At 42.0% G+C, this 122,832-nt stretch overlaps 1 protein-coding gene across 5 annotated transcripts; it reads left to right on the top strand.

Moving 5' to 3' along the window:
- Positions 1–14,820: 14,820 nt before the first annotated feature.
- On the top strand, positions 14,821–96,445 carry runx1 (RUNX family transcription factor 1). 5 transcript variants are annotated; one of them, XM_044187683.1, is made up of 10 exons: positions 14,821–15,183; positions 17,447–17,516; positions 66,108–66,226; positions 72,318–72,565; positions 72,658–72,768; positions 75,589–75,745; positions 83,278–83,382; positions 85,131–85,334; positions 93,484–93,630; positions 93,714–96,445. In XM_044187683.1, the coding sequence occupies exons 3-10, from the start codon at positions 66,139–66,141 to the stop codon at positions 94,259–94,261; spliced, it is 1,608 nt and encodes a 535-aa protein (XP_044043618.1). In that variant the 5' UTR covers positions 14,821–15,183; positions 17,447–17,516; positions 66,108–66,138; the 3' UTR covers positions 94,262–96,445. The 5 variants fall into 5 exon arrangements, with proteins under 5 accessions (XP_044043618.1, XP_044043620.1, XP_044043622.1 ...); XM_044187685.1 differs by having other exon boundaries at positions 14,826–15,183; positions 72,411–72,565; XM_044187687.1 differs by lacking the exon at positions 66,108–66,226 and having other exon boundaries at positions 14,834–15,183; positions 72,411–72,565.
- Positions 96,446–122,832: the final 26,387 nt, after the last annotated feature.

Below are 122,832 nucleotides of genomic sequence, written 5' to 3' on the forward strand. Positions count from 1 at the left end.
CTCCGAGCGACTGGATGCAGCACAGCAAACCGTGATGGAGACTATATGCAAGGACAACATGGAGGAAAGGGCACAGACAAACTACTTGACATGATGTTCATGTCTAGGTTTATTGGAGATTTGTTGAATTAATTCATTGAGGTTAATGAGTGCAAGACAAAAGATACATATATATATATATACTGTATAAATATACTGTTAATGTGTCCTCTCCTGCAGATTTCTGCATATGCAAGCCAAAGAGAAATTTCTGCCTTTTGCAGGCAAATATTGGACAATAAAGTTGTTTTGAATTTGAATATATTATGTATCAATGTATATATTAATAAGTGCAGAGGTTCATAAGAATTGTAGACAGAAAGATTAATTTAATTCCATTTATTTGTATAGGATTTTCTACAACACACTGCATCATGCTGCTGCTACTGCTAGTCCACTGGCCCATTGTGCTGTCAGTTGATAATCATTGATAGACACCTGTCTCCTTCTGTCCGATCTGAAAATCATTAAGATTATATTAGTCATTAAATCAATAAGATAAAGTAGGCCCTCAGTTACCATGGCATTACTTGAACCGCTATGAATTAAAGAAATGGTAGAAAATTAATCAAATCTGAATCTTGAAACATGTCTTCACACACCCTCACTCTAAATATATCAATAAACATTAGGATGTGATTGCGCTTGACTACCACACAAGTTTAAGAACATAATAATTTTAAAAAAAAATTCAAAGCTATACACAACAGAAACACGCTCTTTAACCAAGTTGGCCTAAAATATGTCAACAAGGCAGCTGTTCACACTAATCCTCAAATATTTGCAAATTATTACTCTTTTAAAAACATACTGATGTAACTACATACACATGTCGGCGTGTTATATAAATACTGTAAATCAATGCATTTATTGACTACGAATGACTATATATTACGATATTACTATGATTGCTTGGTCGAAACTACTTTAATTCATTTTTCTGAACTTATTTTGTGTAGTTAGTGGACAGCTACTGTGTGTGTGTGTGTGTGTGTGTGTGTGTGTGTGTGTGTGTGTGTGTGTGTGTGTGTGTGTGTGTGTGTGCGTGTGTGTGTGTGTGTGTGTATGTGGGAGGAAGAGGGTGACTAACTATGCTTTCTCACACTGACCAGACAGCCCGATGACACAGATAACATCTTTTCCCTCCTCTATCTTCACTCTCCTCCTTCATTTCAACCTTTTCCCACCATCCCTCCTCACCTCCCCTCTGTCTTACTTCATCACTTACACTGAGTCCATTTGATGTCATGAGCATTCATCACAGTATTTCCCATGGCAGCACTGACTACATACAAATAAAATTTCATATACACTTGTTGAGAAAATAAATTATTGCTTTGAAAGAATGTGTCATTATTATCTATATACATTAGCACATAATCATTAATGTGTAGTGGTGGTGGGACATTTGGATGTTATTAGATGTTAGTGGGTGTTCCGGGCCTTGTTGATGAGGCCAGCTGCAGTCGGGAAGAAACTGTTCTTGTGGCATGAGGTTTTGGTCCTTATAGACCGTAGCTGATGTTCACCACTTGAGGTCCTGGGTGATGATGGTGCCCAGGAAGCGGAAGGACTCCACAGTGACAGGGGAGTCACACAGGGTTATGGGGGCGGGCAGGGCTGGGTACTTCCAGTAATCCACAACCATCTCCACTTTCTTTAGAGCGTTGAGCTCCAGGTTGTTCTGTCTGCACCAGGTCACCAGGTGGTCAATCTCCCACCTGTAGGTGGACTCATCCCCATCAGAGATGACCAAATAAGGGTGGTGTCATCCGCAAACTTCAGGAGAGACTTGTGACTGGAGGTGCAGCTTTTGGTGTACAGGGAGAAGAGCAGAGGGGAAAGAACGCAGCCTTGGCGGAAACCTATGATGATGGTCTGAGAGTCAGACATGTTTCTCCAGCTTCACGTGCTACCTCCTGTCAGACAAGACGTCTGTGATCCACCTGCAGGTGGAGTCAGGCACAGTCAGTGGGGAGAGCTTGTCCTGCAGCAGAGCCAGGATGACAGTGTTGGAAGGCAGAGCTGAAATCCACAATCAGGATCCTGGTGTAGGTTCCTGAAGAGTTCAGGTGCTGGAGGATGAAGTGAAGGGCCATGTTTACTACATCATCTACAGGCCTGTTGGCTCTGTAGGCGAACTGCAGGGGGTCCAGGAGTGGGTCTGTGATGCATTTGAGGTGGGACAACACAAGGCGCTCAAAATACTTCATTACCACAGAGGTCAGGGCGACGGGTCTGTAGTCGTTAAGTCCTGTAGTCCTTGGTTTTTTGGGGTTGGGGTGATGGTGGATGTCTCCAGTGAGGTGTGAAGATATCTGGGCAGATATTTTGAATGAAAAAGGTTTAAAAACCTTTCTTAGGAGTTGGTGGAGACCAAAACAGAGCATGCTGTGCTGTCCTCCTCACGTAGTTGACTATTTACATCACCTGTTTCCCCTCGCTCTTCTTCTTTCTCTTCTCTGCCCACCAAAAACAGCCACGCACCCTCTACTGTCACTACCTCCCCCTTGTGGACTGATCATAGTGCTTCTATTTGGAGCCCGGATCCCTCTAGTGCTACTTTTAAAATTCCTGTGGTAATGTCAGATAGGTCCTTAATACGAAACAGACACAGTCGACACAGCAATAATAATAACTTAATAAAGATCCGGGCCAGAACACTACCTCCAGTCTCAACCTCAAATCTGAAGCAGCACAGACTTTTTAAGATGGCTCTTCTAAATGTAAGATCCCTCTCTAACAAAACGTTTATTTTAAATGATTTTATCTATTCTACTGATTTAGATTTCATATTTTTAACAGAATCCTGGTGATCACAGTCAGCTGGCTGAATTGTGCCCTCCTGATTATGACAGCTTTAGCCGCCCCAGGGTCTGCGGTCGAGGTGGGGGCCTTGTTACTGTCTATAGGAAGCATTTAAAGTGTAACCTCATAGCTTGTAATGATTTTTCCTCCTTTGAAGTGCACATGTTTAAACTTGGTGGCCCCCTCCCGGTCATATTTACTATTATTTATCACCCCCCCTAAACCAGCTGGCTCCTTCTTGTTGGAACTCCCTGACTTTTTATCCAGTCTTGTTTTAAATTACAACAGAATTCTTCTTTGTGGTGATTTTAATATTCATATTGATGACTCCTCTAATTCCCTTACTGCTGATTTTTTAAATATCACTAACTCTTTTAACTTTCAACAACATATGTCTGGCCAAACTCATTCCCGTGGCCACACCTTAGACCTAGTCTTTACCTGGGGCCTGAAAACTCCATCTGTGGAAATAAGGGACATGTTTGTATCTGATCACCTATGCATTGTTATTAACTGTGAATTACAGGCTGCTAGTACTGAATTATCCCGCTCTAAGTACACACGCATCCCTAATGAGCATAGTGCTTCAAAATTCTGTACACTGTTCAATTCTCCTGGCAATGTGTTTCCCGATTCCTCCAACACCAACGATTTGGTTGATTATTTTAACTACCTGTGTTCTTCAACCTTAGATCTCATAGCTCCTCTGAAAAATAGACCAACCTCAAAGACTAGAAAACAGCCATGGTTAAATGACAGTATTCAAAGCTGTAAAAGGAAATGCAGAAGGGCAGAACGCAGATGGAAGAAATCAGGTCTCCAGGTCCACTTTGTGGCCACGAAAGAGTTATTACGCCTTTATAATAGGATGGTGAAGGATGCAAGAACATGTCATTTCTCTGCACTTATTTCTGCCCATCAGCACAACCCCAGATTCCTATTTAAGACTGTGGATCAGTTAGTTAACCCTGCCTCTCCTTGTGCCCCTGCTGAGCGTGATGCTGATTGTGAAAAGTTTCTTTTGCACTTTGCTGGAAAGGTGGAGTTAATAAGATCTGATATCACCCCCAATCCTGCCTTTTTAGATGTGGATCACCCGCTCAGGGATTCTTTGAGCAATTTTTCTGCTGTTACTCTGCCTGAACTCGCAGACATCATGTCTCTTATGAGAGTCTCCTCCAGCCCTCTGGACAAAATCCCAACTAGGTTTTTATTGGAAGTTATGGATTGTATTGCACCCCTTTACAAATTATTTTTAACAGCTTGCTGTCTACTGGCTGCGTCCTGATTACTTTAAAACTGCTTGTGTCCAGCCAGTCCTAAAAATACCTGGGCTTGATCCCACCCTCCTGGATAACTATCACCTAATCTCCAAACTGCCTTATATTTCAAAGATTCTCAAAAAACTTGTATCTAAGCAGCTTCTTGCTGCTGTGGAAAACGATAATACCTTTGAAAAGTTCCAATCTCCTTCTCAAAGTCACTAATGACCTTTTAATGAATGCAGATGCAGGCATGTGTTCAATTCTTGTGCTGTTGGACTTAAGTGCTGCCTTTGACACAATTGATCATGGCATTCTTTTAGATAGACTGAGGCACTGGGTGGGCATATCTGGCACTGCACTAGACTGGTTCTCATCTTATCTGTCCAATAGGAAATTCTGTGTCAGCATTAATAACTACATGTCATCCTTTTCCCATATCAAGTATGGTGTGCCTCAAGGTTCAGTTCTGGGACCGATACTGTTCTCCTTATACATGCTTCCTTTGGGTGATGTCATCCATAGACATGGCATTTCTTTTCATTGTTATGCAGATGACACACAGTTGTACCTCCCTGTCAAGCCCACTGATCTTAGTACGCTGAGTTCTCTGCAGGACTGCCTGTCTGACATAAAAAATTGGATGTCGATAGATTTTCTTCAGCTCAACTCAAATAAAACTGAAATCCTTGTTATTGGGCCCCTACACATCACTAAACAAATACTGCCATCTACTGGTAACCTGTCACAACATATCAAGCCTGTTGCAAAAAATCTTGGTGTCCTGTTTGATAGCAATTTATTTTGAGCAACATATCACTAAGCTTGTCCAATCATGGTTTTTATCACCTCAGAAACATTGCAAAAACCGATCTATTTTAAATCTTAGTGATGCAGAAATTGTTGTACATGCTTTTATCTCCTCACACCTTGATTATTGTAACAGCCTGTTCACTTGTCTTAATCAAAAAACTTTGACACGACTGCAGACTGTACAGAACTCAGCTGCTAGGCTTTTAACCAGGACCAAGAAGTACAATCACATCACACCTGTTTTAGCCTCTTTACATTGGCTCCCTGTTTTTTTAAGATCTTGTTGATTACTTTTAAGGCTCTTCATGGCCTGGCTCCAGACTATATTTTAGACCTTATAATCCCTTATGAACCTTCATGTAGTTTGAGATTTTCGGGCAAGGGTCTCCTGTCTGTTCCTGAGTGCAGGATGAAAACTAAGGGGGACAGATCTTTTGCTATGAGGGCCCCGAGGCTCTGGAACAACTTGCCTGAAGAAATTAGGTTGTCTGAGTCAGTGTCTTCATTTAAGTCTCTCTCTCAAAACACATTTTTATCAGAAAGAATATCCTGATTTTACGTGAACTGGCTGTTCATTTTATTGCTTTTGTGTATTGCTTTTGTACTTATCAATACAAAGTACAAAGTGCTTCACAGAGAGAGAAATAAAACACCACAGTGAATAGCTGCTTTTCTACCAAAAGTACCACAAATTTTTATCCCCAGGAACTACTTTGCAAGGAACTAAAATAGTTCCTTCAGCCCATTGTTGTGTGCGTTTCCACCATAGTCTAAAGACATGGGAAGATTAGGCAAATTACACCCATTAGGTTAAACCCATCACACAGCTGCATAACTCTATTGTTTTAACTTATTAAACTCATCACCTGCAATTCAGCATAAGGACCTTTGCTTATTTTAACCTACGCACTCTCATCTGTTTTAAATACTGAGCTTACCGGTGTATAATAATAATAATAAAACTTTATTTATAGAGCACTTATCAAAACAAAGTACAACATAATGGTGAAATTGTGAGCCTCTACTTTCTGTGTTGTAATTTGATAAGTGTTTGATATATGGTAATACAAGCATAAGCTTATGCAAGCATAAGCATTACTTGTTTTTTTTACATATGTACCAGTATATACTTGTTTTCAGATACAAAAACAGCCACTATACACACATTTAGTTCCACAACTATTTATTAATCTGCAAAAATATAAATGTGCAAAATACAGCGATTGTGTGCTTCAGCAGGAGACATGGGACAAGGAATGAAAAAAATGTAAACATTGTGTCTCACTGTGAATTCTGTACGATCGATTTAGCCAATCCTATTTAGCCAATCCTATTTTTAAGGAACACCACGATTCTACACCATTAGAGTTAGCAGTTGGTGTTAGCATGTAGTTAATGTGTGTGTTTGGTTAGGGTAGCAATAGCATGACAACAGGTAGCACTTATAGCATATAACAAGCAGCATGTGGGCCGGATGTGATTTACCTTCAACTGACTGGTCATCCGGTGTTTTCCACCACTGCTTCAACAGCGCAGTAGCAGCAAGCCCCACCCCGAAAGTCCTGGTACTTCTTAAAAGTACTAGCCCCCCTAGCAGGGACCTTTTGGGGGGTAAAAAATGTCCCCAGTACTTAATTTAGACCCTGGTCGCTGCGGTGGAAATGCACTGAGTTCCTCCAAAGGTTCCTAGTCCCTGGGGAAAGTTCCTGTGGTCGAAACGCAGATAATGATAAAATACATAAAAAACAATAAAATAAACCGACAGCTCAGGTAAGCTCAGGATATGCTTTCCGATAAAAATGCATTTTGAGAAGAGACTTAAAAGAAGACACTGACTCAGACAACCTAGTTGTTCCAGAGCCTCCTCTGAGTAGTCTCAGGAACAGACAGAAGACCTGAAGATCTCAAACTACTTGAAGGTTCATAAGGGATTACGAGGTCTAAAATATAGTCTGGAGCCAGGCCATGAAGAGCCTTAAAAGTAATCAATAAGATCTTAAAATAAATCCTAAAACAAACAGGGAGCCAATGTAAAGAGGCTAAAACAGGTGTGATGTGATTGTACTTCTTGGTCCTGGTTAAAAGCCTAGCAGCTGAGTTCTGTACAGTCTGCAGTCGTGTCAAAGTTTTTTGATTAAGACAAGTGAACAGGCTGTTACATTAATCCAGGCGTGAGGAGATAAAAGCATGCAGTTTCTGCATCACTAAAATTTAAAATAGATCGGTTTTTGCAATGTTTCTGAGGTGATAAAAACATGATTGGATAATCTTAGTGATATGTTGCTCAAAACATAAATTGCTATCAAACAGGACACCAAGATTCTTTGCAACAGCCTTGATATGTTGTGACAGGTTACCAGTAGATGGCAGTATTTGTTTAGTGATATGTTGGGGCCCAATAACAAGGATTTCAGTTTTATTTGAGTTGAGCTGAAGAAAATTTATCGACATCCAAATTTTTTATGTCAGACAGGCAGTCCTGCAGAGAACTCAGCATACTAAGGTCAGTGGGCTTGACAGGGAGGTACAACTGTGTGTCATCCGCATAACAATGAAAAGAAATACCATGTCTGCAGATGACATCACCCAAGGGGAGTATAGATAAGGAGAACAGTAGTTGAGACAGGAGGTAGAGTTCTGGCCCTGATCTTTATTAAATTATTATTATTGCTGTGTCGGCTGTGTCAGTTTCGTATTAAGGACCTATGCAAAATTACCACAGGAATTTTAAAAGTAGCACTAGAGGGATCCGGGCTCCAAATAGCACCATTATGTTCAATCCACAAGGGGGATTTAGTGACAGCAGAGGGTGCATGGCTGTTTATGGTGGGCAGAGAAGAGAAAGAAGAAGAGCGAGGGGAGAGGTGATGTTAATAGTCAATTACGTGAGGAGGACAGCACAGCGTTTTATGTCAGACAGGCAGTCCTGCAGAGAACTCAGCGTACTAAAGTCAGTGGGCTTGACAGGGAAGTACAACTGCGTGTCATCCGCATAACAATGAAAAGAAATGCCATGTCTACGGATTACATCACCCAAAGGAAGCATGTACAAAGAGAACAGTATTGATCCCAGAACTGAACCTTGAGGCACACCGTACTTGATATGGGAGAAGGATGACATGAAGTTATTAATGCTGACACAGAATTTCCTATTGGACAGATAAGATGAGAACCAGTCTAGTGCAGTGCCAGATATGCCCACCCAGTGCCTCAGTCTATCTAAAAGAATACCATGATCAATTGTGTCAAAGGCAGCACTTAAGTCCAACAGCACAAGAATTGAACACATGCCTGCATCTGCATTCATTAAAAGGTCATTAGTGACTTTGAGAAGGAGATTGGAACTTTTCAAAGGTATTATCGTTTTCCACAGCAGCAAGAAGCTGCTTAGATACAAGTTTTTTGAGAATCTTTGAAATATAAGGCAGTTTGGAGATTAGGCGATAGTTATCCAGGAGGGTGGGATCAAGCCCAGGTATTTTTAGGACTGGCTGGACACAAGCAGTTTTAAAGTAATCAGGGACGCAGCCAGTAGACAGCAAGCTGTTAAAAATAATTTGTAAAAGGGGTGCAATACAATCCATAACTTCCAATAAAAACCTAGTTGGGATTTTGTCCAGAGGGCTGGAGGAGACTCTCATAAGAGACATGATGTCTGCGAGTTCAGGCAGCGTAACAGCAGAAAAATTGCTCAAAGAATCCCTGAGCGGGTGATCCACATCTAAAAAGGCAGGATTGGGGGTGATATCAGATCTTATTAACTCCACCTTTCCAGCAAAGTGCAAAAGAAACTTTTCACAATCAGCATCACGCTCAGCAGGGGCACAAGGAGAGGCAGGGTTAACTAACTGATCCACAGTCTTAAATAGGAATCTGGGGTTGTGCTGATGGGCAGAAATAAGTGCAGAGAAATGACATGTTCTTGCATCCTTCACCATCCTATTATAAAGGTGTAATAACTCTTTCGTGGCCACAAAGTGGACCTGGAGACCTGATTTCTTCCATCTGCGTTCTGCCCTTCTGCATTTCCTTTTACAGCTTTGAATACTGTCATTTAACCATGGCTGTTTTCTAGTCTTTGAGGTTGGTCTATTTTTCAGAGGAGCTATGAGATCTAAGGTTGAAGAACACAGGTAGTTAAAATAATCAACCAAATCGTTGGTGTTGGAGGAATCGGGAAACACATTGCCAGGAGAATTGAACAGTGTACAGAATTTTGAAGCACTATGCTCATTAGGGATGCGTGTGTACTTAGAGCGGGATAATTCAGTACTAGCGGCCTGTAATTCACAGTTAATAACAATGCATAGGTGATCAGATACAAACATGTCCCTTATTTCCACAGTTTCCAGACTAAAGACTAGGTCTAAGGTGTGGCCAGGGGAATGAGTTTGGACAGACACATGTTGAAAATTAAAAGAGTTAGTGATATTTAAAAAATCAGCAGTAAGGGCATTAGAGGAGTCATCAATATGAATATTAAAATCACCACAAAGAAGAATTCTGTCATAATTTAAAACAAGACTGGATAAAAACTCAGGGAATTCCAACAAGAAGGAGCCAGCTCGTTTAGGGGGGGCGATAAATAATAGCAAATATGACCTGGAGGGGGCCACCAAGTTTAAACATGAGCACTTCAAAGGAGGAAAAATCATTGCAAGCTATGAGGTTACACTTTAAATGCTTCCTTAGACAGTAACAAGGCCCCCACCTCGACCTCAAACCCTGGGGCTGCTAAAAAGAAAGAGTATGAATTGAACAGGCTAACATCACCTGCACTTTATGGAATGTCAACCAGGTTGTATTTTTTAGGTCATTTAGTACTGAGTATTTCAAGATGCGTGAAGGTGTCACTATATTCTGCCATTTACCATTATCCTGCAAGTTTCACTTGTGGCCACAGTGGCCGCTGCTCAGCAGATGTTACAAAGGTCAGAGACTAAGTAGGCCTTATAGGCACCATACTCTTTAGTTTTATTGAGCTCAGCCAACAGGCTCTGTCTCACTGACGCTCAAAGGACATTAGTGAGGACAGAAGAGCCTGGTATTATAACTCAAAATCTGGCCGTGTAGGTAATTCAGTCAACTCTGCTATTGGACGGCATCCAGCTTGGAAGCTTGGGGGGGGGGGGTTTGTTGATAAATTCAAAGGCCACTTCAACTGTTGTATTTTAGCAGCTGGTAAGAACACACACAGTGATGTACCCACGCACACACATGCAAGCAGGGTCTAGACACGATGGGGTTTTATGTCGTGGGAGCTCTGTGGGGTGTAGAGGATGACAAGAAGAGGAAGGGTGGTTTGGAAAAGAGGTAGAGAAACGGAGGAGGAGGAGGAATGGAAAAAAGTGGAATAAGAGGAGGAGGATAAAGAGAGAGAGGAGGGGATGAGGGAGGACAGCTGTTCATGAGACTAGACCTGCAGATACTAAAGAACAAACCAAACTCCTCCTCCTCCTTTAACAGTGCAGGCCGTCATACTGCCAGACACAACAAACGCTAGGGGACAGGCTCATTTCATTTTATATTTGAATACATTATTAAAACTTTTATTAAGTTTAAATGCATTTATGGTCAAATAAAACCTAGGACAAACCTTCACGCCTGGGGAGCATGTTTGTGTGACATGTCAGGGAAGGCTGGTGTAGAATCTTTTGAAGGCATTTTTTCAGATGTGAAAATGTACTGTTGAATCTAATTCTCCAAATAATTCCTGTTTTACACTCTCAACAGCTCTTAGTGATCTCAAGATCGAAATATATTAACAAGAAACATTCATCGTGCTAAGGCCCTTTTTTGTTTTCCTATATAGAAATGCTGAATTAACTTTATGTTGAAACATTCAACAAACAAGATTAATGGTGCTTTCACACCTAACCTGTGTGGTTTGGTTAAAACGAACCAAAACTGCGGTCGGCTGTGCTTATATACTACTCTGGTTACTATCGCAGTTCAAACCCAATGAACAGAACTATAGACGTGAGAGTGACCTAAGAGTCCACAGCAATGCTAGCAGCTCTGTGAGACTGTACTTAGACACAGCAGTGTTTTTAAGACAAATGCTAACACACTAATGTTTAGCAGGTATAATGTTTACCACGTTGACCATCTTAGTTTAGCATGCTAACATTTGCTATTTAGCACCAAACACAAAGTGCAGCTGAGGCTGATGGGAATGTCATTAGTTTTGCAGGTATTTGGTTATAAACCAAAGAATCGGACACATTAAAATTTAGACCTGATAAAAAGTCAGGAACATGAATGTTTGAACCAAATTTCATGACAATCTATCCAACAATTGTTGCGACAGTTCACTCAAAACCTCATGGTGACACTACAGGAAAAGTCCTTAGGATTCTTCTTCAGGGACCATGAATGTCTGTACAAAATTTCAGGACCATAGTGGTGGACCAACCAACAGACCGACCATGCATAAAAATACTACCGCTCCAAGGGGCAAAAATGTTTTTTTTGCTATGAAAAATTTCACAGGGAAAATGGAAAAAATGATTTCTGTACTTACTAGTGTTTTAGTACAATCACTGTCTTTTGTTTTACTCTTTTTTCTCCTTTAAATCCGGGTAGATTTGCGAAAATAAATTAACCTTAATGACTCGTGCTTAATATCAAACAGTTGGTTAACTTATTTTATGGCTATAAAATAATCTTTTGACAAAATTGTGATCTTTTCTCTTTCTCTCTTCCTCACAGTGATAGCTGATTCAGCCCTGTACGTTAGTGTCTGACCCCAGTGTGACCCAGGAAGTTGCAGCTGGAGGTTGTGTTGTGTCTGGGAGGGGTTAGGGACCAGCGGGTGAGCAGCCTCCCACTGAGCTCTCCCAGGATATACAGTAGGACATCCACCCAGTCCTCAACTACCCTCTGTCCTGAAAGATTTCAGTTACGCTCCACTGTAGGACATTTGATCCAATTCAAGGTCTAATACTGAGTTGCTGAACAGTACAACAGATCTACCTGAATAGGGTTGCTTCATTCATTCGGTCCTCCAAAAACAGAGAAAAACTGTTTTTGTTTTTCTAGACATGGTGCACATGTGAGTTAAAGTAAAACAATAATCATGTCACCAAGGGTGTCACCAAAATCAAGAAAACCAAAAATCTTTTACTAGGTGTTTTTGTGGTTTCAGCTGTGTTTAACACTAAATAGTGAGTGTGTAGGCTGTCTTTAAGATGATCAGATTTAGTTTGAGGTCAGGGTGTGTTAGAAACCTAAACCTACTGAGGTGAGGCAGCAGCTGTCCTGGCATTGTGTGTGTGTGTTGAGGTGGCAGAGGTGGAGTTAAGGAGGGGTAGAAGTGTGTCAGTGCAGGTGTTGGGGTGTAAGGAGGTGTGGATTTTAGTGTCAAGTTGCCTGTGGGCATGTGTGTTTTTGCAGTTCATCAACCCTCCACTAAAAAAGGCTGATTACAGAAACTTAACTAGCAGGTGTTAAAATTTTGATCGCACACACTTACATACACCATATAGAATACTTACATGCTCCCTTACAGTATACGGTACGGTAAACAATACACCACATTTTCTAACAGGGCTCTTTTTGGGACCTAAGACTGTTGAAGTTGATGTTGTTTATCAATTTCAATTAATATATTTATATGTCGCCAAACAGAAGTTATCTCATTGCACAGACCGTACTCTTTATAATATTAATTACAGAGACCCAACAATTCCCACCATGAGTGACCAGAGGCAAGAAAAAACTTCCTTTAAGAGGCAGAAACCTCAGGCAGAACCAGACTCGGGGGAGAGAGAGAAGCAGGGGCGGGGGGGATTTTAAAATAATAATAATGTAATGGTAGTGGTGATTAATTTATTAAGTACAAGGAATGATAGAGATAGGAATAATAATAATGATAATAGTAGTAATAAGACTAATAACAACAACTGTAGTAGCAGTTGTCGAGCAGGAACAGGTTCCCAGGATGAAGGGTTACTTGTGGTTCCTAGAGTGTCCAAAAGTAGAATGGGAGCCAGAGCCTTCAGCTATCAAGCTCGTCTCCTGTGGAATCAGGTCCCAGTTTGGGTTCAGGAGGCAGACACCATCTCCACATTTAAGAGTAGGCTCAAGACTTTCCTCTTTGATAAAGCTTATAGTTAGGGCTGGCTTGGGTGAGTCCTGAACCATCCCTTAGTTATGCTGCTATAGGCCTAGACTGCCGGGAGACTTCCCATGATGCACCTCTCTCCTCCTCTCCCTCTCCATCTGTATGCATTTTTATCCCATTACTGCATGTTACTAACTCGACATCTTCTCTCTCCTGTAGTTCTGTGCTGTCTCGTTTCTCTCCTCTCTCCTTCTGTTGCTTTCAGCAGGTATTTCTGCCTCCGGCGCTGCAGGGACTGGATCTGTGGTTGTTGGGAGCCACCTGCTCAACAACTGCTACTACAGTTGTTGTTATTGGCTCTGTTACTGATGCTGACATTATGCTGTCGCCAAATGCTTGCTCATGGTGGGATTTGTTGGGTCTCTGTAAATAATATTATAAAGAGTACGGTCTAGTACGGTGAGATGAGATAACTTCTGTTATGAATTGGCGCTATATAAATAACATTGAATTGAATTGAATTGATATGAATCGCTGGTTGCGATGGTCAGTGCTCGGATTCACCCTTCACTGTTCCCCTTTTAATGTAAGATAGTGCCTTAAATATCAACATTTTTAGGTGGACAGCCACCTTTGAGACTGTTTTTCACTTTTGGTTATTGGTCCCTGATTCCAGGGTGGTGCCCTGTAATTATTAATCTATATTAATAATTTTATTAATACTCATAAATATCTTTGATATTTTTGCTAACAACTACACCTGCCCTACCTGAATCCCAACAATTTTCAAGTGAAAAATTACATTAATGACAGTGACACAAATGCACACCAGCTGTTTCTGAAACACCTCCTTCAAACTATCTTGGGACATTCAGTAAACCACCAATCAATGACTGGAATGGAATGCTGTCCTATGTGTGCCAAGGGCTATTCACACAGTAAGCAATAGATGCATTTCCAAAACAGATTTGTTGCACCTGGTGGATCAAACACAACTGTTATGTAACGACATCATATCAGTTAAAGATCCACTTGCCTACTTTTTCAAAGACATCTCCAGTTTGTAATGTAGACTTTCTGTTAAAAATCTCTAGTCTCCAAGCCTTAACACTAGATAACCCTGATGACATCACTATGACATCATTAGGGTTATTTTCTTAGAATTGACAAAGCTCCTCCAAAAACTACAGAATACATTTTACAACTGTTTTCACAGTAATAGGTGAGTTTTGAGGTGGAGGAGAGTATATTGACATTGACATGTAAAATCAGTGGAACTCCCCTTTAAGTATTATTATTACTCATGGTAGAAAAGGTTTCAGTCGTAGTCATCTGGACACTGTTTTCAGAATCAAGACGTTTCGGCTCCCATCCGGAAGTCATTCTCAATTGTAAAAAAAATGGGACGGGAACCGTATCATTACTCATGTGCATCCCACATAAAAAGCAGTGCAGTACCGTAGTATCACTAAAAATATCAGAGATGAACTACACTTCTCTTCTCAACTAACCTTCATCATGCTCACACACACACACACACACACACGTTCACAGCGGTCAAACAGTCCTGAAGTGAGGCTTGGTGAAGTAGAGGTGATTCACTCACTCCCTCTAACCCCTGCTACACACACACACACAAACCACAAACGCACATATGGGCAATCAAAAACACACACCACAACGCCCTCTCCCTCCATTTCGCTCACTCTAACCACAGCTACTTCCCCGGTGAAAGCTGTTGGCTGAGGGGGGCAGGTGGTTAGTTGGATTACACACACACACATGCATACTCCAAAAGCCACAATGCCAGATTAATAGAAACCAATCTAGCTTGTGATATTGACAGAAAGACAATCTCTCTTCTGTGACACTGAATGTCGAGGAGAGTCAACTATGCAGACAAAAAGTCATCAACAAGGGGATTTGGAGAACCACATACCAAAACCAGAAGAGAGAGAGAGTCATAAAGAGCGTTGAGAGATAAAGGAAGCTGTGTATGGCAACAGAGAGAAAGAGCGGAAGCAGAAAAGAGCTGTAAGCAAGTCCAGAGTCAGAGAAAGATACCACGAGTAGAGAAAGGTAGAAAGAATGAGAGAGTTTTGTGGATTATTTTGCATCTGAGTCACTGGTCGACTGGAAAGACCGCAAAGAGCTTTTTCTACCACCTCTGCCCAGGACCGGGGTGCCTTGGCTGGGGTAAGAATACCACAACCACAGCCTCTTCACCGCCACTATTTATGTTAATAAATATAATTAATGATAATTATTTTATTGCTGCAACATGCTTTACTACAAAATTTGAATATACAGTATAACAACTTTTACAGGTCTTTCTGCTTTTATTATGAAGTTTTACATTAAAAAAGGAAAGCAGCATTAGGAGAAAAGTTATCTCATTCACGTCTATGTAATTCATTTTTAAACGTCATTAAATCATCCCCACATTCATTTGGATTCCCTGGTGAGCTCACTGTAAACAAATGAGGCCATGGTGGAGCTAATGCATAATCTTATTATTACATCGCCCATTCATTCCTTCCTGCCATTCTTAAAACTGCTGACAGTTTGAGCTTCATTTAAGCAGGAAAAACAGCACCATCTGCCTAATTTGTGCCATAATTTCTAGAATTTGCCCTGCTGGCTCACAGAGTACCCACACTGAGCTGAGCTGTGAGCTACTGCAACCATTAAAGTCAGACTGAAATTTGAATCCTCAGCTTTTGTGTAAGGAAATAATGATTCTGCAGCATTTGTGCATATTTTCCAATATATATAACATATTTCAGAGAAGGATAAAACCAATTATTGACAAACTTGTGCAAACAGCACATAAGTTTCAAGCCTCTGGGCATTTCCCACAGCAGCGGTGGACTGACATCTGAGGACCATGTTGCTAGGAGACACACTGTCAACTTCTGTGCTGGGCTACTGACTGGAGAACGTCATATCCCTTTTTATGTACCATTCAGGGGTGGAAGTAACAAATTACATTTACTCTTGTTACCGTAACAAAGTTTTGTTTCTTTAAATTAGTCATTTTACTTGTACTGTCTTTGGTTTACCCTGATGACATGCTGAGGTGTGCTGGTGTGCAGTAAGCAGCCTGTTGCTCTGCTAACAGCTCACTGTGGCTTTATCATCTTTACCGTTCTTCTGTACAATCTTTAAAACTGGTCCGCTGACCCCCCTAGCACTAACATGCCCATATCTTGACGTGTAGGCCTCACCACTAATGTCAGTGACACATATATGCAGTTTCCGTAGCTGTTTGACAGTAAAAGCCTCCCAGTGGTTTGCCAGTGAATCCACAATGGAAACATATAATCAGGGCTGGCCTGTGCCTGAGAAAAACGCTCCGTGATTCAGTGTAGGGCTGCCAGTCTAGCTTTGATCCAGAGGTCTGAACTGCCGCCCAAATCTGAGATTTGTTCAGTGATTCAAATAGGTCTCATTGCTGCTGGGTGCTTTTTCCGCCAGTTAGTCAACAGTATGAGCTCCATGTAAGAATGGCGACATCCTCTTCCTACATTTCTAGCTGCCTAGCTACATCCATTAAAAAAGCAACAGAAAAATGTTAATAAGCCTGTATGGCAAGATTTATCCACAGCAATTATACAAGTAATCAAAATCAATGCAGCAATGATTTAATGATATGATGATATGATGAAATGAAGCTAGTTAGTAACTGACAGGAGTGATGGGTAAAGACCCATGTTGTAAAAAAAAAGAATTTTCCTTTGAATGGTTGCAATAGATGGCACATTCACTTGTTGACACTAACCTTGCACCTCAAACTACAAGTGTTCAACCAACACGTGAATTTCGTTTGAATTTCTAAAGCAACCCGTCATTTTATTTTAGGGTGTGTTGTGATTGGCTGGTTTCATCGCTGCAATGCAACAAAACTTCACGAGCTTCAAGGCACTTACATTTTACACTTCAAATTCAGACACTCAAATAAAACAGTGCAAAGTACTCTAAAGCAGCACTTTGCTCCTGTCTGCTTAGAACAATGACCAGCTAGTGGGACTATTGTTACCTTAGCTGATCAAACACATCTCATAAACTATCCAACAATCTAAATAAACTACGCTTCACTGAAACTTTCAAATCCGAGAGAATACACAGAAAATGACCTCATATCCTCGAGAACAACGACACAGCAACTACTAGAAATCACAGCACGTTAGATTTGTCTTGTGTTACTTTTTGATCCTATATCTCGGAATTTTATAGAGTTGGAAACATCGGTGTGTTGGTGTAATCCACACTTGTTAGTACTGGTGAGAAACAATGATGATTTACACACACTACATGCATTCCTTCACACACACACACACACATGCACTCGCCCACATAAATAGATAGCTTGTGGTTAAGAGATTTGACATGAATATTGATGTTTCAGCTTGTTGGAGGTTATTGACCTTTCATTGTCTGTGTGTGTTTATTCATGCAGAGATAAAAAAGGGTGGTATCCAACAGTACCTGTGAGTCACTGTCGTCCTATCAGTCAGCTTTAATACGAGGTAAGTGTATTTTGTGTTTGTGTGTATTTGTGTGTTTAGCTGCACTGTTGGGTGTTTCTGTTGCTTTTTATGGGTTGATAAAGATCTTTAAGTATTTTAAGTGTATTTTATGATGAATGATGAATTTAGGAGTGTTTGAAAGGTTTCTGTGCGTGAATGCTTTTCTTGAATGTTTCTCAGCATTTTCACATTTTACACGTGAAAAGCTCCATGTTGCTGTTGTTGGAGTTCTGTCACAATGCAAGAATTTGAAAAGATTTGTGATAACCGGATGAAGTGAACAGTCCACCTGGAATAAAAAAGGAAAGGCTGTTGAGCAAGCCATGGCCTGTAAGCACATTTGATTCACGTTGTCATCCCAAAGGGAATTAAGTTTGCAGTTTGGGCACAAACTTGAACATGCACAATGCCAGTAACTGCATATAGGAGAGGAAGAAGGAAAACAATACAGACATACAGTTGAAACCAGATATTTACATACACTTCAGAAAAAACACAACAACTTTTTTTTTCTTTACTGTCATACATTAAATCAGTAAACTTTTTCTGTTTTAGATCAATAAATATTAACATATTTTTTGCATTTGTTAAATGTCAGAATTGTCAAAAGGGAGAATTTTTATGTATTTTTCTTATCACTTTCATCAAAGTCAGAAGTATACATACACTAAATTTATTGTGTCTTTAAACAAAAAGAAAACTCCAGATGATTCCATTCTGAGCTTAAAAAGCTTCTGATAGGTTAATTGATTCCATTTGAGTTAATTGGTGGCACACCTGTGGATGCATATAAAGGCACACCTCAAACACAGAGCCTCTTTCTTTGACATCATGGGAAAATCAAGAGAAATCAACCAAGACATCAGGAAAAGAATTGTGGACCTCCACAAGTGTGGCTCATCCTTAGGTGCAATTTCCAGATGCCTGAAGGTCCCACGTTCATCCGTTCAGACAATAATACGCAAGTACAAAAACATGGGAACGTACAACCATCATACCGCTCAGGAAGGAGACGGATTCTGAGTCCCAGAGAGGAACCTTTTTTGGTGAGAAATGTGCAAATCAACCCCAGGACAACAGCAAAAGACCTTGAGTGAAACTGTTAAGACAGTGTCATTATCCACAGTAAAACGAGTCCTGTACCACCATGATCTGAAAGGTTACTCTGGGAGGAGAAAGCCATTACTTCAAAACCATAAAAAAGCCAGACTACAGTTTGCAACTGCACATGGGGACAAAAATCTTAATTTCTGGAGACATGTCCTGTGGTCTGACGAAACAAAAATTGGATTGTTCGGCCATAATGATAAACGGTATATTTGGAGGAAAAAGGGTGAAGCTTTGAAGCCTCAGAACACCATCCCAACTGTGAAGTATGAGGGTGGTAGTATAATGTTGTGGGGCTGCTTTGCTGCAGAAGGGACTGGTGCACTTCACAAAATAGATGGCATCATGAGAAAAGAAAATTATGTGGATATATTGAAGCGACATCTGAAGACATCAGCCAGGAAGTTAAAGCTTGGGCGCAAATGGGTCTTCCAAATGGACAATGACCACAAGCATAGCTCCAAATTAGTTACAAAGTGGCTTAAGGACAACAAAGTCAAGGTATTGGAGTGGCCATCACAAAGCCCTGATCTCAATCCCATAGAAAATGTGTGGGCGGCACTGTAAAGGTGAGTGCGAGCAAGAAGGCCTACAAACCTGACCCAGTTACACCAGTTCTGACTGACCATCAACAGCTAGCTTAGCATCTCTGACTGCACACAGCTCATCAGAAGTCCTGACCTCACGGTGAAGCTGTGGGGTTCACACACCCTCAAATTCTAAACAAAACTAGCTGAATGGAGGTGTACCCACAGCTAATGTTAGCAAGTCAGCTAAGAACACACAACATGTGAATAAGACAACTGTGGAATTACCAGGAGCCTTGTTTCTTGTTACGGGAGTTGTATTTCTCCTCTTTTGATAGCAGCTAACCGCCTCCCCACAACATCATCCCCTGCACCAAGCTAGCATGTCCTGGAGAAGTATGTCCAGTGCACACACAATCTGAGATCAATCTGATATTACAGCAAACAAGCTAACTCCTAAATGTCATGGTAGCAGAGCATTACTGGGAAAAGACACTGAAATGTTACTGAAAAATTACTGAAATTCACACTTACACTATTCGTTACTGAAAAATGGAATCACATTACTGTAACGCGTTACTAAGTAAGCGTTACTACCCAATAGTGTTGAGGACCCAGGTGTTTTACATCCACAGGGACAGAAGCACACCAAGTGTGTACAAACCATGTTATGCATTTGCAATGTCTGAGATGGGTTTTGTTGTGTTCTCATTCTTACACAAAGTTAAGTCCTTCCGATGAGTATCAGTAGAAAATATCTGCTTGCTGGGGAGTTACTGCAAATGCTGAATGTAATTATTGTGGACTTGTGTCCTAACAGTTAAGAAAGTTAGCCTACCATTTGGAAAGATGAAAACAAGGGAGAGAGAATACAAAAGACCCGGCTGAATTCCAACCGGGAACATTGCAGCTCATGGTTGCCATCTTAACACCTAAGCCATGGTGGCACCCCATTTTGTTCTTATAATTGATGTAACTTTACATGTCAGGATTGAAGATTTCTCCACTGATTTACTTGAAGTTGCATACAACTACATTCTTGTACTTTGTGCCACTCTGATCTGCAGTACAAGCCGTCTCTCGCAGGGCAGTTGGAGGTTCAGGTGTCTAGTCAGCATGAGAGAATATCCTGAACCAGCAACCCTGTGATTTACAATGGTTAAAGCGGCACCAAATTGTGTAGGTACAATCAATAAATTTGGCCATCAAAATTAGAAAAGATAATAATAAATAATAACTTTAATTAATAAAGTACCTTGGGGCACCACTCTCTTTAAAGAAGAGAAATGATAGCCAATCAATTGATTGAGTCTCATTTAATATACTAAACTATCAATTTGGAACTCTGATTAATAATTAATTTAATAACTATAACCAAAATTACCATTAATAGCTAGTAGGTTGCAGGATTTGGAGTTCAACATAGAAGAGGTTGGTAAAATATTCACTCTTCTGCAACATTAAAGAAACCAGCATAATTATACAATTATACACAATATGAAATCTAGTTCTAAATACACTAAGCTACAGAAAAAAGGGTGTATGGGGGGGGGGGTCCAAAATAGCAGCTTGGATTCAAAATGGCAGCTGTGGCAGTGGCCACATGGACTGGCTGAGCCATGTTTGATTAAGAGTGTGGCTATGTTAAAAGTCAAATTAGAGTGTATGTGTGGTCTAGTTTAGGATAACGGTGCCAGTTTAGAAAAGAGGATTGTTAGTTTACATTCAAGACCCTCTGTCTGTGTGAAGCATAACATTACTAATGTCCTGTGCTTAGCCAAGCACACGGTTAAGCTATGTGAAGCTATGTAATGCCCAGTTACGTTACCAGTCCATGGAGGGAAAGAAGGTTGCTTTGAAGTAGGTGTACTCCTTCTTAGCCAGCGGTCCGTCTGTTGTAGACGGGCCAAGCTGGAAAGAACTGTGGTTCCGGGAAAAGTCCTTACTGTGCAGTATTCAGATCGGAGGAAGCTCCGTCTGTTGTTCTCCTTACAGTTACTTCTTAACGTTAGCTGGCAGACTTTGTGTAGTAGCCGTTGGCGCTAACTAAGCTTTGTTGCAGAAATCTTACGCAGGCCCTCTTGGCTCTGCGGTAAGAGAGTTCAGTTCGGTGTTTCTGCTCCGAGCAGATTACACAGCAGTACCAGCAGTTGCTGAGCAGCAGTGCTGGAGACGAAGCCAGGAGGAAAGAGCTTGCTTACTCTCGGTTAGTGGTGAGCTAACCAGAAATCTTAAGACAAGGGCAGGCCCTCGTGTTGTGGCCATAATCCTTTGTTCCTCTTCGGTGAGTCTGTTTAACGCAGACCTCCTGAGGTCTGGGCATAGAGCGAGGAGAAAAGAGAGAGAGAACATCTGGTGACATCACAGTTCACAGGTCAGACTGTCCATGGGGGGAGTTCACACCTACAGTAGGTATGAATTATGGAGGATTGTGGGAAACTGAGTTCTATGGCTTTCCTTTGTTCACAGAACAAAAGAGCATGTGGTCTCATAATAAAAAGTTCAGTCAAAGTCCCACAAATGAAGAAATTTGTCTGTGCCAGAGGTCCCAACAGCTGCCTCTGTGAGCCTGCAGCCTCCAAGTTAACAGGGAGGATGACAGGAGAGATTCCTTCCTGCTGCATCAACCAGCAGCTGTGTGAATGACTATACGTCTGCTTCATTTTCCCAGCACCTATTTACATGACTTGAGGTAATGATCCACATCTTTTCATGATTAGTCATCTATTTTGATAGTTTGCCTTCACTGACTGCTGTGAAACAAACATTGATCCAACTTATACACAGTCTTTTTAAGGTTTTTAGTGGGTGTGTAGTAGAAGATGACTGCTGTGGTGGGATGTATCAGCGGTGGGGATGAGTCTGAGTACAGGGCTGTGGTGGGGAACTTTGTCTCATGTGTTAGCAGAACCATCTGCAGCTCAATGCGACAAAGTCTAAGGAGCTGGTTGTAGATCTACGAAGGGCCAAGGCACCAGTGACCCCGGTTTCCATCCAGGGGGTCAGTGTGGACATTGTAGAGGATTACAAGTAGCAGGGAGTACACATGGACAATAAACTGGACTGGGCCAAGAACACTTAAGCTCATTACAGCTGCCTCTATTTCCTGAGGAGGCTGAGGTCCTTCAACATCTGCCGGACAATGCTGAAGATGTTTTATGAGTCTGTGGTGGCCGGTGCTATATACTCTGTTTTCAGTTTAATTTTATTGATATTTATTCATACTTCTGTTACTGCTGTGCAGTATCCACCGTCTCATAATCATCTTACTAAGCTACACTTAACTTGACAGTACTCATTATTGCACTATTACTTATATTATTACATTGTATTATACCGTACATACTTTGGTACTTACACTTATTTTAGCTTTTATACTTTATATCCACTTAATTTCTCTGACCTGTATTATAGTGTATTATATTTTGATTTTCTTAGTACTTCTATTCCTGTGTGCATTGACGTGATAGCGAGCAGCTGTAACGAAAGAGTTTCCCCTCGGGGATCAATAAGTATTTCTGATCTGATTCTGAAGTAGGGGGGATCTATCACTTCCTGTCCCCTGCCAATATGTGGATGAACATTACACCCAAATGTAATAGTTGAACATTTCCAAAACCATGGGCATTAATCTGTGAGGGCCAAAACTGATGTTGGGTGATAAGGTCACTCCACACCAAACTGGGAAAACTATTTCTTTATGGACCTGGCTTTGTGCATGGGGGCACTGTCATGTTGAAACAAGAAAGGGACAAACACAAAGTTAATAATTCTATTGTCAAAAAAATCATTGTATGCTGTAGCATTAAGTATTTCTGTATTGGAACTAACCAGGAAAAAGTACACATGTGTAATGTGAAAGGTGCCAGTCATGTGTTGAGCCCACAGAGAACCCACCAACCCTGCACTTCCCCTCAGCTCTATGAAGCTTTTTAGCCTCTTTTAGCTCATTGTGCTGGTTTTCCGGCCCGCAAACTCCGTTCTCATCGACTTTGTTTCCAGCACCTAGGCAGCTGTTTTCAGTGAACAAGCTCTGATGAACCCACTGTTCACTACCTGCTCAGCAGCAAACAGCAGACACAGTTACAGACTAGCTGGTGAACACAGTGGAGCAATTTGCAGGTAAAGCTCACTCCAAATAAATGTTAATGTTGTTCCAAGTTAATGTAAATACTGTAGGCAGCTGTTTGCTAATACATTAGCTATATCAAATTTGAATGGTGAAAGTATGTCAGTGTTGTGTTTTCCAATTCTTTCCATGCCCCAAAAGGCAAAAAAATCCCAACGTGTTGCGTGTGTCCAGCGGTGATCTTTGCTGCTGAAATTCTCAAGAACACTTTGTGACAGGGTGCATGTGTGTTAAGTGTGTGTGTTTCCTGTTAAATCTTGGTACAACTCTTTACAAGAAACATCAGTTTTTCTTGACTGTGTTCTCACTTCTGACATCACTGTCTGCATTTGCAGACTCAGCCTATTTTAAGTTGTGCACAGCATCATCAATACACATAACACTGCATGTTTGTGCTGGAAAACAGTATACATGCATGTCACATACATTCACTGCAAAAGTACTGATTATTATACAGTGTTCTTGTTTATTGAAGTGAACAGTGAAAGCATACAATTGCAGTGACAGAAGAATGTAGTTTGCAAAAATAACATATTATTACTTCCTTTTTCCCCCCTAAAGATTATCATTGTTATTTGTGGTGGGATAATCTCACTCAAAAAAAGTGAAAATGGAATATTAAAGGTCCAGTTTCTAACATTTAGGAGGAGCTATTGGCAGAAATGAAATATAATTTATATAATGTATAAGTATTTTTTCATTAGTGTATAATCACCTGAAAATAAGAATTGTTGTGTTTTTGTTACCTTAGAAGCCCTTTATATCTACAGAGGGAGCGGGTCCCCTTCCACGGAGGCCGCCATGTTGCATCGCCATGTTTCTACAGTAGCCCAGAACGGACAAACCAAACACTGGCTCTAGATAGGGCCTCTGGCGTTTTTCACGACTTTTGCGGCCACCGTAGTTTCTCCTACACTCTTGGAAGGGGAGGGTGAGCGGTATCCAAATGGTTGCAAACTGCAATTTCACAGCTAGAAGAGACTAAATCCTCCACGCTGAGCCTTTAAGAGGAAATTGTTAATAAAATCATTTGACTCTACTACTATGAATAATGAGAAAATGATTAAATGGTAACAAGAAAACGGGAATATACAATAATACTGATCATGACAAATTTATATCATGAAATTGCAATTTGAAATCTGAAATTGATGAACATGAAATGGACAATAGAAAATGTTTAAATGCAAATCATCTGATCATCTAATTGACAGTTTTAAGCATAAGAAGGGAAGAAGGGAAAAGCATAAGAAGACCAACACTGAATTGGTTGCTATGTCTGTAGATGATCTCCAGATGATCTCCATGAATTTCCACTGCAACTAAGTTTCTACAGATTTTTGAGTAGTTCCTGTAAGAAGCAGGGCTGCCTATCCAACTCCTCAATAACATCAGAGGTCATTAAGAGTCCTAGGACTATAGGCTTACCCAACAACCCCTTCGCTGTTACTCCTGTGCGTTCCAAGCTTTGCAGAACAGATGTGTTTCTACCAGATTAGCCACAGTGTTTTCAGGCAGCATCCTCACATGCTGTTTACTTGAATGGAAGTTTGTAGCTGACAGAAAAGCTTCACACAGGGAGAATGACGATGCAGCTTTAAGATCAATGGTCGCAGCTCCAGTGTGTTGGACTGTATTAATTAGATTTTCCTGATACGTTGCTGCTCCACCATATGCATGTCCACAAAGACCAGACAGGAAGATTCACCATGACATCTGCTACTGTCTTTGTTTTTTGTTGAAAAATGTTGGGATGGGTCGTCTCAGTCATATAGATTCATGTGTGATCCCTGTTGTATTTGGTGTTTGAAAATGATCATTTTCAAGGCCAAAAGGTTCATGGCAGTTTTTGAATAGTTGACAAAACAATCTCAACTCAAGGTCGTTCTAGTTCCGGAGGTTTGTACCATGTTACACGGTCTTCATTGCCAGAAGTTTGCTCAGTTGTCATGGATCTTTAGATGTTCAAACCTTCTATTATTCTGAGCACTTTAAGGACCATGACATTTTTTACAGACATTCGTGATTCCCAGAGGATGAATCCTAATAACCTTTCCTCTTGTGCCATCAGTTGGCCAAAGTCACTTACCTGGTAAATTATCTCAACATCTACTTGATGGACTGGCACAAAACTGTGTACAGACATTTGTTGTTCCAGATCGATGTATCCTAATAACTTTAGCCTGACTTTTCATCTAACACCATCATCAGGTCAACATTGTGTGACTAAGTTCAGCCTCTCAGAGCAGCTGGCCTGGCTGTAGCCTCTCAGTCTTGATGAATACCCCCTCTCTCTTCATTTTGTACCAACTCACCTCATCACACTTTCATGTCGAATTGAAACTAGTTTCACTCACTTTCCTATTATTATATGCATTTTCGTGTGCAAACTGCATGTATTCTGAATGATGTATTTTGTAGCTGTGTTACTGGATTGGGTGTGCATAATAAAGCGTGATAAGATGTAGTTGTGTTCAACACATTGTGGATACATATGGCAAATCTGTCATTCTAAGGGGACTCACCTGTTTGGGACAAGAAGTTGGTCCCTTGTTTTTCGTTAGTGAGTTTTGTTAAGGTTAGGGTGTCTATGAATGTAAGTCAATACAATGAACTCGAAGTGACAAAAATAAGTTTGTGTGTGAGTGTGTGCGTCATTGCTCTGCCGGGCTGTAACTGCTTGGGTCCCACATGTTCAAAGGCATCAGATCACGTGTTTCCTGCCTGTGTGCTGTGGTTACAGTTCCTGGTTAGAATGGCGTGTGTGCGCTTCATCCGCAGTTTGAGACAGGATGCTTGCATACAGAAAGTTTACTTTTCTCCTGTCAGTTGCTGGGATGTGCCCAGTGGAACCACAGTTGGTACAACAGATTTTGTGGCTTTGGGCTCTAACCTCAGGCCTGCTGGAAACTAGCTCAATGAATCAGCTGCTCTACAAAGAAAACGGGTTTCTTGCTTGTGTCTCCTCACTGTAAAGTTTGTGGAACTCATTCAGATGATCAAACCACAGCATGGTTTTAACCAGAATACGGTGATCAGATCACATGTGGTTAACCCATCAGTGGTTAACAATCAATGCCTGTCATCTCTGATTGGTTTCCATCTCCTGCAGTCCTGTCGGTTGTTGGTGAGTGGTTACGTCATCACTTAACTCTCAACCAATCATCACTTCTGTAACATGAAATCTACTGAACACATTGCTGCTTTATCTCCATCTACACACACACACACACACACACACACACACACACACACACACGTATACATGTGTGTCTGTTAGTCTGTCCTCAGTTTAGGAACAATCTACCAGACACACTCTGCTGCTTTATCAGTGTGTGTGTGTGTGTGTGTGTGTGTGTGTGTGTGTGTGTGCTGTTACTGTAGTTGTTCCCTTGTTGAGATTATCTGCTCTGGCTTATCTGAGCTTCAGTTTATCTGAGCTCGTTCAGCTGAGGCAGAGAGCACAACACAACGCAGTTTAATGTTAGTTTTCAGTGGATGTGTGTTTTTAGACTGTTTGCATTTACTCCAAATGTCACTGAACTGATCACACCCAAAAGCAAACACAAATCTCTGGTTGACCTCCATGACTGCTCTTGGTCAGACTGATCCAAATGAATAAGAATTCTGTTTTAACCCAATCAGCGGTGCCTTTAATGAGCCCACAACCAATTCAAAACTCAATTCTTTCCATGGCAGACAAGTCATAGTGTCATGTACTGATGCAAGGTTAGATTCGTATCTCCTGTCGCCTTCATGTTCAGCTATAACAAAATAATAATAATAATAATAATAATCACTTAGTCACGTTCATATGTGCCAACATATCCATGAAACAGGGTTAAAACATCTGTGATGCCGTCAAAGTTCGGTGTGATGTCGCCTGGTTCATCTCACAAGTGTTTCTGCAGACGAGCAGCAGAGCGAGGAGCCTAAAACAAGTAACCTACTCCTCTCCATCAAAATGTCCTGTGCAGCTGTCACTGTGACTGCACAAGTCAGTCATTTCATTGACGGATTTGGTTTCCACGTGCACCCTTCTTCCAAATAATCTGATTTATTTGTGACAGGTTGGGCCAATTTTCTAAAGTAAACATTATTCATTTAACATCCAGCGTCACTTAACAAAGCCATCAGTGGTCCTGATGAAGGTAGCGACTTAAATGCAAGTAAATGAACATTATCATTAAAAACGCCGCGGCTCCTCCTTCCTCCTGCAGGCCCCGGAGCTTCTTCAGGTGCTCTTGTCCTAATTTCAGTGCTAGGAGGTTTTAACACCATCTTTTCACAGACACTGTGGAAGCTAAAGAAAGCTTGTAAAATGTATTTCACAATCATCTTAAGGTGCTTTCAGGAATCGGGACCCAGCTACGAAGGTCACATAAACTGCAGGCAGATCAGATTTACAGCTGACCTCTGCTTCAGGGGACAAAAGACAAACGGGCGACTGCATGACATTCCGTCTTTTCAGCTGACGCTTTTATCCAAAGCGACTCACGAGAAGTGCATTCAACCAAAAATTGCAAGAGGCATGCAAGTACATCAACTTCAACTGCATCAGGCGCTACATTTAGGAACAGTAAGAGGTAGAGACCCAGTCTAGTTTTGTATCTATAGGCCAAGGTGCAGCTCGTTCCACCACCGTGGAGCCGGGGCAGCAGTTGAGCGGTAGCCGGGCCCCCTCGGAGCACAGCGTAGTGGACGGCTGTCTGCTTTGACCATGTCCTGGATGGAGGACAGGAGTCAGGAGTCTCCTTTTCTTTTTCTTTACTCCTCCCTCTCCATCCTCCCTCCGCCCCTCCTTTCCCGCTCCATATATCTCAGATGTCTGGCTGAAGGCAGAGCCACTCTGAGTTGTTTCTGTGCGTTTCCATCATCCGTTTGTTGAAAATGCATTGTTCCCTTCCCTCCGTTCATATATCAAAGTTCTTTGAAACTTGTTTTGCTGCTTTTCTGTAATTCTTTTGCTTTAATTTACGCCTCTCGTCACGTCTGAACCCATCGTGTTGCACGCCACTTTCCACTTGTCGACATTGTTCGCCTTTCTCTGCGACATCGTATGCGCCTGTCCAGAGCTGATTCTGGTTATCTGGAGGCTCCACCTGCTGCGTGAGTGTGTGTCAGTGTATGTGTGTGAGTGTCACGGAGAGACAGAGAGTGTGTTATCAGGAGGCGGCAAAGCGTAACAGAGGAAACTCCAACGGGTCTGCCTCGGGCTGATTTTAAAAGAAGTGATGCTGACTCTCAGTGTGTAGCCACAGTCCCACACACACATGTTCACAGAGCACTATATTCTCACACAACACCAATATTCATCACTTATCACAGTGTCAAAGCACACTTCAATGAATAAGGAGCCGTGGCAGTTAGGAGTCAGATATCAGGCTCATATTGGACTTTTGAAAAACTCAGGCTCCAGATTTTTTTCATTCTTTTTGATTGACGAGGCTATAGGAAATCAGAAAAAAGTGAAAAACAGCCATCACAAGTTCCAAGGTGATGTCGTCAAATGTCTTGTTTTGTTTTGTTTTGTCCAAATCCCCAAAACTTACAATGAATACAGAAAAAAGCCGCAAATCCTCACATTAGACACGCTTGAATCAGCAAATATTAACTGAAATGACATTACTCCATCAAAACTGTTGACAGTTCATTTTCTTTTTTTAAATTTATCCATGGTCTTTTTTTACTTCAATTTCCTGGATAAAATGAATATCCCAACAAAATATATACAAATATACATACACATGCATAACTACACACAGATACATACATACGCAGACACATTTACCTGCCATATCTGTGGCCGCAAGTTGTTGGAACAGTGGAAAGACAAAGACGGTTTGGGTGAGTTTTATTTTGTTTCTGTCCAGTGTGTTTTACAATGATCTACGAGGTAAAATCACTGTTTTTCTCAATGGAGTCTGGTGGGCGGTAGCGCCCGTTTGTTTCGGTCTGAGATGCTGGTGCTCTAGTGCGACATTTACTGGCAGTTTAAATTGATCAGTTCTCTTTGGGAAGCCTGTATCTGAACTAATCCCAATCACACTGGTTCTATATGTCAAAATATAATAATACAAATATTAATTTCTGGCAAAATATTCTATCTTTCCCTTCGAAAATGAGTAATAGTTTAGTGAAAGCATTGATATGCTACTATTTAAATGATTTGTTTAAGTTCTGAGACTGATGCTTGTAACAGCATGCTGCTTCTGTAATGAATGTCTGACTCTGTAAGAAGTTTGAAGTGTGAAGATTTAGTAGCCACTGAGGAACGTTCACTTGTATGCTACTTGACACTTACACTTCAAAGGGAAATATTGTGCTTTATACTCCACTACATTTATCTGACAGCTATAGTTACTAGTTACTTTAACAATTAAGATTTTATATTAAAAAACATATGAGCAGTTTCTAAAATAAAATGCTTGTTGATTAAACCAGCGGTTCCAACCTTTTTCTGGTTCTGACCTCTTACAGAAAAATCAATATATGTGTGTGTCTCCTCTGTTTCAGATGTCTATAAGTTGTTAGCAGTTCCACATTTCCCCTCCAAACTTCTCAGATTGCATCATTTAAATAACATTTCACAAAAAATCAAAGATTAGAGAAAGGAATGAATGCAAATGTCTCCCATTAATCATCTCACGACTCCTCAGATTTATCTGGTGACCCTTTGGAGGGGCCCGACCCCTAGGTTGGGAACACTGGACTAAACTAGCTAACTGTATATAAAGTAGTTCAAACTAAACTAGCTCCACCTCGTATCAGTATGAACAATACATAGTATATAATAATATATCAGTCATGGGGGACGTTTTACTGCAGAATGAGTCATTTGGTCATTTGGCGAACTGTCCCTTTAAGTTCATGACACCATCACAGTTAGCCGTGCATGTGATCGTATAGTTGGCAAAGTATTAAAAGTATATCATTGCATTATTGTGTGTTACTTCAGTGCAGTGCAGACTATTCATCTCATGCTGCACTTCCAAAGGCATTACCACATTAGAGCAGCATGATAATAACTTTGTCATCATTAATATCAGTAATGAAGTTGACATTGATGGATTATTTAACTGGCTGAGGTTTTAAAATTGTGTTAAAAAACACATTCATAAACATAAATCACTATAGTAGATATGCAGTTTTAACTTTATTGTTAAGTATATCAGCTTTTTTGCTTATGACGTACAGCTAAATTATTATAGGAATATTATTGTGGCTTTTTTATTACAGCCTAATCATTTATCACATCTTAGTCATCTGCGGATGTCACTGGCACAGATTTCATTATGTCTGCAGATTGTAGGTTACAGTAGATGTTTACCATATTTTGCAATGATCATTATCTAATCCTCTTTTCTAATGATCAGATTTAGCAGTTAGCTCCTGTTAGCTAGAGCAACAACAATCAACAACAATCTATCTGCTGCTATAAACAAACACAGACACAGAAACTAACATCTATTTTTATTTAGGTAACTTAACAAGGCTGCACATGCTACTTACCTAGCTGGCTAACTACCTAGCTGGGGTTGGGAGCTCGGTTTATTACTCAGTATCAAAGGTACGAGCCAGTGCTAACAGCAGCAGCTAATGTCAGTTACCCCGGCTGCATTTGGCTCTGAGGTTGCTCTAGCAAATAAGAGTTAGCTAACACTGCAAACACATTCTCTTCACTTTGATGCTGAGTAATAATCCAAGCTCACAGGCCTAGCTAGTGAGCCGGCTAGCTAGATAGCATAAGCAGCCTTGTTATTTGGCTCCAAAGCTAAATAGGTTTAGTTTCTGTGTAGCCTATTGTTTTTATTTACAGTAGAAGCTTCTAGTTTGTTGATTCAGAATTACTTCCTTCAGCTAACCGGCTAAATTTGGTAGCATTTGTTGAGCTTGCTAGCTCAACAGAAGCAGGGGGTACATCGTTGGCTGGAAGATGAAAGGGCGGTTACAATCATGAATGGTAAATAGACTGCAGTTATAATTTTCTTTTCTACCTTAACAGACTTAACGCTTTTTTTGCTTCTCATTCATTTTGAGTTGAGTGTCTTGCTCAGCATGTGCTCAGCACATGGACAGATGGAGCCAGGGATCGAACCGCCAACCCTGGAATTAATGGATGACCCACTTTACCTCCTGAGCCACAGCCGCAGTTTACTCAACCCTGTTTAACTAACAGAGGCTGTTTCACAGTTTCAAAATGTCAGTTGGTCGAGTGTGTGTGTGTGTGTGTGTGTGTGTGTGTGTGTGTGTGTGTGTGTGTGTGTGTGTGTGTGTTGTAACAGACAGGAGGAGATAGTGAGGTAAGAAGGAAGCGAGGAGGATGTGTGACAGAGCGACCGTTAGAAAGACAAGGCCTTGCATTCAGCACACACACACACACACACACACACACACACCAACAGCAGAGCAATACTGTTGCTGTTAACATGTAGGAAGAAACTAAACAGTAAATATATTTATAATTTGTTTTTAACACGCAGACAATGATACACCAACACTCCACAGACTTTGTTATGAACTGTTTAGACATCAGATATTCAATGCAAATAATTGTCGTTGTACAATTTTTGAATGTAGACCAGACAAAGAGAGGATCAGTGTGTGTCTGTGTGGCATCCAGTTTTGCATTTACTGTATATTGGTTAGTCATGCTGGTAGCCATGCACAGAAACTCTCTCTCTATCTCATGTGCACACACACACACACACACACACACACACACACACACACACACACACATTTACCAAAGCCACAAGCCAAGCAGAGTTTTGCAATAAATAACCACAAGAGAGGGCTGACTGGACTTCAGCTGTGTGCGTGTCTGTGTGTGTGTGTGTGTGTGTTTGCCTCTGCATGAAAAGAAAAACAAGTTGGAGCAAAACAACAGCGTGAGAAGAGAAACGGAAATCGTTATTTTAGTAGTCTAGTAACAGGAAGGAGGGAGGAGGAGCAAACATGAAAGAAAAGAAAAGAGGAGGCTAGGATAAAGGAGTGAAGATAAAAGGGAAGGAGAGGAGAGAAGAAGGAGGAGGAGGTAGATGTGTACATTTGCAGCTGCAGTTACATATTAAGAGTTTATTAAATATGATGCACTGTTATAGATAACAGTAGATACAGTTGTTAAAACTAGCTCCACCTCAACTAGCGACACAGTAAAATGCTGCTTACACAGTAATGCATCAGTGATAGGCAAGGCAAGTTTATCTGTATAGCACATTTCAACAACAAGGCAATTCAAAGTGCTTTACATAAAACATAAAAGCAACATAGGGCAATATAAAAAGACATTTAAATGCAATTAAAAAGAGTAAAATAGAAAATAAAAACAAGATAAAACAGGAGAGTAAAAGTAAGTGCAGTGTAAGAAATTAATCATTATTTGATTGCATAAAAGGCAGCGGCAAACAGGAAAAACAGCATAAAACTAAACGCCAGGTTTAGTTTTGACTCTGGGGACAGAAAGCAGACCTGTCCCAGACGACCTGAGAGGTCTGGATGGTTCATAACGAAGCAGATCAGAAATGTACTTTTTACTAATAATAATTTAAATCAGGAGAGATATCATTTGAGTGAACAATAATTTATTGACACAACACATGCACAATAAGGATGATAAATGCGTTTTTGCCTTTTAGACCCCATGTTGACGTCGTCATATTTTAAATAGGGTGGTGAAGCCGTGAGTAGTAGGATAGAGGATGGAGTCTGGACACTGGTGGTGGTGGTGATGAATGAGAGGATGCTGAGATCTGGATGATGAGAAGAGGAGCTCAGAAGTGATGAAACTGAATGCGGTGGAGAAGGGTCGCGATGATTCACACTGAAATAACAGCTGACAGCAACAAAGAGAACAGATTTGACAGCAAAGATATGATTTGCTGATAGAGATTGTGGCAAAATCTGGTTGGTTTAATCAGCTGATACGAGGAAGCAGGAGAAGGGGGGGGGGGAGATGAGAATGAATGAGTAACATTAGACGCTAAGACAGGACGCAATCAGCCACAACTGACCCTGACAGGCTGGTAGGTGCCTGTAGGTGCCACTGGCAACCCAAATTGGGATGTGATTCCACAGGAGAGGAGCTTGATAACTGAAGGCTCTGGCTCCCATTCTACTTTTGGAGACTCTAGGAGCCACATTTAACCCTGCATTCTGGGAGGGTAGTGTTCTGGTCGGATAATAAGGTATTATGAGATCTTTAAGATATGATAGTGCCTTAAGAGCTTTGTAGGTGAGGAGAAGGATTTTAAATTCTATTCTGGATTTTACAGGAAGCCAGTGCAGAGAAGCTAATATTGGAGAAATATGATCTCTTTTCCTAGTTCTTGTCAGTACATGTGCCGCAGCATTCTGGATCAACTGGAGAGTCTTAAGGGACTTATTCGGGCAGCCAGATAATAAGGAATTGCAATAGTCCAACCTAGAAGTAACAAATGCATGCACTAATTTTTCGGCATCATTTTGAGACAGGATGTGCCAGATTTCTGCAGTCCTTGAAGTTTGTTTCATGTGGGAGTTAAAGGATAAATCCTGATCAAAGATAACTCCGAGGTTCCTTACGGTGCTGCTGGAGGCCAGGGCAATGCCATCTAGAGTAATTATATCTTTAGATAATGTCTCGGAGGTGTTTGGGGCCAAGAACAATAACTTCAGTTTTGTTCAGAGTTTAACATCAGAAAGTTGCAGGTCATCCAGGTCTTTATGTCCTTAAGGCATGCTTGAAGTTTAGCTGACTGGTTAGTTTCATCTGGCTTGATCGATAGATATAATTGGGTATCATCTGCATAACAATGAACGTTTATGGAGTGTTTCCTAATAATATTGCCTAGAAAAAGCATATATAAGGTGAATAGAATCGGCCCAAGCACAGAACCTTGTGGACCTCCGTGACTAACGGCGTGCATGGAGGACTCACCGTTAACATGTACAAACTGAGATTGATCTGATAGATAGGATTTAAACCAGCTTAGTGCGGCTCCTTTAATGCCAATTACATGTTCCAGTCTCTGTAATAGGATATGATGATCAGTGGTGTCGAACGCAGCACTAAGATCTAACAAGACAAGTACAGAGACAAGTCCATTGTCTGATGCAATTAAAAGGTAATTTGTAATTTTCACCAGTGCTGTCTCTGTGCTATGATGCACTCTAAATCCTGACTCAAAATCCTCAAATAAACTATTGTTATTTAGAAAGTCACACATCTGATTGGTGACTGCTTTCTCAAGGATCTTAGATAGAAACGGAAGGTTAGATATAGGTCTATAGTTGGCTAAAACCCCTGGATCAAGAGTGGGCTTTTTAAGAAGCGGTTTAATTACAGCTACTTTAAAGGATTGTGGTACATAGCCTGTTAATAAAGATAGACAAAAGCCAATCGAATCTAATAATGAGATAAACGCAGTACTAAGGCTATCATTTTCAACGTCCACATGAATATTGAAATCACCTACAATATTTACTTTATCTGTCTTAAGAACTAAACTTGATAAAAACTCTGAAAAGAGATAAAAATTTAGAATAAGGACCAGGAGCACAGTACACTATAACAAATAGAATTAGCTGTCGTGTTTTCCAGGTTGGGTGTGAAAGACTAAGAACAAAGCTTTTGAATGAGTTATAATTTAGTTTAGGTTTAGGGTTGATTAATAGGCTTGAGTCGAAGATGGCTGCAACTCCACCTCTTCGGCTGGTGCCTTGAAATGTAAGAGTATTAATATGACTGTGTGAAGTGGATTTTTTGGATTCTTTGCAACCAGTTTTCAGTAAGACAAAATAAGTCAATATGATACTCATACTGATATTTAATCGTTCAATAGTACAGTTTTAGATGACAGAGATCTGATGTTTAAGAGTCCGCATTTAATTCTCCTACTGTGCTATTTCAGCGTTTTTGTTTAGGTTTTTATGTATAACTCCTCTTCTGTTAACTTTTGGTTTTATTAATTTATTAAGTTGGGGGCAGACACCTTCATTAAGGCATTTTGGGTGGGTAACTGCTCTGGAAGTGCAGAGAAATATGTAGGACTACAACTCCTGGTCTCAACTCTGTTGTCATGGTTTAGGTCCACTAATAAAATCAGTCAGATGTCTGGATATGAGAGCTGCTCCATCCAAAGTGGGATGAATGGCATCTCACCTAATAAGACCAGGTCTTCCCCAAAAAGTCCGCCAATTATTATCAGCGGCGGAATGAAGACGTGCGGCTAAAGATGTCATCACTGGTCAGGTTTGGCAGGGGCCCAGAGAAAACTACGGAGTCCGATATTGTCTTTGCATTAGTACACACCGACTCAACATTAACTTTAGTGACCTCCGATTGGCGTAATCGGGAGTCGTTGCCGCCAACGTGAATAACAATCTTGCTGTATTTACGTTTATCCTTAGCCAGCAGTTTTAAATAGAATTCAACGTCACCCGCTCTGGCCCCAGGAATACATTTGACTATGGTCGCTGGTGTCGCGAACTTCACATTTCTCAAAATGGAGCTGCCAATAATCAGAGTTGGTTTCTTAGCAGGTGTGTCGCTGAGTGGGGAGAACTTGTTAGAAATGTGAACAGGTTGGTGGTAAACCGTGGGCTTCTGCTTAGGGCTATGCTTCCTTCGGACAGTCAACCAGCCTCCCTGGTTTTGGCTAACAGGAGCTACCTTCGGTCGATCCGCACCGGCTACTGGGGGCTGGCTAACTACAGCAGCTAATGGTTGAGTTCCCATGGTGCGGAACCGCATTTCGAATTCACTAAGCCTCGCCTCTAATGCTACAAATAAACTACATTTATTACATGTACCATTATCACTAAAGGAGGCAGAAGAATCGCTAAACGTTTGACACACCGAACAAGAGAGTGCAGGAGTGCAGAGTGAGAGGGAGAGAGAGAAGCCATTACTAGCTGCTAAGGTAAAGAACAGTAGCTAGCAAAAATTAATAGCATGTAAACTGTGGGATTAGCGAGAAAGTCGTTAAAAGAAGGTGAGAGCTATGAGTGCTTGAGCAGAACTAGTGTACGTTTAAATTTATAGCAGATAGTTAGTCACTATAATGAAGAATCAAACAAAATTAACTGTGATGAGCTAGAGCAGCAGAAATACACTACTAGTAAAACACAAACACCAGTGACCGGAAATGACACAATATGCTTACCGCAGCACGTCAGCATGTCCAAATCGGAGAGAAAAAGCACACTGCAAACCAGCAGTACCACTGTTGGCATAATCTTTTACAGTTTTTCTGGCCTCCCAATAGTTATCTTATTTAATAAAACACAAAAAAATAATGGCAATAATGATCCACCACTGTAAAGCCAAAAAATATACTATATACTGAATGCTGATCTTGACACAAAATATATACATTGCATCACAGTGCTTCACTTTTTCCACATTTTGTTATGTTAAAAAACAAAAAAATCACATGTACATAAGTATTCACAGTCTTTGCCATGACTGAAAATTAGCACAGGTGCATCCTGTTTCCACTGATCATACTTGAGATGTTTCTACAACTTGATTGGAGTTGACCTGTGGTAAATTCAGCTGATTGGACATGATTTGGAAAGGCACACACCTGTCTATATAAGGTCCCACAGTTACCAATGCATGTCAGAGCACAAACCAAACCATGAAGTCCAAGGAATTGTCTATAGATCTCCAAGACAGGATTGTATCAAGGCACAGATCTGGGGAAGGGTACAGAAAAATTTCTCCAGCATTGAATGTCCCATTGAGCACAGTGGCCTCCATCATCCATAAATGGAAGAAGTTTGGCACCACCAGAACTCTTCCTAGAGCTGGCAGCCAGGCCAAACTGAGCGATTGGGGGAGAAGGGCATTAGTCAGGGAGGTTACCAAGAACCAGATGGTCACTCGGACAGAGCTCCAGCTTTTCTCGGTGGAGAGAGGAGAACCTTCCAGAAGAACAACTGCAGCACTCCACCACTCAGGCCTGTATGGTAGAGTGGCCAGACGGAAGCCACTCCTCAGTAAAAGGCACATGACAGCCCGCCTGGAGTTTGCCAAAAGGCACCTGAAGGACTCTCAGACCATGAGAAACTAAATTCTCTGGTCTGATGAAACAAAGATTGAACTCTTTGGCCTGAATGGCAAGAGACATGTCTGGAGAACACCAGGCACCACTCATCACTTGGCCAATACCATCCCTACAGTAGGCATAGTGGTGGTAGCATCATGCTGTGGGGATGTTTTTCAGTGGCAGGAACTGGGAGACTAATCAGGATCGAGGGAAAGATGAATGCAGCAATGTACAAGGACATCCTTGATGAAAACCTGCTCCAGAGTGCTCTGGACCTCAGACTGGGGCGAAGGTTCATCTTCCAACAGGACAACAACCCTAAGCACACAGCCAAGATAACAAAGGAGTGGCTACGGGACAGCTCTGTGAATGTCCTTGAGTGGCCCAGCCAGAGCCCAGACTTGAATTCCGATTGAACATCTCTGGAGAGATCTGAAAATGGCTGTGCATTGACACTCCCAGTCCAACCTGCTGGAGCTTGAGAGGTCCTGCAAAGAAAAATGTGAGCAACTGCCTAAACATAGGTGTGCCAAGCTTGTAGCATCATACTCAAAAAGACTTGAGGCTGTAATTGGTGCCAAAGGTGCTTCAACAAAGTATTTAGCAAAGGCTGTGAATACTTATGTACCGTCATTTTTTTCGTTTTTTATTTTTAATACATTTGCAAAGATTTCAAACAAACTTCTTTCACGTTGTCATTATGGGGTATTGTTACAAAATGTGGATGAAGTTAAGTGTTGTGAATACTTTCTGCATGCACTGTATAAACTGATTTGAAGTGAGAATAAACTTTTACTTTTCTCACATATGATACGGGCGCTGAACATTTTCCACCCAGGACCTGGCTTCTCACAGTTTTTAATATCCTTATTTATTCTCTCATCTGTGTTCGGCTTAGATGAGAGGTCAATCCCTACAGATGGAAGTTCAATGACACACATCTCATCTCTTTTGGCTATGTCCACCCTAGCCCTCCTTCTCAGAGCTGAGTCAGACACAGGTCCACTGCTTCTCTTCATTTTTCCCAGTCAGTTTTTCAGTCAGTTATTCAGTCTGCAGAAATACCTGAGTTGGACTGGTTGTCATGTGCAGAATCTGAAAAAGAAATGTTGCAATTTCTGGACTGGTATTGTATTAGGGTAGACATTTTATTTACATAATTTATTTACAAGCTATGAAACACCAGTGAATGCAAAGATTACAAAAATCATCTGTCATTTTCAACATTAGCAAAAACTTTGAGTTTCCCAATCGCAATGAGACATCCTGATGTGCACTGATGTGCACCCTACTTAACATTTATTCACTCAAGGATGGGCTCAGGCTGTGAATATTCTCACTAACTCTATTAACTTCCATGTACAAAGACTCACAGGGAAGAAAACCCATGCAAAATCAACTTGCTTTACAACCTGTTTTGACTACTTGAAATAACTACTCTCAGCATAACTTGAGGAGAAAAAAACGCCTGGTACCCAGGTATATACCGAGAATTTATGGTATATGCAATCCGTTCTTCACTTCATCTTACATTTGATTTGCCAAGCATCTCCACATTTAAATGATATCTCACAGTTTACAGTTGGTTCAATGTGTCTGTTAATGGTAGCCCCATCTGTGTCTTCAGCGTTAGCATGACACGAAAGACATAAAGCTCAGTTTGTAATTTTGGTATTTTATACAAACGGTTGGATTTGTACCTTGATAGAACCTTAGCTGAATGAGAAAACAGACTGTAACGCTTAGAAAGCAACTTGCAGGTTGGACACCCCAGTGAATCAATGTGTAGGAAAATTATGTAGAAACTAGATTTTCAAAAGAATATGCATATACGCTACAGTGACTTCTGGAGTCGTTTTATGTCTACCTCAAAAAATACGAATTGGACTTGACATCACAAGAGGGAGCGGCCAAGCTAGGTCCAGTGAAACAATAATAAATATGGATGCAAACACTAGTTTTGACACTGAAGAGGCTGTGAATGTATATTCATACGCATATGACAGACCCCAGCCTTATAATTACGAGCCTGTTAGGTGTCCAAGAGACCAGGAACACACAAGGATTAGAAGAAATTGAGTTGTAGTGTGAGAACTAGTGGAGAACTAGGCAGATCACATATCAAGATATAACAAAACTAGTATTGGTCATCTAATACTGGCAGGAATTTTAATACTTACCCACAACAGAAACTAATGCACAAGTAGCAGCTTCTATCAGTTGTATATCGCATTGCCGGGGGGATAAATAATAGCCTAGTGGACCAAGGTAATAAAGTACATATTGATGCCGAGTGCTCAGCAGGTGTCTAAACCTAGAAATCATTGCTTTTAAATCAGTGATCTTTTATATGTAAAGTTGACTTTACCAATTTGAACTTGCACATAGTACAGCAAAGAAGTATTTATATGTAGATACAGTAAATAGTAAACTGTAACCAATATTAAAACTGAATCCGAATAATTCTCTGTTTCTCCTTTACAAGTTGCCCATATTTACATCACTACCTATATCACACTTTTTGATGATGATAATAACAGGACTACTAAGTTGTACTGTAGATATTGTGTCCCTATCCCTAGGCAATACTGCTACACATCTTAGAGGCAGGTTGTCTGCTGGGCCTATTGCATTTTGGGCAGGCACATTAGGAAGCCGTTACCCTCATGTGTAGTGGCTGCCATCAGAAGACAGTTTCCAGAAGGAGGAATTTACAAAGGTTTTTAATGGCCTCGTCTGGATGATAATCCATAAATTTACCCACAATCTAAGTGTCTTACTGTATAACAACGTTTTATGCAGTTAAGATACTGCATTAATGGCTAGGCTTGCATGCAGCAGCAGTAAGAACATCTTGACCACACTGGTTATCAAGAGGGAAAGTGCTTTCGAGGCTTTTCGAATTGAACACTTTTCTTCCTTATGAAGCAAGAGTTGGGCATGCTCACTGTCCATCTCATCGCAGAGCATGTGAAATAGACAAGAATGCATCAGTAATGAAGTTCACAGTTTTCACAGCCGAGTCCAGCATAGACTTCAATTCTTTGGGCATCTTCTTCTTCAGGGCCTTGCGATGGATGGTCTCGGTGCCACCTCACAAATTCGAGCTGCTACTCCACTGTGGCGACCTGTCATAGCCCTGGCACCGTCCGTGCAGACTCCAACACACTTTTCGCAATCAAGTCCATTCTCTTGAACAAATGCTTTCAGTAGCTGGAATATGTGCTCGGCTGTAGTTCTGGTCTCCAGTGATTGACAGAATAGAAAGTCCTCCTGAGCTGCACCATCATATTCATATCTGACATAAAGAAGCTAATCTGCAACTCTGGAGTCTCATCTAGCTGGATGGAATGATAGCGACTACTTTTAATGCGCTCAAGCAGTGTGTATTTAATATCATCTGCAATGGCCCTTATTTTCTGTGACACAGTGTCGTTTGAAAGTGGCACCAAGTTTAACTGTTTGGCAGCCTTCTCCACACACATGATGTGTGTCATCTCTTTGTTCGCCAATCGTGTATGATTTACTGGCTTTTGCTATGTAGAGGTTGGCACAATAATAGACTTGAATCGTGGCTTTGGACTGCTTAATGTTTTTCACGTTCACTTGGAAAAAATGCAACTGGTTTGTCTTTCAGCACTGGCTGTAAGGTGTCGTTTGGTACAGTATGTGGTGATGTTCTTAGCAATGAATCCATGAAACCATCGCGTCTCAAACACTGCAGCCTGGGCTCTTCCTCTGTCTCGCTACAACTGAACCCAAATTTGAGGTAACTTGTGTCAATATCTCCTTACTGTTTGGTGCCGTTTGCTTCTAGCAGGTGCTGTGGAGACTTCAATGGCACTGCTTAAGTAGCCAGTAGCTCTTTCGCTCAGTTCACTGTCGTCCACTTCAGTTTCAACAGGGCTGCTCAAATTATTCTCCTCCTGATCTGCACTTCTCTTCCTAATAGGCCCCATTTGGAGCCAAGATTGCAGTGTTTTTGAACCATTTATTTTACTATCTTGCCATCATAGTTTAGCTTGTAACTAATCATGGGTCGTATGCCCGCACTACTTTCATGAACGTGATTACATAGCAGGCTGATCAAAACAAAAATGTTACAGAAAAGGCAAGGGAGTACCAGTGCAGTAGACAATCATAAGATATATGCCAGATGCTTTTTTTCAACTGAGTACAATAAACATAAATAAATTGTGACTTTTAAAAAACAAAACAACAATAAACTACTCACTCAATCACTGGCCCATGGCCCAATTGTTTACCAGATTTCGTCGAACTCTCTTACCAGGTTTTTGAGATATCTCACAAATAACAAATGTGAGTATGTAACCTCTGCGGCCTAGGTGAATATTAACATGAATAGTAGAATTGATCTGACTTTGTCTTGACTTATAATAATCTCAACCTGAAAACTGGGAACCAAAACATCTGTGCTGGTTTCACACTAATGTACTGTGTTACATTGTGAATGCTGTGCAAGATACAGGCCAACTTTCTCATCCCTGGTGATCTTCTGTCAGGATCTGGAAAGGGCGCAGGTGCAGTGGAGGACAAGACAGCACTGCTCTCTCGTAGACTCTATAGTGACCTGGAGTAGCCCCCTCTCAGAGACTTCATGTGGGCTGATGCATATGCTGGGGAAAGGAAAAAATGTTTAGATCACATTCAGTGATATTATAGTTACATAATAATAAATAATATTTAGGGACTTACTGAAACAGCTAACCATATGATGGCTTCTCCTTGATATGGCGAACTACCCAGACACCTTTGTGGAACCTTGGGTAGCGAACCGCATAACAAACCTCAACATAACAGGTTCAAACAACATCTTAGATGCCATTATGGTTGAAATGCAGGGCTGCCAAGAGATGCCTGTAAAAAAAAAAAAAGTAGATTATGCTGTATTCCTATTTCTTTGTACATCCCTGTGTTATATAATGATTAATATATTAACCTTGAACCTTGAATAAGCATTTATTAAGTACACTGTTAAGGCATGATTGTGTGATTACTATCAGGTGCGATTTGTATAACACCTTATTCATGTGTTTTTACTCTTTATCTTAAAAAAGGTTGTTGGGCAGAAACATCAGATCTATAATATGATTCATACATGATTTAACACATTTTTTAATTTCTTCCTGCAGAATTGCCTGTGTTGCCTCTCCTCAATAAAATAAGGACACAAGCAGTTTTTAGTACACGCTGGGTTATATATTGATGGTAAAAGGATTGTATTTGTATAGCGCCTTTCTAGTCTTCTGACCACTCAAAGCACGTCACACTACATATCTCATTCACCCATTGATGGCAGGTGCCAACTGCTCATAAGTTCAAGGAAACTAACTAATCATTTACACACACTCACCTCAAGGCACAGCCCTCAGGAGCAAGTTGGGGTTCGGTGTCTTGCCCAAGCATACTTCAACATGTGGGCTTGGGGAAGCCAGGATCAAATCGCCGATCTTTTGATTGACCCGCTCTACCACCAAGCCACAGCCACCTATTGATGAGCATGAACATTTTCCACCAGAGTATTTTATGGCTGCAGGGGACTGGAACCAAAATAAACCAAGCACTGACAAAAGCACAGTGAAGATTGGACTACTGGTCATTTTTAGCCACATACTGTACACAGTATGTTGTACCTGGTTCAAGCCATTGCAGCAGTGACGTGGTCATGGATGTCCTTAACATGGTTCAATATGCTTTGCAACTTGGCCTCCATCACATCTGGATCTCCATTAGGAGTGGAAGCTGCAGTCCAGTACAGGTGGTTAATAATGACAGCATCCAGAGTTTTCTGTAGACTTGTTTTAGAACAGAAACATATTGTTAAAAAGAAAATATCATTATAACAACGGCCGTTCCATAAAATCTACCTTCACAAAGCTTACAATGTTCAGTTTTTGTTGACATTCAGTCTGATATGTGTTAATTAAATGATGTGTTAATTACTGAGGTCATAATTAGTGTTGGAGTTGTATTGGACTGCAAAATACTGAGAGGTGTTATATTTTGCCCTCCTACATTATGTGACATATCTGTTTGCTATAGAACATGTACAACCAATGCTAGATTTAAGAGTACATTTAAAATACATGATGAACAATGGAAAGGTTTAAGGTTGCACTGTGAGCCTCAATGAAGCACAGGTGGCGGTTGAGGAGCCAGAAGTGGCTGTAGGTACAGCTGTCCCTTCATGACTTGCAGTAGCTCCCAAAACCTTATAACACATATATAATATTACCCCACATGAAAATAAATTATAAATGTATTAGCTGTGCAAACAAAGTCACCAAGCTATGTAACTAGACTTCAATGTTCCAATGTTAGCAAACTGAAGTTACCAATTATACCTTATCAAATGGTAGGTTTTACAAAATAGGATGCTAATGCTAGCTAACATCATCCATTATGCCATATCAGCTGGTGGGTTTTACATATAGCTCAGCTCCCATAATAACAATATATACAAACCACATGACTAATTTGGAAGTTAGCAAACATCAGAAAACAAGACTTATGGTGCACAGTCCACATTTTCGTCGAGCTGAATATCTGACGGATCATGACCATTACTCCTGCCGGTGGCAATACCAGAAGCTGCTGCTTATGGTGGAACTGATGAATCAGCTGTGTGTACTTAAGAACCACACCAGCTATCAGTCTCACGAGGTCCTTGCTTCGACATGCCAGTCTGAATTCCGTCATATCACCGGGAATGTAATCCTCCTGTCAGTCTCGATATCCTGACAGGCCAGATTTGTGCAACTTGCACAAAAATAATTCACCATGATGAAAAATTGTGAAATTCAGTTTAAAGCTACTGAAAAAAGACACACTAAAATACAACCACTCATACTCACTACCAGCTATTACCACACATTGAGTTGAGGCAGAGTCAGTGAAACCGAATGCCTTATGTGATGTAATTTGATGCGGTCTTGGGAAAAAAAACATTTTTAGGAACATTGCTGAAAACACCTACTTTTTCCTCTGAATTTCTGTAGCTTTTCAAGTGGATTTCCAGTCAGTCTTGATGGTAAATGTAGTTCATTGAAGCAATACATTTCTGAATGCATGCTACATTGACTGAGAAAGCTAACTTCGCCAAGTAGTACTTCCGGCATCCAGTGCCATCATTTGACGTAGTTGGAGGTCCAGAAGAACTACAAGTAATTTCAGCTTGGATTTGTAGCTTCTGCCTCTGGGTAGCCAGGGGGCATGCTCTAGATGCCGCTCCAAGACAGAACTTCCTTGTTGTCTTCACTTGTATTGCAAACTAGCTACGTTTCCAACAGCAAAAAATGGCATCCCAAAATAAGTATATGTGCAAAGGATGTTATGGGCGAGGATAAATCTTTGTTTTTACTGACTTGGCTATTCAGCCATATTTATTCGAGCCAGAGTATACGCCAAAGAAAAGCAGTGGAGAGAGACTGAAGCTGTGGCCATGCAAAAGGATATGGTTGGCAGAGACCATTTAGACCCTGAGCTGCCGAGAACAAACAGCGACTGGTGGTGTCTTTGCTCTAATTGCTCTCCAATGCCAACAGAAACTGAATCATTCTACTGCAATGAATTTCAGTTTTTGTTGCTGACGACAACCCCCCCATGTGTGTGTTACTTTGCATGTTTTACTCATCATTCGGACAGAGGTGTGCTGGAGACCTTCTTCATGAGCCCAAAGATAAACTGGAAAAGACAAACGAGACCAGCAGGGCTGAGAGGGCAGATGAGTAAGTATTTTTGTCACCAATAAGGGGCCAACAAAGTAATAGCAATAGTAATAACGTTATAGGCTACAGATGGTACTCAGGGCAATGTTAGACTAACGTTGTAATTTTGAGGGACAGTCAAGAGAAACTGTGTGAACGTTAAGCGTCATTTGAAGCCAACGAAATAACGAGTGTATGTTGGATGCTGGCAACAGTATATTCAGGTTTTGTGGAACTTTATTAACATTACTGCAGCAGGTAGCCAGAGCACCTTTGATTAGCACCCTGCAGCTAGCTTGCTCAGACCATAAATCTCTAATGTTAGCTATAATGGTATGCTGTGCACACCATTCATCTGTGGTTGATGGACACAGAGAAGACCATTAAGCTTGTATAGCAGCCATGTTTGGTCTATGACCTTCTTCACTTCAAACACTCTTGCGTCTTTACAGAATATTTAGCTTGTACACCCCCTGGTGTTTCAGAGAATACTGCAACAGAGAATGTGCTGAGCATAAAAGCCTCTGTGAGCATTTGCACATGCCATCTACGCGCCACGGTGTCTCACGCAAGCATAAGCAAAGCTTTATGATAAAGATTTTTAGCTAGCAATGTGGGCGGAACCACTAGGAGTGTGAAAGAGTGACATAATTAATTATATATGCAATGAACCTAACTCTGACATACATTAAAGTAAACCTTACTGGCATTGTTGCAAAAATACTTGAAAATTACTGATTCATTTTAAAATTTTAACAAATATCTTACTGACCCCCCACCCAGTCCATCACAGGGTTTTTGGCACTTTTGGACAAGTTGCAAATCCATTTGGCCCAAATGTATTGTAAGCCTGGATCAGATTCGGCCCAAACCTGGTCGGAAACAGTAAAACAAGGGTAGTTTTTTACTACCTTACTATTAAGTGATCCCACATTTGGCTGTGATCTGGCAAGTCATCGTAAAATGTGTGTAGAAGCTGGATGACAAGGCTTTTAGACGGATGTGGCCCAGAGATTCTTGTTATCTAGGTAGGGGTTAGGATCATGGTTTTTCTTTAAAAAACAAAACAAAACATTAATTGTAGTAATTGTATGTGACAGGATGAAATATGAAAGTTGGATTCACTACATGCCAGTTACCACCTCGAACCCCATACCCTTACTTTCCATCTCTCTACATAAAGGAGACACTACTTCCTGCATTGGCACTGAACATTGGCATTGGGTGCAAACTGTGATAATGGGCCAAAATACATGTATTTCATTACAAATGATCATTTCTATAAAACCTAAAGTGTAAATGCAGAAGCACAAATATGAAATGAGTGAAATGCTGTACTAGGGTGCTTTAGTCCTGCCATTTGATTCCCACACGCAGACATTTGCTTTCAAGAAGATAGAAATGTGTTTTCCAGCATGCTGCTGATGTTGGGAAGTCAGTGAGAATGAAATGGAAAAAGGGATAGATGAAAGAGAGGAAAGGAGGACTTATGAGAAATTAGTACTGTTCTTTTACCAGAAACCCCTCCTTCTCCTCTCCTCAGTTTACTGTGTAGGACAACTATTTCTCAACTGGTCACTGTGTTCACACTGTCAGAGCTGACAAGTCTGAAAGGCTGCTCTCTTTTACCGTTTGTATCCTCCTGTCAGCTCATCCAACTGTGTTCAGGGTTAGGAAACATAGTTTGGGATATTTTCACACCTTTCTACCAGTTGCCCCACATTTAGTTTTGAATTAAAATCTACTACTAAAGGTTCATGTTATGACCATCAGTTTTAATTATTTCAACTCTGTTTATGAGAAATCAGTTTAGAATGTTGCTTTTAAATCCTGCAATAAGCATGAGCCTTTGTGCCATTGTCATGGAGACACAGTTTGGAACAAAACGCAGCACAGTACTGGCTGAATTCGCTGCAGATTGTGTTATCACTTTTCTCAACAGTATTATCGTTAGCTTCCTCCTGTCATTAGCGGCGCACGTACCAGAATTTTAAGCTCAAAACGCACCTTGGGAGTTGTAGTTGACTTCTCACCCTATGTGTTTATGTCCGCAGGATTGCACCTTTGACTTTTTGCCCTTGGTCTACTTTTTACTTCCAGAACCACGGGGCACCCTCCCACTTTACCACAAACTAGTTTTTCTGACCCTATTGCGGGAGTAGACCAAACCCTTCCTGGTGTGATTCCAGGTGTTTTACCCACAAAAAATAGCATTAACTAAAAATAGTAGTAAGTATTTATTCAGTGGAAACTTTACTTATTGACTCTAACAATGTCAACAGATACAGTTCCTGGTTTTCTAAGGTGTCACATGTTGGAGCCCTGGGAAGTTAGTACCAGTATTCCTCCCTGTACTAGGATTCCTCAGCAAGCAGCCAGTAGCTGTTGCTGTGTACGTGTACATACGAGGCATCATTTTCTTTTCATGCGTGTCTCTTTTTTGGAAGGAATTTTCCATTCCTGCTAATAGCTGCAGGAAAAACAGTTGGAAAGTAGATTTAAAAACGTACAACACTACTTTTCCTTTGTACTGCCATATGAAAGAGTGTGTGCGTGTCACGTGTGTGTGTGTGTGTGCGCGCGCGCGCGCGCGTAGGTGTGTCACCTCCTGCTGTCCAACTATTACACTCAGTAAGGTTTTATACCAGAGTCTCACTGAGGCGCTTTCTGCTGCAATCATTATGATTCAGTGCTTTGGAGCCACACACACAAATGAGCATGCAATACACACACATACACACTGTCCATGTATGTTTAGTCACACAATCATGATGATACACACCAATAAAGAGCCTCATAAGGACTCAATAAAGTCTTTCTTTCATTCTATCCACTGGGCTATTTGTAATGTTTCCTTTTATTTAACTCTGTGTAAAAACTTGGTCTCTCTCTCTCTCTCTCTCTCTCTCTCTCTGTCTCTCGCTCTGTGTGTGTGTGTGTGTGTGTGTGTGTGTGTGTTTGGGGTAATTTGTCCAGCTGTGATCTCTGGCTCTTATTTTGAAGCCTGGGAATAAGTGCAGAATGCCTTCTATGGATTCATCTTATATCTGTCTTTTTCTCCCTCACTCCCCACACACACACACGCACACACACACACGCAGTAAACACACCTACACAGTGGCTCCCATGTGGCGATCTGGCCACACATCACACAGCCGGGCTCTACGGTTTGATCTCTGCACCTCCCCCTGTAAAAAATGTCAACACTCACTGCTGGTTTTTATCATGGATTTCCACGTCATCGAGTTGGTTTCATGACAGAGTTTGATGTCATTTATTTCAAGCCAAGAGCAAGAAAATAACGCAATTCTAAAAGTATCAGTGACAGTTTGAATGTAGTTTTCTGGATGGAATGATGCTGATAGAAATATTCAGTGTTTCTCCCTGAATTTTATCTTGAGATTCCTCTGAAACAGCATTAGTAGCATCAAGAGGCACTGAAACACCGGGCGATCATGGCTGAATCAGCAGGTCAGACCTATCAAAATGTTCAGTTTCAGTTAAAGGTAAAGGCAGCCAATGCAGTGCAGATCAGATCTAAATATGTTGTGAAGCTCCATCGTATCACAAGTATACCACACTGACCGTCCTGTGTCTGCCACACACATCACTCTGACCCTAAAGCACATGCAATAAAATACAAATCTGTATTATTCTATATTTTTCTTATTGTTAACTAATCCCATGTGTAGAGCCAAAGCTCCAAGCTCATTGGTTCCTACTGAAGATGTAAAGCTTTAAAACGTTTCTTTAAAAAGCTCAGTAATCTCCTTACACAGCTGGCCACTGTAGCTTTTAACAAACATACTCAGACAGGAGGAAATATTTGTTGGGGACGGATGAATCCACATGTGGTGCTGTGGGTGGAGCAATGGGTTTCAGCAATAATTCAGCAGTGCTGCTCCAGTCAAGTGATCTGATATTGGAGTATGCAATGCATGGTGCATGTATCATCAGAAATTTGGATTACATTTAATATTTTGTGTTGGAATCTACCGTTAAAAGTATTCATGGGTTTCCTGGGGTTTTTAAGATTGTCAGTTGCAACATATAATTGTAATATTCATCATGCACTGAAGATGTGCTGTGGTGCGCTGTAAATGTTAACAATACTAACGAGGATATTATTTGTTTCTGTTTCAGGGGAATTGATAGAACAAATTAGTGGCGAAACATAACTAATGCAGTAAATCACACACCATGGCCTTCATATGGCCTTCACAGTCATCAGATCGCGTGTTAGACCGCGGTCTCCTCCACCATCATCAAAACACCTCATGCTTTGGAAGAAGGTGTTCATCCCTCCAGCACAGCTTCACACACGTGGGGAATCTCTGACAGGGAGCACTGAAACGGTTCTGGAGGACTGTGGTGGATCAGAAAACACTAAGTGCCCACGTCACATTTTGCAGTGCATTCTCTGGGTAAAATCCTAGCGTAACTTTTTACAGTGTCTCCTTCCTCCTGTCCTCCTCCATCAGCTGCAGCAGGAAGAAGGAGCTCCAATAAAGATCCCTTCATTTCCTCTCCTTTTTCTCATCTCTCCTCCTCTGTCTCCTCCCTCTCTGCTGCCCTCTCTCACTTCCTTCCGTCCGCCTGCTTAATCGCTTCAGTGTTTTAATATCAGTGTGTTCTGGACAGCGTCTGCACTGGTGTCTTGTCAGATTCGACTGATACACTTTCACACTGATATTTCTCTGGAGCACGGTCTGGATTCCATTACTGAGTTACAGAGATTTTAAACCTGAAAGTATAAAAGTGAGGGGATTTTGTCCCCCCATCCCCAGTGGAACTGACACCCTTGCCGGGATGCTCCGTTACTTTGACGTTGTCGTTGTCTTACTCACACGTTGCGTTCCTAGCTGGCTTGCTAACGTTAGCCATGGGCACGCCTCCACTCTGGAGTCACCTGGTTTGGTTTAGAGTTGGAGGGAGTGTAAACCCAGCAGCTGGGGTTGAAGCTTCTGGAGAGCTGTGTGAAGTCACCTAGGCTAAGCCAGCTGCTGGTCAGTAAATCCTTCCAAAGAGTTAAACCCAATGTCTCGTCTTCTGTTTCTACTCGTGTTAATTACAAAATCTGCAGCGTGTGGGTGTGGGGGGTCAGGGCTAGGAAAATAGTGGTTATGGTTAGGATAAGTCTCCAGGAAATAAATGTAAGTCGATGTAATGTCCTCTGAAGTGATGGAAACACGACTGCAAGTGTGTGTGTGTGTGTGTGTGTTTGAGGGGAGCCACCAGCTAGGCCACAGACCCATATCATTGCTAAAGCTGAACCTTACCACAGTGTGCACCCAATCCAGGCTCAGCGGCCCTTTACAGCTACTTCGGTCAATGCCTCTGTGTGTGTGTGTGTGTGTTGCGAGGGTAGGATGTCAGTGGTTATATTTAGGTTTGCAGTTGGGTTAGGGTTACAGAGATAAACCTCGAGATCTTATTGTTTTCTTGCACTTTTGGCTAATCTGGCAATAATCGCATACATTTCATATAGTGAAACAGTATCATTTGCAGCTAAACACACATACACGAGCATTCACAAAAACTATGACAACTGTACGTTGGCATTGCTGGTTTTTAAAGAATGTCGTCATCCATCTCTATTTTCAGTCGCTCTCTTTGCTTTTTCTTTCGCTACACTTCCCCGCTGACTCTAACCTGCTCGGAAGTTTCAAGAAACCGCCAACAGCGAACAGCCATCTTACGATCGATGAAGCCTCCGATCATCCAGAGCTTTTTCAGTGTTCCCGACCAGTTTTTCTCCAGACCGCACTGGTTCCTCTCAGCCTTAATGGGCGAGATGGCGGGTGCGTGACTGTAAAGTCTGGTGGGACAGGTGCCCTGTGTGAGGCGAGGCGAGGTCCCTTCAGTCCTGTGGTTAACAAAGAAGTCATGCAAAGAGTCCCCTCACCCTTTTCTCACTCCTCCTCACCCCCATCTCTTCCTTCCATCCCCATTTGTCCCCACATTGTGGTTAACAAGTGAATGCAAAGTGTTGTCTTTATGTGTGTGTATGTGTGGCCCGTACCCATTAGCACCCTTCTATTCTGTATTGTAAATTCCGTCCAGCGACTAAGCCTTCTGATTTATTCATTCGCTCGTTTGCGACTCTGTGCGTCCCGTGTGGTTGGGTTTAAGGTGTCTGATTGGTTGATTTTGCTGGTTCCTTCCACTTTGATGATCCGTTTGTGTTTTCCAGAATTTTTGAGGCTATTTAGCATGGAAATGTGTGCACACACACATACACACGCACACACGCTACAAGAAGGTTAAGTAAGTAACCAAAGCCTGAGGGGTGTGAATGGCTAATTAGTTGATTAGTCTCCCTCTCAGAAAGGCTCTAGGCCATGGCAAACAGTCATTGATTTGTGTGGCCGTCTATAGTGACTGGTACATTGTTCTTGTACAGTGTTCTGACTGCAGAAAGAACTGACCTGTACCTTAGACACAGACTTAAACCAAAGTAAAGTAAGAATTTTCCCATAATTAGCATACCATATATCCTCAAATCTAATTCAGTCAATACAGTTCTCTTCTAAAATGATGTTTTATCACCTCTAAAAAACGGGACACCAGGCTAACATTGGCTCTTCTGAGAGACAACAATGGAAGAAGTGGTGCTAATATTGATTTTCTTTCACGTTTATACATAATGACTTTTAAATGTCAATATCATTAAAGGAACAGAAGGACCCCACCGGCAGTAGGAGATCGACAGAATGGATCAGAGAGTGATTCAGGAGAGCACTGAATCTGAACCAGAATCTGGTGGAGAACAGATTGCGAGCTTCAGCACAGTCACTTCTGAGCTGTTTCTCAGAAGTGAAAGTATCCATATCTTTTATGTAGTAAGTAAAAGTAGCAATACTACAGTGTAAAAATACTCAGTTACAATTAAAAGTCCTGCATTCAAAATCTTACTTAAGTAAAAGTACAAAAGTATCAGCATCAAAATATACTTTAAGTACCAAAAATAAAAGAACTCCTTATGCAGAATGGCCCATTTCAGAATAATATACAGTATATTATTGGATTATAATTATTGATGCATTAATGAGTCCATCACTTTCATGTTGCAGCTGGTGAAGATGGTGCTCATTTTAATTACTTGATATACTGCTGGGTGGCTTAATCTATAATAATATACCATAGTTGATTTATATTTTGTATTAATATTCTGAATCTGCTAGTAACTAGTAACTAAAACTGTCAAATAAATGTAGTGGAGTAAAATGTACAATATTGGCCTCAAACATGTTGTAGAGTCGAAGTAGTATATAATGGAAATACAATGGAAGTACAAGTACCTCAAAATGGTACTTAAGTACAGTACTTGAGTAAATGTACTTAGTTACATTCCTGGGGGAAGCCGGGATCAAACCGCTGCCCTTCCAATTGGTGGACAACCCGCTCCACCACTAAGCCACAGTCGCACAAGCTAGTGATTGGGTGCACTGCTTGGTGGAAAAAATAGCTCACTATTTGAAACTATTACATGTTTTTGAAAATAGCTATACTACCTGAATGTTACTTGGAAATGCAGTTAAGCTAGCAGCGTACTCAACGACACTGTTGACTCGGTATGCCTTATGACACATCTTCTGTGTGAATCTGGGATTTAATAAGAATAACACTTTGAAAGACTAACAAAAAAGATTTTCATCATCAGTCCTGGTTCTCTGTTGTCCCCCTCCACTCAATCCCTCGTTTCCTCAGGGATCTCCTCCTCAATCCTCTTCTCATCCTTCTCTTCCTGCCCTCAGGGCCTGGATTCATCTCTCTATCCACACACCACTGCTGCTCTTCTATCCATCCATCCATACGTCTACATCAATCTGTTATTCTTTCCACTTACCTACATACAGCACCTTTTGACTATTTTAGTTTGGAGGTGCAACATAGATACATCCCACAACAGAGTCAATCAACCTTAGACCGTGCAGGCACTGCTACAGTACAATACTACAACACTTCAGTTACTACTACATAACCATAGGCAGTATGCTGAGGTGGGCCACTCATTTGGTTATTCGTACTATTACAAAGCTTATCCACAGACAGGATGTGATGCAACTGCAGTTCCTGTTGACTACACAACATACAGTGTATTATTGGAAGAAGGAAGGAGCCAGTTGAGGTGGTTGAGCTTCAGATGTGGGCATGCAAAGTAGTTTGTTTCGAGCATCCCTCGGACTTCAGCCTCAATCACTTTGCTGAGTCTTCTGCCACCTTAACATTGACTCTGAAAAATGGCTAAAAATAGGTGGATGAATATATGGATAGAATGTTTAGTTTAGTTTATTTGACACAATTTAAAATGCAGTAATAAAACATACCAGCATATAAGACATTATCAGGGATAACACGACAAAGTCCAGGACTTATTTCCATCGTAGTCCCCAGAAAAATCTGTGAAAAATCTATGGCGTAACCTGGGACCCCCGAACTACAAGGCAATGTCAGGTGATGTGTTCCACGGTACAGAATGCATTTTTAGAATTTTTGATGGGGGCATGTTCGAGTAAAAGCCGGGTGTTAAGTTCCTCTTTAAGGTTAGGAGACCTTTGACCACAATCATGGTCATGGTAAAAGAAACCAATGTTTATTGTCAGTAGGAAACCGAACGGCAGTCTTCAGTGTCAGAGTCTGACATTTTGTTGACTAACTCATCCTTATCCTTATTCTTATTCCACACACAACAAAACATAACATATAAAACAAGACATATACACATGTAAAAGTGTCAATAAGAACATGTTCAAGAAAACTAAACATTACAACACATGAAATTGCATTCCATTGTAGTTATTCAGGTCAGTTAATAAACGCTGGGGTTATGTTTAGTGTTCAATAGTTTTAAAATTTGCCTTCATTGATGATAGTTGGTAACTTGTTACACATTGTGATGGCTCTATACATTACAGATATGCACACTGCATCTATTCTGGGTTTATGTTTAACTAGATAACCCCTAGTAGCCAGCCTGGTAGTGTGACTATGTTGACATGTAGAACGAAGACGAACCGACAAAGAAACAAGGGAAGCATACGGACTATATATACTCAGGTGAGGGGAGATAACAAGACACAGGTGCAACTAACCAGGGCAGGGCAGACAATCAAAACTGGAGGGAAAAGACACAAAAGCAGGGAGTAAAGTACACAAGAGGAGCGGTGAGTATTACAAAATAAAACAGGAAATGACTATACTCCCAAAACTATGACACTAGAGGCCAGGGTAAGAAAAGAGGAACATCTAATGCATGATATTCCTCTACACATTTTCTTAACAATATTTTCAATATGTTTCCCCCATGATAGCTGCCCATCGAGTGTGACACCAATGCCTCTTGAACCTGTTCAAATCCGAGCCTTTGAGTGATAGGCACAGGTGATTATCATTATTAGTGGCATGTTTAGACCTGAACATTATACTTTTGGTTTTTGCTACATTCAAAACAAGTCTGTTCTCATATATCCAGTCAAGTAATGGTTGCAGTTCAGATTAAAGAGTTTTCCTTAATTCAATTATATTAGCTGATGCAAAATGTATAGTCATCTGCAAATATAGTAGCACTGCACTTATTCAAAACATAAGGCATGTCGTTGGTAAATATTGAAAAGAGTCACTGCCCAAAGAAAGAGCTGGGGAACGCAGCACTGTAAGCATTTAGGGGAGGAAAAACTACCATTAAAAAACACAGACTGCATCCCATTGGATAAATAGCTATTCATCCAATTAATTGCTGTTGGACTAAACCCATATGCAGTTAGTTTTGTTAATAATAACCCATGGTCTACAATATCAAATGCTGAGCTAAAGTCAAGTAATACAGTCCCAACCATCATTTTCTTGTCATCAGAAGATAACCATCTGCCAGTCATCTCTGTCAGTGATCTACCTTATAGGCATGCTGGAAATCAGAGTTTAATTCATTAAGTGAAAAATAGTGTAGTATCTGTTCAAGAACAACTTTTTCCATTAGCTTGCTCAACACTGGAAGGATACTAATGAGTCTGCTATTGTCAGCTGAAAATCTCTCCCGTTTGTTTTTCAGAAGAGGGTTCCAGATCTGGGAGAATAACCCCTCCTTCAGACTCAAGTTAAAAATATGACATATTGGCAATGATATTATATTCCAAACAACTTTAACCTTCCATCCAAATTATCCATACTGGCTGGTTTATCATTATTTAGCACAGAAAGTAGTTTTTCCACCTTTTCAATTTCTATAGGTTGAAACTAAAAACACATTGTTTGTTTTTCAAGATAGAATTGGTTATTATTTGAGAGGACATACCACCCCCACTAGGGGAGCCCATTACCTTTCTTAACGTATCAACTTTCTCTGCAAAATGATTACTGAAAAGTTTGCAATGTCCTTTGCTGTTGTTAAGAAAATCCCATCAACCTCCATGAAAGAAGGTGCATTATTCTTGGCTCTACCCATGATTTCATTCAAGGTTTTCCAAAGTTTGTTACAATCATTCTTCCTCTCCTGAATTTTATTTTGATAATATGCTTTTTTCTTCTTTCTGTTTAACTTTGTAACTATATTTATCATTTTCCACTTTTCAGTTCCTTTACAATCTATTGCAGCTTTTTCAGCTCCTCTCTTTTACGCACACACTCCCTAAGTTCTTCATCAATCCATGATGCTTTATTAGATCTTACTGTAAATCTTCTTAATGGGCCATGTTGATCAGCCACAGAGAGAAATTGTTCAGTAAGTAGCTTGAGGGCTTTTTCCACATTTAATACCAACACTTGGTTCCACTCATCATTTTCTATATATTGCTAAGAAAATCATTTTCACAAAACGTTCTGTATGACCTCTTATGCAGTACTTTAGGCCCAGCTTTGGGAGTTATGGTTCTTCTTACTATAGCCACTGGATTATGATTTGTAAAGCCCACAGGGACAGATACTGCTTTAGAGCATAATTTGCTGTTATATGGTAATGGACTGTACTTATATGGCGCCTTTCTTGTCTTTCTGACTACTCAAAGCGCTGCAACTACATACTACATATCATAACTACATATCACATTCACACACATTCATACTGGATGGCAGAACTGCGCATCAAAGTAACTAAGCATTCACACACCAAAGGCACAGCCCTCGGGAACAGTGGGGTTCAGTGTCTTGCCCAAGGACACTTCGACATGTGGGCCGTAAATATGTGGCATGTAAATATGTTGTCAATACAGGTTGCAAATGTTTGCCCAGCATGATTGCAATACACTCTAGTTGACTTGTTCACCATCTGAGTTAAATTACAAATGAGGGAAGTGCTGTTTAACTTTTTTCTTAATGGGCATAAATCTGCCAATCTATATTAAAGTCACCAAGGACAAACATTTCTTTACTGATATCTGTTACCTTCATCAGCACGGAACATAATTCTTCTACATATAGCACACTAGCACTTGGGGGCCTATAGACACAGCTTGATATTGATTCATATTTTCACTATTAATTCATCTACATATTTCATGAACTTTATTTCTGAAACTCCTAACATTAATATGAGCAATTCTTCTGTTCAGTACCATGTTTATATCAGCCAATGATCCAACACAGTTTTTATCGTTGATTGGGGGCCTTCTCTCTGCTCAGTCACTGCTCCTTGACCTCTCAATTAGGCAGTCATAGCTGATCATAGCATAATCTCCTCTTGCTCTTGCCTCCTTCATTGCGGGTAATAGCTCAGCTCTTCTCTTCCTCACTAGTTCCAAATGAAGAAGAAGTCCTCCCTGACTTAGATCTTGCCCTGACCAGGATTAGCTGTTTGTCCTTAAAACAGCTTGTTCACGACTGATGTCAGCCTTTTTCTGTAGCCTCTTTCACAGGGGCATCCAGCTGGAGTTTTGTGGTGAACAGTTCTTGTACTTTGGACTACGTTTAAGCTCAGTTTTCAGCTTTCGGTTTTCTATCAGCTTTATCCGGTCCAATTCCATTAATCATAAGATTATTTCTTCTGCATTGATTCTCTAGGTAATCCATCTATTCATAGTATCCCTTCGCATCTTGTCCTGATTTCAGTTCATTAACCTGCTTGGATATGTCCTTAGACTCGCTTTGTTGGGCCTATTGGTGTTTCTTTAGATCATCAATGCCACCCCAACCTCCTCCCTTTGCAGACTTTGAGGTTCAATAACAATGTCTATTTCCTTCTTTCTCCAAACGGACAAGAGTCTTAATTTGCATGGCCGCTAGTGGTCCTTGTCACATCAACTTAAAATTGTTGTTATTGGGCATATGCTGATGCTGTCTCTTTTCTTCAGAGGATAGACTCCAAATATTTAATGTGCCCCATGGACATTTAAGAAAGCCCTTAGATACAGGGAATCCTGAAGCTCATGGTCACCTCGGAGGTTATTCTTTTCTATTCTATTCCTCGTTTAAATATGTGCTAAGTATCAGGATAATTAGTAGTAGTAGAGGTCTATCCACACCAACAATACAGGATTCCTCACAGTGTATTATACTGGAGGCGCACCGCGTCATCTGAAATACAGACCACATTAATGGAAAAAGAGCAGAGGTGCTGCATCACAAACAAGGCCACATATTTAATGAGTTGAACGCTTGAGGTGTTGCTTAAGGGATGGCAATGTTGGCCAGTTGGTCCAACACTTTGGTCCAGAATGAACCATCTCAACAACTATTGAATGAATGTCATAAAATTTGGTTCAGACATTCGTGTCTCTCTCAGGATGAATAACTTTGGTGATCCTCTGACTTTTTGTCTAGCCTCAGGCCAACATTTGAATCTATCCAATATTTTGATACTATGACTAAATACCTTCAAAGCTAATGGCATTCCCATCAGCCTCAGCTGTATTTTATGTTTACTGCTAATTAGCAAATGTTAGTATGCTAACACGCTAATCTAATACTTGCTAAACATCAGTTTGTTAGCATGCTGAACAGGTGAACAGGTGATTGGCATATAACAAAATGATGCTTTACTGCACTGGATGGATCAACTGTTTTGACATCACAGGTGGCCTCGGTTATTCACAGCAAGGCAAACCTGTATTCTGTCTCTCTCTGTGATGGCTTTGTTTTTTCACAGCTGCACATATAATCCAGGTGTGGGTTTTGACACAACTTTCTGTTTCTGTTGGACTGAAAAAGAGAGTCGGCTTGTGAAAGTTAGCTTCTTAACATCACTATTATCAGAAGTAACTGTACGTTTACCATGTCTGTGACAATTCTCCAGCTCGGTTTTTGAATGCTTCACTTTTATCAGTCCACACAACATGAGATCTGAGAGTGTTTGTGAAAAGCTCCATTTTGATGTCACCCAAAGGCCCAAATAGGGAGAAAACTACGTGTCTTCATATTTGTCCACATTGACATGGCCTTATTGTGCAGCTTCTTCAGACAGAGTTCATTCATCTCTTAGTACAGACTTCACCAACACGGAGCGGACAGAATTGGACTTTCCTGCAGTAAACCTTTCTGATCAGTTGTGACGACCATGTTCACTGTCCAGCCTGCTGTGTGTATGTGTGTTTCTCCTTTTAGTGTGTGTGAGTTTAAAGTTTCTGCTCTAATGCACCTGCTCAGTCATTCAAACTGCACTAAACACAGCCTGAGGCACTTCTGTCTTCCTCTCTCTATCTGTCATGCTGGTTCTCTGTCTCGTCCTGTCTCAGAAACACTGTCTCACTTTTCTCTGTCTTCCTCTATTTTATTTCCATTTGTATGTTCTACGAAATAATCAACATTTGACTAGCTTTGACTCTCTCTCTCTCTCTCTCTCTTTCTCTCTCTTTCTCTCTCTCTCTTTCTCTCTCTTTCTCTCTCTCTCTGTCTCTCGCTCTCTCTCGCTGTCTCTCTCTCTGTCTCTCTCTCTGTCCTTCATTTCTTTTGTCAGAAAATCAATTTTAAGTTAAGCAAGAAGAAGCCCACCTTCTCTCATCGCAGAAGCTGGCTGAATAATTCAACACACACACACACACACACACACACACACACAACGGACTAATACACACATTGCTTTTTTGCACATTAAAAGTACTTTTCCAGCCATTTTCATGGGAATTTATACAGAGAAAAAGTGACATTAGTGAAACTTTTTTTTCCCAGACACCAAACTGTTTGGTCTGACAACAAATCAACCTGCAGTTTTTCCTTGCCACTGTCGCCAAGTGCTTGCTCATGGTGGGATTTGTTGGGTCTCTGTAAATAATATCATAAAGAGTACGGTCTAGACCTGCTCTATAGGAAAGTGCAGTGAGATAACTTCTGTTATGAATTGGCGCTATATAAATAAAATGTGTGAAATAAAGTGTTCAGAAACTGATTTGATGCGCTGTGTTGTTTGGCTTTATGGCAAGCTTGGCAGTATTGTCTTCTGTTACTGTATGTATATGTGTAACCCGCCACACAATAGTGCAAATGTCAAACTCTGCCTATGCAGTCACGTAAATACAACAGTAAATACAAGGAACAACATGATGACTGTTGTTTCCATCAATCCATCATTTTGCTTCCTTCAGGAGCTCTTCAGGAATTTGCAAAACTGACTTAAAGTTCCTCATTTAGTTCCTAAGTTTAGTTTTTGTGGTTGTATACTTCAAGCGTTGAATATCTTCTTATCCACGGTGACCTTTGCAGTCCTTTGGTGACCATCAACCTTTCACTTCTTCCTCCATCTGCCACTGGCAGAAACACTGAAAGCTTTACAACAGCACCCCTTCACAGTTAATGCCATGAAGCAATGCCCCTTTGTGCCATAAAATCATCCAGCAGACTCGGACTAACTGGCACAGTGTTGAATGACATTTGAATTTCACTTAGACTGTTCTTTGTACATCAGCCATTTTGTGTACAGTACTCACAGTAATGGCATGTACGTTATTTTAGACAACCTGTGATGTGTGTGTGCGTGTTGTGAAAAGTGGAAGAGATTATCTTTCTTATTACAGCAGTATAATTACAGCTAGGTTGAGTGTGTGTATGTGTGTGTCACCATACAACTTTGTGTGTGTGTGACTCTAAGCAACACATGTGGCAGTGCATGAACATCAGTGTGTTGCCTGTTTGTGTGAGCGCAGACCGTGTGCAAGCCTGCATTTTATCCTGAGTGAGTGTGTGTGTGTGTGTGTGTGTGTGTGTGTGTGTGTGTGTGTGTGTGTGTGTGTGTGTGTCATTTGGTGCTGATGCTAACTGATATGTCAGAAAATCAATTAATTACTTTTAAGCGGCAGTTAACTGCATCCGCACAATACAACCCATGAATTATAGAGGAGGTGTGTGTGCAAATACTGTGTGTGTGTGAATTGGCTGCTCTGTTAACTACAGACAATTGCTAACTCCTCCGTCACTGATCAATTGATGAGAGTGCTTTGATACAAATCTACTGAAGTGTCTGAACTGACTCATCCATGTCTACTTTCCATGGTGTTCACTGTGTGTGTATAGATAGCCATGTGAACCATTATCTGCTTCCATCGGTGATTCAAACTAAAGCAATCTTACTGCCAAGGCCACAAAGTGTTCATTCTCAGTTTTTCGTTGACCAATATTCGGTCTGTCCAGAAAGCAAAGATTGAACAGAAGCCTGATTAACATGGGTCTGGAAACAATCCCAACAGGCAGAAACACCAGACAGCGGTTACAGCTGTTCCACTGACGTATTACTGTATGTCATATTAATATTACTGACACTGTGACAGTCCACACACAAGCTATGGACATGTGCTTCCATGTGATGGATCGAGCTTTGGAAGGTATTGACATTTTAGGAATTGAAGCGGATTTAATATTGAAATCGGACCTTTTCTCACTGACACTCGAAGCTTGTCGATACTGGTGTTACCCCAAGAATATTGCAATACATAACTGATGTTCAGTGTGTGGAAGAGGACGAGTGTATTTAAAAAAGAACTCTTAACTTTAACATTAGTATCTTTAATTATCCAATTCATTCACTTTTCATATCTTACATTCATATTTTTAACCAAAATGTGGGAATCAGGCCTGAAACCAAGACAAGCCAGTTTAGGTTTGGAAAAATCTGGTTTGATCACTGAATACAATGAAATACTTTTTCAAATTTTGGTTTATTTCTCAAATCCCGCCTCTCTAAAAAGAAACTGTTTTGAGAGACGATGTTCAAAAGGATATTCAACTCAATGGCATCTTAACTTTAAGTTTCTCTTTCTAAATATTTGTTCATATTAGCAAAGGATTCGTTAAACTATGATCAGAGTGGAAGGATGTTTATACGTGGAGAGAGACTGTCCTTTAAATACAATGTGATCAAGTGTTAAAGGTGCTGATGAGAAACCAGACTCTCTCCATCCCTCCATCGATCCCTCGCTCTGTGTGTGTGTGTGTGTGTGTGTGTGTGTGGTATTGATCCTTGCCATGCCACTGTCACTGGCCTCAGGGTGGCCTCAGCTCAGGGGACGACAGGGACAGACAGCCGCTGGCAGAGAGAGAGAGAGAGAGAGAGAGAGAGAGAGGCAGCACTTATTCTGGAGTTTATTTGGTTTCCACTTATGGTGCGTATAACTGGTTCCTCTTAAATCTCTTTGGAAACATGTATATAGTGAATACTTGAAATATAATATCTATTATTAAGACTGTTTAGTTGGAGCAAGGCCTCTTTGTCCCCTTCATGTGGCATCTTTCTGACCATTCATTGCATTGCAAGAGGAGGCTTAAATGATTAGGAAATCCGGGTGAGGAACACTAGATCCTCTCCTGCTCTCCCCCCAAAAATAAATCAAATAAAATAACCTCCCCCTTTTTGCAGAACCCCTTAGTAGTTTTTGGTTCTTTTACTACTGTATTTTATATCATATTAACAATACTCACCAACACAAGGAGAGATATATTTTAGATGTTTTTATATCAGCTGTGTCAAACCATCAAACACAAAATGAGCTAAAACCATTATTTTGTCCAATCACCTGAGACACGTGCATATACAGTGTGACTTGCATAACTTGAATTTATAACAATAATGCAATAATAAAACAAGTAGGAGGCAGCGTATTAGAAATGCTGCAGTATGAGGTCTGATTTTACACCCTGAAAACCTCAAAAATCACATTTTCATCCTAAAGATACTTCCGTTGTATTTCTCTATACTTTGCATGTTGGAATGGTGAAAGGTGAGGAGCAGCACAGATAATGTGTGTGACGGTAAACAGGAAGTTAGTGTAGGTACTGCAGCTGCGTGGGTATAACCGCAGCACCGGCGGCTGGTCACAGTAATGCAGTAACCGCTGCAGTCCTCTTCACGTACGTCTTTAAAATCCAAGAAACAGAAATCCGTGTGTATGCAAACCAGAAGTCCTTCTTCATCCAAAGGAACAACAAACGGGCCTTTTAACACATCAGTTCACATGCAGACTCTCACTCTCACGTTTTGTCAGCAAATCATTTTGGAAAAGGTCCTGGCATTTTTTAACTTTTGAGTAACATTTCTTGTTTTGTTCACAGCTGTTAATGAGAAAGAGGCAGACACCAGCAGGCAGCTTTTAGATGTTATTTACCCACCAAGAATCCAAAGGATGAACTGGGCCCTACAAGAGCTCGACAAACAGAACAACAAAACAACTCTTTACTGCACTTACCTTCCAAATATAGGAAGGGTTTTTTGTGCAGCTGGGTCCTCATAGGTTGCAACCAGCCAACAAACACAAAACACATGTTTTTGAAATTCAAGTGAACTGTGCATCAATGAGTCTCACATATAATGTAGCAAAAGAAGACTTTTACAACTGATGACAGTAAGGACAGACTTGCCAGTAGTCCTTTAAAGAAGAAAGGTGTTTGTCCTGCTGTTTTCCTTTTTGATTCAGTTTTTCTCACTAGCTTTTGTCTATATAATTGAAACCAATTGTGGTATTTGACATGAAAAATTCAAAATATGAAAGAAAAAGAATAAGGGAAAAAACAGGACAACAGGACGGGACAACTTTCTTTCTGCTGTGCCAAAACATGTGTCGTCCGACCAAAGCTGTTATGTTTCCACAACCACACTATGGCTTACCATCGGCCTACACACACAGGATAAGCTGAGTTTCCGTGGGCCTGGTTTTGGCTCACTGTGAACACACACACCTCAGACGACCACTGTGGCTCACCATAACCCAGTGACACACACACAGTTGGTCTGAGGTTGCCATTGAGGGTCACAGGGAGCTGTTGCTCACACACTCCCTGTCTTTCTTTGAAACACACACAGGGAGTTTTGTGGTGATGTCACCAGCCAAAGGGCCTCTGGGGGAGTCGCTGTGGGAAGCTCACAGTCCACCAGTGTGTGTGTGTGTGTGTGTGTGTGTGTGTGTGTGTGTCATAGCGTTCACCTTGAGGTTTGGTAGTGCATCTCTATTTAGAGCAATGGTTCTGTGAGGAAGATACAATTAAACTTTCGTTTTCCATTCAGAATGTTGAGTTGGTGTGGAGCTGTACAAACTGATGTAAGTGTGAAGTGAGGGGGGGCCTTGACTTCATTTAAACATTTTCACCATGTTTTGACTAATATAAATAGGGGTTTTGTTCAGTATATCTCACCTTTATTTATAAAAATTATGTAAGAAATGATGCTTTACTGCATGCATATTTAACTTTTATGAATACACACTGCAATCAAAATTAATTTAAATGCATTTCTGAAGTTCAGTTTAGCCAATGTTTGGCTGTAAAAACTGGACCATAATCAAAACTATAGCACAACATGGGTATTAAACGCAACCAAAATGCACAGGAAATGCATGAAAGAAGACTCACAAACCCCTCCGTCTGGCCTGGACACCATTAAACACCATACCTGTGGTCATTGGGTATCCTAAATCATCCTCTTGTATATACATACATTGTTCCGGACATAATCGACACTCAATAGACCCTTTCACAGCCGACATTTAGGCTTGTAATGGCAGGAAAAGCACAGGTGTAATTGATCAGATTAGATCAGAGTGCATTCACTCCTTCTGTCACTTTCAGCTGGTATTTCTGCCTCCGGAGCTGCAGAGTCTGGATCTGTGGTTGTGGGCCACCTGCTGCCCCTGTGTTCCTGCTCGACAACTGCTGCTACAGTTGTTATTGGCTCTGTTACTGATGCTGACATTATTTTTCCTATAGCTGTCATTCCTATTATTACTAATTTATTAATATTAACACTATAATTACTATTCTACTATATTAAAAAAAATAATAATAATTCTACGTGGTCTTTGCATTGTGCCTCCCTAACCCTATCCCCCAAACCCTCTCTCTCTCTCTCGTTCTCTCTCTCTCTCTCTCTTTCTCCCTCTCTCCCTCTCTCTCTCTTTCTTTTCTCTCTCTCTCTCTCTCTCTCTCTCTCTCTTTCTTTCTTTCTCTTTCTCTTTCTCTCTCACTTTCATTCTCTCTCTCTCTCTCTCTCTCTCTAAACCTCTCTCTCTCTCGAAACCTTACACGGCAGCAGCGGATGTCCGATTCTGCTTGAGGTTTCTGCCTGTTAAAGGAAGTTTTTCCTTGCCACTGTCGCCAAATGCTTGCTCATGGTGGGATTTGTTGAGTCTCTGTAATTAATATTATAAAGAGTACGGTCTAGACCTGCTCTATAGGAAAAGCGCAATGAGATAACTTCTGTTATGAATTGGTGCTATATAAATAAAATTGAATCGAATTCCATTTAGGTGAGCCATTTCCAGGGTCATAGCTTACTGGGGCACGCGATGGGAACTGAGCCATCATTTCTCCTGTTCTTTTCCTGCTAGGACAAGTCAAAATTCAATTCAATGTGTTCAAAGTGTTAGCTTTTGTTTATATTCAAGTTCAGTGTCTAGTGCTCTTTAGTATGATTATACCTTCTCACTGTAACTCAAACTACATGCCTTTTTTACCCCCCTTTTTTAAAAATCTAAAAATAAAAAACATTGAATGTAATGGCTTCTACAAACATAGTCCTTCTTAACTTCATGTATCCATACTTAACTTTAACATGTTAAAATGGTAAAAGGCATCAATTAATCAATGGATAGTAATTAATTGCAACCTGTTACAATATCATATTTATTTCCGCACCATTTGAACTAATTGTCTTACTGTTTACAAACATTACTGTTGTTGGGTTTTTTTGTACTTAAAAAATAAAATAAATAAAAAATATATATATCTTGCACAAAGTAGCTTAATGTTTGTTTACCTTGTTGAGCTTGTTGTACTTCTTTTTAGCTGAATTTATTTATTTAGTCTATTTCTGTGTATGTACATTGAAAGCAACAAAAAACTCACTATGTTGTAGCTAAGCTACAAGCTACAAGCTAGTCAGAGGCCAAGCAAAATGGCATGACATCTACAAGGCATCTTAGATAGTGTTCTGAACAGACGTTAACTGTAACAGTGGTGTTCGCTTGTAAAAGCTAAAAAGATCAACTCCAAAATGAAGACAAATTTAACAAATCAGCACTCCACAGGTTCAGTGCCTGAGACACGCAAACTCTTATCACTCAAGTGAGTGACCTCAATTTTCAACCAGAACTTCCAAATAGCGAGAAAGAGGGAGGGTGAGAAAGAGGTAAGGAGGAAGGGAGGGAGGGAGAAAAGGGGAGAAAATCATTTGAGTAGCTAAATGAAATTAGCAGCTTAAAAAAGCCTGAGGGCAAAGTGGAGTTGTGTCCCCTGTGGCTATGCTTTAGAGAAGGAGCGAATGAATTAAGCTTGACTGGCTCCTCTCCTCCTTCTCCACCTCCTTCTCCTCTCTCCCTCGCTTCTTACTCCCTCACTTTTTTCTGGTTTTTACTAATATGTAGGGTGAGATGGAGGGAGAGGGAAGGGGGGTGAGGAGATGAATGAGGGGTATAAAAGCAGTTCGTGAAGGTGAGGACAGGCTGGAGCTCTTCTTTGCCGAATGAGTTCTCAGACTCTCTTTTGAGTGTTCTTGCTGACTTCAAATTTTGGACTAACAAAAAGTGAAAAAAACGTAATTTGTTCCTTTTCCTTTTCTTCCAATTCCCTCCCATTTCCCTCTTGCTGTTTTAATTCTTCTTATTATTGTTTTTTCCCTTGATACCCTCTTTTTTCTTCCTTGGGTGTTGGAATTTTGGCCCCAGCTGTTGCTGCTTCTGCACCCAGGACTGAAGCATGAACCCTGGGGCATTCTCCAGCTCGGGCCCCCTGTCCTGGGCCATGTACCTGATGAGGAAAGGCCGGACAGGCAGCGGACTCTTTGGTAAAGCTAATTCTTCTTGACACCTCATAGTCATCATCACCATCTCCATCACCATCACGTCTGGTCTACTCATGCCAGTTTTCTGTTTTTATTATGCTGAACTCGGTGTTAATGTTGTTGGCATGTATTCCATGTTGTGGTATAGACACATCGCCTTCACATAATTTGTGACCACGATTATCCAATAATCCATGTTCATTTCTGTGACTATGTTATTCCGAGAAGCATGTCACTATGTGCATGTAATGTGCAATCCCTCAAATATTTAATACTCCACTGACCTTTTCTTTTCTTGGGATATTTTGCACGATCTCGAGCTTCTTGGTAACTTCTGACCACTTCAACCGATGCAGCTGGGGATTCGGTGCTCTGCTACAGGGTAAAGTGCAGTAACCATAGGAATTATATGGACACCTCACCTCCCAATTTAAGTGCAATGCCAGCATTCAGCGCCAATGCAGGAACAGTGTGACATTTATGTAGCAGGTGGAAATTAAGGGTGTGGAGGTTGGCCTTTCATGTAGGCCACCCGAGTTTGCGTCCCGTCACAGACCTGTAATTAACGTTGCCTTTTTATTAAACGTAACCGTGATCTTTCCTTAACCTCGCTTTAGTTGCTTGACCCTAACTCTAAACTTAACCTGCAGAAAGTGAGAAAGTTCAAAGCATTAACTTGGCATGGAAGAAAATCAACCAGGCAATCAGAGGTTTTTCACAATCGTCAAATAGCAACGCTCTTGTCTGGCGATAGGGTTGATCCTTAAAGTACAGGCAGATGTTTGACATTGTCCTTGGGGTGTCCCAGTGGACCCTTTCAGGTTTCATTCAGGGTTTTTGCAGAAGTCTGTGTTTAATTTCCAGACTTACACATCGACTTTAAGCTGCCTCTAGGAGAGAACGTGCCCACGTAATAATGATCAGATACACTGAGGAAACATATCCACAGAACTGGAAGGTCAAGATTACAAACCAACCTGAGTGTTCAGTAGGACTGTGGACTCAGGCTGTGGTTATACTTGTTACATTGTGTATTCTGATTGGTGATCGTCATATTAGCTTTTTATTTGGAGTTCCTACAGGAAGCTTTCTTTTCAGTGAAATTCTTTAGACAACTTTGACAGAATTTAGAAACAAAGATAACTGTTTGCGAGGCCGGAGGCTGACAGTGACGTTTGCTGGGATGATGCTGCACATATGACATGTTCATAAGATATATCAGTCTGCATCATCTTAAATCTACATGTTGCTTTTGTTCTGTAGGAATGTTTCTTGGACATATCTTCAGTTTAAGGAATCTTTGGTATTTATTTAAACCGTCCGCAGCTGATAACACGAAGCAATGCTAGTATCAATAACTTTGATAGGCAGTTGTGACGGGGTATTGATTTTGGATCAGAGGACACTGAGCAGCTCACATTACGAGCCAGTCAGTGGGAATCGCTGGCTGAGAGAAATCCAACTCCTCTCCCTCTGTCTAGTTTCTTTCTTTCTTTCTCTCGGCCTCCTCTGTTTTATTTGTGTCTTCATGCGTTCAATCACTTTCCCCTCGCACAAATATTTCAATCTTCAAGTCTTAAAGGACCGAAAGGACCTTCTAGCCGGGCTGCTTTGGTCAACTCAGACAAGACCCAATCATTTTTATTGTAGCGGCCAGATTAACTCAGGCATTGCATTTAGTTCTGAAATCGATTACTTTAGCGTATTCTACATTTTCCCAACGCCGCCACAAATAACCAACAGGATATGCATGTGTGACGATACATGACTATATGAATTGCTATGAGCATCTAAACTTACTTTGTTTCTATAGAATCTGTGTGTGCACTAGGCATAAGGCCTAACAAGTTGAGAGCATCCTTCAGTGGTTCAGTTATCTCTGAGGAATGTCAGATTTAATGCCACTAACTTTTCTGAAATTGCAGGTTGACAGAAGTGCTTCAGCTGCAGGTTCAACGTGTTTGTAGTTTGTCTGCTTGTAGGAAAACTGTACTGAATACAAGCGTGTGTGTGTGTGTGTGTGTTGGGGGGGCAATTTAACAATCAGTGACAATCAGTGAATTCATCACACAGTTTCGAGCTGTCTAAATACATCCAAAGATCGGCAGATAAGTGAAAAAGCACACACAGGCCCTCTGAGAGGAAGTGAAAAATAGATATTTCCAAGGGCAAATCACGTCACATCTCAGGCGGAGACGCGAGTGGAGGCATTTACATTTTTTATCATCCCCCCTTTGGCTACAGAGGGATGGATGCAGAGGCAGACTGGCGCTTCCCTTAAACTCATCCGACAGCATGTTGATTTTACTCAAATCAAATCGACCGACTCCCAAAAAGGCCGTCCTGCAGCAGGCAGGTGCAAAGGATGCTGTATGTCGGACCCTCAGCCAGCCAATGGTTGTAAAGTTTGGTGTCAGTGGGAGGTGGAGCCAGGCTACACACAGCTTTTCTGATTCTTTTTAGAAAACACCTCTGAGTCACTCGTCTTCTTATTTAAGAGCTATCATGAAAAATGCCTCCTCTTAAATTCAAAATGAGTATTACATCTTTGGTAAAGTTGCCATATCTGATATCATTTACCTCCAACACCACAGACACCACCAGCTCCAGACTCAGGGCTGAGCCCATGTCATATGGAGACAAAACAAGGCAATAGCGATTTGAATACCTACTCGTTACTGAACACTTCCTGTGGTCGATAGCTCCAGCACAAGTGAGTTAGTGGATATTTAGTTAGTAAGTTGAAATTGTTTTGTCTCTGTTCCTCAAATTCAGTTGGCCATTTCCAGATCTATAAAAGTTTCTTCTTTCAAATCTGGACCCCAATATTCAAACTCAAACATGTGCGTTGGCAGGGAGAAGCGATCCAGCCGGAGAAAGACTCGAGGAAGCCGTTGTGATGAGCAGCTACCACCCCAAACACTTTAATGTTCTCTCTGAATAAGTCACCCTGAAGGAAGTCCTGCTTTTTAATCTACACACCATGTGAGGAAATCCAACCATGTGAATGAAAACAGTAAATTCGTGGCATTTAAACTGCAACATCTTATGTACATTTCATTTCACAAATAGGTGACTTATAAAATGTCGATTAGGATGGCCTTTCTTCGCTTCCATGTGTTATTGCTTTGTGATCAGCTGTAAGAAATAATGGAGACTGTGTTCAGTGGTAATGTTGCCTTGTGAGTACGCATCATAACGCCGGGGCTGAGAGGCCAACCGGGCTTTAACTTGGATACTTACAGCTAGGAAGGACTGAAACAGCAACGGATTAAATGCAAGTACACGCTGCGTTCGAACAGGATGCATTCTGGGATGCCGATGCACCTCACTTCATCATCCGTCAGCTGTTTGTTCCGATCAGACGCATCACTGTGCTGTCGGCAGCTCCTGCAAGCTGCATTGTCCTGCATGGAGATCAAATAATGGCAGTCTGCTCTCCCACCCGGGACCTGCAGCACAGCGGCACGACACAACATGGCTGAACACACCGCGGCACGCTGTGGAGAGCTGCAAGGAAAGGATTCAATATTATCACTCATTATTTCTCATATAATCATATCATGGCAAAAAGAACATGTCAGTATTTGGGGAATCACAGTTCTCCTCTCTGCATGAACGAGAATAAGCTGAATCCAAAGCAGAGCCAGAGCACGAGGCATTCACTGGCAACGTGCACATGTTTTTAAAGATGGAGGATTTAGTCCTGATGTGTTTTGAATACTTAAAGAAATATCATGTCTACATCAGTAATGATGTGAGAATGACAACACTATGTTTTACTTTTCTTAACCTTTAGAAAGTCTCATTGAAATAAAAGAAAAATCTCTTTTTCAGCAGTGTCCTGAACAGACAACAGGCCAGAATAACGAGTCACCACAAGCCCCATCAGACAGATCAGAAGCAATTCTAGAATCATAACTGAAGTTGTCTCAACCCATCGGAACTAAGAGACCAATCACAAACAATAACTCAATAAGACTAACACATGAATCATTCATTACTTACTACATTAAAGCCTTAATGTTAATAAAGTGTCTGTGGAATTCACAGCAGAAACTTCCCTGTGAAGTCACATCACGTGGCTCCAAATAACTCGGGACATGTTTGACTGCTGCTGTTGGTCATGAACAAAGGCGTATGAAGCTTCAGTTTTTCAAATGGAGTCTGGCTCGGGTGCTTCCACGCTGTACTTCACATTCAGCCGAGCGCCTGCTGCCCCCTGCCGTCTGAGCCGGGCTCGGGGAGCTCGGGGAGCTCGGGGAGCCGGGGTGGAAGGCAGCCGACTGGACAGAGCTGCAAATTAAAACGTGTACATCTGGATGAACATGAGAAGCGAAGAGGCAGGACGAGTTTGGGAGATTTGGAAAGGCTTTTTTTCAAAGACGTTGTGCCCTTTTCTTCACGTTTACTTGGTCATTTGAACTGGAAGTCTCACTCCTGTACGTGCCTGCTCGGGCTTTCTGCGCACAGTGGACAGACGCCACTCTCCGTCCCCTCCAAACCCCGCCTCCTCTCGCGCGGACATAACGCTGATTGGTCAATCCCCTCCTAGTGAGAGCCAGCGGCGAGCCTCCCCATTGGCTGAGGGCCGCTCGGTGCGCAGATGAGATGCAAATCCAGAGGTCTGCCCGTAAAAGCTCGGCGCCGCGAGCCCGAGTGGCCACTCATGTAGCGGGGGAGGAAGAGACGCGCGCGATGTGCTGCCACTGACGGAGTTCAGCTTCACTTCCCCTTCGTCTTCATGCTTCGTCACTTTCCTTCCACTTGTGATGCCAAACGTGTGGAAGCGTGATTTCTGCCGCGAGGAGACAGCGGCGTCCCAGAGTGATTTGTTGTGCGTGGAGAGCGCACGCGGCGCTGCTTCGGACATCCGGCGCGCGTGGACGGGCTCGAGCTCCGCAGCCGGGCGAGCGTTCAGGCACAGATAAGAAGTCCACACACAGAGACGCTGCTCGTGCTGTCAACAAGACGCCTCGGGAGGAAGTTGAGTCTCTGTGGACCACCGAGCCGCCCAGATGGTGTTTCTGTGGGACGCCAAATACGGTAAAAGAATTCCCCATTTACAGTATTTGCTGACGCTTTTCTTCACAAAGAAGGAGAAATAATAGAACATCCATGTCATGTGTGTGCCGCGGCCCCTGCTGCTGTCTGCAGCCTGCACCTGGATTTGGCTCCTGGGCTCTGTCCCAGTCCTGCTGCAGCTGCCCCCGCTCGTCTCCCACGTGTCCCTTAGAAAATCTACTACCTGAAGTGCGCTGTGGTGCTTTATGAACAGATTCTAAACAACATGTCATAAGTTTAGATCATTTAGGATCATCCTACAGCACAACCTGAAGTGTCTGGTCAGGTGGCTTCATGACAGACCACATGTGATCCCAGATCAGCTTCCAGAGAGAAGTCCAGAAGTGCTCTGACCCCTAACGCCCCGGCTGTTTGAACACCAACAGATGCTTCATCCGTCCAATCTGAGATTATTCAAATACGTTTAGTGCCTCAGAGCCCAGGTCCACTCATGTCGCTGCTGACATTTGTCTGTGGCTGCTTGTCTTGTGTGGTGGCCTCGTGCACGCCTGCAGCACGGGGCCCCAGCTGCGGCAGGCGGACAGCTGGCCCCCACTGTTGGGTCGGGGGCCGCTCCTCTGCTGATAACCAGCTGATCACTTCTCTCACGATTATTCATTTACAGAAGGAGTGCTTAAAGAGTGTTGCTGCTGTCTTTAGTCACCGCAGGGTGTGTGTCACCATGCACGGTGTATACGTGTGTGTGTGTGTGTGTGTGTGTCTTTCTGTTACAGTGATGTTCCTGATTCAGCTCTGCAGTGTTCACACAGCTCCTGTAAAAGCTGCAGACCAGGCCGACCATCGCTCACTGGTTTTTTAGCGATTCCAGTTTGTGCTGGTTCGGTCTGCAGGTGAATCTGCAGAAACGTGGGCTGAAACTAATCGTTCCTTTCACTCTCTCCATTATAACAAGTCAGGGCAGCGACCCGTATCCTTTACAGTTTCCCAGAGATGTTCACTTTATTATGGAAGAAAACCACGAGCTGTTCCCGTTCTGTTGAATCACTAACGAACTGACTATTTGTTGCAGCTGTGGCGTTCTGGTTCTGTCTGGATTTGTTGACTCTACCACCAAACGTCTCCAGTCTGGAGAAAAGGAAATCTAACATCTGCTCTCTCTCAGACCCAGCCCCCGGCCGGCGCTACACCCCCCCCTCCACCACCCTCGCCTCGGGGGGGAAGATGGCCGAGGCCCTGCCCCTGGGCGCCCAGGAGGCCGGAGGCGGGTCCGCTCTGGTGGGCAAACTGCGCATGGCCGAGCGCGGCGGCATGGTGGAGGTACGATGACGCGGGCGACACACGCACACCCAATCTCAGAGCTGCTCACGGCCCACGGCGATACTTGAGAAGGCCCCTGTGATGTTTTTCAGGTGATCTCGGATCATCCAGGAGAGCTGGTGAAGACCGACAGCCCCAACTTCCTCTGCTCGGTGCTGCCCACACACTGGAGGTGCAACAAGACGCTGCCCATCGCTTTTAAGGTGCGTGTGTTACCCAGCATCCCACTGGGCGTTACTATAGTTACCAGTTGCTTTCCGCTTTAAGAAATACATGCAACACATCTACTGGATTTCGTCGTTACAGATGAAACAGCAGCTACATTACACTCGCACCGCATCAGTAACCGGAAACTCTCCGACCTCCGCTTCACTGCAGCGTCTCCCGCAAATCAGCTGCAAACGGCCGGCCGCCGTCTGCCAGCCCTCAGCGGCTGGACTTCCTTAGTGTGACAGCTGAGCTACGCCGAACCATTGTGGTCCTGCTGGAGGTTTCTTCAGTTACTTGTGTAAAAATCTACAATGTCATTGTAATAGAATATATAATATAAAGTGTGAAAATAGAGAAAGGCAGCACATCCTGGAGAAGCTGGAAGCAGCGAGTCGATGGCAGGCCACTGATTATCAGAACGCTTCCCGTGTCACTGCTGCACCGCCGGCTGCACCGCCGGGGCGTCATTACTGCGGTTAAACACACTGTCCCAAACATCTGTCCCCGGACAACTGCTGTCCTGTGAAAAGCATGTATGTCCAATAGGGTCCACGGCTTAACAAGCAGGCCAGTATTCTGTTAATCCCAATCAGCCCTTGCACTGATCAGACAGGGAAACACCTGATTCCTGTTGGAATGTGGCGACGAAATGTGTGTTTTCACTCAGGAATGACAGGTACAGAGTTTAGTGCTGTGTCTCTACGAGAGAAACGAGGCGTCCGACGGTCCGCCCTCAGCCTGTCTTCATGTTCTGCGCAGTGTATTCCCTCACGTATCGATGTGTGTGGATGTGGACGGCTTTCCTGCACTTTGAGACTAAATGCATTTGTGGAAAAGCAGCTTTTAGCCGCAGAACACACACACACTGATTGATTTGTTGAGTTTTATGCATTAGTGTTCACACGTGTGTGTGTGTGTGTGTGTGTGTGTGTGTGTGTGTGTGTGTGAGTTTGGTGCATTATACATCATTATGGAGTGTCATGAGCGGATGTCACTGCCTTTTACTGATAATGGATGACTGTTATGATGCGCACACACACACACACACACACACACACACACATAGACACACACACAAATACACATTTCAGCGTAGTGCATACATGACAACACACACACTGTACTGTAGGTACACACACAGGTACAATGTGTATGTATAAACAGGCCGTCCATTTAAAAAATGTACACACACACACACACACACACACACACACACACACACACACTGGCCTGGGAGCTTCATAATTGTTTCCTTTGTCTTGTTTATTCTGCTGGGCTGGTTCCATGCCCCATTGCTGCCAGTCTCTCCCTTGTCTGCCGGGGTGTGTGTGTGTGTGTGTGTGTGTGTTCTTTCTTCCTCTCCCAGTTCTTCATTGTAAACTATTTGCAAGCCAAGACCTGTATTTTCAACCCCAGCGAGTCCCTGCTGCTGTGGAAGAATTGTATCCAACCACATTCCACCGCAGGCTCAGATCAATACAGTCATTGGTGGATTATTGGAACATCAGCATATTGATATTTCAACTCATACTCAAAGCAGCGTAGCTGGTAAACAACAGTTAGAGCACTATCTTAGAGCAATGTTATTACCTGGAAAACAAGGCTAAAGTTTAATTTGAAGGGGGCTAAAGGGGAAGGGTTAACTGAGAAGACCCAGTCGTGGTGCGGTCAGTGGCGTGGAGAGCGCAGGGTTAAAAGAGAAAGCATCCACAGTACAGTATCTGCGGGCGTCATTTGCACACTGATGGTTTGATTAGCGTTGATATGGAAATCGGCCTCCCTGGCTCTGTATTTGCGTAGGCGTGGAGGAGGAGACTGCTCTCGAGTGCGCCCACTGTCACACATTTCCATTTTACGCTTGTGTTTTGGGAGATTTTCAGTTTCAATAAGGAAAAGAATTGACTTTTTGTTTCATGATTTGCATCTTTTACATGAACTTTGTGAGTTTAAATAGTCTGAAGCTGTTTGTGTCTCTGTGGCTTTGTGAGACCCCGTGATCAGGTCAAATCTGCCCCCCCATTAGCATTTCACGTCATTTGCTTTGGCTGTAGCAGGATACATAAGCATGAGCCAAACCTGTGGACGTCTGGATGTTGCCTCTGCACTGAGCCGGTCATCTACATCCAGAGTTCCACTGCAAACACAAACTGCTAAGAGCTGCTGCAGTATGACTTTTCATGGCGGAAACAAATATAGGTTCAAAACAAAAAGAAAGTGCTCCCACACACACACTCCGTGTTGATACATCCGCTTCCAGCAAAGCAGCAATCATCTGGTTCAGTGATCACTTGTACTGCACTGATAAGCTACCATCAGAGCGCTAGAAACAGCCACTGCTGCAACACTCCGTTAGCTGGTTGAGCTAGTTGTAAGCTAGTTACTGCCAAAGCTCGTGACTTTTACCCGATGTCCTGGCTGGATGTGGTGGTGTCCGCTCTCAAAAATGGGAATGTGTTCCCAACAACCAGACGTTAAAAACAAAACCGGATGCGCGCCGCATAAGGTCAACACTTCTTTGCTTGCATCCCCCAAAGCATGATGGGAACTGTAGTTCCAGAACCCAGAACGTGAGAAAACAATAGAAGTGACACAATCCAAGAATATTATCTTTTTCAACTATCATTACATTTTTACACATCCGGGCTGAGGGTGCCACCAACAGGGGTTCCTATATCGCTGCAACACCCGTCCGTCCGTCCGTTCATCGGCAGAGACGTGTTTGAAAATGTTGATTGATGATAAGAGCGGACATTTTGATTCACAGTTTTGTCACACAGAAGACTCTCTCCTCCTTCCCTCCGTCGTGTCACCAGGTGGTTGGCCTAGGCGACATCCCTGATGGCACCTTGGTAACGGTGATGGCGGGAAATGATGAGAACTACTCAGCTGAGCTTCGTAACGCCACGGCCGCCATCAAGAACCAAGTGGCCAGATTCAACGACCTGCGCTTTGTTGGCCGCAGTGGAAGAGGTACACACACACACACACACACACACGCATAACAATGCAAAATACAAAAACAATGAAATATAAATGCAGATTTTTGCTGTGGTGGCACAAATATGAGCTCTACTGGCATCAAATGTAAGTGAGAGCAGTATCAGCCAGTAAAATCTCACGCTGGCTGAAATTGAATATTTTGCACAAGCACACAACGCAGCATAGATAAATTAGGGGAAGTACATGTGAATAAAAACAGTATTCACACAACTTCCTTGTAACACCCCATTCAACCCCCCAACGGACACACTACACCACAGTTACTCTAAATCAGTCGCAGGCAAATGTCCCAACTTATCTATTTAAAACACCAGTCCTGTGTACACAAGCTCTGCTAACACACACACACACACACACACACACACACACATAAGAATGACTCCCCAGCTGAATGGAAATATGGGAATAACTGTCAATGTTTGACAGATTCCACAGTCCTGCTGCTGAAAAATGAGCATATTAATAATTCATGTGCAGCAGAATAGTAGAAAGTTGAGGAGTAGAAATTTGTTTTCATGCAAATGTAACTGCACAGAGTACAATGAGGTTCATAAAATGCAAAACATGTTGATTCTTTAAGTTGATTAATAGCTGGATCAGTGTGGTTATTGCAGGAAACCCACACCTAATGCTTTGCTTCTCTGTATTACTAACTGTATGTTTTCATTATACCTGCTTCCTTTTCTCAGATGTGTTTTTTATATCCCCCTACTAAGGCCCACTATTATCATGTTACAATAACGACATGTGGCGGAGGGAAACTAAAATGTCATCCAAACTATTTTTAACTGCAACTCTTACATTTGTTCTTTAATGAAAGACTAAGAGTGTGCAGCCACGCTAGCAGGCACAGCGGTACTTTGAGCTAAATGCTAACATCAGTGTGCTCACAGTGACAATGCTAACATGCTGGTGTTTACCAGGTATACTGTTTACAATGTTCACCCTCTCAGTTTAGCATGTTAGCATGCTAACATTAGCTGGTTAGCAGTGAACACAGAGCGCAGCTGAGGCTGATGGGAATGCCATCAGCTCTGCAGGTGTTTGGTCAGAAACCAAAGTGTCGGACACGTTGTCGACCTGATGGTGGCGCTAGATGGAAAGTCAGAGGATCAGCAGAGGGGTTACAGTTCATCCTGAGGGGAGCATGAACGATGAAGCCATCGTCGGGAAACGCAGAAATGACTTTTAGGGTTCGACCAATAGTGATACTTATTTACAGTATAGTGTTTTATTCTGATCTCAGGACTGTATGCTGGATTTTTAAAAGATGAGGCTGGCAATAATCTAAATGTTTGTTATGATCATGAAATCCCATGTGCAGACTTCCTGTCTGCGGCTCTCAGCTGCGAGCCCATTGGTTCCTGCTCATTTTCTTTTTAAAGGCTCAGCTGCTCGCTGTAGTTTTTAATCAAACTGACATTTGGCATCTGTTGGGGACTACTTCCAGCGGCGGATGAATCCACATGTGGAGCTGTAGTGAGTGTTTGGGGCAGCAGGACGGTGTGTGTGGGCCGGAGTCAGAATAAACTCCAGTGTGTGTGTTGGTGGTGATGAAGGAATGTGTTACCCAGGGCAACAGCGCGGCTCAGGGATGGGTTGTAATAGTTAGCCGATACATTCGGTTGGACCTGCACGTGGGATTTGTTGAAGAGGAATAATATGTATCACCAGCCTGACCCTGAAACTGTGGCCTCACTGAGTGAGTGTGAGGGCCCTGTGTTGTGTCAGGAGCTTTTCCACCATTACTTCTGGAGAAGGCACACGCCGAGCAGAGCTTCTCCACCTGACACCTCTAAAATGGCGTTAACTGTTTCGTGGTTTGACTGTTGCTTTCTCTGTGTTTCTGTGTGTGTGTGTGTGTGTGTGTGTGTGTGTGTGTGTGTGTGGGTGGGAGTCAGTGTCTGAGTTCTCAAACTTCATCATTGTTTGTCACTTTCCCCTGTGTTGCAGAAGCACTTAGTGACAACACACAGACACTGATACACTCCTGATTTGTGCAGTGTTTACAGCGCTGCTCTGTGGATTTGCATATCACGAGCTGTTTTTCTCATCGCAAAAACTCCCAGTGAATCCATCTGTGTCCCTTTGAAGTTGATGAGTTACAGTCAGTTTCTGAGAGAAGAAATGAACTCTGAACTTGAATTACTAAATCCTCTTGCTGAAATCGTTTACAGTAGTGTTGTTTTAAGTGGAAACTATTTTTGTAAAGGCTGTAACTACATGGCAGCCCCAAATCCCTAAATGTACTCCCAGCTCACTTCTGATGTTTAACACACCAAGACATAAACAGCGATTTCAGAGGAAATGACTGATTTGGTGATTTAACAAAATCAGTGGTTTGTTTCCAGGTTGGTGAAACTGTCTGAAAACCAAACCGGATGATGTGAAAGCGCGTCGTCCTTTTTTAGCCTTCCGCCCGCACAAAGCCAGCGTTTGTCCGGAGCGAATCAGGCCGGCGGCAGTTCATTGGTTTGCTGGCTCGCCCGTCATCTGGCAGCACAGCAACACATGCAGGTGCACAGTTCTCTGGTGTGTTTATTGGATTTATTTCTATTAGTGAAGAGTACTGTTCAGAACGAAGGTAGACATAAAGCATTAGAACATGAAGGTGCCTTATACACACACCAAGACAAAAGCACACAAAGGGTAGGCGGCGGCACTCGTTTAAGAAACACATGAGGAAATGATGAAGATGTTTCTGTTTATTCCTGGAAAGTGTGAAAGAGTGAATAAATGTTTTCGACCGCCATGAAATGAGAGCCTCGCTGTAGCAGCAGCAGGCCAGCAGGGCGTCTGCTCTGCAAAGAGCGTGACAAACCAGAGAAACTGAAGAGCATGTGTAGATCTTGTTTTGACTCTTTTTTTGCTAGACGTGAGACAGCTCTGGGAACAGATCCAATAGACAGAGTTGAGACTTGAATTTGATCACAGAGACACATTTCTGATATTGTGCAGGCTCGTTTCTAAGCCAGTAACAGTTCGGTACTGTTATGGGATTGTTTCAGACAAATAAAGATCGGTGCAGTGAGGGCAAACCAGGATCAGGCTGAGAAAAGAGGACGGCCATTTCTCAGGCGCTGAATGTGAGGAGGATGAGGAGAGGGTGTTACACTGAGCTCAGTGATGTGTAGGAGGAAGAGGCTGGGCTGAAACAGCGTCTGAACGCAGCGGCGCAGGAGTTTCACACAGGACTGTCCTGCAGGGCCCTTCATGCTCATGCATGGGAGTTTCTTCTGACACGACATGATCTCATGTTGCAGAATGCTGTACAGTCAGTGAAACAGCTTCCTGGGTAACAGGCACTGTTTCTCTCACCTATCAGCGTTTATACTCGTTGTTGAACAGGTGGACCTGTGGGCGATCGTGAGTCTGGCTGAGGCGCCTGTACACTAGTGTGGCCGTAAAGTAAACGATGCAACGTCTGTCATGCCTTGTGTTTGTTTCATAGGATAGTTCAGCCTACTACCACTACATATGTCTGTGTGTGTGTGTGTGAGTGTGTGTGAGTGTGTGTGAGTGTGAGTGTGTATGAGTGTGTGTGTGTGTGTGTGTGTGTGTGTGCGGGCGCGTGGGACCAGTTTTCAGTCTCTATTTTAGTTCCTCTTTTAGACAGGACCACCATTTTTTTCTGTCACAGTACCTGCCTGTGTGAGCACACATGCACAGACACACCAACGCCACCTTGTTATTCCGGGAACACACACACACACACACACACACACAAACGCGCATGCTGTTTTGTTGAAGACGGTGGAAAATACAGATTCTGTCTGATCGGCTGATTGTGAGGAAAAACTGGACGACCCTGACTCAGCGAGCCCTGACATGATACACACACACACACACACACACACACACACACACACAGCTCACCTCATGTGTAAAATTCACTCTTATCTATAGAGAGTGAGTGAGCCATAGGGGTGATTAGAGAGAAAGTCCCGGAAAACACTGTTGTCAGGACACACACACACACACACCTTTGTGATTTAGTAATCTTGTGTGTGTGTGTGTGTGTGTGTGTGTGTGTGTGTGTGTGTGATGCCACCGGCTGGCTTCAGCTGTTCTCTCCCTGTCAGCCAGGCTCTCTGTAAACAACCTGCACAAAAACGCCCTCGGAGTTTCTCTGCACTCTATACAACTTACGCTCCACACTGGGTCGGTTTGCGTGCAGTAATGTTTACTCAGAATACACCGTGTATACAGCAGCATATACAGTATTCAGTAAGTATGGCGTTTATGTGTGTGTGTTGCGGGGGAGGACAGAGGAAAGGGAGGCCGGCAGGCTTCGGGTGACACCTCGCCCTCTGGTGGCGGTCAGCAGGGCAGCCACTTCGGTGTGCTTCACACTGGGTTTAATATGCACAGCACCTGCCCTATACGCCCTGAATCAATGGCTTGTGCAGCAAGTGAGCAGACTACTATTCAGTTCAACTCAACTTTATTTATATATTCATAACAGAAGGGATCTCATTGCACTGTTCCTACAGAGCAGCATTATTTACAGACCCAACAAAGACCTTTACATGGCTAGTCATTGTAAGATATACTGTAGTGTCTCTACCAGCTGAAGTTAAAGCTGAATAAACCCCAAAACACTGCTTCAACATGTTTATTCTATTTATTTTCTTATATTTTCTGTAGTTTCGGTAGTTTAATAGTTGTGTTACCACAGCATCGGTACCTTGGAACTGTTTCGTGTTGGACGATTCCAAAATGCAGATGCAAAAGGTTAACGGGAGTCCCCCTGTCGATGCTTACAGTGGAGCTTTTGATTTTAGATATCGATTTCATTACAGTCCCCAGCCCCTGCTGGGTTCACATCTAGTCACATCCGGGTTATTAAACTGAACAGGAGACTAAGTGAGCGTCCAGGTAAACAGCCCTGCATTAAGAGTAACAGGTCTATCAGACACAGGGTTATCACAGCAGTCCGCCACAGTGAGGTAAACACACTGTTCTCCCGTTACAAAGTGATACTGGGAGTGTGCGCTCCCACGCGTTTGACTGGCCAACGCAGCGTCTTGCTGGAGACATCGCAGTGCAGTCGTGGAGCCCGCTTCAGCCCTGAATGAAAGGGCTGATTTTTCCCACACACGGCTAAAGGCAGTCTGAAGGCAGTCTGCCATGAAAAAGAGAAGAAAGCTTCCTCTTTCAACTTCCTTAATGTTGTCTTCGCTCGCAACAATCTTCAGCACCATCAGAAGACAAACGCCAATCACAGTTCTTGTGGTCCCCACATGGTTTTTTCTGCCGCCACTTTGCATGTCAGCTACAGCGTAACCACGGAGCCAGGTGCATGCTGCCGTAGGTATTTAGGCGTAGCTACAGGGTGTGGAGGAAGGGTAACATGTCAGATTCTTTTTTATGAACCAGAAACGCTGTCTTTCTCTAAACGTAACCAAGTGTTTAAATGCCTAACCCTAACTATACCTCCGCCAGAGTTTATTTGACATAACAATGATCTTTCCCTTTACTTGCTTGACTGGAGATACATGGATACTGAGTGTGATAATTCAGGGTTTTGCAGAATTGTCAAATATCAATATTCTGTCTGGCAACAGGATTGATGAATATATGAATATGATTATAAGCTGATTCAGCGTCAGACCTGCTGCCTCAATATGGCGTGCAGGGAGGGTTCTTGCTCTTACCACTGTGCAAGCAAAACAACGGTACAGCCAAATGGAGCTCAGCTGGTAACTGTACAAGCTTCGACAGCTTGAGGCTAAATTCTGTTTGTTGTCCATGTAATACCATGCACACTGTATCTGAATGCGAGCCGTGTGGACTCGGATGTTTGTGGGGAAACAGACCGCTCACTAGGTCGTTGCTTTAGTCGGTCGACGGTAGCGTCTTTGGAAACGTGAATTTGTTCATTCAAAGCTGAAATGTTGGGCTTTTCCAGTTGTTGTTCTTTATCAGTTTAAGGCTGACCTCTTGATTTGAAATGAAATCATTTAGTCAAACTTCTGTAGATTTCATTTATTTTTGTATGCACATAATGTATGACAAAATGTCATCAGTGTTCAATATGTAGCAATAATGCAATAAGGAAATGTTCAGCGAGAGAAAACAGACACCGGGAGAGAGAGAAGTGAGAGTAACACCTGGCATTGCCCATACACAACAACAGTGGTGGTCTGCATGTGTGTGTGAGTGTGTGTGTGAGTGCTAATTCCAAAGCTGAGGCTGGCAGTGACCCCCCAGCAGGGTCCACACACACACACACACACACACACACACACAAAAATAGTCTTATAAATGTGTAACATATATTATGACCAGGGTTCAACTGATACAAGCTTTTTATGGTTGATATTTTTGGATTATACCATGGTCAAATTAAACTCTTGTTTCTGATTGGCTGGCAAGTGTCCCTTAAAATTGTATATTGGGACACCTTAATCATAGTCATGGCACTTTATTCTCTTTTCTAAATCAGTGCTCAGACTGTTTTAGGCTGCGAGTAACCCACAGTTTGTCACATTAGCTAAAAGCAATTCAACTGACCATTTGGCTGTTTTTATTCATTTGACAAGTGGCCGTGGTTCAATCACAATAACACACTTCTGTGTTGTCTACCTCGTCATGCACCATTCAGTTGTCATAACCAACAGTGTTTGGTGGCACTATTCAAGATCAATTTTTAGGGTGGAAAAACCTTTGACGAGTGGAGATGCTTAGGGGTGGAGTAAATTTGCACACGTTTTTTTGCTGACCTTTGAGGGAACATAGAGCCCAAAATGGAGGAAGCTATCGTAGCTAACCAGCAGCGTTGGACAATCCAATTTTATACAAGCAGACGTACAACGTTTTTTAGCCGACCGAGCTAACAGGTACCAAGCTCGCTAGCTTGGAGAGATTCTTTTCCTCTCTTAAAGAGCTCTTCATTGAATGAAATGGCTAACGAAAGCATGTTGTGGGCTTGATAGCAAGTTAGCTGTTAGCTCGCCAGCTACAACACTTCTCAATGTAGCCATGTGAGTAGTTCTGGTGAGACTGGGCCTCAATGCTAAATGCTAATAATAACACAGTAAAACCTTGGCGTGATCAATATAGTCTAATATTATACATTTCAAAGAACTTGGCCTGTGACATGAGAACACAGCAACAGTGACATAATTACACACATACACGGTCACTGCTGGATTAGTCTAGCATTTAGTCATGGTCTTTCTCTTTCTTCATCTTGTCATTTTTTTGTGTGTGTGTGTGTGTGTGTGTGTGTGTGTGTGTGTGTGTGTGTGTGTGGCATCTGGTTTATTCCTGTCCATGACTTACATGACTTAATGCATTAAGCAGACCAAGTGGATATTTGGGGAGGACAGGAAGCAGGAGAGTAATACTTGGAAAAGAACCTAATAGTAATGAACACTTTTATCTTTGTTCCTTCCTGTTTTCCATTCCATTCTATTTCCTTCATCTTCTGCTCATCTATCCTCTCCCCTTCTTTCTCCCTTTCTTCCTCCCCCTTTACCTCTCCTTTTGTCTCATAGGGAAGAGCTTCACTCTGACCATCACAGTGTTCACCAACCCTCCTCAGGTGGCCACGTACCAGAGAGCCATTAAAATTACAGTGGATGGTCCTAGAGAGCCACGGCGTGAGTGACACTGACACACAAATGTTGATGTTTTCCTCCTCAGCAGATAATAATAATGGAGTCCCACAGGGCTTCATTTTGGATCCTATCTAATTCTCCATTCACATGGCTCCACTTGAACACAACTACCCACAAATACAGCATAGATTTTCAGTGTTACTCCAGCAGCATCTAAAGTTCTCTAAAGGTGCAAATCTGATCTGAATTCATGTCACAAAATTCGGTTAACTAACAACTAAATTAAATAAATTCTAACAGCAGCATCTTGGCATTGTTAGTATGCTGCTCTTTGAAAAAACCCTACTGCTAGTTGCTTAACTGAATTATGTTAAATAGCAAACATTGTTTACGCCTAATGCCAACGTTTTTAAAATGAACACTGCTGGACTCTCTGTTAGTATTTTGGTGTCTGCTCAGACAGCAGTCCAAGAACATACCGAATTTAGCATACTGGAGTATACTGCCATAGAGAGAAGGTACTGACGATTATTCCAACCTGGGGTCTCAAAGCAGCCCATTATCCTGAGGAATTCTGACCATATTGGACGATTTTGCACCTCATGAATTACGTCCAATGCCAACGTTTTGTGCCAATGGCGAATGCTTTTTTACTATCCATATCCCCATCTTTCCCTAACCCTAACCATCCCGCAGTACAATGCGCAGATATTGAAAGCAAGAATTAAAAAAATGTTGGCATTCGATGTAATCTGGGGTTTTGCAGAATCAGCCATTATCAACAGCCTTGTCTGCCATAGGGTTGTATACTGCAATTTCAGTTTGGGAGATCATCATTGTTACTATACTCTGTACTGTACTCAAAAGATTCATGTAACATTTGATCTTAATTCACTATTTATAGGCCCCCTGTTGCATACCTGCCTCATAAGTTGGAACATGATAGTTGTTTAGTAATTTCATGTATGTGCTGAAAAAATTGGATTATATAAGAATATTGTTTGGATCTAATATATTTTTTTTATTTGATCACTTAAAGTTGTATTTAATATTTGTCATATTGTTGTATTAACTAGTGAAGGCAAACTCTCAGCTGCATGCGTCAATAAGGAGCCTGATGCAACACTGAGTTCCTCTCCCACTCACTGTGATGAAACATGGGGATTTCAAATGGCAGATGAAAGCAAGAAAAGAGAAGAGAAAGACATCTTTTGTTTTGCTAATAAACACTAATATATGTCATAAGAATAATTCTCATTCTTGTTAAATGAACTGAACTGAGTGACACTGGGCAGAAGAGTCAGGAGAGTTGTGAGGTGACAGAAAGAGAGGAAGACTCCTGCCAGCGCCACTCAGCTGTGAATAACCATCACTCGTCTCTAACTCGCCCACACACACAAATACACACACATGCACGCTTCCCCCATTGGGAGGAAGTGCCTGTAACTGGAGCTCAGTCTCAGTGCTTTGAAGTGCAGCCAACACCACAGACAGCGTGACAGACCAACACACACACACACACACAGGGAGACAGCCAGACCCCTATGCGGCGCCCATCGTCAGATTCTCAACTGCAATAGCAGACGGAGTGTGTTAACAATGTCGGGACGTTGTTATAGCCTGTGTTGGGTTGTAGCTGTTACTGTAATCCCTGGATTATGGAACCAGATTACAAGCATGACGTCATTTGCTGACAAATCACCTCTAAATATTTTTGTTTGATGGTCATTTTTAATTGAAACTGTAGAAAGTTGGAATCATGACAGTTTTCTGTCATCACTCTCTCCCAGGTCATCGTCAGAAGATGGACGAGGTCAAACCTGGCTCTCTGGCTTTCTCGGAGAGGCTAACAGAGCTGGAACATCTGAGACGGAGCTCGATGAGGGTGACGCCTCCTCATCACCATCACCATCAACCCTCCGCCAACACCCGCCAATCTGCAGCACTCAACTCTGCCACCTTCTCCAGCCCCACACACACTCAGATAACTGCTGGTAAGAGCCCAAAACTGATTATATTAACTTTATTGATATAGCACCTTTAAAAACAGAGTTTACAAAGTGCTTTGACAGACAAGGCAAAGCAGAAACAGGATACCCAGAAGGCAGTATAACAGCAGAAGCCAAACAGAAATGCCAAACAAAGCAAGACAAAATTAAGGTAACATTAAAGGACCAGTGTGGAACATTTAGGAGGAGCTGTTGGCAGAAATGGAATATAATATTTATAAGTGTGTTTTCATTAGTGTATAATCACCTCAAAATAAGAATTGTTGTGTTTTCGTTACCTTAGAATGAGCCATTTATATCTACAGAGGGAGCGGGTCCCCTTCCACGGAGGCCGCCATGTTGCACCGCCATGTTTCTACAGTAGCCCAGAACGGACAAACCAAACACTGGCTCTAGATAGGGCCTCTCACGTTTTTCACGATTTTGCGGCCACCGTAGTTTCTCCTACACTCTTGGAAGCTGAGGGCGAGGCGAGCGGTATCCAAATGGTTGCAAACTGCAATTTCACCGCTAGATGCCACTAAATCCTCCACGCTGAGCCTTTAAGACACAAAGACAAGATAAAAACCATGAAAAACACGACAATGGAAATAAAAACAAATGGAAACAATTAAAGCAATAAAGTGACAATAAAAAGATGACATTACATAAAAGCAAGTTTATAAAGATGAGTTTTAAGAAGTGATTTAAAAGAAGGCACTGATTCTGCAAGCCTTATCTCCTCAGGCAGGTCGTTCCACAGCCGAGGAGCCCTGATGGCAAAAGCATGGCCAACTTTAGATTTAAGCCTCGACTTTGGAACAGCCAGAAGGGCCCCACCTGGGGTCAACATTTCTATTGTCTTATCAGCCTTAATCAAAAAAATGAAGCAAAGAAGAGAATTCCGTCTTCCTGCCTGTCCAAGACCAAGTGCACTCTGTACAGCTGCTATGTTGGTATGGTCACTGGCATTCTGCAAGGTGGCAGAGTGAGAGCGTCACGTTGTTTCCTCTAGTTGAACCAAATTCAACTTGTACGTGAACCAAGTTTAATTTGAGCTGCACTTATCAGTGTCACTTCACTGTAACCCAGCAAGTTTTTAGGCATTCTGAATAATTCGCGGGGAACTTCTGGGATCAACAATTGGAATGTTAACAAATACTGACTGAATGAATGCTACACTGTCAACGAGTGTGAACGCCACTGGTGGCTGGAAGCTATGTTAGAGCAATACTAGTGCATAAAATGGCAGTCTTACTGTATATATCTGGATACATAGCATGACTCTCCTGGATCAGGACTAGCTGTTGAACCCAAACCTTAATGTTGATTCCCATCATTCATAATTACACAGAGCACAACCCACCAGCGCATTACATTAATATGGCAGATGCTTTTATCCAAAGTGGCTTTCATTTGGGGTTCAGTGTCCTGCTGACACTGGAGGAGCCAGTAATTCACCGACCCTACAGTTAGTGGCTGACGTGCTGCAGCCGTATCTTTAGTACTGAGAAACTACTCTGCTGCAGTTTCTCTATGAGCTCACTCCAATGAGGCAATTATTTAGATCTTAAAAAACTATGATACAGTACATCTCCTTCTAGAAAACAGGAAACTCACAGGTTAGTCAGACATGTCTTTACACGGGAACTGTAGCTAATGCTAGCAATGCATTAGTTTTCTACTAGCCATGACATGTCTACACTGCACATTTCCTGTTTTCCAAAAGATGATTTACCATGTTTTCTAATGTGTAAAGGTACCAATGTAATCTGTGCATGACTACTATATCATTTTAATGACGTATGGGTGGAAAAATAAAATCGTTTCATACAAGTTGTATTCAAATATTCAGTTGCAGGAAACAGGGCATGTTCAACTCATGTGGTTGGCTGGGGATTGTGAAGTACAGTCAATCGCAAAAAAGTGGCCACAAGGACAGTTAATTCCAACTGTTTGAGTCATGCAGCATTCATGCTGTATGAATGCTGCATGTATTTTTCACTTCTTGTGTAGCCACAACGTCACAGTAGCATGACCAATTCATTTTAGCAAATGATTCAAAAGTGTCTTTGGTAGTCCGAACTTATTGCCTTTTTAGGTTGCACTCACACCTCCTAATTTTGGCTGGTAAGACTTTTTTAAGTAAATAATAAAATGGGTTGGGTGTTATAGCACCCAAAAGAAACCCCAGATCCTGGATTATCCCCCAGCAGCTGAGTTTTAAAACATGACCAGCGAGCTGGGAAGTAATGCCACCATCCTGCCATGCTGCAGACGACGGCTCTTAGTTCCCGATGGGAACGCTGCAGGACTTATCGTCCATGCTGGATGAGAATATTGATACCACTAACATGTTGTTAAATAAGAAGCTACAGCCAGGAGACAGTTAGCTTAGCTTAGCATAAAGACATGAAAGCGGGGGAACAGCTAACCTTGATCTGCCCAGAAGTAAACATCAGGATTTTCTGAGGTGAAGGAAGATTTGTTAGTTCAGTCACATTTCTAGTGCTAACATACAGATAATACTGAATACATCTTCATTTACAGCATCTAATAACAGCCAAAAACAACACACCGCGCGCGCGTGTGTGTGTGTGTTTCCCAAACTTGTGCATTCAGCTTGCATCAAACCTCATTGTTCCTCCTTGTGGTTTTAGTGAGATCCATTGTGGTCTGTGTGTGTGTGTATGTATGTGTGTGTGTACCTGTGAGAGTGTGTGTTGCGGTTGCCGTGGATACTATGTGGTACCTAAAGACAGGATTTGTTCCTCTTCTGCCTTCAGTGGTAGTGACGCTTTGTGTGTGTGTGTGTGTGTGTGTGTGTGTGTGTGTTTACGCATGCATGCACAACTGTTGAAGTGTAGTTAGTGTTTCTTCTTATGTGTGAATTTGCATGTGTGTGTGTGTGTGTGTGTCTGTAAGTGAGGAAGCAAGTTATGGCTGAAGGAGGAAATGAGAGTCAGCTGGCAGGAAGTGCTACTGTGAGAAAAAAATCTTTTTTTAAAGCAAATGTCAGAATTTAAAAGTCCCAAGATTTCTGCAGTGTGGTCCACCATTGGATATGATGCATTTTTCGGTAATAAATGTCGGGGGGGTTGTATCTCAAAACCAGTACATGCCATACATTAGAAGAAGTGTTCCTGTGGAAAATACCTGTCTTTGCAGTTTGAAAGAGAATCTGGGATTACTTTGAAATAGAATTCAGTCTGAGTTTTCCAAAGCAGTATTACGGTCTTTTCAGACGGTAAGCGGCACTGCCTGCGTACTCGCTTGGATCCGCTCATGTGAATAGACAGGCAGACAAGCGCTCCACCAGTATACGCCGTGGTAACCAGGGAAACAACTGTTTTATAGCCTAGCAGAAGTGCATGAGACGAGCACGACCGCGACAGTTTCACGGGATCACGCCCGCGCCTCCCTACCTGCCCGCCGCTCACTGGAAACGATCGCTCCTCGTCTGAAAAGGCCTTAATGCAGTCGGGTGCTGCTCAAGTGCAGGCAATAGAGAGGAATCCAAAATGGAAAAGGGACTTGCCTCACACCAAAGAAACAAAGAAAATGAACTAATATTTACTAAAAGATTTTCTGCAAGTGGAAGAGCACGCAACATGTTTGGCGTCTGCTTCACCAAGCTCTCTTGTCCATCAGAAGAGCACATCCCGGGTGTGGTGTAGCGGCCCAAATGCACATACATCTCAATCATATTACTCAGAAATAGCAATACATGCAGAAACTTAGATCAATCGATCAAAAAGACCAAATACACATGCAGATCACAAGAGGAGGCTACCATATAGAAATATGTTTTTAAAAAATAAAATGAATCTACAATTACATTCAAAAATCCAAAGTAGACTTCAAATAAAATAGGATCAAATAAGATTTCTCATAGAAGAGATAGATTTTTCCAAGATAGACATCAAAATGCATTAAAATGAAATTAAAGATTTAGTATGAGCTTAAGTATGAAACTGGGCTTATATAATGTTATCGGTGGAGAAAGTGGGCGTTTCTACTTTTGAGAGGAGTTGCTCCTTCATCCCAGATAAATCTAAACTAAGCTAGGCTAAGATCAAAGAAAATGTATCCAGGACTTTGTCTAATCTTGGGTTAAGGGGGAATTATGTTAAAACAGTAGTGTTTGACACAAAGACAAGTCTATAATAATAACGAGTACTTCCATTTTCTTTATTTGTTTTGTTCATTGAAATGGTAATGTAAATACATAGAGAGTGTATAACACTACAAAGTACCATCTGTCTGCAGTTTCAGTCTGAATGCATTTGTGTCCATCATTACTTTTGACTATCCATGTTGGGCTGTTATGAGTTCATATCAGCTTTAGCACAGAGGACCACTTTGGAATTCCAGCTCTTTGAAGGGAGCCGGATCTTATGGCTCCGTTCCTTACCGTTCCTTTTTATTTCTTTTTAGGGGGCGGGGGTTACTAGCTTTATCTGTGAAATAACCACAGGATAATGAGAGGGTAAGATTTGGATCAGATTCAAACTTAGACATCCCAACTAGATCAATTTATTTCGCATGTGTAGACTTAGCAGCACTAAAAAACGATCTGCTCTGACAACATTACACAAGGCGACAGCATCCCTCTGCTTTGTCAGTGAATTTACTAAATAAAGTTGTCTTGCTTTGAATGCAATTCAACACTCCGCCCAGCCGATGCGACACCAGCGTACGCCAGGATAGTAGTCGCGCTGCGAGTCGCAGACAGTTTGTGACGGAGTGGTGACGTCACTGGGACGCTGTTTGCATAATGGGGGAGTGGGTTCAGGGCACGCAGTGACATTTGGGGACTGCGATAAAAAGAGCAGCTCTCACCAAGTGCGACTCGGCTCCCTTCATTCGTACCAAAGAGCCGTTGAAAAGAATCGGATCGTTTGCGAACATAACATCACTAACTAACATAGCATGATGTGGAGGAGAATCGCTAACTAAGAAATGGCAGGGAGCTGGGATGTAAAACAAACCGCGGACGCAGAGTAGTGGTGAGAGACCGAGAAAAGGCTGGAGCTGTAGACTGAGCGAGAGACAAACGCAGAGGTAGCTCCGAGCTTCCTGCTGTTCCCTCTAAAAATGAAAATAGCAACAGGAAACCGTTATGAAGCCGTTCTAGACCTCTCTCTTTTTCTTTCTCTTCCCCTTTCATTCCTTTTCTCTCGACACTCACTCCCCCATCCGTCCACCCCCCACCCCCGCTTAGCTTTCATTTCTCTTTTAATAATTGTCTTCCCTTCTTTCACTTCTCAAAATGTTCTGTTAGTAAAAAATACTGTAAAATACTGTAATATAATGTGTGTTTGTGTGTGTGTGTGTGTGTGTGTGTTTGTGTTTGTGGCAGTGCATGTACTTTGTGTGGCAGTGCAGTAAGTCTATGTTCCCTCTGCTGCCAAACCACTTACAGCTCAGATGTAAAATCCAGTGTCACATGAAAAAGGTCAAGATGAAATAAAAGCTAGTGTGGGCTTTGCTGCAGCCAACAGGTGCAGGTGTATATAAGTAAAACAAGGGCAGCAATGTGAACACAGCTGTTTGCATGAGGACCAAGACCCCTTCAAAATTTAATCTTTTCTTAATTCATTTTGTCACTTTGTGCTTTTGTATTTTTTGTGCTTCTCTTCAATTCAGTCATTCCTAATGTCCAAACTGGATTGGCAGGTTTAGACTGTACTACCTAGGCTGGATTATGGGGCAAAGTGGGCCACTGCCCTAGGGCCCCCCGACCCCCAAGAGTCCCCAAAAGCCCCAGGATCACTGTAACTTTGGGAATATGCTAAACTAGAGCCTAATATCATCTGACATGATAAGTGCCCTGTCTTCAAGATGGATCTTGTGTTAAAATGTAGCCAGAAGATTTTTATTGTTTCAGCTGATATTGCGCTTACACGGTCCACATTTCTAAGTGTTGAATCATATTACCACACAGAATACACATGCCACCGTGTGTTCTTCCAGCCGAGGAATACTGTGCACGATGCACAGAGAGGGAGTTCACAGGAAGGTTACTGCAGCCATGCGCCTCCTGTAATAAATACAAAGTTAGCAGCCTCTAACATGGCACAGCATAACCTGACCCTATATATCTGTACAGATGTCCTGAAAACCACGTATCTCCAAAACGTCAACTGTTCTGAAAACAGCCCTGTTTTCAGCAGATAAATAAATTGTTTATTTAGCTAAAAAAGTAGAGAAATGTTCTCAACCCATAAAGAAACACTAAATCTGGAAAATTCAGTTTATCTGGAAAATTCAAATCACCAGTTTGGAGATACATGGTTTTCACAAGGAACCACAGCCTCAGTGGAGGTGTAGGTGCAAACCTTTTGTTTTTCCAAATTGAAATATTTGCATGCCACAACAATCGCCTGGTGTGTCATGTTTGCCCCAGGTTTATTTGTCATGATGGTAAAGCCTAAAACATCCAACAGAAACAATTTATTAACACTAAATTACTACTATGGGCAGTAAAATGGTCTTTCATTTAAGCATTGATCAGTTCTACTGCATCATACCCATCATATCAGAACTGGATGACAGTGATTACACCAGGTCTCATTTTAATAAGATAAATGGGTCCGTCACGTTATTTCTGACGCTCATTGGCTAACCATGAAACGCCACAGAGATGTCTTTCTGTGTGTTCTAGTTCTATTTCCAAACAGAGCCGTTTATGACTCCTGCTGCCCCACGTTAGTGCACTCTGCCTGGGGAGAAAAGCCAGGAAAGGAAGGGGCTTGGCACAGGGCCTGGACTTCACCACCAACCAGATACACCACACACACACACACATCAGTGCTTGGGAGAGCTCTTGGCTAGACTTGAAAAGCCTTCATTGACGTCTTGGCTGCTGTGTACAATTTGCTTCCTCGTCTGTCTGCACACAAACACACTGTACACACTCTTGTCTGCAAGACTGTGGGTGATCAGTGCCATTTATTAGACTGTGGGGGAAAAGACTGGATTGAATGAAAGAACTCACACACACACAGCCCTCCCCTTCATCCGTCCACCCCCACACTAAGTTAATTGCTTCCTCTCCTCCATCTCTCTTTCTTCTGTTCCTTTTACTATCAACAGCTTCTGTCTCAAGACCAAGGTCATTTATTTAAATATGACTTTCTGTACAAATCATGCGATTCAATATGTTGTTAATATATGCATATCAAGGGAAAGCCAAGATATTTTCTGGGCCAAAACAAAACTGAGCTTTTGATCATATCCCATGTCCTTCTTGAACGAATGGAACTTGCTAAGCTGTCATCATGTGACATAAATCCAGAACCTCAGTCACATAATAAGAAGTGGTCGTATATTCCATTCATAGGTTAGTGTAATCCTCCAGTAACACACGCAGCACACACAGCACATAGGCAAGTATGTGAACAATTCCGTTTACGACGCAGCCGGTTATCTACGCGAACGCGTGATTAAAAAGTAAGTATATCTCCGGCTTTACACACATTCACACAACCACAGTCTGAGCTGCTGGCCACTGAGCAGCTCCACGGGAGCGGTTGGTTGCTCAAGGGCACCTCAGTGGTGGTAATGAGTATTTTCCCCCTAAAAATATTGAAGGCACATTCCACTGATTTTACAAGTTCAGTTCACTCATCATGAGGATTATTGTCTGTTAGGAGAAATGTCTTCTGTGGCTCTGGAGGAGCTTTTCAAAGCCTGAGAAAATAACGCTGATGATGTCATAGTGATGTCATCAGCGTTATCTCATCTTAGGCTTGAGACTTAAATTTCTTAACATCACCTACATTATAAAACTAGGGTATCAGGTTTGAAAAAAGTAGGCTTTTAGGAGGCAAGGCTAATGTCTAATGAAAGAGATGTTTGAGAGACATTTTGAGTTACATTGTGGGAATCTTAGGATCCCATACTAAAAGTCAGGATATCTCAGACTCTTCTGCTTCAATTTTGACCATGCCTTTTTTAAATCTGTCTCTTGTGAATCCCCCAACTTTATGGAAGTGCAGTCTCCTAGGAAACAAAGATGGGGTGTCAGCAGCACAGTGCGGGCTCATCTGGAAACCAGCTCTCTCACAGCAGTCAACTAACGCGGATCAAAACCCTTGGCTTTACAGCTCTGAAGGTTTAAGTGATTCATCTCTTTTGTTCTCTCTCTCAGATTCTAGACAGATGCAGTCGTCTCCATCTTGGTCCTATGACCAATCATATCCCTACCTTGGCCAGATAACCACGCCTACCGTCCACACAGCCAATCCCCTTTCGCCTGGTCGATCTTCACTCAGTGACCTGTCCTCACGACTCACAGGTAACACACCAGAGCATGTACAGACAGAGAAAACAGAAAGTAAAATAAGTAGGCCGTAACCTCTGACCTTTGCCCTCTCTCAGGTCCTGACCTCACGGCCTTCGGCGACCCCAGGATGACCTTAGAACGACCTTTCACCTCTCTCCCCTCCTTGCCTGACACCCGCTTCTCCGACCCCCGGGTCCATTACCCTCCCACAGCGGCTGCCTTTACCTACACCCCCTCTCACAACCCCGTCTCCAACAGCGCCCTCGGCCTCACCATGGCAACGGCCATGGCAACTACCCCTGCGGGGAGGTACCACACCTACCTGCCTCCTCCCTACCCGGCGAACACCCCCCACCAGGCTCAGAATGGGCCCTTCCAGTCCACCTCCTCACCATATCACCTGTACTACTCCACTGCGGCCGGGTCATACCAGTTCTCCATGATGGCTGGGGGAGGAGGCAGCAGTGACTCGCGCTCCCCGCCGAGGATCCTGCCGCCGTGCACCAACGCCTCCACAGGCTCCTCCCTCCTGCATCCCTCTTTGCCCAATCAGAGTGAAGGAGTGGGTGTGGAGGTGGAGTCCAGCCACAGTAGCTCCCCAACAAATATGGCAGCTGCTGAAGCTGTCTGGAGACCTTACTGAACCAGTCAAGGTGGTAGAGGACACTTACAGTGACCACCTGGTCATGTGATGGCGGACACCATCACTGAACACATCAATCCAAAATAAAATGAGTGACATGAGGGGCCATAAGTCAATGTAATGTCAATGATTTTGTGTCAACATTTAGACTGGGAGGGCTGAGTGAGCCGCAACCCCTAATCTCAGTTAAAGTATAAGACCAATTTTTCCACAAATCTCATGAAAAGACCGAAACCAACAATGTGTTAGTCCTTCTCTCGATACTTTCTGACTTCCTGTCTGTCTCCAAGCCCATTGGTTCCTACTGAAGACGTAAATCTTTAAAAACAGCTCACAAATATAGTTTAATTTTTAAAAAAGGGGTCATTAATTGTCTAGAGGAAAATAGTGCATCTGTTGGGGACTACTTTCAGCGGCGGATGAATCCACATGTGGCGCTGTAGTGAGTGTTTGGGGCAGCAGGACGGTGTGTGTGGGACTGAGTCAGGATAAACTCCAGTGTGTGTGTTCACGGTGATGAAGGAACATGTCACCCAGTGCAGCAGAGCGGCTCGCTGATGGGTTTTAATAGTTTGTGGACAACAGAGGAGCTCTGCGGCTCAGAGGAGGAAGATCCATCAGGCTGTGGGACTGCCCATAAGATAGACAAAGTCGAACTTGGTTGTGTTCCATATTGTGTATTATATTGTCCCTAAAGTTTTCTCCCAGAACCAGATTGATATTTTAAAACTCAACTGTGAACTGGGTTGAGATTCAAAACATCAACAGTGAGCATGGAAATGTTGGGACATATGGTACCATCCAGCGGTTGTGCCCCCCAGCAATATTGATTGTCACCTATCGATGCAGTTTCCTGCAAGTGTTCCTAGGGTAAACTGCATCTTAGGAAGTCTGCTGACTTTTTATTTTATTTATACTTGATCACTGTATTATTCAGTAGTTAATGGTTTCTATTTTTTGGAGAAACTCCTGTACATCATCACTTGACCAGGAGCCAGATGTGTGCGCCCAGTTTCTGGGCTACTGTCTACTGACAAACAATGTTGGCCAATGAAAAGCAGAATGACTGACAGGTGCATTAGCCAACAGACAGCAGGGAGTGGACTTGTTAGGTTATATAAACCTAACATCCCAGTCCCGCTTTCAGGACAGAAAAGGACTCCAGAGAAGAGCTTCTATTAAATGAAGGAACTAAAGATGGACAGATAAACGGAGAGAAGCAGGGTAATATTTTGGTTTTACACTGACAAAGTGCATGCAGCAGCACTGGACTGATCTCAATTCAGCTTCTTTTGTAAAATAATAAGACTTCATCCGCATAAATGTTGTCGGTGTTGTGAATAGATGATTTGCTCATGCCAAATATTGTTATGGCCTGTTTGTTTACCTTCATCATTGTTTGCTCCCCACTGTTTTACCACTCCTCTCTCATTCTGAACCCATCGTCTCTTGGAGAACATACAGAAACGTGATCACTCACTTAGGTGGCTTTCATGGCCCCTGAGGGCTGACTATGACCTCTAACTCTGGCTTCACTGCAGACTGCATACTTAATCATCGCCAGTCATCAGTTATTAATATTTCTTAACTGGTTAAGCTAGTCGATTGATTACATATTTATTGTAGATGGCCCTAACCAGACTGGACATTTTGATCAGATTTCTACATTAACACCAAAGAAAACGGTGAGGTCTAAATTATGTCTCAGGTGTTTTTTACACAGAATATTGGTTTTGACATGAAAATGCTCAAATTGAAAGATTGTAGCAGCTTTATTTACTCTGGCTTCCAAACCCCTCTGTGTTGAATTTTGACTCATTTTCTCACCACACTGAAAAACATTAAAGCATGGATTTTTGTTAAATACTTTAATTTATTCCTACAATACCATTTTTGGTAGCATTTCATATGTGTGTGTGTGTGTGTGTGTGTGTGTGTGTGTGAGAGAGAGAGAGTGTGCCACATTTACCCATGACCCACTGTTGATTTGTACTGTATATAACCATGGCTGTGACACCTGCATTTGATCACCCTTTCCTCTCTCTCTCTCTCTCTCTCTCTCTCTCTCTCTCTCACACTCACACTCACACTCACACACATACACACACACACACTAGTTTTGTTTTGACATTGTTGATTGTGCACATTTGGGTTTGATTTCTATAAATATTCTTGCGAACACAACTCTTGCCCTGTGGTTACTGGTCGTCTGATTTGTTTTCTCAGTTTTTCTTTGTCTTTATAGAAAATTCTCTCCTGCACGCTGCCACCTCTGTCTATGCCACACCGCCCCCAGACACCACACACACGCACACATTTCATCCATTGCTATTTCTGAACCTGAAGGAATTTCTACAGGCAAATAGGCAAGCCCTAGCTTGCCTCTCTCTCTCTCTCACACACTCACACACACACACAGGGAGAGGTTGCTAAATAAAGGTGAAGTGGTTGTAGCCAGACAGTGAGAACACAGTATAATAAGCTGATCTAGTGCAGGTAAAGGTTGGGAAAAAGAGGGCAAAGTGTTCACTTGTCAAATAAGTGATGTAAACATATTGTAATAAACATCAAAATCATCCATGGGTTATCATGCTTAATGCTCAACACCAACCTCCAAAAACTGGATTTGAATGGATTTTCCCAACTACGCAACATCATAGAGAGGAGCGATACACAAAGAATCGTACAAACTCTTCTAAGACATAATGTTTGTGATGCATTTGTGGCTGTGGGAAGAATGAAAAAAGAGAGCTTGAGAGAGAAGTTCAAACCTTGCTTACTGTCACACCTCCACACAGCTGGCCAATCACTGCGAGAGGTGTGCATGAATCTTGTCAGTTTCAGAAGGTTAAGGGTTCAGTATGCTTCAACGGAAACACTTATTGTATAGTGAAACAGCATCTGAAATCCCCCCCGCACACACACACACACACATTTTCTGACGTCAGAATTGGGGGTGTTGTGCTGACAATTTTCATTACATTCAAAAACACGCCCACTTCTAGCGCTGTCCCGAACACCATTTTTGGGGCTTCGAAGCTTCAGTAAGAATTACCCTCGAAGCTTCGACGGGGGGGGGTTATAAGTGTGAAGGTTCATTTCCTCAAGGACAAAACAATAGTTTTTGTTAGTCACCATTATTAGCTTAAGCCTATGGCATTTTATACGGCATAATTTTTTTCCGTGAGGTCAGTAAATGCAACATTCAAAGTTGTCCCCATGGTTGTCCCCTCCTCCTCAGCTCAGAGAGAGCAACATAGAGAATGACTGAAAGAGAGAGAGCAGTGCTAGCGACAACAAAGCAGTCAATCAGAGAAATAAAACGTTAAACACACTTCTAGTGATGATTAAGAGGGATTATTTTGTGAGAGTCTATACATTTTTTTTTTGAAAATCCTGCATATTCTACCTTTAACAAATTACATATTATTTATACTTTTTCTTACTCACCGTTGGTTGGAGTCACTGCATCTCCTGACAGAAGATGAATTTCAGCATTACGTAACGTAACGAGTTGTCGTCAACTGGAGTAACATTCACTTCTGTCTCTCCTCCGCACTGCTCCCCCGAAGCAGTCAGCCTAGGGGAAGCACTGCGCTGCTGTTGTCCTCTTGCGCTCTAAGATGCCATTTAATGTTTAAGTACCCCTCCTCTCAAAAATGAGTTTTTCTTATGTTTAAGTCCTCTAAAATGTCAGACCTTGATTTTACTGACTTGTATCTGTGTAAGTTTGTCAGTAGAGAGGTGTTTTCACATTCCTCTACTGAAGGGGGACATGTCTGTACACTTCCCTAAGATCTGAGATTCAAACGTACTCCGGATAAGCTAGATTTGGGACGTCACAAATTCGAAAGCCAATCGCGATGCCACCGGCAAAGAAACCTGAACCCTCCAGCGCGGAGCAGACTTGTCATTACACAGTGAGAGTTAGCGTAGGGAAAGATTTGACATCAAACGTTGTAGAGAGGGCAGTTTTTGGATGTTCTGGAGCTTACGTTACACTGTAACATCGTAGGAGATATTATTGTATGTGTCACAACCACTAACACTGCGTCAGCCACTGCTAGTCACAAGCTAACAAGCTAACAAACAACATAAACAGTTCTGCTAGTCGCCGATTTTGGTGCACAACAGACTCTGCATCTGAGTCTGACTGAGGCCCAGACATGTACGCTGAATCTCTGTTTGCTCTAGCCATCTTGACTGGCTCCGCTCTCTCAGCCACAGCCCTGCTATCACCGGCACCGGTCGACCTAACGCGCAGTGGGGGTGGGCGGGGCATCCAGAAACCCAGAATTTCTCAATGAAGGAGAAAGAGCACATGTGCTTCCAGCCCCTTTTCAGAGTTTTTATTTTTATTTTTTTTACATCTTATGTGAGATAACCATGTTAAACAAAATATTAATCATAGCAGAGTATTTTTACATACTTTAAAATGTGTTTGGAGGGGAACTTCAAATAATATTGGATTACTTGTTATTTCATGGGCTTTTTGGGATTTTTGGGGTAATGCAATAATTTAAAAAAAACTGATATTGATTTGGACGTCGATTACCATGGCAACGGGAGAAGCTTCGAAGCATCCGGGTCAGCCCTACTTCACACAGCGTTTGGCTGTGCGGAGGCGAGCTCAAGCTCTCTCTTTTTATTCTTCACACAACTATTTCTGTCACTTTCCCTGTGTGCAACCAACTACAACACCATGAATGCCTTTGAGAAGAGACTGACACTACGAACTAGTTCATATCTAGCATACTCAAGCCTTTACAAAATTGTCGGACACCACCCCCCCAGATACTGTTCGACAATCCCCACAAACTCAGCCTGACTAGATCACCTTGTTGAAACCAAAAGCAAGAACATCATCACTAAAATAAGGCAGAGGTGGCTGTGACGGCTGGGCCACATGCTTTGAATGGAGGCAGACTGCATCCCAGAGGCTGTGCTGAGATTAACTCTGTGGATGATCTAACCTGGGTGGACTCAATATGGCTCAGTAAGGCTCAGTATGTTGCCATGGATATGGAACAATGGAGGGAGCTCGTTCTGGCCTCATGCTTCATGCTAACACTAAAGCAGATAAAAAATGTATGCTAAATTGTTACCACACAATGTAGCACATGGACGTATTATATGTTCTGAGGCGTAACTGGGCCACAAAGGGCTGGGCCTTTCAACTGTGTTGATAAGGTTGCCAATTGGGGTTTTACCCAACCATGTGCATTCTAAGCGTTTGTAAGAGCTCCCACACATAGGAGAATTTCAAGGGAGGTTTTTAGCGTCACATGATGTGTCTATTTTTAATGTGACCGAAACTGTAATTCTGGAGAAACGCTGACAAATATTTTCAGGTCTCTGTAAACTAATTTGATTTTGGTGATTGGAAATGAATCGAAAGTAATGGGCTGGCTTCCTCGTCGGGGAAACAGGGAGTCAGAGTAAACAGCTACTTGCTTTTAGTTTGAAGCAGAGATTATAGAAAATGTGATGTATTCCTCTAGGTTTAGTAGGTAAGGTATTAGAGTGTTTTATATTTGAATGTTATATTATTTATGAAAAAAAAAACCTTTGCCACATTCAAAGTCAGAGGATCCACAGAAAAGTCTGGAGAATTTCTTAGAGACATGCAGTATGGCAATGGCTGCGCATGGAGATGCAGCAGCTGGTAGCTTCTTCAAACTTAATACATTTTTGTTTTAAATTTTTTGTTTTACTGCTGACACATCATCGAATAATGTCTGATCGGATCTGATTTAAAGGGCCAAAATTGTTCAAATCGACTGGATCAGAGATTTTGACTATGGCAACGGCTGCGCATGTAGATGCTGCGGCCTGCAGATGTCCTGTCGGTTTTTCCTCTCTGCTCTTCTACATTATACCATTTTACTGTTAATCTACAAAAACTCTCCTTTAATAGAGGGTTAGGGGGTCAGGGTTAGGGTTTCACAACTTATGTGAAATTGTCTAATTTTGTTTTAAAGAATATTTTTATTCCACGACTCAAATTCTGATGACTTCAAGGGACAGTGAAAATGTTAGGAGTTTATATATATATTATTTAAAAGGGACCATGTTCAGTTTAAAACATAAACGTCACCATTTGATGCACCTGCATATGCATATGAGAGAATAGTTTGAACTTGTGAATGATTGAGAGAAATCCTCCTGCAGTACAGTTGGCTTCAACAGTAGTCATTTAGCCTTGGTGAACAGTGACATCTAGTGGTCTAATTGCATTCTGCCACCCCAATGTTGAGTATGGTTATAGGAAATTAGGTTCAGTTTTTACAACCTTTAATTCAATTCAATTCAGTTTTATTTATATAGCGCCAATTCATAACAGAAGTTATCTCTTGCACTTTTCCTATAGAGCAGGTCTAGACCGTACTCTTTATAATATTATTTACAGAGACCCAATAAATCCCACCATGAGCAAGCACTTGGCGACAGTGGCAAGGAAAAACTTCCTTTAAGAGGCAGAAACCTCGAGCAGAACCAGACCGCTGCTGCTTAGGTTGAGAGAGAGATGGGGCGGTATTTGTATTTGTAAGAGAATATAAGGGGTACCGTTTTCACACGTCATTGTATCCAACTATGCAGGCTTGTAAAAGTTACCCAACTGGACATCCTGAAGTAATCTTCCACGACTTCGAGCCGACTGGAAATTACTTTGGGCTGGTAAAATGTTCTGTGCTGCCCCCAGGGGATTGTATCACCCTGTGCTTCCATATCACTGTAACAATAAGCTAATGTTTCCTTTGTGTAGAATATGTGCAGAGGTTCAAAACCAGACCAGTGCCTGTGACCACACAGTTCCTGAGAGAGCCGTCTCAGGAACTTGGGTCAGCTTAAAGCTGCAAAAGGCTGTTGAGAAAGGTTATGTTGTCACCAAGATTGATGAGGTTCGCTATTTTGCAGAGAAGAGCAATGATCTGTTCAAAGAGAATGTAAAAACCTTCCCTCAGGTTACCCTAGTTTTGCAAAAGATGAAGAATCCAAAGCCAAATACATACGGGACTATTATGATAAAGAAGGTATTCGGCTGAATCCAAAAGAAATAGCTGTCAACAAAGCTGTGCAAAGCATCAACAACTCTTTGTGGGGTTGTGTTTCGATGTGTGAACTAGTGGCAGACCCTGAGCAGGTCGCCCGCTACATGTTTAGTGACCTGTATGATGTCAGACAGTTTGCATTTGTATCTGATGTTGCTCTTGTTCAGTGGAGATACAGAATGGCTCAGGCTGCTAAAACTAAAAACAAACCTTTGTTGGAGCCTTTACGTCGGCTCATGCAAGACTTCTGCTTTACGATTCGATGGACAAGCTAGGGGAGAGATGCATCTATTCTGGCACAGACAGTGTTGTTTTTATGGCAAAGGATGGAGATTGGGTCCCAGAGACAGGTCCCTATTTAGGGGACCTAACTGATGAAATGAATGGAGACACCGGTGGTGATGATTACATTGTAGAATTTGTGTCCGGTGGTCCAAAATGTTCTGCTCAGCAGACTCTGAACAACAAGACGTAGTTGAAATACAAAGGAATCACTCTGAATGTGCGCTACGACGCCGTGGTCACACACGACGCCCTAGTGAATCTTGTGTATGAATTTGCGAATTGTGACGAGACAGCACAAACTCTAGTGACGATGTCAGACACAATAGCGAGGAATAAAAAGGCTTTTCAGTTGTTAAAAGGCTTCAAGTGGTGTACACCAAGCGTCGTGTATTCTCTGATCTGACAACCTTACCCTACTATTAAAATGGGGGGCAGAGAGCATGTTGATTTGGATTTTAGACTACAGCATCCATTTAGTCTAATTTTATCAGGGCCGTCTAATAGTGGTAAGACTTATTTTGTAAAAATGTTGATTGAAAACGCAGAAAAACCGATAAAAAAAAAATACTGAAAACATTGTACATATTTATTCATGCTGGCAGCCATTGTATGACGAATTGTTAAAAATTAGAAATGTGAATTTTGTTGAAGGTTTGCCTTTGTCTTTATGTGATGATGCATTGTTACCTGTAAATAAAAATAATTTGCTGATTATTGATGACTTGATGACTGCAGCTAGTAATAATGTTGAGGTGCAAAATGTATTTACAAAGTATGTGCATCATAGAAACTTGTTGTTTATATTTGGTACAGAACTTCTATCGAAACACAAATGATCTTGTTTTGTTTAAAAACCCCGAGACAAATACCCAGTCATGCTAATGGCAAGGCAGATGTTTCCTGGGCAATGTACATTTTTTATGGAGTGTTGTGATGATGCTACAAGTGTTCCTTAGGGTATCTATTGATTGATTATAAAGCCAAGACACCCGATCATCTCCAGCTCAGAACTGATCTGCTCTCTGAGCTGCCTTATGTGTATGTGTCTAAGAAGAAATAAAAGCATGTCCGAACGCATCAGAAGAAACTTGTCTTTATTGAAAATTTTGCATGGAGCATCTCCTTCTCTAGAGAGAATATCATTAAATCGGCATCCTCAGACTGTATTTTAACATTATGCAAGATAGCATACAATGTTTTAAAGGGAAAGGTACCGTTAAACAAATCACAGTATCAACAATTAAAAAACAAGAAGGCAGGGATTAGACTGCTAATAAAAAGGTGTGTAATACCGTAGAAAAGGTTTCAGTCGTAGTCATCTGGACACTGTTTTCAGAATCAAGACGTTTCGGCTCCCATCCGGAAGTCATACTCAATTGTGAAAAAATTGGATGGGAACTCTATATCAGAGTCTGCATAGCGAATACCTATACTGTCAAATAGAGCCTTTTTAAGTTTTTGTTTACCCCCATATCCCCAGTATATCTTTTTCATAACCTCATCCACGGCTGTTGTCATAAAATGAACACTTGCTGACGGGGTTTCGGTATTTTATTTCCAAGATATGTTTTACATCATCAACAGTCTTGTCTTACCAGCCAATGATGTTTACAGGTATGGTAGGTATTAAAAAAATCAATACAGGCATTTGTATTTTTACTGAGCAAAGATTCTACTAAATGTTGCATTATATTATCAACATCCACATGCTGCTTTCTGTTTAACATCAACACACACAGATCAATGCTAAAAGTACAAAAACAAAACACATGACCCATGTGGAATTCATCATCGTTCAAAGGAAAACAATTAACAACATTGACTAGAGTAGATTTTACATCTGCGTATATATCTGCAATCATTTGTACTATAGCATGCCAATCCTCTGTCACTTGTCTAACACATTCAGTCTGCTTTTCAAATCTAGGACAACATAGTAATCTATCAGTGTCACATATTGCATTATTAACAGTATCACAAAGCAAAGATCTATTCTTACACAGGACATATTTCTTTTTGACATAGTTTTGCAGACTAGATACGTTCCCCATTGTTCTGTAGTGTTTTTTCCACTCCAAATGTTCAAAGAATCCCTAATTATATTCATCCTAGTATCTTCTGTAGTTATCTGTTTTAGTATTGCAATGAGAAACAGGTCCATCAACCATTTCTGCAAAGCATCCGCAGCAATGTCTTGAATGTCGTACGCAGAAGGCGATACGATCCCAAGACAGTCCGTATCCTTCTGCACAAATCTTTAGAACGGCCCTTAAATGGGAGATGTTTGAAATATTTGAGTTCATCAGGCTGTACTGGTCTGTGCAAAGGTACGCATGTGCCGGGGTCTGCTTGCTCCTGTTGGTTCTCCTCAGCCTCTGGAGTGTGCTCATTTATCAGAGTGTCAAAAAGTTTTCTTTTGAGACCTTCATAGCCCTTGTAAGTCTTATACCATCTGAATAATGTATCGATACACAAGACAACATCAAGAGTTCTCCCCCAATCACTCCACTGGACTACAAAACCAGTAAACCATGTCTCTCTTTCTTTAGATGTAATGGGGTAGAGTTTATCCGTGTCAGGGGTGCCCCTCTGCGCCTTTTGAATAACTGAGTTATCTATGCATAGTGTGAAAAAATATATAGGATTCGGGGTCGTAGACCTCAAGGTCTGTTTCTACACGATAGGTCTCTCCAGACACGGATCCATCCCATTGTGCTGTTTACACCCCTTTCGAGTTACTTAGCTCTTTACAGATTTTGTTTCTGAAATGATGCCAGTCTCTGTGGAACTATACCACACATTTGTTTTTTTGCCAAAGGAACATTTCATCAGCTTCTCTTGTGTAAAGGCTCCCGATACCCTAAAATCTTCCACATTCCTTTCATGCTGTGGAGCCCACGCCTTTTGATCCAGAAAATCAGTCACAACCGACACAACCATCGTCCAGAATCAATGCAAAATCTCTGTCAAATGCAGCAACCGTCGTCCCACAGTCAGTGTTTAGTATATGATCTGTCCCACACAATGACACTATATAGTTGCACCACGTCAAAGCCACTCCCAAAACACTTACACCAATTCAACAACATCTGTGCCCATATTGGGGATCAACAAATGGTCTTGGGGGGTTTTGAAAGGATGGTGTGACCGGACATGTCTGCATCCCCATCACTCAAGGATGCACCATAGATCATACTCATTTACACGAAGGTCGTCGGGCGGTTATGCACATACGTGTGAAGGTCATACGCGCTCCTTTATATACTACTGTTGTATCTTTTTTGGTATTTTTTTGGTGGGATGAATGGCGTCTCTCTTAATCAGACCAGGTCTTCCCCAAAAAGTCCACCAATATCTACAAAGCCCACATCGTTTGCTGGACACCACCTCGACAGCCAGTTGAGTTAGTGCGTACATATGCAAAGACAATGTCGGACTCTGTAGTTTTCTCTGGGCCCCTGCCAAACCTGACCAGTGATGACATGTTTAGCCGAATGTCTTCATTCCGCCGCTGACTGTCGAGGTGGTGTCCAGCAAACGATGTGGGCTTTGTAGATATTGGTGGACTTTTTGGGGAAGACCTGGTCTGATTAGGAGAGACAGCATTCATCCCACTTTGGATGGAGCAGCTCTCATATCCAGAAATCTGACAGATTTTATTAGTGGACCAAAACCATGACAACTCAGAGTTGAGACCAAGAGGCAGAGTTGCAGTCCTACACTCTTCTATGTGCTTCCAGAGCAGTTACCCACCCAAAACACCTTAGTGACGGTGTCTGCCCCCCCGACCACTTAAATTAATAAAACCAAAAGTTAACAGAAGAGGAGTTATACATAAAAACCTAAACAAAAATGCTGAAATAGCACAACAAAATAGGAGAATTAAATGTGGACTCTTATATATCAGATCTCTGTCATCTAAAGCTGTACTAGTGAATGATTTAATATCAGAGTATCATATTGACTGATTTTGTCTTACTGAAACCTGGCTGGGTCATGAAGAATGTTAAATAAAGCCTAAATGAATCCACTCCGCCCTGTCATATTAATACTCACATTCCTCGAGGCACCGGCCGAGGAGGAGGAGTTGCAGCCATCTTCGACTCGAGCCTATTAATCAACTCTAAACCTAAACTAAATTATAACTCATTCGAAAGCCTCATTCTTAGTTTTTCACACCCAACCTGGAAAACGATTTCCAATTCTATTTGTTATAGTGTAACGCGCTCCTGGTCCTTAATCTGAATTTTTATCAGAATTCTCAGAGTTTTCATCAAGTTTAGTCCGTAAAACAGATAAAGTAATTATTGTAGGTGATTTAAATATTCATGTGGACGTTGAAAATGATAGCCTTAGTACTGCGTTTATTTCATTATTAGATTCGATTGGCTTTTGTCAGTGTGTACATAAACCCACTCACTGTTTTAACCACACCCTCGACCTTGTTCTGGTATATGGCATTGAAATTGAACATTTGATAGTCTTTCCACAAAATCCTTCATTATCGGACCATTATTTAATAACTTTTGAACTCCTGTTACTGGACTACACGCCATTAGGTCAAAACTCCTACTCTAGATGTCTGTCTGATAGTGCTGTGGCTAAATTCAAGGAAGCGATCCCATTTGCATTTAATTCAATGTTATGTCTCAATATAACGGAGGTCTCATATGCAAATCGCAGCCCCTCCCAAATTGACTATCTTGTTGATAGTGCTGCAGGCTCACCTCTAACAACACTAGATTCTATCTTCCCTCTAAAAAAGAAGATAATAAAACAAAGAAGGTTAGCTCCATTGTATGACCCCCAAACCCGCAAATTAAAGCAAACATCACGAAAACTTGAAAGGAAATGGCGTTCCAACAACCTGGAAGAATCTCGTTTAGTCTGGCAAGATAGTCTTAAAACATATAGGAAAGCCCTCCATAATGCCAGAGCAGCCTACTACTCATCATTAGTAGAGGAAAATAAAAACAACCCCAGGTTTCTTTTCAGCACTGTAGCCAGGCTGACAGAGAGTCATAGCTCTATTGAACCATGTATTCCTATAGCCCTCAGTAGTAACGATTTCAAAAAAATTCATCACGTCCTGCCCTCAACCAGTACCGATTTATGTTCAAACACAGGAACCTTAGAAACAACTGTAAAACCTGATATATATTTTGACTGTTTTGCTCCTATCGACCTTCTTCAGCTAACTTAGACGATTAATTCATCTAAGCCGTCAACCTGTCTTGTAGACCCCATCCCAACTAGGCTGCTTAAAGACGTTTTACCCTTAGTTAGCACTTCGTTACTGGATATGATCAATCTGTCTTTATTAACAGGCTATGTACCACAATCCTTTAAAGTAGCTGTCATTAAACCGCTTCTTAACAAGCCTACTCTTGATCCAGGGGTTTTAGCCAACTATAGACCTATATCTAACCTTCCCTTTCTCTCTAAGATCCTTGAGAAAGCAGTCACCAATCAGTTGTGTGACTTTCTACATAACAATAGTTTATTTGAGGATTTTCAGTCAGGATTTGGAGTGCATCATAGCACAGAGACAGCTGGTGAAAATTACAAATGCCAATGCAAATTTAATTGCATCAGACAATAGACTTGTCTCTGTACTTGTCTTGTTAGATCTTAGTGCTGCGTTCGACACCATTGACCATCACATCCTATTACAGAGACTGGAACATGTAATTGGCATTACATTACATTACATTACATTAGCTAAACATCACGCATGCCTTAAGGACATAAAGACCTGGATGACCTGCAATTTTCTGATGTTAAACTCAGATAAAACTGAAGTTATTGTACTTGGTCCCAAACACCTTCGAGACACATTATCTAAAAATATAGTTACTCTAGATGCACTTCCTATTGCATTTCCTTATTATCAGGCTGCCCGAATGAGTCCCTTAAAACTCTCCAGTTGATCCAGAATGCTGCAGCACGTGTACTGACAAGAACTAGGAAAAGAGATCATATTTCTCCAATATTAGCTTCTCTGCACTGGCTCCCTGTAAAAATCCAGAATAGAATTTAAAATCCTTCTCCTCACCTACAAAGCTCTTAATGGTCAGGCACCATCATATCTTAAAGATCTCAAAATACCATATTACCCGACTAGAACACTGCGTTCTCAGAATGCAGGGTTACTTGTGGTTCCTAGAGTCTCCAAAAGTAGAATGGGAGCCAGAGCCTTCAGTTATCAAGCGCCTCTCCTGTGGAGTCACATCCCATTTTGGGTTCGGGAGGCAGACACCATCTCCACATTTCAGAGTAGGCTTAAGACTTTCCTCTTTGATAAAGCTTATAGTTAGGGCTGGCTCGGGTGAGCCCTGAACCATCCCTTAGTTATGCTGCTATAGGCCTAGACTGCCGGGAGACTTCCCATGATGCACCTCTTTCCTCTCTCCTTCTCTCCCTCTCCATCTGTATGCATTTTTATCCCATTACTGCATGTTACTAACTCGACATCTTCTCTCTCCCGTAGTTCTGTGCTTTCTCGTTTCTCTCCTCTCTCCTTCTGTCGCTTTCAGCAGGTATTTCTGCCTCCGGAGCTGCAGAGACTGGATCTGTGGTTGTGGGCCACCTGCTGCCGCTGTGTCCATGCTCGACAACTGCTACTACAATTGTCGTTATTGGCTCTGTTACTAATACTGTCATTTTTCCTATAGCTGTCATTCCTATTATTACTAATTTATTAATATTACAACTACAATTACATTATTACTATTTTTAAAAATTCTAGGTGGTATTTGCATTGTGCATCCCTCTCCCCCACCCATACTGTAGATTATAAAGTGTCTACATTTGATGGACATACATGAGAGTTGTGAGAATAAAATGTGCATGCTCTCTGTACACACGTAATATCAACAGCTGTGTTTTGCCAAAAATTGGAGGGTGCTCGTTTGTTGCAGTTGAGTTATGATACACTCCATTTTAATCAAATTCCATTGAACAGAACCTGGGAAGTTTTGTGATAAACTCTTTCTGTCTAATAAAGAGACAAAAAAGACGCTCTTCTCAGGAGTATCTCTCTGCCCGGATCCTCCTGTTTTAGTTTCTCACAAACAACCTTATCCTTATCTTTACCCAATGTATTCAAGGACAGTCGAGGTAATTATTTTTTCGTGTATTTAATCAGAAGTTTCCTTGTGTAATGGCACCCTCACGCTGGTAAAAGCGTAATGGTACAATAATTCATAACCAATCAGAGACTGTCAATGATTACCGTGTTTGGATTATGGACCAATAGGGAACATCCCAACAACCAGCCAGGAGGAGCATGTTTTGAAAATATAAGCAAATGCACAACTGAGCCTGTTCAGTTGCTTCCTGAACCAACGCGGTTTTGATATTACAGTAAAATCTATAGTGCATCGGACTCTATTCGACGCAAGTGTTTAATTGAAGAAGAATTAAATAGTGTGTGAGAGGACCTGAAGACATCTGGCCCAGCTGAAGGTTTTTCTCCCACAGAAGGAGAAGGCACCATCCTGGGAGGGGCTGTAAACCAGTCTGAGACTGGAAGAGATGGTGAAACACCACATCATCCCAAACAATTACAGAATGTTCTGGATTCTGCCTCACCTGCCCCCTCTCCTCACCTTTCATAGAGGTCATCAAGGAAGTGCTCAGTGTCCCAATAGAAGTTTATGCATTTGTATTTTTCTAATTTCTATTTAGTTATGTTTTTAACATAAATTTTTGACAATAGTATGTAAACATGTGCAAAATAGAGTGTAAATACACAGAGGTTTGGTGGTGGTTGAGTTTGAGTAAACAGTTTTGAAAGAGGTGGTCATTGAATGCATTTTATGTAAAAGCAATGAAAAGTGATCCACAGTTTAGTGTACATTGACTGCTGCGCTGACTGTGTGAAGAGTTTTGAAAAAGTGAACTCCTATAGAGAAATGTAACTTGGCATTTGTAAAAAAAAAAAAAAAAAAATACAACTGTTAAGAAAACCAACACATCTCCCCCTATAGGTCCCTTGGACTAAATCTTATCAAATGGGGCCTAATACATGTTAATTATGGGGGTCGAGGACATAACATTTCAGCAGCCATGTAAAAGGTCACTAGCCATTAATTCAAAACTGAATCATAGTTGTGATGCTTAAGGCACTAGTTTTGTCTCTTCTAGCCTAACAGATACAAGAATTGATTTCCTAACAGCAGCCATCATTTGGTGCTTGGCTGAGCTTCAGATCTGATTGATGACCCACACTAATGACAAACGAGAGAGAAATTAACAGGGAGCCAAAATTTACATAATGTCCTATTAATCACAGTGACAGAGGTGGTGATGGCAAAATCCATTGGAGACAACATATTTATTTATTTATCTATTTATATTTGAGATGTACTAAAGCCAAAGGCTTTGTGTGCAGTTGTGCTATGAATCAGGGTGTTAGTTGACTGTGGAATGATTTGGTACTCCCCAAGTGTGGCGTGCAAACTTGTTATAATTACAAAAATTGTTAATATAATCACTGCAATAATATTGTAATAAAAGACACATTATACATTTAGCAGAAGGAATGCAAGTCATTAAAACCAAGAAAGAAAACAGACCTAGAACTTGAACCTATCTTATTACTTTAGAAGCTTTCTTGCGATGCGTTTGAGCCATTAAAGTTCCCCTCCAGACATGTTTTAAAGTATGTAAAAATACTCTGCTATGATTCATATTTTGTTTAACATGGTTATCTCACATAAAACAAAAAAAAAAAAACTCTGAAAAGGGGCTGGAAGCACAACTACTCCTTCTTCCACATTGAGAAATTCTAGATCTCTGAATGCTCCACCCACCACTGCTGCAGTGTTTGTTAGCTTGTTAGCTTGTAACTAGCAGTGGCTGACACAGTGTTAGTGGTTGTGAAACATACAATAATATATCATATGATGTTACAGTGTGTTCACATTGTTATTACGTAACGTTAGTAGTTAGTGGAAGGAAGCTCCAGGGTCCGGTTTACATCCAAAAACTGCACACTCAACAACGTTTGATATCAAATCCTAGATTTTATGTTTTTAACTGAATCCTGGTTATGTCCTTGTGATCACAGTCAGCTGGCTGAATTGTGCCCTCCTGATTATGACAGCTTTAGCTGCTCTAAGGTTTGTGGTCGAGGTGGGGGCCTTGTTACTGTCTATAGGAAGCATTTTAAGTGTGACCTCATAGCTTGCAATGATTTTTCCTCCTTTGAAGTGCTCATGTTTAAACTTGGTGGCCCCCTCCAGGTCATATTTGCTATTATTTATCACCCCCCCTAAACGAGCTGGCTCCTTCTTGTTGGAACTCCCTGAGTTTTTATCCAGTCTTGTTTTAAATTATGACAGAATTCTTCTTTGTGGTGATTTTAATATTCATATTGATGACTCCTCTAATGCTCTAATTTTTTAAATATCACTAACTCTAAGGTCTGTATCTGATCACCTATGCATTGTTTTTAACTGTGAATTAGAGGCTGCTAGTACTGTCTTATCCCGCTCTGAGTACACACGCGTCCTTAATGAGCATAGTGCCATAAAATTCTGTACCCTGTTCAATTCTCCTGGCAATGTGTTTCCCGATTCCTCCAACACCAACGATTTGGTTGATTATTTTAACTACCTGTGTTCTTCAACCTTAGATCTCAAAGCTCCTCTGAAAAATAGACCAAACCCAAAGACCAGAAAACAGCCATGGTTAAATGACAGTATTCAAAGCTGTACAAAGAAATGGAGAAGAGCAGAACGCAGATGGAAGAAATCAGGTCTCCAGGTCCACTTTGTGGCCATGAAAGAGTTATTACGCCTTTATAATAGGATGGTGAAGGATGCAAGAACATGTCATTTCTCTGCACTTATTTCTGCCCATCAGCACAACCCCAGATTCCTATTTAAGACTGTGGATCAGTTAGTTAACCCAGCCTCTCCTTGTGCCCCTGCTGAGCGTGATGCTGATTGTGAAAAGTTTCTTTTGCACTTTGCTGGAAAGGTGGAGTAGGTGTGTCCAGCCAGTCCTAAAAAAACCTGGGCTTGAGCCCACCCTCTTGGATAACTATCACCCAATCTCCAAATTGCCGTTTATTTCTAAGATTCTTGAAAAACTTGTATCTAAGCAGCTTTTTGCTGCTGTGGAAAACAATAATACCTTTGAAAAGTTCCAATCTGGCTTTCATCAACACCACAGCACTGAGACAGCCCTTCTCAAAGTCACCAATGACCTTTTAATGAATGCAGACGCAGGCATGTGTTCAATTCTTGTGCTGTTGGGCTTAAGTGCTGCCTTTGACACAATTGATCATGGCATTCTTTAAGATAGAGTGAGACACTGGGTGGGCATATCTGGCACTGCACTAGACTGGTTCTCATCTTATCTGTCCAATAGGAAATTCTTTGTCAGCATTAATAACTTCATGTCATCCTCAATTTTGGGACCAATATTGTTCTCCTTATACATGCTTCCCTTGGGTGATGTCATCCGCAGACATGGTATTTCTTTTCATTGTTATGCAGATGACATACAGTTGTACCTCCCTGTCAAGCCTACTGACCTTAGTACGATGAGTTCTCTGCAGGACTGCCTGTCTGACATAAAAAATTGCATGTCGATAAATTTTCTTCAGCTCAACTCAAATAAAACTGAAATCCTTGTTATTGGGCCCCTACACATCACTAAACAAATACTGCCATCTACTGGTAACCTGTCACAACATATCAAGCCTGTTGCAAGAATCAGTTTGATAGCAATTTATGTTTTGAGCAACATATCACTAAGCTTGTCCAATCATGTTTTTATCACCTCAGAAATATTGCAAAAATACGATCTATTTTAAATCTTAGTGATGCAGAAACTGTTGTACATGCTTTTATCTCCTCACGCCTTGATTACTGTAACAGCATGTTCACTTGTCTTAATCAAAAAACTTTGACACGACTGCAGACTGTAGAGAACTCAGCTGCTAGGCTGTTAACCAGGACCAAGAAGTACGACCACATAACACCTGTTTTAGCCTCTTTACATTGGATCCCTGTTGGTTTTAGGATTGATTATAAGATCTTGTTGATTACTTTTAAGGCTCTTCATGGCCTGGCCCCAGATTATGTTTTAGACCTTGTAATCCCTTATGAACCTTCACATAGTTTGAGATCTTCGGGCAGGGGTCTCCTGTCTGTTCCTGAGTCCAGGATGAAAACTAAGGGGGACAGAGCTTTTGCTATCAGGGCCCCAAGGCCCTGAAACAACTTGCCCAAAGAAATTAGGTTGTCTGATTCAGTGTCTTCGTTTAAGTCTTGTCTCAAAACACATTTTTATCTGAAAGTATATTCTGATTTTACCTGGTTGTAAACTGGTTGTTTATTTTACTGTTTATTTTATTGCTTTTGTATATTTTATTTCTTTATATTTTGTCATTCACTGTGGTATTTTATTTCTCTTGTTGTGAAGCACTTTGTACTTTGTTTTGATAAGTGCTCTAGTGCTAGTCTCCAGTCAGCATCTCAGCCTGCAAGCCAAGGGGCACCTCAGTCTGTGCTTTCTCGGCGCCTTCCGTGAAATGCTCCAGGAGGAAGCATGGCTCCCACAGTTGCTCACCTGCCCAGCTGCTCACCTGCTCCGCTGCCACCTCCAGTCCCAGCACCGCGGCGGCGGCCTCCAGTCACAGCTGGGTCGCGGCAGCCAGCACCCCCTGCTGGATTGCGGTAGCCCCCTGTCTCTGCTGGATCGCAGCAGCCCCCTGTCCCTGGACTCTTCGCTGGATCGCAGTCGGCTCCTTTCCTGGCTGGATCGCAGCAGCACCAATCCCTAGTCGCCGCTGGATCGCAGCCGCCTCCTGCCCCGGTTGGATCGCAGCAGCACCAGGGTCCCGCCTTTGCCGCCGGCCTCCTGTGACCTTCCTCCTGTGCCACCGGCATTCCGCCAGGCCTCCAGATGGTGTCAATCTTCTTCCTCAGGAGATCAGCTCCGTGTCCATCCCGAGCATTCCGCCCCAGCTCGGCACATGTCCATCCCCGAGCCGTCCGCCCGAGGTCCCCAGCTCGGCACATGTCCAGCCCCCGGGCCATCCGCCCAAAGTCTCCCACCTGGCCCTTGAATGGCCCTGACCGGCCCTTTGTGTGTGTCTCACCGTTTTGGTGCACCTTTTGTGGTACCTGGTTCCTGTGCCCAGTTCCCCAGCATTCTTACCGTGAGTTTGTATTGGATTCTTTGTCTCCCTTGGACCTTGGCTGGATCCTGGATTTTTGTATTTTGCCTGCTCCCTAGTGAACTGTTTGCCACCTTGGACTCACTCCCCTACTTCCACCACTGCCAGCCGGTAACCTTTCTGCCTTTTGTCTGTTCATTACCTGTCTGCCTGTCTGCCTGTACTTGCCTGTAAACCACATCACCCCCATTAAACACGATAGCCATCCGGCTACTTCACTTCATACCGCTTCCTGGTCATCTGCATTTGGGTCCACATCATCGTCCACATGCATCATACGACAATGGCGTCCTGAGCAGAGGATGACGTCACACTCCCTACTTACATCTTGTCATCCGAACTTCTCTGTTCTCTGTTTTGGTAGCCAGTCTAGCAGCACGTGCATGTTAGTGCATGTGAGTCCCTCCCTGTAAAACTATTGGCTTTGAGGAGAGCGAAAAAATGGCTGATTCTTTTGTCATCTAACGCGGTGAATTAATTATTTCTTCCAAACCATTGTTGGAACAGTGGAAAGACTAACAAAGACATTTTGGTGAGTTTTATTTAGTTTCTGTCCAGTTTCAATGCAGTGTGTTTTTTGTTTTGTTTCTGTTTTTTTATTGTGCAATAAAGTGGTAACAATTCAAGTGTAAAACAATACAAAACATGATGTTGAAAGACAGGACAGAAGAGATAACAGAGTCACGAGGTAATTGGATATAATCTCAAGGAGAAGTTGGGTGTTGTTGAGATTGGGGAAGGAAGTGGGGGTGGGGAGCCACAGGAGGTGTTTGTGACCGGAGCTCCAATGCAGATAAGGAGGGGGTGTAGTGGAATGAGCAGAGGAGAGGAGGGCTAAGGAGCTCGGTATGAATTATCGGGCTGGGCCCAAATGTGGCAGTCCCCAGACCCTGCGGAGGGGACCTGCCAGCTGTAGGACCCAGCCTATTGAAGTGTGTGCCAAAGGGTGAGAGGACCCCCAGGCCCAGGGGAGGGAGTCCCTCTCACCACAGGGCACACAGCTTTGTTGATGTTATTATTTATTTTAGTATTAGATATTGTTACTACCCTCACCAGTGCTGACGTGCTGCGGTAAGCGTATTGTCTCATTTCCAGTCACTGGTGTTTGTGTGTTACTAGTAGCGTATTTTTGCTGATCTAGCTCATCACAGTTAATTTTGTTTGATTCTTTATTATAGTGACTATCTGCTATACATTTAAATGTACACTAGTTCTGCTCAAGCACTCATAGCGCTCTCCTTCTTTTATCGATTTTATCGCTAATCCCACAGTTTACAGGCTATTCAATTTGCTAGCTATTGTTCTTTAGCTTAGCAGCTAGCAATGGCTTCTCTCTCTCCCTCTCACTCTCCTACTCGGTGTGTCAAATGTTTAGCTATTCCTCTGCCTCCTTTAGTGATAATGGTACATGTAATAAATGTGGTTTATTTGTAGCATTGGAGGCGAGGCTTAGTGAATTGGATTCCACACCAACTCAATCATTATCTGCTGTAGTTAGCCAGCCCCCAGTAGCCAGTACGGACCGACCAGAGGTAGCTCCTGTTAGCTGTCCTGTGGCAGCTCCTGAGCAGCCAGGAAACCAGGGAGGCTGGTTGACTGCCCGAAAGAAGCATAACCCTAAACAGAAGCCCACGGTTCACCACCAGCCTGTTCACATTTCTAACAAGTTCTCCCCACTCAGCGACACACCTGCTGAGAAACCAACTCTGATTATTGGCAGCTGCATTTTGAGAAAGCTGAAGTTAGCGACACCAGTGATCATAGTCAAATGTATTCCTGGGGCCAGAGCGGGCGACATTGAATCCTATATAAAACTGCTGGCTAAGGATAAACGTAAATACAGTAAGAGTGTTATTCACATCGGCGGTAACGACTCCCGATTACGCCAATCGGAGGTCACTAAAGTTAATGTTGAGTCGGTGTGTACATATGCAAAGACAATGTCGGACTCTGTAGTTTTCTCTGGGCCCCTGCCAAACCTGAGCAGTGATGACATGTTTAGCCGCATGTCTTCATTCCGCCGCTGACTGTCGAGGTGGTGTCCAGCAAACGATGTGGGCTTTGTAGATATTGGCGGACTTTTGGGGAAGACCTGGTCTGATTAGGAGAGATGGCATTCATCCCACTTTGGATGGAGCAGCTCTCATATCCAGAAATCTGACTGAAATCTGACTTTTATTAGTGGGCCTAAACCATGACAACTCAGAGTTGAGACCAGGAGGCAGAGTTGCAGTCCTACACGCTTCTATGTGCTTCCAGAGCAGTTACCCACCCAAAACTCCTTAGTGACGGTGTCTGCCCCCCGACCACTTAAATTAATAAAATCAAAAGTTAACAGAAGAGGAGTTAGATATAAAAACCTAAACAAAAATGCTGAAATAGCACAACAAAATAGGAGAATTAAATGTGGACTCTTAAATATCAGATCTCTGTCATCTAAAGCTGTTAGTGAATGATTTAATATCAGAGTATCATATTGACTGATTTTGTCTTGAAAATCCACTCTGCCCTGTCGTATTTATACTCATACATTCTCAAGACACCAGCCAAGGAGGTGGAGTTGCAGCCATCTTCAACTCAAGCCTATTAATCAACCCTAAACCTAAACTAAATTATAGTTAACTCATTTGAAATCCTTGTTCTTAGTCTTTCACACCCGACCTGGAAAGGAACAACATCCAATTCTATTTGTTATAGTGTACAGCATTCCTGGTCCTTATTCTGAATTTGTATCTAAATTCCCAGAGTTTTTATCAAGTTTAGTCCTTAAAACAGATAGTTATATATAGTGGTTATTGTAGGTGATTTCAATATTCATGTGGACGTTGAAAATGATAGCCTTAGTACTGTGTTTATCTCATTATTAGATTTGATTGGCTTTTGTCAGAGTGTACATGAACCCACTCACTGTTTTATCCACAACCTCGACCTTGTTCTGGTATACGGCATTGAAATTGAACATTTAATAGTCTTTCTACAGAATCTTCATTACCATTACCATTTCATGACCATTATTTAATAACTTTTGAACTCCTACTACTGGACTACACATTAGGCAAAAATACCTACTCTAGATGTCTGTCTGATCTGTTTTGTAGCTAAATTTAAGGAAGCGATCCCATCTGCATTTAATTCATTGCTATGTCTCAATATAACAGAGGACTCCTATGCAAATTGCAGCCCCTCCCAAATTGACCATCTTGTTGATAGTGCTGCAGGCTCACTGCGAACAACACTCAATTCTATCACCTCTCTAAAAAAGAAGATAATAAAACACCCTAATAAAATGTTAGCTCCATGGTATAACCCCCAAACCTGCAAATTAAAGCAAATATCGCGAAAACTTGAAAGGAAATGGTGTTCCAACAACCTGGAAGAATCTCGTTTAGTCTGGCAAGATAGTCTTAAAACAGGGGTGTCCAAACTACGGCCCGCGGGCCAACTGCGGTCAGTTTTTATTGGCCCGCAGCAAATTCTGAAAATATAATTGAATATGGCCCGCACATGGCGCTTGAGCTCAACTCTGTTGCACTTCTCAGTTTCAACACTAAATGGAGCCGGTCACAGAAAAGGTGCTTCTCCACTAAACAAAATTAAGCAAAGAAAAATATTTACCACGAGTCACCAGAAATGACAGCACTGAAGAAACGCAAGATAGCAAGTGAGTGTAGAAGATTTCAAACACGGTGGGAAAATGAATATTTCTTTAAAGAAATCAACGGAAAGTGTGTCTGTTTGATTTGCAATGAAGATGTTGCCGTGATGAAAGACTATAATGTCCATCGGCACTATGAGACCAAGCATCAGAGCTACGCATCGTACACAGGTGCCGAACGAGCACAGAAATTCAAGCAAATGGCAGCTAGCCTGCAAGCTCAACAACAGTTTTTTTTTCATGCTAACAAAATACAGGAAAACGCCACAGCAGCAAGCTATGAAGTCGCACAACTTATTGCCCAGCATGGCAAACCGTTCTCAGACGGTGATTTCATAAAGCAGTGCCTCATCAAAGTCACAGAAGTAATGTGCCCGGAAAAAGTGCAGGATTTCAACAACGTGAGCTTATCCAGAAATACAGTGGTGCGGAGAATCGAGGACTTGTCAGCTAACCTGAAACTTCAGCTGAGAGAGAAAGCTTGTGCTTTTGATTTTTACTCGATAGCATGCGATGAGAGCACAGATGCCACAGACACCGCAGCTTTTAATTTTTTTGCGGGGAGTCGATGATCATTTTTGCTGTACGGAGGAGCTGCTTGATATGATGAGCCTAAAAGGCACAACGACGGGTGGAAATATTTTTGACGCTGTGTCAGAGGCAGTTGAAAAGATGGGGCTTAAATGGGACAAGCTCTGTGGAGTAACAACGGATGGAGCTCCGGCCATGACGGGTGAGCGCAAAGGAATGGCATCCATGGTGTGCATCAAGGTAAAAGAGAGTGGAGGTGAGGCTGTTAGGATGCACTGTATAATCCACCAAGAAGCACTGTGTGCCAAGACTGTCCAGCTGGGCGATGTGATGAACACTGTTGTAAAAACTGTCAACATAATTCGAGCTAGAGGACTGTACCACAGGGAATTTCAAGCTTTCTTATCTGACGTGGATGCTGAATACGGGGATGTACTCTACCGCTCTGATGTGCGCTGGCTCAGCCGCGGCTCTTTGCTGCAGCGGTTTTATTCGCTGAGATCAGAAATCGACAAGTTTTTGAAAGAGAAGGGCCGACCTCTTCATAAACTGAGTGACCCTCTGTGGCTGGCAGACCTGGCATTTTTAGTTGATCTCACTCATCATCTGAATACACTGAACAAGAACCTACAAGGCAAAGAACAGCTGGTGTCACACCTGTATGCGCACATGAAAGCCTTCTGTGTAAAGCTCCGCCTGTTTGAGACACAACTACGAAGCTTTAATGCTGCACACTTCCCTGCGCTGTCTGAAATCAAGTCTGCTTTTCCAAAGGCAGACCTTTCTGCTAAAAAGGAGAAATATGCTTCTGTCCTGGTGGATGCAGAAGAAGTGGAGGAGAGTCTGCAGTTAGAACTGATTGAAATGGAATGTGATGTTTCTCTGAAGAGTCAACATCAGCTTCTCTCCCTCCCTGACTTCTATCAGAGTTTGGATCATGCCAAGTTTCCTCTGATGAGACGCTCTAATGAGCCTGTTCGGCTCATCATACATATGTGAACAAACATTTTCTCTGTTAAATCAGAACAAAAGCAGACTGAGATCCAGAATGACTGATAGCCATCTCTGTGAAGTCCTTCGTGTCTCAACCACCAAACTTTCTCCTGACATCCCAGCCATCCTTCAATCCAAAGGACAGCATCACTGCTCCCACTGAGAGCAATGTTCTTCACATTATAGGTGAGTTAGAAATACACACAGTAATCATGTGTCAATATGTCACCTCTTGTGTGTGGCCCGGGCCTTTGCTTATTTTTCTGTATTTGGCCCTCACCAAAAAAACTTTGGACACCCCTGTCTTAAAACATATAGGAAAGCCCTCCGTAGTTCCAGAGCAGCCTACTACTCATCATTAATAGAGGAAAATAAGAACAACCCCAGGTTTCTTTTCAGCACTGTAGCCAGGCTGACAGAGAGTCACAGCTCTATTGAGCCATGTATTTCTGACTTCATGAGCTTCTTTAATGATACAATTTTAACTATTAGAGAAAAAATTCATCATGTCCTGCCCTCAACCAGTACCGATATATCTTGAAACACGGGAACCTCAGAAACAGCTGTAAAACTGATATATGTTTTGACTGCTTTTCTCCTATCGACCTTCTTCAATTAACTTCACCGGTTAATTCATCAAAGCCATCAACCTGTCTCTTAGACCCCATTCCAACTAGGCTGCTTAAAGACGTTTTACCCTTAGTTAGCACTTCTTTACTGAATATGATCAATCTGTCATTATTAACAGGCTATGTACCGCAATCCTTTAAAGTAGCTGTAATTAAACCGCTTCTTAAAAAGCCCACTCTTGATCCAGGGGTTTCAGCCAACTATAGACCTATATCTAACCTTCCCTTTCTCTCTAAGATCCTTGAGAAAGCAGTTGCCAATCAGTTGTGTGACTTTCTAAATAACAATAGTTTATTTGAGGATTTTCAATCAGGATTTAGAGTGCATCATAGCACAGAGACAGCACTGATGAAAATTACAAATGACCTTTTATTTGCATCAGACAATGGACTTGTCTTTGTACTTGTCTTGTTAGATCTTAGTGCTGCGTTCGACACCATTGACCATCACATCCTACCTCAGAGACTGGAACATGTAATTGGCATTAAAGGAACCGCACTGAGCTGGTTTAAATCCTGCAATCCCAAGTTAGCGTGTTGTCTGTGCTGATAAAGTCTTTTGTGAAGTGCAGAGTGCTGTGCATTTGCATCTAAAAGCTACAAACCACACATTTGAAGACAGCGAGGTGAAGATTCTAAGTAGAGAGAAGAGTTGGTTTGAAAGAGGAGTCAAAGAAGCCATTTTTGTGAAAAAAGAAAACCCCTCTTTGAACAGAAATGGTGGTCTGAGATTCAATCTGCCCAAAGTTTACCACAGTGTATTAACACCATGGTCAAGCCAATCACATGCTAATCTGGTACTTAACAGTGATGAGGGAGGTGCAGCCAGAAAACAATAGGCCTGATTACTGATTACTGGGCCATCATGGTAACTATTAGGTCAGTTTCAGGTGAAAATAGGCAGGGTAAAGGTTTCAGTCGTAGTCATCTGGACACTGTTTTCAGAATCAAGACGTTTCAGCTTTTCAACTTTGCTCCCATCCGGAAGCAATTGAGAAAGACTTCCGGATGGGAGCAAAGTGGGGAAACAAAATGGGGATTTTAATTTTCAGTGGAAAAAACAAAAACTTCACAAGAAAGAAACTCAGGGAATGTAATTTGTAATTGTATGGAAATAACTTTATGGAATGATTTTTGGGAGTGTATTTCGATCTGGGATCAACATGGACAGAGCATATTAGATATGTAGTTAATAAATGTAAAAAAGTGATAAATGCCATGAGGATTGGAGTGGGGAGCTGATTTTGCATGTGTCGGCCCTTGCATGCCTTAAGACAACTACAGCCAGAAGTCATCAGGATCTGCTTTACGAAATCTTGTTTATTAACTCAAGAATAGTTAGGCAAGAAAAACATCACCTTCATGTGGGTCTCTGCACATTCAGGTATCCTGGGAAACGAGAGAGCAGACAAACTGGCAACAGAAGCAGTTAAAAAAGGAAATGTTGAAATCAATATTAAATTATCAAAATCAGAGGGGAAAGGCATAGTGTGCAGAAAGGTAAATCAACAGTGGCAACAGCACTGGGATAATGCAATAAAGGGGAGAACATGACGGAAAGAGCAAGTAATAATAAGCAGGCAGCAAACTGGGCACAGCAGCCTTAACAGTGCACTTTCCATCACAGGAAAACATCCAACAGGTCGCTGCGATCTATGCCATGAGGCTGAGACAGTAGAGCATGTCCTTATATCCTGCAGGACATTTACACAAGAAAGACAAGAAATGATGACACAACTACGAAAAACAGAGCGGGTAGAGGACAATGTTAAAAGTATATTAGAGTGTGGAGAACGTGTTCCAGGGAACAAATGATTATTTAGTTTTTTAAGGATGACTGGACTGGAAAGTCAATTCTAAAATTAATGGACACTAAGGGAGAATAAAAGCTGAAGGTGGCAGTAATGCAACATTGGGGATGCCAACTGCCGTAAAACCTCAAAGAAGAAGAAGTAGTAGTAGTAGTAGTAGTTGTATCAGAATCAGAAATACTTTATTGATCCCAGAGGAGAAACTCTTTCGTTACAGCAGCTCACTGTCACGTCAGTGCACACAGGAAGAGAAGTACTAAGCAAAAAATATAATACACTACAATACAGGTCAGATAAATTAAGTACCAAGTGGATACAAGTATAAAATTAAAATAAGTGTAAAGTACAAAGTGGGTTTACCAGTTGATTATAAGTATGTACGGTATAATAATACAATGTAATAATATAAGTAATAAGTAATAGTGCATGTACTGTCAAGTTAAGTGTAGTTTATTGAGATTATTATGAGACAGTGGATACTGCACAGCTGTAATGGAGGTATGAAGTAGTTGTAGTAGAAGAAGAAGAAGAGGGGATTCAAAATGTCAGTAGCAAAATCATGCTACATGCTGGTCACTAAAAAGAAAATAGGTAACGAGCAGAGGTTAACACTATATAGCAAGCCCGTGGATGAGTCAGAGTGTTTAAATATCTTGGTCTATGGATTTGTGAAAAATACACATGGAAGAAAATATCGAAACCAAATGTAAAAAGGTGTTAAATGTAATGAGGTGTGTGGTCAGAACTGAATGGGGAGCCGACAAAGAAGCATTATTACACATATACAGGGCTTTGATGAGAGCTGCTCTGGATTGTGGCTGCATGGAGTATGAAGCAGCAAAAACTCACCTAGAAACACCGGACAGGACACGACACAGAGCATGAAGACTTCGTTTAGGAGCATTAATGCAGCGCTGGTTGAATCCAGTGGACTGCCTCTGCATCTGAGGAGAACATGTTATCTCTTAGCATCAACCGTTCTGCAGAACTGTTGGGAATACACAACATTTCCTGGTGAAGGTTTTGACTGGGACATTAACAAGAAGGTGAAACAGTACAAATGAGATACTACACAACACAGCAGTTATTCATAGCAGCATTTCTCCATGGATATTTCCACAACCCAAAGGAAATCTGCAAATATTAGAAAAGAGGAGAGAGTGGGCAGAGAGGAAGGATAACACTGGGTGCATGGTTCAAGAAAAGTTACTATAATTATCTTAATATTTTACAGATGGATCAAAACACTCAGATAAGGAACCTGTAGGGGTGGGTATACACATCCCAGAATCTGACCGAGGAAGTGTTGGAGGATCTCAAACAGGCTCTCAGGACACACAGCAGAGGAGGTTACACCAGTTGAAGTGGTGGTATGTTCAGAGTCTGCTGCTGCAATACAAAGTATACAGTCAGGAGAAT

Source organism: Siniperca chuatsi, linkage group LG24 (genome assembly GCF_020085105.1).
Source record: "Siniperca chuatsi isolate FFG_IHB_CAS linkage group LG24, ASM2008510v1, whole genome shotgun sequence".
Taxonomy (NCBI): Eukaryota; Metazoa; Chordata; class Actinopteri; order Centrarchiformes; family Sinipercidae; genus Siniperca; species Siniperca chuatsi.

What these genes read in the sequence shown, in the direction of transcription:
- runx1 (XM_044187683.1), top strand. Translation starts at nt 66,139, where the DNA reads ATGAACCCTGGGGCATTCTCCAGCTCGGGCCCCCTGTCCTGGGCCATG. An exon ending in TGGTCCTAGAGAGCCACGGC is followed by an intron (nt 83,383 to 85,130) that starts GTGAGTGACACT and finishes ACTCTCTCCCAG; the next exon opens with GTCATCGTCAGAAGATGGAC. An exon ending in CCTGTCCTCACGACTCACAG is followed by an intron (nt 93,631 to 93,713) that starts GTAACACACCAG and finishes GCCCTCTCTCAG; the next exon opens with GTCCTGACCTCACGGCCTTC.